The 144,179-nt window shown below is 40.6% G+C and overlaps 2 protein-coding genes across 2 annotated transcripts; both read right to left on the reverse strand.

The window, feature by feature from the left end:
• Positions 1–24,745: 24,745 nt before the first annotated feature.
• On the reverse strand, positions 24,746–47,483 carry LOC117498510 (gamma-aminobutyric acid receptor subunit rho-2-like). Its single transcript, XM_034150654.1, has 9 exons — positions 47,246–47,483; positions 44,981–45,087; positions 34,524–34,591; positions 30,797–31,020; positions 30,570–30,652; positions 29,474–29,614; positions 26,199–26,351; positions 25,148–25,356; positions 24,746–25,055 (listed from the first exon to the last, which is right to left on the reverse strand). Exons 1-9 carry the CDS (start codon positions 47,365–47,367, stop codon positions 24,753–24,755), a joined length of 1,410 nt encoding a protein of 469 aa, XP_034006545.1. The 5' UTR covers positions 47,368–47,483; the 3' UTR covers positions 24,746–24,752.
• A 4,473-nt stretch (positions 47,484–51,956) lies between these two features.
• Positions 51,957–107,556, reverse strand: ube2j1 (ubiquitin-conjugating enzyme E2, J1). The gene is made up of 8 exons (XM_034150505.1): positions 107,190–107,556; positions 81,952–82,025; positions 75,956–76,087; positions 75,319–75,403; positions 69,959–70,064; positions 64,163–64,295; positions 61,688–61,816; positions 51,957–53,889 (listed from the first exon to the last, which is right to left on the reverse strand). Exons 1-8 carry the CDS (start codon positions 107,218–107,220, stop codon positions 53,596–53,598), a joined length of 984 nt encoding a protein of 327 aa, XP_034006396.1. The 5' UTR covers positions 107,221–107,556; the 3' UTR covers positions 51,957–53,595.
• Between the last annotated feature and the right edge of the window lie 36,623 nt (positions 107,557–144,179).

Genomic DNA, 144,179 nt, shown 5'->3' on the forward strand with positions numbered 1-144,179 from the left:
TTTTATATTTCTTATTGTCTAAAGCATTTATTATTTTCATTTTCCCCTCTCATATTCAGTGTGGAGTGTGGACGGATTGAGACAGCGTGGTGTCCAGAGAGCTGCAGAGACTTCAGGGAGAAACCTCCGTGTGATGGACGTCCAGTCTGTTGGTTTGGAGAGGACTGAGGGTCTTTCCTCTGTGAGGAGGACCAGGCCTGATGGAGGAGCCCATGCTGGGCATAGCTGATACCACCTGATCAGGCCTAGTCTGTCACTTTATTTGACTAAATGTGTTTACTTATACATTTAATAGGTTTACACCTTCTGTCCATATGTGCTTTTTTATTTAAAACATGTTTGATTAACTTTTGGTTCACATTTCAATAAATTGTATTTGTATTTGCACTCCTTTTGTCCATTATTCTTACTGAAAATGTTAGATTACACATTCACATCTGACTGAAGATTGGCCCCATTTATTTGTGACGTTGCAAACTCTGCGGTACAAGGCACAGGTGTTGTGAAGCTCATAAAGTGAGGCAAATAGAATTAATCAGCTGATGGAGTGTAGATGTGGAAATAGGTGCATTCGGTCAGCTGACTTTGTTTTCACAATAAAAGTAGTTTCTTAGTGAATGTCCTGTACTGGTCTTAACATCTCATAACATCAGCTTTTAATTTCCCTCTTGGATGTTCTTCTTGACCCTCAGAGAAGGAGAAAATGTTGAGTCGTGTCTTTCAGGCATGTCCTTTCCTAACAAAAATTACAGGAAACATAAAACATATTATTATTGTGTTATTTATGAAAGCGGTGTGTTTGTGTAGATATAATTATTTTATATGTTTTGTATGTTTTTATTTTATTTCAACAGTGAGCTACAAAGACAATCAGATTATGAATGAACAGTATGAAATGCATCAACATTGAAATATATTTTATTATCAAAATAATATTGAACTGTTATCAAAACGTAGTGCAGCAACTGTAGAAGCTTGCTCTGTTCTCTCACTGAAATAATCACTTTTACCACGTTTTTTTACAGACAATATTGAGAGATAAATAGTAGCAGTTCTCACTATGTGTTAAATAGCTTTGCTTTCAATACATTAAATTAGAAAGCTGACAAGTCATATTGCTTGTTAACATCTAAATGTAACCTTTTGCATGGAAAAACCCCTCAACTTAACTGATGTGTAGGTGATCTAGTATTTAGTATTGTTTAATGGAATGTATATCAGTGTATTAAAGTCAATACTTCATTTATTTAAACCAATATCTTTCTTGATTCTTTGTACAGTATGAAAAAAGAGTATTTGTACCTGTGCTGAAGTTCACTGCTGTGAGGAGTCCAGTTCTGTCTCTCACTCTCTGGTCCAGCCTGTCTGCATCACCTGGACACTTTAAACAAACAGATATATATGTAAAGTACCATGTGTACAAACAATATAACTTATTCTCTTCTGTTGAACATGTTGGATTGTGTATTGCCCGAGTCAGGGTCCTTTTTATTTTACTGTAACTTTGGAAGTTGTGTTACCAATGCTTACTATTTATTTGATACCAATTTGGTAATGCAATTAATAAAAACAACAAGGTTTGGGTTCGTTCTTCAGATGACTGTGACGTTAATGTGTAAGCTCAATAATGAACTCCAGCTCAACCAACCATATTGTAATATCTAAGTAATCTTGAAATATGACATTAATAATTGTAATATACACACATCTTATTGTGAGATTGATTTCACATACACTACTTCGACATTAGTTTGTCTACATAGCCAATTTAAATTAACCTTAGTGATGCATACAGTTCCTACATAATAAAATATCTCTCTAAGTTACAAGGATGACCTTATTTTATCAACCTCAAACAGAAGCCGTTCTACAGTATTATCCCACTTAACACTTGTCTATTTCATTTTAACCTTTATATATACAGTCTATGGTTTTAACTTGCAGGCTACGATTAGCATCGTTAGCACCGATGTAGCTACCACTCGCTTACACGCTAACACATTCATTACGTAGCTGATTAAAATCATAAACACATAAATAAAGTACTCGAATTTCACTTACCGCAAAACCGCATTCATGCACCGTCTGTTTTAACCGCAGAGCGAGTCACAATAGTCCGATATATAAGCATGAAGAACAAACAAACACGGCCGGGGTCAAGTTGTGTTCCCTGGATGAACTGAGCAGGCAGAGTCCCTGTAGCTTCACGGAGACGGAGCAGCTAGCAGAGAGACAAGAAGCTAACAGCAGCAGTGACTTGACAGAGCTGTCACTCAATGTGACCACGCCCTAATTTATGCAAAAACTTTAAGACCTAATATAAATAAAAGGGTCGCGTTAGAAAACAATTCACTCACAGATTCATAATCATGAAGGTGGAATCTAACTATATCTATAATAATATTTATTGGATCCATAGGGTAGAAACATGTTTTTTTAGGCTGTAAAATTGGGCATTTTAACATGGGGGTCTATGGAAATTGCTCCTTTCTGCAGTCACCGCCTATCGGCCAATATATGAACTGCAGTTTGTGGCACTTCCGTATTGGCGTCCCGGCTCTTCCCCAGAGTTTGCCGCTTGGGCTGGACCCTTCTCCTTAATGCGCTCCGCAGCACAGCAGTAGCCCCGCTGCGACAGAGTCCAACAGAGAGGCAGGAGCTGCGGGACAGCAGCCTAGAAGTGATCCTTCGTTAGCGTGAAGAGTCTGCTGAGCTTTATGCTCCGTTTGAAAAACAAACAATGGCATAAAATATTATTAATATGTCGGGTAGCAATAGATTCATTTATTTTCTTCTCAGAGTGTACCAGAATGCGTAGTTTATATGTTAGTATTTCTAAAAATAGAAAATAGTAAAAAAAGTCGCATATTTTTTGACTTGAGACTTGCTTGACTAACATTGATATAAGACTTGACTTGACTTTGACTTGGTATTCATGACTTGAGACTTGACTTAAGCTTGAGACAGATGACTTGAAAGGACTTGACTTTTTAAAATTAAATATTTGCGTTTGTTTTTGTATTGAGATATTACATTTAGTTTTTTCGAAAAACGTGATTGGGTGATTATAGCGCCGTGCGCGCAAACCTGGCAACCCACTAGACGGCAGGAGTGTCAGTTAACATGGCAGCGGCTAGCGTTACTCCAAAAATAGTGAAGTTTGGATTCAAGGATTATGTTGTCGATGACGCTAATAAGAAGAGAACAGCGGTATGCAGGGTCTGCAGCATAAAGATCAGTGACACGACCACAACAACATCCAACTTCATTCGTCTCTACAAAAAAACCCACAGAGAAAGGTGCGTGAATGTGTTGTGTTAGCTAGAATGCTAACGTTAAGTTTAAGCTACGTTAGACTTGGTTTCAAATCGATTAAGCATTACAAAGAGAAGACAAAACAGTAAATGAACACTAGAACCTCCAAGGGATTCATTTGTACTAACCCTGATACTGACGGGCTGTCAGGAGAGGGAGAGAGAGAGAGAGAGGGAAAGAGATGCCTCGTTTATTTCCCCTGTGTTATTATCAGAAGTTACTGTAAACTGTTGAATAATGTAGTTCATCTACTTTTAGTAGTTTGTTTAAATGTTTTAATTATGTTGTTTTTGTTAGTAGAAGTGCATCATTCCTTGATTTATTGTAAAATGAATCTGAACTTTTTGATCTGTTATGATGATAAACTGAAGCAATTTCTAAATTAACCCAATGAAGTGAGTTTTAAATCGTCCTACTTTATAAGGAAATTATGAAGAGGAACAAATTAAATGATTTGAAAATGATATCTATGTAGGTGCTGATGCTGTTGGCGGTTCTAGTGTTAACAGACATTTAAATTAAATATGTGTAATGGCAAATGCCATATATGATTTTCTTACCTGGAATTCTGCCTTTTTGAACAGACTTTTTGACTGAGTCCTAGCTATATTGTCTGCAGTTCTAGGGTTAATATGAATCTAATATGATTGTCATCGGTCTAAATTAGATTTCAAATGATTAACTGTGTATGTAATGAAGATCATAGTGTGGGTTAAATCCATTTTCATAACCACTGATTTAAATGCGGAAACTGGGCTTATTCATCAGAATTATGTATGACTTGACTTGACTTGACCTGAGCAATGACTTGACTTGACTTGCTTGACTCTCACCACAGTGACTTGGGACTTGCTTGATACTTGTAGGTCAAGACTTGAGACTTGCTCATGACTTGCACATGTAGGACTTACTCCCACCTCTGCTACTTGGCAATAAACCTGATTCTGAAAACACAGCGCAAATATGGCAAGAAACAAAACAAAGGAGGAGGAGGAGGAGGAGGAGGAGGAGGAGGAGGAGGAGGAGGAGGAGGGGGAGGAGGCGGAGGAGGAGCAGGGGGGGAGTTCATGTTAAGGAGCAGAGTGTCTGTGTGAATCACTCCCATACTCCTCCTGCTGAGGGAGCTGACCCTCTTCACCAGCTCTGACCTTTGATGTTCTGCAGAGCTGCTCACCAAAAGCACTAAAGACGTGTTCAATTCTCTCATCTCAAGTTTCAGAGCAGGAATCTGATCCCACATTACCTCATCACCTTCTGCTCTCAGTCTTCGGTTTTGCCCGAGGAAATATTGGCATTGTTTTTTTCAGAAGAGTAAATAACTTTTAGGAGATAACCTCTCTGGAATTTGATACAAGATGGTGCTATCCAGAGGGGGAATAAGTACTCAGATGCTTTACTTGAGTAAAGTACCATTACATTATTGTCAAAATACTTAATTAAATATAAAAGTCCTGCATTCATAATCAGAATACCTTTATTAGTCCCACAGAGGGGACATTTACGTTGTTACAGCAGAAAAAGAGCCACAGGCAGCTTAATGTTACATAATGTTACATATGTTACATGCATTAAAAAGTACTAAGTTAAACAAAAAAAAGTATTTTTAGCTAAATGTAGGGGAGACCAGGGACAGTTGGAACACGGGTTGGTTGTAACACCTTCAATATCTCCAATCACAAACAAGCTAGAGTGATGACACTCACTCTGCACATGCGCAGTTAGATGGTGAGATCGATGAGAAAAAACGGAGCCACGTTTGAATTTCTCGCGTAACATATCGGCAAAAGTGTGTTTCTGAGGTAAAATATTAACTAAAATTATATGATGTATTTTTTGGATACTGTCTTGAGTTCAAATGTCTAGGAATCCAAACTAGTATTATTAGAATCACTGTTTTGTAAGCTACAAATATAACTAGCTAAATATGGGTCAAGCTAGCAATCAGGCAGGTTCACAGGGGGTGAAAGCAAGACTGGTGGTCCTGGGACGGTTGTAACGGGACGGTTGTAACATGGCACATTTACAATGATGGCTCATTTGCTTGAATTATCAATTGTTCATTCAAGCATACAGTTGTATTGTTGATTGGTGTGCATTGTCCCTGTAAAAATAAACAGAATAAAATACTGTACAGTAGGCCTAAAGTGTGTGTGTGTGTTTACAGTATGTCAAATGTCAGAAAGAGGAAGACAGACAGGGGAGTGCCACTTGCTCTGCTGCAGATGGGCTCAAATTAAGTTCAGGAGGGCAAATCATTCAGGGAAGTGGCAAAGTCCCTGGATATATGCCATGTCACCCTGTACCGGTTCCATAAGAAGGGGCTGAGGTTGGAGAGTCAGACAAACCCAACAAGAAGCAGAAGATACAGGACTCATCTGATGAAGATGAGGCCCAATACTGCATTGTGTGCCTGGAGAGCTACTCCAGGTCCAAGGAGATCTGGCTGCAGTGTTGCTCCTGTAAAGCCTGGGCACACAAGGACTGCACAGATGGGAGTGCCTTTTACACCTTCCACAACTGTGAATCTGATTAATTCTGGTGTTCTGTTTTAAGTTCTGTTCAAGTTCTGTTAATTGTTCATTGTTTGTTGGAGGATGTGTGAAACCCCATTAACATCTTGTTGCCTTAGAATTTGACTGCTTTCCCTATTTTTTGTCATGTAGTGTGAAAAAAGGTAACCGTTATTAACATGTTACAACCGTGCCTGGCATGTGCTACAACTGTCCCTGTACACAAGGACAGTTGTAACAGTTGAGTTTTTTTTTAAAAATACATTTTCCAACCTGTACTTATTTCATAAAAACATCTTAAATACATTGTTTCAGTAGCTGACATGTTGATAATGTATAATATAGCAAAATGGCTATCCTATTGTAAATGGTTTTTTACTTATTGGGGAAAAACCCAAAAAGTGTTGCAACTATCCCTGGTCTCCCCTACTTAAAGTATAAAAAGTAAAATTACTCATTGTGCAGAAAAATGGCCTTTATGAGTGTATATGATTATATTTATATCTGACATGTCTAGATAATATTTTTGCATCAAGTAGAATTTTACTGTTGTAGACAAACAAAGTTCTGATTACTTTTTGTAAAATATTTTTAATCATTTGACTATTTTTACTGAATTAAAGAGTTAGTCCACTAGTTAATTTTTTAGAGATGCACTTATTTTATGAAAAAAATAGCTAAAAAATGTAGCGGAGTACGATAACATTATTTAACTTTTAAATGTGGAGTAGTACAAAGTAACATAAAATGGTAATACTCAAGTAAAGTACCTCAATTGTACTTTTCCCCATTGGTTAGCAGTTTTAAATGAGTTTTTTGTGTGTGCAGTGCAAACATATTATTTAAAATATAAAATAAGGATACCTAACGCATATGTGTACAGTGTAGGCCCAAGAACATTTTATGATTTAAATATGCTATCCCAAGTTATAAATTACGGTAAGTAAAAATGAAGTAAAATTGGTTGAAAAAGTAGTTCCTGAATGAGTTGTTGGTTGGTGTCTGCAGTTTGGCCCCTCAGTTTGCCTGGGGCCAGTTATGCCGAAAGATTCCATAAATCTGACAGAGCTGTATTTTCTCTTGAAGCAGCAGCGTGTTGAGTTCTAGTGGAGAAGTGTGGGGAAATGAAGATTATCCATCTAATACTGCAGATAAACAGGTAGATACATACATATTGCAACCACGAGAAACAAATGCATAACAGTAGTATTCACAAATTCTGATATGCATTTTACTCAGGATTTACCACAATGTTATTAAAGAGACGTGTTATAACTACATAGTGCCATCATGTGGTGAGATACAGAAAAACATATGAAGGGATGGGCCCCTCACTAGAGGGGAGGTATATTGCCTCATAAGGCTTATACATGAATACTGTGTAATATATTTACATGTTTAAGAAGTACAATTTAAGACAAGCACAAGTTTCATATGTGGGTCATATTCCATTATACTTTGAGAATTTGCTGCGGGACAATTAAAAACGTACAACGGGCCACAGTTGGCCCCCGGGCCGTAGTTTGGACTCCCCTGAAAAATACATATTCTGTTACATGTAAATATTAAATATAGGAATATTGCATGGTACAACTTGTATGAGCTCATGCTGAAGCCTTTTCAATGATAGATACACTGTTGGTTTCTATTGCATCACTCCACTGCATGCTCTCCTCACCAGTGTTTTCAGGACATAATACAGTAAATGATTGGATACCTGATGCAGACTGACAGTTTTCCCCCCATTATGCTTTGTGCATCACACACCAACACATTATACAAACAGGCTGTCAGTGTATTTTTACAGAAATGTAAATGTGCAGTGAACCGTGGCATTTCACTTAAAGATTCACTCCTTCTAGTCGATGCCAGCAGAATGCTGTTTATGTGTAAATGTTTGTGTTTAAGCCTTAAATTAAAAGGGTTTCATTTTTACACAATAATCTGTGACTGTACATCAACAATGACATGACTACTGAGGAAATTCCAAGAGGTTCATGAGAGACAGTTAAAAGGGAGTAGGTCTACCTTGTGTTGCCTATAACGCTTTCATTTGAAGTGAAAACATGAAGGTGTAAATCACAGAGATCAGCTGACTCTCCGTTGTTCTACTGACAGCAAATTGGTGCCTATCAGATATTTATTTGTTGGACTTTTTCCATCCAAATAATTTGATCTGGATGTGTGAACTTCAGCAATTTCAAGAGACATTATCATAAAAGTTCTGTCCCTCTGCTGTTTATCTACATGATGATTCATACACATGTGACAATATCATTTTGGGGGGGCAAGTGAGGATTTAAGTAGATACACAACTCTCATGGTAGAAGTGAAAGTACTGAAGCTGAACCAGCAGATGTCAGTAGAAGTTCTGGTATCATTTAAAACTCTGCAAGGCATCAGACGGAGTGTGTATTATCATACAGTCTAATGTATTCGTCTTTTGCTTTCTGTTCACATATTCCATGTGCTTAGCTTTAACCGATGGTTGTATAGTTGGACATACGGTAGCTGACCTCCTGCTTATCTGCTATCACTCAATGGATGAGTAACAACTTTCTATATTAAACGAAGAGAAGACAGATATTTTATTAGTCGGCCCAAAAGCAAGAGGAGCTTTCGACCAGGCTAGGGAACCTAAGTTGTCAGAGCAAACTTCAGGTGACAAGTCTGGGAGTCATTTTAGACTCCGACTTAAGCTTGACATCACATATATGCAAGGTAACTAAAACATCTTTCTTCCACTTTAGAAATATGGCCAAAGTGCGCTCATTTGACAACCAGGATGCTGAAAAATGTATCCATGCATTCCTCTCAAGTAGGTTGGACTACTGCAATGCTCTTTTTACTGGTCTGCCCAAAATATCAGTTGAGAAGCTGCAGCTTATCCAGAACTCAGCTGCTAGGCTTTTAACACAAAACAGAGAAAGAGAGCACATTACTCCTGTAATAATAATTCAAGGTATTTATTTTATTGCTTTTTCCAAGTACTCAAAGCGCTTTCCATTCCATAGTATTTCATATATTATACATGTATTACATTGAATACTGCGGACATTACCCACAGGAGCAATTATAAAAGGTTTCTAACGTCTGGCCTGATGTGAAATTCCTGTTCTGTATAATTTGTAATTAGCGCCATAATATGAGGCTTGACATGATAAAGTAATTCAATCAATCAATAAATCAATCAATGTTTATTTATATAGCCCAATATCACAAATGTTACATTTGTCTCAGTGGACTTCACAGTAATTGCAAAATGTCCTTGAACAAAGTCATTGTAAAAGCAACTGTGGAAAATCCCTCTCCCACTCCAACCTCCCACTATCTGGCTTCACCTGCTGCACATACCTGTCATTTAAGACTCAGGCTCATGATGAAGACGCAGGCTCATGATGAAGACATGATGAAGACTCAGGCTCATGATGAAGACATGATGAAGACACAGGCTCATGATGAAGACATGATGAAGACTCAGGCTCATGATGAAGACATGATGAAGACGCAGGCTCATGATGAAGACATGATGAAGACACATGCTCATGATGAAGACTCAGGCTCATGATGAAGATGAAGACTCAGTCTCATGATGAAGACATGATGAAGACTCAGGCTCATGTTGAAGACATGATGAAGACTCAGGCTCATGATGAAAATGAAGACACATGCTCATGATGAAGACTCAGGCTCATGATGAAGATGAAGACTCAGTCTCATGATGAAGACCCAGACTCATGGTAAAGACATGACGAAGACTCAGGCTCATGATGAAGACATGATGAAGACTCAGGCTCATTGTGAAGACTGAGGCTCATGATGAAGACTAAGGCTCATGGTGAAGACATGATGAAGACTCAGGCTCATTGTGAAGACATGATGAAGACTCAGGCTCATGATGAAGACATGATGAAGACCCAGGCTCATGGTGAAGACATGATGAAGACTCAGGCTCATGATGAAGACTCAGACTCATGGTGAAGACATGATGAAGACTCAGGCTCATGATGAAGACTGAGGCTCATGATGAAGACTAAGGCTCATGGTGAAGACATGATGAAGACTCAGACTCATGGTGAAGACATGATGAAGACTCAGGCTCATGGTGAAGACATGATGAAGACCCAGGCTCATGATGAAGACTCAGACTCATGGTGAAGACATGATGAAGACTCAGGCTCATGATGAAGACTCAGGCTCATGGTGAAGACTCAGGCTCATGATGAAGACTCAGGCTCATGGTGAAGACATGATGAAGACTCAGGCTCATGGTGAAGACATGATGAAGACTCAGACTCATGGTGAAGACATGATGAAGACTCAGGCTCATGGTGAAGACATGATGAAGACCCAGGCTCATGATGAAGACTCAGGCTCATGGTGAAGACATGATGAAGACTCAGGCTCATGATGAAGACTCAGGCTCATGATGAAGACTCAGGCTCATGATGAAGACTCAGGCTCATGGTGAAGACATGATGAAGACTCAGGCTCATGATGAAGACTCAGGCTCATGGTGAAGACATGATGAAGACTCAGGCTCATGATGAAGACATGATGAAGACTCAGGCTCATGGTGAAGACATGATGAAGACTCAGGCTCATGATGAAGACATGATGAAGACTCAGGCTCATGATGAAGACATGATGAAGACTCAGGCTCATGATGAAAATGAAGACTCAGGCTCATGATGAAGACTCAGACTCATGATGAAGACTCAGGCTCATGATGAAGACATGATGAAGACTCAGGCTCATGTTGAAGACATGATGAAAACTCAGACTCATGGTGAAGACATGATGAAGACTCAGGCTCATGGTGAAGACATGATGAAGACTCAGGCTCATGATGAAGACTCAGACTCATGGTGAAGACATGATGAAGACTCAGGCTCATGATGAAAATGAAGACACATGCTCATGATGAAGACTCAGGCTCATGATGAAGATGAAGACTCAGGCTCATGATGAAGATGAAGACTCAGGCTCATGATGAAGACTCAGGCTCATGACGAAGACATGATGAAGACTCAGGCTCATGGTGAAGACATGATGAAGACTCAGGCTAATGGTGAAGACATGATGAAGACTCAGGCTAATGGTGAAGACATGATGAAGACTCAGGCTTATGATGAAGACTCAGACTGAGACTCATGATGAAGACTCAGACTCATGGTGAAGACATGATGAAGACTCAGGCTCATGGTGAAGACATGATGAAGACTCAGGCTTATGATGAAGATGAAGACTGAGACTCATGATGAAGACTCAGGCTCATGATGAAGACATGGTGAAGACTCAGGCTCATGATGAAGACTCAGGCTCATGATGAAGACATGGTGAAGACTCAGGCTCATGATGAATATATGATGAAGATTCAGGCTCATGGTGAAGACATGATGAAGACTGAGACTCATGATGAAGACTCAGGCTCATGATGAATATATGATGAAGATTCAGGCTCATGATGAAGACATGATGAAGACTCAGACTCATGATGAAGACTCAGGCTCATGATGAAGACATGATGAAGACTCAGGCTCATGATGAAGACATGATGAAGACTCAGACTGAGACTCATGATGAAGACTCAGACTCATGGTGAAGACATGATGAAGACTCAGGCTCATGGTGAAGACATGATGAAGACTCAGGCTTATGATGAAGATGAAGACTGAGACTCATGATGAAGACTCAGGCTCATGATGAAGACATGGTGAAGACTCAGGCTCATGATGAAGACTCAGGCTCATGATGAAGACATGGTGAAGACTCAGGCTCATGGTGAAGACATGATGAAGACTGAGACTCATGATGAAGACTCAGGCTCATGATGAATATATGATGAAGATTCAGGCTCATGATGAAGACATGATGAAGACTCAGACTCATGATGAAGACTCAGGCTCATGGTGAAGACATGATGAAGACTGAGACTCATGATGAAGACTCAGGCTCATGATGAATATATGATGAAGATTCAGGCTCATGATGAAGACATGATGAAGACTCAGGCTCATGATGAAGACTCAGGCTCATGATGAATATATGATGAAGATTCAGGCTCATGGTGAAGACATGATGAAGACTGAGACTCATGATGAAGACTCAGGCTCATGATGAATATATGATGAAGATTCAGGCTCATGATGAAGACATGATGAAGACTCAGACTCATGATGAAGACTCAGGCTCATGATGAAGACATGATGAAGACTCAGGCTCATGATGAAGACATGATGAAGACTCAGACTGAGACTCATGATGAAGACTCAGACTCATGGTGAAGACATGATGAAGACTCAGGCTCATGGTGAAGACATGATGAAGACTCAGGCTTATGATGAAGATGAAGACTGAGACTCATGATGAAGACTCAGGCTCATGATGAAGACATGGTGAAGACTCAGGCTCATGATGAAGACTCAGGCTCATGATGAAGACATGGTGAAGACTCAGGCTCATGGTGAAGACATGATGAAGACTGAGACTCATGATGAAGACTCAGGCTCATGATGAATATATGATGAAGATTCAGGCTCATGATGAAGACATGATGAAGACTCAGACTCATGATGAAGACTCAGGCTCATGGTGAAGACATGATGAAGACTGAGACTCATGATGAAGACTCAGGCTCATGATGAATATATGATGAAGATTCAGGCTCATGATGAAGACATGATGAAGACTCAGGCTCATGATGAAGACTCAGGCTCATGATGAATATATGATGAAGATTCAGGCTCATGGTGAAGACATGATGAAGACTGAGACTCATGATGAAGACTCAGGCTCATGATGAATATATGATGAAGATTCAGGCTCATGATGAAGACATGATGAAGACTCAGACTCATGATGAAGACTCAGGCTCATGATGAAGACATGATGAAGACTCAGGCTCATGACGAAGACATGTTTATGTTTTATGTTTATGTTTATTAAGGATCCCCATTAGCTTTTGCTCTTGACAAAAGCTACTCTTTCTGGGGTCCGACACTTAAAACAATACAACAATAATACAACAATAACACAACAATAACACAACAATAATACAACAATAATACAACAACAACACAACAACAACACAACAATACAACAACAATACAACAACAATACAACAATAATACAACAATAACACAACAATAATACAACAACAACACAACAACCACACAACAACAACACAACAACAACACAACAACAATACAACAATAATACAACAATAATACAACAATAATACAACAATAACACAACAATAATACAAAAACATTCAAGACATAACTCCTGACATCATTAACAACATTAACAACATCACCAATATCATCAACAATCTCATCCACTTACAACTTCAATCTCAGCCAAGGATGAGTGCACAAGACACCCACCAGTACAAAGCATGAGATCAGATTGAATTAGGGTTCACAGCTCACAGGGTACATGGTCATTAGTAGATGGCCCTTCAATCTCTTCTTGAAAGAGGCTCTGGACTCTATTTCAGCAAGGTAGTTTGGCAATGAGTTCCATTCCTTTATAGCTCTATAAGTCACAGAAGAGTTCAGAAGATTGGTCCTGGGTTTAGGTGCCAGGAGATGGCCTGATGTAGCTTGTCTAGTCCTATGGTCATGCTCGTCTCTTGTATAAACTATTTGATCATAAAAATACAGTGGTTTTTTGCTAAATTGGACATAACACGAGATTACAGACGTTTCTCAACCGGAAGCCATGATAGGTTTCTATGCATAACTCCAATATGAGTGCGCTTCGAACAGTGGAGAGCTAGTCTGGCAGCCTTGTTTTGAGCTATTTGTAATTTCTGTATATGTGTTTTTGCTGCTGATGACCATATGACCGGACAGTACTCAAGATGTGACAAAACCAGAGGCTGAATGACTTGTTTCAAAGTGGTTGGTGTTACATACTTTGTACATTTTCTCGTCACAGCTATGCTCCTTCCCATTTTAGTTACGATACTGTCTATTTGCTTTGTCCACTGTAAACCAGAATCAAGAACAATGCCAAGCAACTTGTCTCGTTTACCAGAGGCCTGTACTACGAAGCTGGATTTTCGCTTAGCCGGCTAACTTCAGGGAAATCTCGGGCTTTCCGGTCCTACGACGCTGGTTCTCTTTTTAGCAGGCTAGATTTCGATGGTAACTTATGCTGAGCGGCAAACCTCCTCCGGAGCAGGTTAGGTGGCAGGCTAAGAGATCAACTCAGTGAAAGCACTGCCTGCTGACCAATCAGAGCTCCGTGTGCGGAGTTTAAAGCGATCAATTCATATTACAGGATAGAGGAAATACAGAAAAACTGCCGTTGCAGGAAAGACGGCCGGCCAAAATCAACTGACTGTGTGAACGTGAAAATTAATAGAATATCACCTCCCATCTTCAGAGCAATCTGACTATTATAACATTAGCGTTAAGAAAGCTTACTTAAATATCTGCCACGACATAAGTAACCGGATCAGAGTAACAATAAGTACAGTCCGCGGCACTGTGAGTGCAGACGTAGATGTGTCCCATTATCATTCATATCACATCATAATGTATCATATATTTCCTTATCTGAGTCAGCTTCTTGAGCCGTATCTGGCCGTGCAACACTCACAGTGTCACATACTGTATGCAGAAGTATTATTTTAAGCAACACATTAAGTTGACGAAACACTCGAGTCAAATTCTCCTAATTAAAGTCAGATCCACTCGTGTCTTGGACGGGGCAGTGATTTCATAAACCTGTTAATGTACGCATTCAAACACTTTTTCTTTTACCAGCTGTATTCACCTTGCAGGTGCAGCTATGTGGCTTTTATCCTGGATAAAGTGTTTAAGTCATGGATGTTTAAAGTTTAACTTCTTCATATTTGACTAATATTAAAGTTCACTTTTCATTCAGGAAGTATGACGCTGCGCTGTCAGTACGCTTGTCCGTGTTTGAGATTGGTCGAATGCTCCAAATACCACCCCTTTCATGTGAACGCGCACCTAACTAGATAGGACACGGCTGGCTTGAGCGATCCACTTGATAACCAGCGTCATAGTACAGTTTAGCCAGAGCGCGTATGTTTTGGAATGGGCCAACCGGCTAACTCAAACATATCCAGGTTAGGTTGAACCAGCTTCGTAGTACAGGCCTCTGTTCCACTGGCTGACCAGCCAGTGTCAGGCTTAATTGAGGATTGCTGCTTAACATATGTCTGGATCCGAACATCAGACATAATGAAGACTCAGGCTCATGAAGAAGACATGATGAAGACTCAGGCTCATGATGAAGACAACTGTCCAAGGAAGCCGTGACAAGAGCTACATCTGGACTTATGCATCACTCTTGCAGTAGAAGAGGAATAAAATATGACCTCTGGAAGTCCAAATGGTTTTAGTCCCAGTGTAATGAAACCTGAAGGGTGCCTGCTGCAGTTCCTCACAGTACCTGCAGAGGGCATTCACACACTGAGTTCTGATGATCAGTGTACACACATAACAACATCAGCTGTTTACAAGGAGCCCTTCATTCACTTAAAGGGAAAAACGGTTTAGTAATAATTCATGGTAATTTCTATTTTTTTATTTAGCGCTTTCCGAGTGCTCAAAGCGCTTTACATTACATTATATCACATGTTACTTATTAGAGATGTAACACATGCCATACTGTGGACAATACCCAAAGGAGCAATCTGGGATGAAGTGTCTTGCCCAGGGACACATCGACAGGCTGACTGCAGTGGGGGTCAATGTAGTAGTACATAGAGTACTAACTCTAACTTCGAACTTCTAAGAGAATAATCATTATTATTTTGTTTTTCTCACAATTGCCCCTAAAGGTTAGGACAGGATCCTGGTAAAAATAATAGTGTGTGAAGAGGCTACTGGGCAATTAGTCCTGTGTTTTCCAACACTTACTTTTTTTTTCTTCTTTTGAAGTATGACTTCCACTTTATCCAACAGGGATGTTCTTACCTAGAATAATGTTTTAAATCAGAATCAGTTTTATTACCAAGTAGGTTTACACATACAAGGAATTTGCTTTGGTATAATTGTTGCATACAGAGACACAGAAAGAAGATTCTTTTAGTAGAAGTATTAAAAAAGCTAAGACTCTTGCAAGAAAATTAAAATAAAGACAATATTTAAACAAAATATAGTTAAGTAGGAAACTGAGTGCAGTAAAATGTAATACAATTACCATGATGTCTCAATATACTACAAATGTTTTTGCATTGATCTAAATGCTGAAAATCTGAATTTGTGAAGAACAAAGAACAAAAACCTCTTGGAACCCTTGTTTAGTTGGATTATTGCAGACTCATGGATCATTCATTATGGAAAAGCCAACAAAACAAATAAAAACAATAAAAACTAAATGACGACTGGCCCAATTTGAATACAGTCTCTGCTCTCTCCTCCACGCCACTCTTTATGTAGCATATGTCGTTTCTCATGGATGGAGTTTACTCATCTGTCATCAGGCGACCTAAGCTTGAACCTTTGGTCACATGAGGTGGTTGTATATGGAGAGGATGCAACTCCAGCTTTCAAAGATGTTCTAAGATTTGGTTGTCTTTTGACTCATGATTGATGAATATTGATCCCTGCCTGTTAAAACAATTAAAACGTTCAACAATATTAAGGTGCGTACGTATCCCTCAGTGATGAACCAATAGCAGAGACTGCTTTCCAAAGATTACCAACAGCGTCAGTTAACTTTAAACTGTTAACAAAAGGAATAAAATATCTTTATATCTATTTGCTAACCTTTTGGCCATGTTTTCAGTTTGTTCAGCTTTCTCCAGATTGACAAAACATTAAAGTGGACCTATCATGCTATATTTAAAGGATATATTGTAGGGCCATACCTATATAAGGTATATTTATACGTTTCTGTTTTCAAAATACCAAACAGATCATGCATTTTAGCCATGCCTCATTTCGCTCTATTTGCTGTTCTCCAGCCCTGTTTTTGCAGGGGGCTGATTCTGTGAGCTGCAGCTGACCCCCTGCAGGAGAGGGGAGCGTGCTCTGATCAAGTCAGAAGAGGGGGAGAAAAAGAGATCTCCGTCCTCCGTGTTTTATTATATTATTATATAGAGTCGTTATTCATTTGTTTTAAAGCTCAATAAATAACAAAGAAGACCTTTGACCGGCACTTTTCTAATTTTGTCCGGAAGATTTAAACTTTAACGGACATGTTGACTGGCGAAAAAAAATCTAACTGAAACTCTGCTGCACGGTCCCCTTGTTCCTTGGAAGAGGCGGAGAGGTGGGTGTTTGTCATCTGCTGGTGGACTAACCGGAGAGAATTACAGTGCTTGCCTCGACGGGGAGGGATTGCATTGAATTAAAGCAGCGGGAGCAAACGCTTGCCTCGGGGAGGGAGAAAAAAAGCCACAGCGGAGAATAAACAGAATGGTAACCATGGTAACCATGCGCGGGACGTCTTCTTCGCTGCTTTTGTGGCAGACTACAGCGCCACTTACAGGCCTGGCATATGTACTACAGCGTCTCCAGCGCTTTCGAGCGGCAATGGCCGGCCGTGGCCCAACCCCACATTCCCCTGATAGGTGGAGAGTTGGCCCAATAGCCGTAGCGCCACCGTCCTGACGTCAGGACAGTGTTCAAATCTGGATCAGTTTTTATCAGATCCGTTGCAGCCCCTTTTTTAGAGATTTGGGTATGGAGGAAAATAGAGAGGGTTGTGTTTTCTGACACTTGGTGAGTTCCCTGGAACACCGGGGACACATATTCATGTAGAAAAGACGTACAAAAGTGCATTTTGCATGATAGGTCCCCTTTAAACTATGAGGGCACTCCGGGAATCCACCCCATGATTCAGAACAACATTTACTGTTGTCCTCATTGACCCACTTTACCCTCTCCCACCACTGCAGTCCTTTTACTGTTTACTAAGAGATAGGTGAACGTCAAACGTTTAATAAAATCTGACCTCAACATATAATGTTATTATTAAAGCAATGTTATTATATCAGTGTGAAGTGACATGATTAATGACATAATGACAGAAACCAAGCTATTTTACAAACATGATGAGGCAAAGTAGAGAAGTTAATTAACAACAAATCTGCTGAGCAAGCACAAAACTAAATCAAGCTGTGATCAGTCTGCATGTCCATTTGAGAGCATGCTGGGGCGTTATCAGTGCAAGTGAGGACAGCACTGGGAGAATAATCAAATATCTGTAGACTCAAAGAGAAGGAATTGGGAGGAATTGTCTCACTAGATTTCAGCAACATAGGGCTTGATTTGCTTGGTGTCTTGACATTCTCAGTTCTGGCAGTCGGTAGCCTACCACTCGCATACCAACTCCAGCTGAGAGCAGAGTAAACTCTGGGACTCCCATCTTTGAAGTGTCATTCTGTAAGTAATGAGAGGCTTCTTTCCAGTGAGATCCTCCTTCATTTGTCTCAGACTGTGGAAAAGCTTTGACACTAACAGCTGGATACAAGTGTTCTTTTGAAGCATGCTAGCCAAAGTTAGCATACTGTCATGTTCCCTTTAAAGTTATTTTCTTTGTATTTGCAGTATGATTACAGAAATAATCAGATTCACTTTTTTCTAACTGTGAGATGAGAAATATAAGATCGATCTCATGGCTGTGTTGAGTACAGATCTGGAGCCAGGATGTTTTAGCTTAGTATAAAAACTGGAGCCATGGGGTAACTGCTAACACTGCTCAGTCCTAAACTTAAAATGTGCAACTACAACTCCTAAATCTCACTAAAAACTCATTTAGAAATCGTATTTTGTTTGTTTATCTTTACCTAGATAAAAATACCTGCAAAACGCTGGCCAAAGCACCCGCAGGTGTGTTCAGTGAGATACAATTTTAGTTACAAACATGGAACCTTCCTGGATCCTGAGACGTTGATCCTGAGTCGTGGATCCTGAGTCCTGGATCCTAAATCCTGGATCCGGAGTCCTGCATCTTGAGTCCTGGATCCTGAGTCGTGGCTGTCCCTGTTGCTGTGGTTCTGCCTGACGCTCACCTTACTACTTCTTTGATGGCACCCAGAGGATTGTTGACATCCACCTGGATCGATCTTCATCTTCTTCTTATATACACACATTCATTATTTTCTAGCATTTGGACTATCTATGTTGTAAATGTATTAACTTTTTTTTGTTTTAAACATGACATCTATCTTATATCTGTCTGTCCTGGGAGAGGGACAGCTTTCCCAGAGGTTTCCTCAATTTTCCCCCATTAACTTCTTTGGGAGTTTTTCCATGTGAGGGTCTAAGGGCACAGGGTGTCGTATTCATATTCTGTACAAACTGTAAAGTCCCCTGAGAAAAATGTAAAATGTGTGATATTTTGCTGTATAAATACACTTTGATTGATTGAAAGCTGACACCCTCACGATGAGGACAAAAGTGCTGACATTTAGTGAGAAGAGGTTCCAGCATGTACAGAAACTCAGAAATTGTCTTTAAGCATTTAAGTGGTGAATGATCAACACCTCTGCATTTTCCCTCAGTTTCTACCTATATATACAGTCTATGGTTTCTACTGAGCCTTTAAGCTTCTGTCAGCTGATTGATTTGGTTCTGCTTAACTATTCACTTCTATTCACCCCATCATCAGTCCTGTTTCCATCAGCAGCAGCTTTCAGAAAAAACAGAGTACACATTCGGGTAGAAAAGTAGCAGCAGCAGTATTTATAAAATACTTAAGTGTAACATGTAGAATGTAGTGTGGTAGAAGCTATAACAGAGGAAAAACAATATATCGCACAGAGTTACTTACAGATTCTTGTTCCGGAATTAAAATGGTCAAATAATGAAGGCAGCCAGTAATAATCATTTTAACTGCATATTGCAAATACTGTGGTGTTATTGCTCAACAGTGGTGTTGTAGTCTTTATTTGCTTTTAGTTTAGTTTACATTATTGCACATTGCTGTTATTTTACAACAGTGGTGTCATAGTCCGAGTTGTTGTGTGTGTGGGGGGGTCTAGCAGGGGCCCTGGTGGTTATACAGTCTGATCACTGCAGGAGGAAGGACCTGCGCTATCTCTCTGTGAGACACCGCGGGTGAAGCAGTCTGCTCTGTCCATTGACTACCAAAGGTATTGGACTAACATCCATCAGGTGGACATTATGTAAAGCATTACTGCACATTTCTGCTAAAGTCTGCTGGATATGAAGGCTCTGCTGATAATATGTTCGGCTCGTAGCCAATGTCAGATTTAAAGCATCAAATTAATAAATGCAGCTTTAACGCAGACGTGAAAGTGCTTTTTTTCTCAGAAATGAAGGAAGTGCATTTATGAAAAAATTATAGATTTCTGTTAATGTTTCATTTGACATCAGAAAAAGAGTATATACTGTGCAGGTCATTATAACTAAGAGCCGTATTTAACAGTTAACAATGAATTGAACAGATGGTCATTTAGAAGTAAAATAAGATGTTTTTGCAGATGTCCAGCTTCTTTTATTGCAGCAGTGCTCAGGAAACACTTCCATCATATCAGCAGTGGAGGAGAGAGAACAGACTCCTGTTGGTAAGCTGACATGTGGCTGATCGCTGTACTCATCCTTCGCATCACATTCCAGCTTAAAACAGTAATGTACTGTATGCATATTAAAAGCCATTAATACATAAGGCTGTTATTGTCACTATTATTAGTGTTGTACTTGTACAGTAGACTGGTAAAGGGTCCGTTAACTGACATTTTCCCTGTCTCAAAGCAATGTAAGCCATGAAGCTGTCAAAAGTCGTCATTTTTCGCTCAACTTGACTTTCCTCCTGATTATGTAACTTCAGAGCTTCAGTACAGATTGTTGCTCCTGTTTAGTTTAGTTTAGTTTATTTATTTTTTCCGAGCGTGTAAAACCACGTTTAACCTGATCTTTATGTATTTGTTAATGAACAATGAGCAAAACAACTACTTCAGAAAACCCTAATTCTGGGTCACTCTCAGTTGATCTGCCTGTTGAAATCCAACAAAACTACCCAGAGCCATCGGCTTTGCACACACAGGGATTTGTAAACTATGTATATCATCTTTCTTTTTTTGAGCTTTTGAAAGGAATGTGTGTAAATGTTTAATAATTTATCCCAGACACAACATAGAACAAGCCAGAGCAGATGTCATTTTAGCACAATAAGACCTCAGGGATCAGCCAGTGGGTATAAACCACAGCCAGACATATTACAGCATGAGTCAGTGTATTACCTAAAGCAGCAGATGCATTCATAAACAACAGCAGTGTGGGATCAGCTGCCTTACTGCAGCACTGTGTTTTTTAAAGTAGTGGTAGCATAGGCAAATCTGACGTGATTTGTTTATTTGGGGATTAGATTTGCCCAGAGTGCTCTCTAAAATCTGGATTAAAGACGGATGTGCGTCACACAGGAAGGTTGTGTCTGATACATTATTCTTGGAAGTTATGAATGTTTTCAGTGAAGCTGCCTCTTAGCCATTGATGTCTTGAAAAAGACAGAAAGAAGGAACTTGACAGCAGTGTTGCCCCTGGTGGTCCGATCTTCAAAGCAGTAAACCAGGACTCATTTAAATGTGTGTAAGAAGGTCTTTATTTATGAAATTTGCTGTGAAAGAATTACATTCTGAGCATTTTCTGAAAATGAAGATAGAAGTGATGTTGGTAGGAAGCTACTGTAACGGATGTGCAGGCGTGCTCATCTTTCTGTTTTTGGTTTTGCATGGAGAAATCAAGTAATATGCTGTTATGAGAGTTTCATTACAAAATGATATGCACCATTAAAATAAATATATAGCAATCACAATAGCTTTGGCGAATGATTGCTGCCATTAAGCTGATACAATGATAGTTACTGAAAATGAATCAAGTCGAGAACTTTTGTAGTAGTTAGGCGTTTCGCCCAATGTGAATTTTCACTTCTGGCTGAGAGCTAGATGAAAGATCAATACCACCAAATCTGTGGAAAAAGTGTTGAGCTAGAGCCTAGAGTTGCTTAGCTTAGCTTAGCATAAAGACTGGAAGTAACCTAGCCTGGTTCCTGCCTGTGAATCACCTCAAACGTGTTAGCTAAATCCAATAGGTCTGGTGCTGTGCTCCTTATGGCTGCCTCCTTTGGTAACCTCCATATTAAACAGAAGTGGCATATAAACACAATATCAGGCTAAATAAAGTTTGTTTTTCCCTAAGTGTCTTTCTACATCTCTGTTTGATTAAAGAAATTAGATCAAACATGGTAACTAATAAGCTTTAGTGGTGTTGATGGCTTCTAGCCTTTATGCTAAGCTAAGCTAATGATCTCCATGGTCAAGCTCTGTATAGATATGATATTAAAGCAAATATTCTCATCTAACTCTCAGTAAAGTGAAAACTCCCAAAATGTCGAGCCATATCTTTAAGAAAGTGATATTTTTTAAGGTAGAATCAGCCTTTGAAATACTGACTTTTAAAGTGGAAAGAATCTGCAGAGCATCACTGCATTGCTAGCCTAGCAATAGCTTTAAGTTGACTATTTCCCCACATGATTAAACCCTAATATAATTATGCAGTCAATATGCAGTCTCAACTATGCAAGTACTTAAACAAAAACATTACAAAACAAGAATACAACCATTAAACCATGTTGATGTATAAAAAAATGTTCATTTTAAGGCGCTTCAAGTTGGACACATCACTGTTAAAGCTTTCCATGTTTTTTAAGTCCTTCCTAAGAAATATACATAGAGTTTTCCACATCTGTAGCATGCATCAAGCAATTTTCTATACGAGCCCTGTTTCCTGCATCTCTGCAAACTTCAGGTATAATAGCACATGGATCTATTGCTGCACTAAATTAAACAAATAAATATCAAATAAAAGAAACTGAGCAAACCAACAAGCTGTAAATGCATAAATACATAAGATTTCTGAGCAACAGTTGTGTGTTGTGATTTAAAACTCAAGCAACATCCGGTGTCGTCCTGGCTTTACGGGATGCTTCAGTTTGGAAATGCCAACAGTAGTCCATGTGTCACACAGCGCAGCAGCATTACTGTCACTTTCATTGAAATGTGGTCGCGGTAGTAGGAGCGCCATTATGAAAAGAGAGCGTGGTATTTACAGTGGCGACTGGTCATTAGGGGGACAGCACCACCTAGTGTCAGCAGAAAGTAATTCAAATAATAATTCCAAAAAAATGCAAATAAATGCAAAAAATAATACATCTTAAAATATATTTTAAGATCATGTTTAATCATCTGATTCGTCTGTACATTGCTGTTTTAGTCTGTGTTCTTCTAATTAGTGTCTACAGTGTGCCTATTGAGCCGTTTTGAGCGACGCGGGTCAAGCCCCGATCTAGCCCTTCTCTCTCACTGTCTAAGTGAATGGGTGCTGTAAAAACGACACTGCACATGCTCAGAGTATTTTTCTATTCAATGTGTGCGGCAAAAAAATAATCACCATAGGGACATTGTGAAGAGGAGACGAGCGAGAGCAGCGTATAGCGATTCAAATCAGTAAAACGGAAAGAAAATGAATGAAGTTGACCATCTACATCAGCTTTGGTAGGTTCATTTTATGTCATATCTTTTGTTGATCTTCTGTGTTTTGCCTATAGGCTATTGCTCTGCTGGATCGATTGATATTGTGACCTCTGTGATGAGTGTCTGTCTGTGCTCTCGACACATTTAGTGATGTGACTCAGTCAGATTCAGAGGTTACAGAGGCAACGCAGACAAATTATCTGCTCTTATTAGTTTCATCATGAACATCTTCAGAGAGGAGAGTGGTATTTGAAGTCTGGATGGGGGCTGGTTCCACAAAGATTGGACTAGCTCAGATCAAACAGTCTAACTTCAAAAAGGCATATCAATTCTTCAGTTGTGCAAATCTTTCCTAATAATCTGAGTGGTCTGTGCGAATGGCCTGTATTCACCCTGACACATGACACTTCAAAACACAGAAGGTTTTCTCAGGAGTTAATGGAGACCAAACCGGAGAGAAGGACATACATTTGGCGCTTTACAGAAGTTGTTTTGCCTAAAATATTTGCTAATATTGCTCAGGACCTACTTTAGGTGTTAAAAGGCAACTAAGCAAATTGGACAATATTTATAAGATGACAACATGTTTGTGTTTTTCAGCTTGCTTTAAAGATCATCTTTATCCTTGTCTTAGATCTGTATTTACAAGACAATTCTCCAATGTATTTAACAAATTAAATAGATCTGGTGTCTTTATCATAACAGATGTTTTGCCCCATTGAAGAAACAATTGCTCAACCTGAGTTCTGTTGCCAGATTAAGAATGGGGACCTCATATATACAATCATGACCAGCGACATAAAGGCAGCCAGAAATGGCAGCAGGAGGGTGATATGCACGCAACTGTTCAGGGTGACAAGTTGATAAGTCAACAGAATGAACAACCCTTAAATCAGCGTGTTTCAAACATGATGATATCTGGTGGGCAGCTCTAAAGATCTACATAAATCATAACAAAATGGAACAGACTTTCCTGCTTAAATCAACATATGATGTGGCAATTTGCACAATTTTACACTGCTGACGTGTTGTCTCTGTAACCACTAACAACGATTTCCATTTTATTTCAAAGCACTCTACCATTATCATGACCATGGCAACAGTAATTCAACATTTGTATTGGTTTATTTTGTATAACTGTCATTAGACCAGTCAAGGTGCAAACTTGTGCAACCAGCCCCCACGGTATAATTAGTGTAAATATGAGTTGGGATGTAATTATGTAAAGGAAGAGAAGCTGTATGAGTGGTCCAGTTCAGCTGTAAACTATGAGTTGGAGATATTCACACCCAGAAGTCTCTGATGTTGTTAAGCTTCACTGCCAAACTAGTTGATCCACCTGAAAATGCAGAATGGAAACAACTGTATCCGTCTTCTAAAGTCAACGATGGGTTTCGGAGTGTTTTCTTTCGCTGCTATAGTTTAGGGTTAAAAGCAGACACTCAGCAGTACACACACCAGTAGATCAGGTTAAATAGGACGTATGCGCCAGGGAAGATCATGCGAGAGGAGGTATCGATGGCGTGGGTGTTCTGGATAATCCGGAAGCCCTTCTTCTTCTTGGTCTCTGTAGGCTCGTTGTCCAGCGAGAGATGCACCACTATCCGCTCTGGTTTTTCCGATGCATCATCAGCCGCCATGGAGCCCCGTGTGTACCCCGCCAGGCTGTTGGCGTCCGCCTCGCTGTACGTTCCGTCCAGCATCATGGTTCTGCCGTGGGACATGCCACAGGTGCAGGGCAGGTTCTGAGACTGAGCAAAAGAGAGGAAAGAAATCAAGATTGATAAAGACTAATATGAATTTGAGACGTACAGCAATTCTGAAAAGGTCTCTGTACCTGTTCCCTGGCTTTTTCTCTGAGCTTACGGTCTTTACCGTCCCTCACCGTCGTCAGGTAGTTGACGGCAGCGTATTCAAGCACCGACAGGAAGACAAAGACGAAACTGACCCAGAGGTAAACGTCCACAGCTTTTATGTAGGACACCCTGGGCATGGAGGCGTTGACTCCAGTGATGATGGTGGACATGGTGAGCACCGTGGTTATACCTGAGGAACACAAAACATACAACTTCATATGAACATTTGAAAAGCAAACCACAGACATTTCTTTGGGGTGCTGCGGCTTTCCTAGGGTGGCTTCAGAACCCCCAGGTATTTTTCCTGCACCACCTATAATTCTCGAATAAGGAGGGCAAACACTAAACACAGTCGAAACTAAAATATAGGAGGAGGAGGTTCCCAGACAAAGAATGGGAATCAGTGATTGGCTATCTCTATAAACATTCTCCATATGTAGAATCTGACCATAACAGGACAAGATTTTGGTATTGGAAGCATTCTGGTTACCGTTTGTAATCTCCAAGTAGTTTTGACCAATCATGTTGGAAAGGAGTTTGGTTGCATTAAGGTGAACGACAATAGCAGAATAGTCAGAATAAATTGGCTGTGATGCTTCAGCTATCATCTGATAGCTTTTGTAGAAATTGTCTTTCAAGTCGGACCATAAACAAAGACAGGAGCTCAGAAGGAGAAGTATTTGATCGGATATCCATTATCCGTCCCTTGGATATCAGCTAGCTAGGCTTTATCGTCGTCATATCGATAGCCAATGAGTTTTGAGATTGTGAACGCACATTCACAGCTCAATCATGTTTGCGTCTTGACTCCAGCTCCATACTTAACGAGGACATGAGAATGATATTGATCGTCTCAACTCAGGAAGACAGGAAATAAGTACATTTCCCAGAATGTTGAACTTGTCTTTCAGTTTGATTCCCTCGCAGCTCTACTGTGCAAACTGGTCCATGCTCTCAGGTCACTGTGATGTGTGATGGACACAAATAATGTTTGAACAGGAAGGGTGGTCATTGTGTTGCATATCTTCTCACCTAATGAGACCCTGGCAGGGACGGCCCTGCGGTCGATCCAGAAGGACACCCAGGACAGCATGACCATCAGAGTGGCAGGAAAGTAGGTCTGCAGCAGGAAGAAGAAGATGTGGCGCCGCAGGGTGAAGTTGATGTACAGACGGTTGTACCAGCCTGGAGGAGAGAAGAAGTGAAATAAAAATAAATGTAATGTCAGAGGGTAGAACAAAAAAATGGTTTACTAAAATTCCTCGATAAACACAGAGCCAGAGGTGAAATTTCTAATCCGCACAGGATGATAGAAATGTGTATGAGTTTATAAAACCAAACCAAATAACATCGTAATAGAAACATATATCTGTATTTATGACAGCAGGGCACAGCACATCAAAGTAGCAAATGGAAGAATAAACAGGGAGGGGAGTAAAAGAAAAAAATACAGAAATATCCCAATGGTGTATTTCACACCAGTGTGGAGTTCAATCAATCAATTCATAATTCATAATATTTAATAAAGAAGTGCTAACTAATGGAAAAACGTCCTTTAACAGCTTAGTTGGAATCGGGTCTAAGATACACGTTGATGGTTTAGAAGAGAGAATCATTGAATTCAATTGTTCAAGGTTTATGGCTGAAAAGCATTCTAGTTTACTATCTAGTGTAATATTAGAACTTACGTTTCCGGGAGCTGTTGATAACACTATACTGGTCAAAGGCAAGAGGTCATTAATTTTGTTTCTAAGAGTAACAATTTTATCGTTAAAAAAGCACATAAAATCATTACTACTGAGTGCTATGGGAATAGAAGGCTCAATAGAGCTGTGGCTCTCTGTATTAATGAAGAGTAGTAAGCTGCTCTCGCTTTACGCAGTGCTTTCTTATATTCATTGAGAGTAATATGCCAAATTAAACGAGATTCTTCAAGTTTAGTGGAACGCCATATCCTTTCAAGTTTTGCTTTATTTTGCGGGTTTCGGCATTATGCCATGGAGCTAATCTATGTTGTTTTATTTTCTTCTTTTTCAAAGGAGCAACAGTGTCTAATTTTATTCGCAGCGCATCTGTAGCACTATCAACAACATGATCAATTTGGGGTGGTGTACATTTTGTATAAGTTTCCTCCCTTACATGCAGACATGCTATCGAGTTAAGTATTGGTGGAATCTCTTCCTTAAATTTGGCTATAGCACTAACAGATAGGTTTCTGCTGCAGGAACTTTTGAATAATGGTTTGTAGTCTAGTAACAGTACTTCAAAAGTTACTAAGAAATGGTCGGATAAAGCAGGATTATGCGGTTCGACCAATAGTTGATCAATTTCAATACCATAAGTCAGAACAAGGTCGAGAGTGTGATTATAACAGTGGGTTGGTTTATTTACACTCTGACGGAAACCAACAGAATCTAATATAGAGTTAAATGCAACAGTAAGGCTATTTTTATCATCGTCAGCATGAATATTAAAGTCACCTACGATAATTACTTTATCTGTTTTAAGTACCAAAGTTGATAAAAACTCAGAGAATTCTGATAATAATTCTGAATAAGGACCTGGTGCACGGTACACTGTAACAAATAAGATTTTCTAGGTCGGATGCGTAAGACTAAAAACAAGGCTTTCAAAGGAGGTATAATAAAATAAAAGACCGTACAGAACCATTTCCCAGCTCTCCTGTGCGTTCAGTGCACATCTCACTGTTTGAGTAAAACCTAGAGCAAAGCCAAACAGTCAATTTCAGTGCCTTTACATACAGTAAAGCTGCACAACGTTTAGCTCGGGGAACAACTTTTATTTAATGTACTTATATAATAAATATCTGTTATTATTTTTCAACCCCTAGTAGCACCGTGTTTCACCATGGTAACTGTTGTCAGTGTGTGCACGGGGTAACCAGGACAGTGCTTCTCTAAAGACGTTGCTGCTGAATATAAATATAATTATTTGTTTAAAACGACACTTAACTCAGCTAGGGTGGAGATAGGTTTTTTACTTCTTATTTGAATTAAAATAGGAATATGGAATGACATACAGTATATTTAATCAGCTTTTAAGACTTTGGTCAGACACCACATTATGTGCGCCATAATTGTCCTATCCCATTTCTCTTTAATATGCTGTTCCTTTCACAGCACACATTTTCACTTGTCATGGAAGTGCTGCTAATGGCATTAATGATGGCTCCACTCTATTTAAGTGTCCTAGTGAGTGACACAGAAAAGGATCCTAAAACTAATCTCCAAGTTTTAAACTAATATCTTTCATTATTGTTATTATTTACACCTGGCATTTCCACATTTGTTGTCACACGGTGAAAATATGTATTTGTTGTTTACCTTGCTCACTCAAAATAGAGAAGACTAGCAAGCTGAGTTAGACGGATAATCATCTAAGAAGTGAAGTGAGGACGCAATTTGGATTCAACACCATAGAGGGAAATATCGTAAGTAAGTTTGCTGCCTTTATCGTAAATATGTCTTAAAAATAGAAACACTTTAATTCCGCAATACAGGCATTGTGGCTTCCTGCTTTGCCTTTGTCATTTATATTCTTTTCTTTTCAAAATGCTCAATTTAAATAAGTTTGAGTTTCTTTTTTTTTTAAAGCCAAAAATCTGGAACATTGGAAATGCGAGGACACGAAAGAACAACTGATTATTCAAAAATAGAGCGATTGCAATCATAGAAGAAGAAACGTGAAGCACCACACCATCTGAGTCAGAGACAGGGAAGAGTTCAAGCAGATTGAAGATCTTCAAGTCCAAGTCAAGACCAAGTAAGTAAAATGGTGAAAAAAACATTATATCATTGTATATATGTTTAATTTAATTAAATATTTGCAAAGAAACACTGGAAGTATATGACATGCAATTGCCAGAGTGCACAAGACAGCAGGTGATATGAAAGCATGTTATGCTAAGTTCATGTCTTTTTCTTTTGCTCATCTTACTGAGGTTCAACTCCAATGCAGTTACTTCAGACTGTAATATAGGGGCCTAATGATCCTATCAGCAGTGAGCTGAAGGGCCCTACTAATTTCCCATGTGTTGACCAACTTAGTTTGTTTAAGAATATGCACAAGTAAGCATACATTTAACTGATATATTAATATTAAAAGTAGATTTTGACTAGTGGCCCCTCGACTATGCAGGATTACGGACATACAAACGGAAGTCCTTTCGATTTCCATTTATATTAACCGATTACTCAAATAACTCCATACCAAAGTCTGCATTTTTGGCCTTTGGCTAAACCAGCCTCAGATAAAACACTCCACTCAGCATTATGTGGGCAGCGTACCTGTGCTGCTGTAGAAAGCCAGTCTGGAAGAGGTGTGGAACTTCTGGATGAGGAACTGAGACAGAGAGATCCTGTCGTCGGTGCTCAGAGACTCATCACCGCTCTTCCAGTACAGCATCAGGTCTTCATCTGTGTAAGCATCTGAAGGAGAGAGCAGGGATGTAAGTGTGGCCTGTACCGATAATAACTTTACCCCTGATACTTACAAAATGAATAGGCAGTTTGGCCTTGTGGATTTATTGTTTATCAGTGCCTTTTCACTTTCCATTAGTGAACTTGATCTTTTTGAACCCTTTCAGACAGTTCTGGTTACAGACTTTTAATTCACCTCCCTACACTCCAATTGCAATTAATGTGAAGAGAACAAGTATGTAGTGTCTCTACAGGGACATGTCTCCATGCTTTAATGTTCAAAAAGCTCTTTATTTTGCTCACACTGCCTGTGCTGCAGCACCTCTTTTCACCCTCTGTCTGAAACCAGAGCCCAGTCTGCTCTGATTGGTTAGCTGGACGGCTCTGTAGTGATTGGTCAACCGCTTAGAGATGTCCCGCCCCTTAGCCTTTCACGTGTGTTGGAGCGCTAGCCAATAGAATGCTAGTGTTCAACAGTGATGTCACTATGTTACTGACAAAGGAGTCCAACGGAGACAACAAAGAGATTTTAGCATTTGCAGACCATTTACATGCACACAAACCTACAGAGCACACTACAGGAACGGGAAACTCCAAAGAGCATTATAGGCCTCTTTAACTTAAAAAACCCAGCACAAACAACACATTACAAATTATTTTACTAACAGAATTTGTTATATTTGTTTTCAAAAGATATCACACATTTGAATTTTTAGGAATGCTTTTGGCCACAATAGTTGTTTAATGATAGTCTGAAATCAACATGCTGCTGTGGATGATGTTAATTACATCTATGACCGGCACCTACCTCCTACTGACAACAACAGTAATGAATAACAATTCAGTGATTTGACTCAATGTGGTGCTGATTGAGGCAACATGCTGCACATATTCTTTGGGCCCTTTATAATTACTGGCCCTTTATTTCCCACAGCAGTAGAGTGGAGTGTGTGTGAATGCTTACAGCTCTCCAGCTCCAGCGTGCACGTCTGCGAGTCCAAAGGGAAGCGACTGAAATCCATGTTGCACGCAGCAGTCACTGTGACCCTGGGGAAACAGCAGAGTGTTAACATCACCACCAGCTCTGGGCCGGCTCCAACAACGCTGCCAAGTGGCATTTAGTCAGTGTGAAACAGCCCTGTGATGGCACATATGAGCGTGTGTGGGGGGGCTTCCTGCTGGTGTCCTCACCTCAGGCTGTACAGGACGTGACCGTCAGGGAACACCCGCAGCATGATGTTTTCAGTGGTGGTGTCGTGGATGAAGGACCTCTTGGAGTGGACGAAGAACACATCGGGCACCCAGATCTTCTTCACCAGGCGCCCATCAAAGGTCATGCTCTTGTTGGTGGTGCTGGGGAAGGCCAGCCTCTCGTCCTTCCAGTAGTGCCTCAGATACAGGGTCATGGTGAAGTCCTGAGGCAGCGGGGGAGGGGCGACAAGCACAAACAGCCTCTGGATTAAGTCGCACTACAAGGACTCACTTGCTTGCCACCTCTGGTTTTTGAAATTACTCTGGGATTACACTGGCTGCTGGATTATATAGAATGCTTATGACTAAACATACACGGGTAAGAGAAGTGCTGAACATATGCTACCTAAGCTTCCATTGGTCCTAGATTACCCTTGTCTTCTCGCCTCCTTCCCCTGTTGCTATGCAAGCCGGAGTGACCCTGTCTCTGCACTACTCAGCCCCCCCCCCCCCACACTCGGCTACAGAGATCATCCCCCATGCCACTCTCCTCATGGCATTACATAAGAGCAGATCCGTTTGGAATAATGTCTGCAGCCGCACATTGTACTCTTGGCAGCCACCATACGGCACCTTGATGTTGCGTAAAATGAGTTCAGGGGCATGTCTGAAGCTCTGAATGAGTAATCACTGTAATGTGTTATACCTTCACTCATTTATTTATTTATTTAATCGATTATTTGTTAGGGACAATGCACAGTAATGAACACTTAAAACATTAAAATGTGTCAAGCGTAACAGTGCCAGATTTAGCTTTGAGCTGTTTTAAAGTGTTGGGATTGAAGTGTTCTTGACCCCATATATATTACTGCCAGCAGATTAGCTCTATAAAACCACAATTTAATTATAATGTAGCTGAAAGCTGAATTTCATAATGCAAGACTATTGAACCTTTGAAAGAAGAAATAATTCTGTTTCTAAGAAATGAAAAGTTGAATGTATTAGCTGATGGAGTCACCACAGGCTACACTCTCACTGCTACACTCTTGTTCTGCTGTAACCTGCAGGGTATCACCGCTATGTTTGCTAGCCTTTACAAATGTGTGTAGAAATGGCTGTGTAGCTGTGTTTTTGACTCTTCTCTACTTTTGCACTGTTACAATACATTTCAGCAATTATAATTGTATTCTTCTATTTGCGACAACATTTTAAGTTAATAAATGATAATTACTAACGATTTGATTTAGATATAAATGTAGACATTTCACTAACTTCATGACTCTTCTGTGGGCTCCTGTTGTGCGTTATTTGAGCATCTATTATCTTACTGTACCACAAAACACAGAGTTATATACACCAGCAAAACCCACAGTACAGACTAGTGGTATTTTCCCTTCGTCATCAAATACAATGCACAAACTCAAACCAATATATCCTGTATATCATAGCCGGAAATATCTTCCTACTCTGTGCTGTGAAGCTTCATACAGAAACACATCAATGAGCCTCACTGCTGCACTCTGACATGTTCCTTTATTACCATGAACACATGCTGAGTTTATTTTCACTCAATCTCACACACACTGCTGCTGTAGCTGGAAATAGTCTCCACAAACATTTCTAGGCTCTGCGTATGCAGCCTTAGCGCATGTATAAATAACTGAATCAACAAAATAACATATGCATCAGTAATGGAATGAAAAAACCTACAGTGGTCGACAGGTGCAAACTCTTTACCACAAACTAACACACTTCCATTAGGAGAAATGCGCTGCAATTTCAAAACGATGCAAATATGAAAACACAAATGTGCCAAATCACATGCAAATGAAAGAAACATCTTCACCAAGTTGGCCAATTTTATAATCCCTGAACGTCACCAAGCGCTCCGGTCCCAGCTGTGTGCGTCCCCGTTTCCGTTTAGTTTTTAGCTGTGTTTGCAGTTTCAATTATGCAACATTTTTAGTAATTGCTGCACTTGTTTCGTGAAGTTTGTGATTGTTTACTAAATGCTGCGCATGTGTTGGTGAAGATGTTTCTTTATTTGCATGCACCTGTCGGCCACCGTAGAAACCTGTGCCTTTATTTCATTGCCAGTTTTGAAAGGGGGAGAAAGATAGGACGACACGTGGCAAATGGTCCCAGGCTAGATTCGAACCCTGGTTCTCTGCATGGAGAGGCATCAACACTCATCACTTTCAACACATCGGCCCACAGTGGGACTCTTTTATTAGGGACGTTTGCTTTGACACTGTTATGAAACATGAACTCTTCTGTTTGTTAGGGCTCTATCGTTCATTAGGGATAAGACACAGATAGGAAAGGACCCTTACACTTTAGTTGTTGTCTCTTAAAAAGTGTACACAAATGAGTTTCTGATGTTATATTTGCAAATCTCCTGTCAGATAGCTAGAATTCATTTTGAGTGTTTAGTTAGTTGAGCTAACTATATCACTATATGATACAAAATAGTTGTCATTCAAACTTTGTTAGGTAGATATAGACATTTACAAATTGTAGATAAAACTTTGTATCCAGGCTATCATCCTTCCTACCTTGCCACAGCCCCTTCCTCCTGATGGATTACGTTAAATGCTAGTAGTCAGCTGTTTTAGGTATACTACTGAGCTACTGTAGCAAAAATGTAAACAACTTCTTAAACTAATCCCTGCTTGAAACCATTGCATTACATTTGCAATACTACACAAATCCAGATGAAATACCTAGTTTTTAGTGAGTCCTATTAACATCGATATGTTTTGAACCCGTTTCCCTCCCAATAAAACAGCCAAGAGTGTTTGCTGCGTAACTGTTAAGCATCCTGCAGCTTTGTGATATGACATAATGTCATTAAGGGCGGCCGTCATCTGGAATCATTCATTTTTACCCCCCCTGTTCCAAAACAATTAAATACACACTGGGATTCAAATTAAATGTAATCCTTGGCTGTCCTTGGAAACGGGAGCTTACACAACATCAGGACAGCAGTTCAGATCCAATTTATGGTTCCAGGACAGAAGGTCTATTTAATTACATTAATCAACATTCAGTCTGGGTTTGAGCAAAATAAACAATTCCTACCATTGAGCTTTCATAATCTGATTCTGATTATCCAACTGAAAACAACATCTGAATGACTCAAAGTTCATCTGCCAGTACAAAGCAGAGAAGCCTTCTGATGCAGTGTCAGAACACAGTTAACCGCAGAAAACTTTAAATATAGGAATAATCTATATTCCGGCTCTGATCTTCAGTCACAAACTGGGACTGAGAAGGGTGTTCCCACAATCTGAGTCACTGTTGCTCATGTGTCCATCCTCACGCTGCTAATGGAGAACGTTCCTGCTCATTAGCCTCCGTGTCTGAGTGGAGCTGCTCCATGTGTTGGAGCAGTAGGAGCTCCATTGTTGAAGTCAGCAACTTTACTGAATCTGTCACAGATTAACTGCTACATGCGCTACCAGAGACATAATCCGCTGGGATAGTAGCAGTAATAATGACATCATATTTTGTACATCCTGTATAATCTCCTTACTTTGAGGTTTCTGTTGGTCTTTGCGTCTAAGACAGAATGACTAATTCTGTAGTTTAACATCACAACTCAATGTGTATTCCAATAAGTGTCTGCAGATTTCAATTATTTTTGCAGATTACATCTACTACATTATTTGTAATCCATTTCCCCCATAATCTTACATATGGCGTTCAACACATTTAAGCCACTTACCATGTCCACCTCTGATATGCTGTCCAAGCTCTCCACCTGGACATCCACTCCAACAGGGACAGCTGGACCTGCAGAGGAACACCACACAGATGACAGTTTCTGACCATAAAGAGTGCCTCAGACACTTTGAAACATACAAACAAAGTGTGGAATTGGATCCAAGACTTGAAGAATAAGAAGAACCTAAAGTACAGGAGTGTATAATTACTGTTATTGTCAAAGATGACTTTGATGCCTCAAGGAAGCTGGGTGACGTAGTAGAAAGAGAGACAGAGTCCTCAGACTGCTGTTCATGTCTCATGTGCGACCAAAAGTCCACGCTGACTCATCTGAAGCTACTTTTGTTATGTAACATACTAACTTAATAAGAAACATACTTATTCAAACCAATAATCAAGATATATTCTTCACCAACCGTGTTCATAGGCTAAACAGGTTCTGCACTGCAGGCTCTGACCAGGGCCGGACATTTGTATAATGATATATAAACAATGTTTTTAAAATCTTAAAGAGGCCCTATTATGCTCTTTGGGGTCTCCCTTTCCTGTAGTGTGTTATATACGTTTTTCTGAATGGTCTGCAAAGGCTAAGATCCCTGTGTTCCCTCCAGAGGGAGTTTCTCTTCCAGTTTCTCTTCTCCTCTTGTGTCTGAACTGACACTCTGAGGAAGAACAGACATTCGATGCAAACATGTTATTGGATTTGAGTAGAGAAATTATTTCACACACTGTGCAAATAACAAGATGGAATATATTGCTAAGCCACAACTAATTAGTCTTTAATTACAAAAAATGTCATTAAACAGAACACAATATTCTCATAGCTGTTCATATCTGATTGAGGGGATTATTGAAGTGCCCAGTTTGGGATTTACATTTAGATGGAAGAGTGTACTAGTACCCTTCTCATCAATAGCTAAACAGATTCACACAGCCTTCTGCCCCTGGTGTATTAAAGGCACATTGCCCGCTGTAATACTGTTAATCTGAGCAGCGTGACGTAACCGGTGGCAAAGCTGCTACCTGGGATGAAGGATATCAGCTCATGTCCGCTTCCAGCTGTCGGCAGAGTGTCCTCCCTACTCTTACTCACACCATATGCCACACATCACGTGCCAGATCCAGCAGAGCCTGAGCTCCTGACATGTTGCCTCATGGGAGAGAACAGCAGACACCTGCTGAGAGGGGGGGCACAGGGGGCCACAAGGGGGCCACAAGGGGTACAAGGGGCCACAGGCAGAACCCATTCTGCGCGGATCTCAAGACACAGAAGAGGGGAAAAAAAGACTCTCCAGAAGAGGGATGTAGCCAAAGACGGCAAAAGTACACCTATCCTTCACCAAAGTAGAAGTACAGATACTCATGTTTAAAAATACTCTGGTAAAAGTTGAAGTGCTGACTAAACTTATTGAGTAAAAGTAAAGAAGTATGGGCTTTGAAATGTACTTAAGTAAAAAGTAGCCAAGCCAAGAGTCAAGCTGGTAACTGGACCTCACTTTATATTAATAGAACATTAAAAAGCTTCTAGTTCAAATTGTAATACGGTTATTGTCATATAAACACCCATTGTTTTTTCTGTATGACATTATGGTGAAATAGGCGTGCGATGATAATAATGATGTTTTGAAAATGTATAAAGGACAGGTATTTGTGAAAAGAAATGTGAGGAGTAAAAGTAAAAAGTGAATAAATAGTCAAAAATAAATAGTGGAGTAAAGTACTGACACAAGGAAAATCGACTTCAGTACAGTAACGAAGTATTTGTACTTCACTACTTGGGACCTCTGGATGTAGCTGAGAGTTTCCAGTGCTTCAAGAGTTGGCAGATTAAGGCTGAAGAAGTGAGGCTCATGTGTTCAGGCTGGACGATCACTGAGATGTCCTGCGTGTGGGTCCGCCGGAAGATTTCCATTTGCTATTTTGAGCTGACAGCATCAGCGAATTATTCCACGTCACTGATTATCAGATGAGACCAACGAATGCGTCACAGCCCAGCCCCGCATCATAACTCCTTTTGGCCCTTTCTCAGTAGCACTTCCTGTTTCAAATGGGACATGAAGCACACTGAGAAAACTGAAACGTGACATTAATTAAATGTATTATGTCAACAGATTTCACATAACTGTATTAAGTTGAACCTATTTAAACGTAATAGTATTGCTTTCAACTAACCTAATACATGTGGAATCTGTTGACATAATACATTTAATTAAAGTCACGTTTCAGTTTTTTCAGAGTGAGTCAGCCAGTGTTCTCCCCCTGACCTCACAGTGCCACAAACAGGAAGACTGAGTATCATCTAGCCCATAATAAGTCCAGCTGAAAATGTATGAACAGGCTGTTTATGGGCAACATGCAGAAAAACCATATTGATAGTTTCACAGTTCTGCTTTCCTGAGAGCCAACGGCTTCATTTAACAACACTCACTCTTTAAAACGGAGTTATGGCCAAAGCACAGACGCGAAAACAAAGCACATAATCCATATGCATTCACAGTGTGCCATAACAACAACAGGTCAGGGTTTATTTAAGTACTGAATATTTGATCAGGCTAATTATTTGAGTCGCTGTGTATAGACTTTCATTTCTCCCTGTGGAGGAAAATTCATAATGTGTTTAATTAAGAAAGTTACAGTTGTAGGCTACATAATGATCATTAATCTAAAGATGTCAGTGTGGGGGGGGGGGGGGTTTAGGTGGGTTGGGGGGGCGACCATTCATTCTGATGGTTACCAGCAGATGTTCAGGCATATTAAAGCCTAAAATTAGGCAATGGGGGAATATTCTCCTTGTGGCAGCAGTTTCCTGAGTTTTTCATCCCTTTTTTATAACTTAGCTAATCTAATGAATATTGTGTTTATGAGCATGCATGTAGCGAAGAAAACTCGAAATAAAGGGCCAGTTCCCCCAAGCAAGTTAGTATTCTTCCATTCAACACCTGGGGAGAAAGGGAGCTACTTTCAATGTATCTACTTTTATACCGCAGACAGCACCTGGCAGCTTTATCATCATTTAACTCTAATAAATAACCCATTCCCAGTACTCCCCTCCTGGAAGTTTGCAGTGTGGGAAATTCATTTTTGGTAATTACAAGAACAATTTGTAGTGAATATTTCATGGACTGGGTCACAGAATGATGTCATAATCATTGGTCCGATAATTTCTGGTAGAACTGGGACTTAGTGCTACACTCTCTAACAGGTTGGCCCTTAGATAAATCAGACCAACATGAAAAATGAAGCTGGTGCTTCCAGGGCCCCCGGAGGCCCCGGGCAGCTCTGCTATACAAATACTTCTGTGTTTACGTGTCCAGGTTTAAGATTTAAGATGTCTGCTTCTAAACAATGGAGGTGAAGATATGTTTTGTTTGTGGTTCTCACAGCACAGGACATTTAATATAGATATATTGAATATGGGTTGATAAAACAGCCTTTGGGGGTCCGTGTTCCTTCATTTCCTGTCCCCTTTACACTGTCCACTATCTAATAAAGGCATCAAATACCCTCAAAATATGATTTAGAAAACAGCCTTAAGTTTTCAGTAGTTTGGGAAGAGATTGAAATATAAATATGAGTCAGAATGTGAAGTACTGAGTTCAGAACTCTGAGAGACATGAAAGCTGAATCCTCTGCAGGATGTGAGCAAACGTCTGTCAGTAATATCTCTCAATCATATTGACTTCTCTCTAACTTTTAATTATTTTCTTGTAAAACACTGGACATTTTAAAGTCTTCTCCCTTCACATATTACAATTGAGCCAAAAAGGAAAAAGCAGATCTTTAGTGGATCTGCTCACAAGTCATGTCTTCACCGAAGCTTTAACCATGTGAGGATGCTCATATGAAGATATTTAATATTCCAGTTATTGTTTGTATCATTTTTAATTAAGAAGACACAAGCCATACAGGTTCAGAGCCACTGATGTAGGGAACAGAGTGACTAAACAAGATGTTGATTACAGGCACGGTCAATATGATGATTAGTTGATTTATTGATTGGTCAATAGACAGAAACAATTATTAGAAACTATTTACATCATGGATTCAATAATGGAGTTCCTTCTCATTTGGATTTTAGTCAAACAAAACAAGACATTTGAAGTCCTCGTGATTGCCATTTGAAAGAGGGTGGACCATCTTTTGACATTTCGTAGAAAATCTGAGCAGATTTGGCTGTTAAGAGTTAAGACCATACATTCACTTCAATGTTGTTCCAAACTTTAGCTTGAAACATTTTAATTAGTTTGTCTCTGTTTCTTTCAAATCAACATGCTAACTTGGCCTCATGACAGTAGAATGGGAAGGGTCTGCTAGCATTAGCCACCATTAGCTAGTGGTCACACCAGACCGAGTGAGACTGTAGCATCAAAACAAAAATCATTAGTGTACTGAACAAGGGCCGTTTTTCTGATTTCACTTTTGAATGGCAAGGGGAATAATTAGTTACATCTTGTTTATTTAAATGTGTGCTGAAGATAATTAAAGGTGGGGTAGGTAAGTTTGAGAAACCGGCTCGAGATACACTTTTTGTTATATTCCATGGAATGCTCTTAACATCCCGATAGCAATGAATATATTAAATGCTTTGACAATAAATACATACAAAAATGTCATCTGTGGAAGCCGTGGTACTGTAAAAAGCACGACCAATCATTTTAGCCGGCCCGGCTAAAATAACTGGATGGCCTACCTGCCTGTCAGCCTTCCATCTGTGCACAAACTTATCTCGTGCCCTCATTGGTCATGTGCGCGTTCGTGTGTGTTGGAGGAGGGGCTCTATAAGGAAGTGGCAGATTTTCTCCAGTTGTGTATTTTCAAATTCTAGCGATCTCGAGCTGGTTTCTCAAACTAACCTACCCTACCTTTAAATGACCAGGGAAATCTTTCAAAAGTGGATTCAAGTACTCACATTGGCACACTCAGAAATGCAAGATATCTGCAATTTTCCAGGTGGCCACCAATTATGGCTTGTAAATGTCATTTTTTGTCCGTAACTACACTTTAACTTGACCTATTGAAATGATCTTGGTGAAAAATCATACATTTCTGACCACGTAGAAGCCAAATTCAGATGCCAGGAGTTACTAGTCTTCGTAATAGTGTAGTTAATTGTCCCAAATGCTTTCTAAAAAGCTTCATATTTAAAGATGTTGTGTTTAAAATGACACACTCTGAAAGGTTTCTAAATAGTAATACTTTTGAAAGATTTGTACAGCTATCTGCAGCACTAAATGGCACAGGCTAGCTTTAAGGTTTGCTGGACACATGCACCTGTCCATCATCCTCCACACATCACAGCTGATCCTGGAACATAACAAATAATCTTGTATATTTTTACTGAAAGTCAAATGTCTCACATTAAAGCTGCACTTTCAGGGAGTCTAATTGGTTCATTACCTCTGAGACACTTTAGCCTATGGAATTGTCCTTGTGTTATGTAGATATGGGGGCGGGGGGGGGAGCAACACCCTATCCATTCCACCTAATGAATCTGGACTGCTCCTCTTTTCATGGATTAGCAGCTGTAATCCACAGCTGGCTACATTAGACGGCATTACACAATATAGGGCTGGAGAGAAACCCAAGTGAGAGGATGCTTTGGTTGAAAAGAGGGGGAAACATGCTGCGTCTTAAATGCAAATATGACTTATGCATGACAGGTGAGGCTGATTTTAAACCCGAGGCAGACACGAAGGAGGAGCTCTGTAAATAGATGTTCCCAGGAAACTAGATGTGATGACAAATCTTCCATCTGCAGCTTCCTGTGTGTTTGATTTGTGGGGCAGCTCTAATTGGGATAACATTCAAACTCCACCTGCACACTGTTGATAATACACACACCCTGCACTGCTGCTCTCTGAGGCACGCTGTAGATTCTTAACAAAGCAATTAACATTTCTCTTTTCAATATCTTTGTTCTTCGGAATATGGAATCACAACAAAGCGGTTATTGTGTTTATTTTGTACAATAACATTCTCCACACTCTGGATTTGTCTGATTGTGACCTGGGAATTCCCTCCGTCCCTACACTGACATCCCTTTTGGCACGTAAAAGCGTCTTTTTTGATAACGTTCCTGTAAGAGGCTTTCATTAGTAACACTGCAGTCGCTCCTTTTGAAGCCAGGAGGAAGCACAGCAGCTGCACACACACTTTTCTCCTCAGCCAAATGAACGCATGGCAGTCTCACAGGCAGCAGCAGCTTACACCAGTCAGCTTTTGATGGTGTTTGAATAAGACGATCACATTCCTCTTCTTCTGCTGTAAAAGCTGCCTGTGCCTGCAAATAAAGGCTGACAGACGCAGGACAAAAAGCGCTCCTCAGTGGGACCCAAACTCCCATCTGTGGCGCCTCTGTCGTCCCAACGGGGCGTGAAATTCACTGCGGGACATTTCATTTAGCTCGCCACCTCCTCCTGTGCTGAAACAGGACCCGTTTAGGCTAAATACCAGTTAATGGGATACTTTGGTTCAACAAATAAGCTTCTTATTTTTAATTGCTTCCCCAAATCCCAGCAGCGGTACCATTGTCGTGACATTCAAGGTGTAAAGCAAGGACACACACGACCCCCCTGCTGACTTCTGCTGACTGATCAGGGTCACTGCTGGAAGATACAAACAATCAGAAGTGACAAATAATGGCCTCAGAATTAATCTTTCTACTCCATCGCCTCCGCTCAGCCCTGCGTCACAATGTGTTTACAGTGTAACCTGCTGAGGGTTTCTTCCTCTTTGTTAGCTCGAGGCTGTGAGCTCCACATCGCCTATTTCTGTTCTCTTTAGGTTTGGCAGTGGAACAGAAGAGAAGAAGTGGGAAAAACAAACCTGCCGCCCCTTTTTTCATCAGTTTGACATCAACATTCACTACACACTCCAAATGAATCCTGTTGGTGTGTGCCATCACTCAGAACACACCCTTCACTGGGAACCTCTTTAGAATTATCGTTCGACGTGCACTGTAGTCTGATGGAGAATTCAAACAAAACTCATTCATTTGGTTCAGAAAAGAGCTGGTTTGGGTTCAAATGAGTTGGTTTGCCGAGTAACTGTAGTAAAATGTTAAGTTATATGAGTACGGCGGCTTGGGCTCATGGAGTGAATGGGCGTCTACCAATCAGAGGGGCCGATCGATCTCTAGCCCCTGTGGTCAACAAGTCCTTGGGCAAGATACTTAACCCCAGAATGCTCCCACGGTATTAAAGAGGACACATCCTGCTGATGTTCAGGTGTATATCAGTATGTAGTGTCTCTACTTTAAAGAGTCCTCTCCTGCTGATGTTCAGGTGTATATCAGTATGTAGTGTCTCTACTTTAAAGAGTCCTCTCCTGCTGATGTTCAGGTGTATATCAGTATGTAGTGTCTCTACTTTAAAGAGTCCTCTCCTGCTGATGTTCAGGTGTATATCAGTATGTAGTGTCTCTACTTTAAAGAGTCCTCTTCTGCTGATGTTCAGGTGTATATCAGTATGTAGTGTCTCTACTTTAAAGAGTCCTCTCCTGCTGATGTTCAGGTGTATATCAGTATGTAGTGTCTCTACTTTAAAGAGTCCTCTCCTGCTGATGTTCAGGTGTATATCAGTATGTAGTGTCTCTACTTTAAAGAGTCCTCTCCTGCTGATGTTCAGGTGTATATCAGTATGTAGTGTCTCTACTTTAAAGAGTCCTCTCCTGCTGATGTTCAGGTGTATATCAGTATGTAGTGTCTCTACTTTAAAGAGTCCTCTCCTGCTGATGTTCAGGTGTATATCAGTATGTAGTGTCTCTACTTTAAAGAGTCCTCTCCTGCTGATGTTCAGGTGTATATCAGTATGTAGTGTCTCTACTTTAAAGAGTCCTCTCCTGCTGATGTTCAGGTGTATATCAGTATGTAGTGTCTCTACTTTAAAGAGTCCTCTCCTGCTGATGTTCAGGTGTATATCAGTATGTAGTGTCTCTACTTTAAAGAGTCCTCTCCTGCTGATGTTCAGGTGTATATCAGTATGTAGTGTCTCTACTTTAAAGAGTCCTCTCCTGCTGATGTTCAGGTGTATATCAGTATGTAGTGTCTCTACTTTAAAGAGTCCTCTCCTGCTGATGTTCAGGTGTATATCAGTATGTAGTGTCTCTACTTTAAAGAGTCCTCTCCTGCTGATGTTCAGGTGTATATCAGTATGTAGTGTCTCTACTTTAAAGAGTCCTCTCCTGCTGATGTTCAGGTGTATATCAGTATGTAGTGTCTCTACTTTAAAGAGTCCTCTCCTGCTGATGTTCAGGTGTATATCAGTATGTAGTGTCTCTACTTTAAAGAGTCCTCTCCTGCTGATGTTCAGGTGTATATCAGTATGTAGTGTCTCTACTTTAAAGAGTCCTCTCCTGCTGATGTTCAGGTGTATATCAGTATGTAGTGTCTCTACTTTAAAGAGTCCTCTCCTGCTGATGTTCAGGTGTATATCAGTATGTAGTGTCTCTACTTTAAAGAGTCCTCTCCTGCTGATGTTCAGGTGTATATCAGTATGTAGTGTCTCTACTTTAAAGAGTCCTCTCCTGCTGATGTTCAGGTGTATATCAGTATGTAGTGTCTCTACTTTAAAGAGTCCTCTCCTGCTGATGTTCAGGTGTATATCAGTATGTAGTGTCTCTACTTTAAAGAGTCCTCTCCTGCTGATGTTCAGGTGTATATCAGTATGTAGTGTCTCTACTTTAAAGAGTCCTCTCCTGCTGATGTTCAGGTGTATATCAGTATGTAGTGTCTCTACTTTAAAGAGTCCTCTCCTGCTGATGTTCAGGTGTATATCAGTATTGTAGTGTCTCTACTTTAAAGAGTCCTCTCCTGCTGATGTTCAGGTGTATATCAGTATGTAGTGTCTCTACTTTAAAGAGTCCTCTCCTGCTGATGTTCAGGTGTATATCAGTATGTAGTGTCTCTACTTTAAAGAGTCCTCTCCTGCTGATGTTCAGGTGTATATCAGTATGTAGTGTCTCTACTTTAAAGAGTCCTCTCCTGCTGATGTTCAGGTGTATATCAGTATGTAGTGTCTCTACTTTAAAGAGTCCTCTCCTGCTGATGTTCAGGTGTATATCAGTATGTAGTGTCTCTACTTTAAAGAGTCCTCTCCTGCTGATGTTCAGGTGTATATCAGTATGTAGTGTCTCTACTTTAAAGAGTCCTCTCCTGCTGATGTTCAGGTGTATATCAGTATGTAGTGTCTCTACTTTAAAGAGTCCTCTCCTGCTGATGTTCAGGTGTATATCAGTATGTAGTGTCTCTACTTTAAAGAGTCCTCTCCTGCTGATGTTCAGGTGTATATCAGTATGTAGTGTCTCTACTTTAAAGAGTCCTCTCCTGCTGATGTTCAGGTGTATATCAGTATGTAGTGTCTCTACTTTAAAGAGTCCTCTCCTGCTGATGTTCAGGTGTATATCAGTATGTAGTGTCTCTACTTTAAAGAGTCCTCTCCTGCTGATGTTCAGGTGTATATCAGTATGTAGTGTCTCTACTTTAAAGAGTCCTCTCCTGCTGATGTTCAGGTGTATATCAGTATGTAGTGTCTCTACTTTAAAGAATCCTCTCCTGCTGATGTTCAGGTGTATATCAGTATGTAGTGTCTCTACTTTAAAGAGTCCTCTCCTGCTGATGTTCAGGTGTATATCAGTATGTAGTGTCTCTACTTTAAAGAGTCCTCTCCTGCTGATGTTCAGGTGTATATCAGTATGTAGTGTCTCTACTTTAAAGAGTCCTCTCCTGCTGATGTTCAGGTGTATATCAGTATGTAGTGTCTCTACTTTAAAGAGTCCTCTCCTGCTGATGTTCAGGTGTATATCAGTATGTAGTGTCCTCTACTTTAAAGAATCCTCTCCTGCTGATGTTCAGGTGTATATCAGTATGTAGTGTCTCTACTTTAAAGAGTCCTCTCCTGCTGATGTTCAGGTGTATATCAGTATGTAGTGTCTCTACTTTAAAGAGTCCTCTCCTGCTGATGTTCAGGTGTATATCAGTATGCAACCTGGGCGTTTATGGAGTGAGAGTGTGTTGTCTTTGCAGACCATTTACCTGCACAAAAACCTATAGAACACAAAAAAGCATATTAAGGCCTCTTTAAAGTGTGTTTAAGTTGCTTTTGAAATAAGTGTTAGCTAAATATAGCTTAAATATATATATATATATGTTATGTACATGACATAAACACCTGACATACGTGATAAAGGTTAACTTTGGTATTTAAGTTAAGGAAAGGATAACATTTACTTTTGGTTTCATCGGAGCTCAAGGGTTAAAGTCCAGTGTTTGTTAGACCCCCCCTCCCCCCACAGCCCACACCCTCCTACACACTCTGTTGCTCTTTATATTACATCACCTGGCTTCTTGCTTCACTCCCATCATAATAACCAAGGCAGTACTGCACATGGAGGTGGAGCCTCTGACCCAGCTGCAGGGTTCTGAAGGGAGAACTTGTCTCTCATGGAGCTCAGAGATCTCACCTGCGAAGGCCGGCCTCATGGTGAAGTCATGTTCATCAATACGCAGAAGATGGCTGGTCTTCAGCTTTTTGGATTTGGTTCCATCAGCAACTTTCTTGGACAGAGGACTGGCAGCAGGCAGGAGGACAGAGAGGAGAGTGTCATTAGAGTTACTAATTTCAAGAGGACATTGTTGGGGACTGTTTTCAGGGGCCAATTAATGCACATTTGGTGCTCTATTAAGGGACGGCGTGTGTGGGATTGAGTGAAGATCAACAGTGTGTGTGTTCATGGTAATAAACAAATATGACACGCAGTGAAGAACACTGATGTGTGTTTAATAATTTGGCACAGAAGGCGAGGAGATATCAGGCTTTCTATAAGAGACATTCATTTTTACTTTTGGTCTGCACATGGGATTTGAACCCTTTAAAAAAGAAACACACAGAACATCAGCAGACTACTTTATACCAGGGTTAAGGGGCGGTGTATTTGGTAAGACAACAGAACAATGTAACCTTAGAAAAAGAAGAAACCAAGATATTTAATATCAAACATCTGTCTTTTGCTCAGAGATTTTATTTATAGGAAAAGCTGCCCTTCACTCAGCATATTCAGGCAGCAGCCTATACACCAACACTGAAACACATGAGCACACACTACAGTTTAAAAAAGCAGAAATAAAATCTGAGCTGAAAATGCATAATGTATCTACAGTTTAATACACACAGTTAAGCTCACACACACTATATTATGAACATATAATGTTCACCAACTGAATTAAAACCAGAACAAATGAAGCAAAGAAAGTGAACACCATAAAGCAGATTCAGGCAGTAGGCGTATTCACACTTAACGTATTATCCTACAGAACAGTACAGCACAGAGAAGAGATAACATCTGATGCTTTACAACAAACACTAGATGATCTTTTAAGTTTTTAGTAACATTGTAATACTGATAGTAATCCACCATTTTAGAAATGTAACAGTAATCTGATTACATTATTAATTGTAAGGGAATACAGTTACTTTTCTTTTTGTATCATAATTATGTAATCCATTACTCCCCAAGCCTGGTTTATACTAACAAGAGAGCAGCGAGGGAAGGGTGAGGGCAAACTAAGTTATCTCATTTACAGATGTCAAGCCCACTGATATTATTTGAAATAGAACTGTAATTAAAATTAAAATGTTACTGTTATTGCATTGTACTCCCTGAAAGATAAATATTGATACGGTTGTAGTGTTCTGTAAATGAACATTTACATGCTGATCCTGAAGGGGTCAGAATATGTGCTGAACTGTATGAAGTTGTGCTGAATCAATGGGTTGTTAAATCAATTACCAGAAAGCAAAACGGCCCAAAAATAATCTGGTTCTAGCTTCTCAACACTGATTTAGCTCTTATTCTGAGTATTTGATGACAGTAGATGAAATATATTAGAGTTTTGGACTGTTGGCTGAAAAATAAATCCAATTTGAAGAGGTCCATTTGGGTTCTGGGAAAGTCAAAGACCAACGACATTGAGTAGAGACCGATATTTGGAGAAAATAATAGATTAACCAGGACCCATTTAAAAAATGGAATAAAGCAATGCAGGTGGTAAAATAGCCAAATACTTTAAAATCCAAGTTTTGCTGGTATTATGAATTCATGCTACATCAGAATAAATCTGGCTGCTGCTGAGGGATGTTTGATCCTATTTGAAATGACAGAAGTGTGACAGTCGGGGAAAATCGCAGCCACACAACAGGCTCAAAGAGAATATCCCTCCACTCCTCAGTCTCTGTGTTCAGAGTCCCTGAAGGCAGGCCTAATAAAGAATTAACCTGAAATAACTTACTTATCTGAGGGAAGGGTGGTATTTGCTGTCGTGATTGTGAACCGGCTCAGTGGAGGGCTGATTTTAGGCACCGTTTGATTTATTCCCACTTATATGTTTTCGTTTTGAAAAGCATAGATAAAGCTGTTTCCAACAACCTCACTGAGGAGGGATTTCGGCTGAAAAAGGAACAGGAACCGCTCCTGGCCATGCTCACAAATGTTGACATTCTGGATGGAAACTAAGTGAAGGGAAAATCCACAAAGCTGCTGCATCATCTGAATCTGAACTGTCCCCTTCTCTGTGCTCTCAAGCTGTGCTGATTGGTCCATGGCACCGAGTCGTGCGTAAATGTGACATCTCGGGTGGAATCAGAAGTGATTCACCTCGCTTTGCCCTATGCTGTTCCTGACGGGCACATTTAAGTTAAAGAGTAAAATAAAGAATGTTTCAGTACTCACGTGCCGGGCTTGTGACTCTCTGCCGGCGCGGACCAGCGCTTTTTCCGACTCCGGTGTTTCCTGCACTCCCCGAGCAGGATCAGACACAAAACTATGAAGAGAATCCTAGCGTAGCACGGCATGGTGAGTTCAAAAGTCCCGCAGCGAGTCGGTGAGTGACGCCTTCGGTTCACGTGCAGGAAGCTCTGTGCACGGTACCATCTTCCTGTCAGGGGCAGGAGGAGAGAGTGCGGGTCGGAGGACGGAGAAACCAGTGCACCGGCTGCTGTGGGGGGGAGACGGGATGGGAAAGTCTGATGCGCGCTCTGATTGGTCTTCAGCCTCCAGAGGAGCTGTTTCTGGCTCAGGCGCGCGCAGCATCAGCACCAAATGCAGCGCGCATCTAAAAAGAAAGAAAACAAAAAAACAACAACATGCCCCCCCCCCCCCTCACTTGAAGTGTTTTTGATCTCAAGAGATTACAAAGTAATATCCAGTCCCAATTCCAATCCAGCCGTTCCCCCCCCCCCCCCCCCCCCACTTAGTCACAGAGTGAACTCCGTCTGTAGTCTCAGCCTCACTCCATCCTGGAGGTGGAGGGTTAGGCGGCTGCATATGTGAAAAACCACATAGCCCCAGAATAATTGCAACAAAAAGTTCCTACACAGTTTTGTGTAGTATTAAGTGTCCTTAAAAACTAAAAAGTCTACCAAGATCTGACCACTAGAAATGTGTAATTTTCAAGATGGCGTCAAATGTGGCCAACAATTCCTTAGAATACCCTAACTCCTTAATAATTTCCTAATAATCCTAAAGTCATTTTTTTGTCTCACTCTCACCCTATTTTTTGGGGCCTATAAATCCACTGGACGTGTCCAAATTTCAATAATATGATTACATTATTGTGAAATCCAATCATTTGGATGTGTGAATCTATTAAAACCCTCTGAAAGGGCCACCTATTTCTAGTACACTCAGTTCCTTAATATTTAATAAGTACCATTTAGTTTTTCTCTTACTGTAACAAGGCTTCATGATATCTAGGTGTGAATACATCAGCTTCGGGATGAACTCCCCTCTCTCCAAGGGGGCTAATTGTCACTAGAGTTTCGTATCATTATGTCACGGAAGAATTATAAAGAATAACAGGAATAACACAATCATTTTTGTTGGTAAACCTCTTCTCATTTGTTTTTTGCAAACAGTCCCCGTGAACAATACGCTCAGATAAACCCGGCTACCGTTTTATGGACTACATGGGTTCATTTGATGAAAGAAAACAATACAATGTAAAACTTCAAGTTGTTAAAATCTGTACAACAATAATAAATTAAAACTGCGGTCACAGTCGTGCGCAGTTGTTGGCCTGTAATTATTCATTACGGTTGCGTCTAGGTTATGCTTTTTTAGGAGCGGTTTAATTACTGCAGTTTTCAGGGCCTGTGGAAATACACCCGAGTGGAAAGACTTGTTTACTATGAAGTAGATCTGAGGCCAAGCAATGAAAAACATTTTTGAAAAATCCTGTCAGAATAATAATGAGGCTACAGGAGGAGGATTTCAGATGTTGAATAATGTGTTCCAGGTCTTTAGTATTTATCAGACGGAATTGTGTCATGGTGTCTGAATTGACTTTAGGTGGACACAGGGACAACACATTTGCTGTACCTGATACAGAGGCACTGACTGCTTGTCTAATTTTCATGATTTTGTCAGTGAAGAAGGAGGCAAATTCATTGCAGGCCCTGGTGGATAGAAATTGTGAGGCTACTGACACTGGGGGGTTAGTTAATCTGTCGACGGTAGCAAACAAGGCACGTGCGTTGTTTTTATTTTTGGTAATGATGTCAGAGAAGAAAGATTGTCGGGCCTTTTTTATTTCCTGATTATAGAAGCAGAGTCTCTCTTTATATATTTGCAAGTGAACTTGAAGATTTGTTTTTCTCCACCTGCGTTCAGCTTTTCTGCACTCAGTTTTTGCTGTTCTCACGGACATGGTTTTTCTCCATGGAGATATTTTCTTGCTAGATACATCCTTTTTGTGTGTGTGTGTGTGTGTGTGTGTGTGTGTGTGTGTGTGTGTGTGTGTGTGTGTGTGTGTGTGTGTGTGTGTGTGTGTGTGTGTGTGTGTGTGTGTGTGTGAGTTGATGCACAAAGCAGACAGGTAGGTCTCAATAGCTTATCTGACATATAATGGTCAAAAATTGTATTTTTAGCCTACGAGCTCCCCGTTCGAGCGATTGACTATTCCTTTGCAATTTAGCATCACATTGGATATGGGCTGAACTTGTCCTGGATTGGAATTTTTCCAATGATTTCGCAAATATGTGCTTAAAATGCATGAAAACCGCACATTTTTCGAAATGGCCGACTTCCTGGGGGGCAGGGCTAATGGAAGCCAATTTGAAATATGTCCGCAATCATAAGAGCAATGTGTATACAGCGTTTCGTGAATATCGGAAAAACTACAATGCGAGTAGTTTGGAGTAATTTGTGACATGTAAATCGTCAAAAATAGTACATTCTCCGGAGCAGAATAATAATAATTCCTTGGATAACAATAGGTTACTCGCACTTCGTGCTAGGACGCCTTTGGGGGCCCTAATGACTTAAAAGTCCAGTATGTAGGATTTAGTGGCATCCAGTGGTGAGATTACAGTTCGCAACCAACTGAATACCCCTCTGTTCACCCCTCCCATTCCAGGTAAAGTGTAACAGGCCCTCTCTGGAGCCCGACTGGATTGTCTGTTCTCACTTTGAGCTGAACTTTTCCTTTTGGCAGGACATTTTTCAAATTACAAAACTTTAGCTTTGATCCTTTTCATTTAGCGCCACCATCAGGTCAACATTTCAATCTGCAGATTGTTTTAGTAACAAATTACTAATACTACTATTTAGTACTGAACTACTGCATTCAGATGAGCCTCAGCTGTAGGCTACTTTGTGTTTGGGCTGTTAGGCTAATGTTAGCATTAATAACCATTAAACCTGCTTATTGCACAGCTTTGTTGAAAACATCATTCTTATTTGTCAATAGTGTAATTCTACAGTCTGTTAAATCAATATTTTGTGTCAAATTGATTGATTTAATTAGTCAAAAGCTGTGGACTAAGAGGGGTAAAACCGTGACAGGGTGATGCATGTCCTGGAGATGAAGCATTAGCATGTTAGCATTTAGCTAACTCACACAGCCAAGAGCATGGCAGTACAATCTTGTTTAAACATAAACCTTTAATAATTCAGATTCGAGTGCAAGGAGAATAAGCTGTAAGCATTAATCAAACCAGGCTCTGCTGACACCAGAAAGAAAGAAACAGTTTTCAAACATCTCAGAGATCCACAGCTCATTTCCTGTGCTTCACAGACAGTCAGACATCTGTCTATATGACTGATTATTCACAGCTTTATATAGAAACTTTGAGATGACAAGGGTAGCAAAATGTTTTCTACACACATTAGTGAGTGTTTAGAGAAATGCACCATACTCACTGTTGCATGTGAAATACATGAAAAACATTATTTTATTTAAGAAATGGATTTTCTTTTTTCAGGGAGGACACATGCAAATGAATGGGATTACAGTACCACAATTTATTATTATTATTATGTTTTTTTATTTACCACTGCAATCAACCCGCTACCACACAGTATTTTACAATGTTACACTTATTTTATTTTATAAATACTGCCTACTTACTTATTTTCCCTGATTGTGTACTTCTGTAATTTTTATTTGAAATACTATGTGCATGCATTTTTATAGAACAGTGTGTTATTTTTATTTTTCGACTGCTGTGACAATGTCCCCTCTTTGGGACGAATAAAGGAATTCTGATTCTTATTCTGAAAGCAGAATCAGACTACAATGAGTCATACCTGTGTGTGAGGTAAACACAGTCGGTGGAACAAGTCTTGTTCACTGGTGCAAATAATCCCTGACATTATCTCACCTGTAAACGTCGCCGTGGTGACAACAGTTCAAAACACTCTGCCCTCACGCTGTACTTCAGTAAACATGTTGTATTCACCCATCCTGGATCAGTGAACTCATCCCCATTGCTGGAATGCTCCGGGCTCCGTCTCAGCGGCTCAGTGACCAGCAGCGCTCCGACAGTTTCTGTTTTTATGACCTTGAGATTCTCTTTTTGTTTCTTTAAAAGCGGGAGCACGAAGGCTGTTTTACTGGAAGAGAAGTGCAAACACAACAGGTAAAGAGGATATCATGGCGATTAAATGAAACGCACCGTTACCCTATGATGGCACAATATACACTTGTATTACAGATCATGTTTGAAAACCCAGCTGATATTGGGGAATTTCCAATATTGTGATAAACGTGAGTATGCCTAGCTGTTCAGTTACCTATCATGGTAATGAAAGGGAACAAAAAAAACAAATGTAAAAATATGTATACATTATTTTCTATCCTCTTTTTATGCAGAGGGAACTTATTTTCTTTCTTTTTACTGAAAAGGATAATTATTTAAACATAAATTCTGTGATGGAATAATTACATTATTGTTATTGGACCAAAAGGTAAAGTTAAGATGTCAAGAGTTTTCAGCTTATGGTGATGATTATCAGTATACTTGTATAATATAAGAATGGTCTTATTGTCACACGCCTGTGTTGCCTAGAATAAAATGACAGAATTCTCTAGATTTGAACATTTTGGAAAACATTTGGAATAATGTAAGTACACAACTCAACAGAATATAGGACACAGGTCGAGTTGTTTTTAGACATTTTAATGCAGAAATGTCACATATTATACCGTGGGGCCGCAGGTGGTGCTGTTTCAAGGACTGTCACACAAGTGGTATTATTACATTATATACGTTTATTAGGGGTTAAAAAAATAAGCTTGAATAACATAGTGAGAAAGAGGCCGAGTACCTGATAATATTTGGATGCACTTTTTTTTCATCTAGCTATAATAGAGTGGTGCAGGAATGTATAAGGTAGGTTTGCAGTTAACACAAGCTAAACATATTTTGACAGTTTAATACACACCATAAAACATGTCAGTAAATATCCCACTAGTTAATGTCTGAAACTTCTAAAAACCGTGGTTGCCAACAGTGGCTAAATTAGACTACTTATCGTCATCATACCGAACATTAGCCGCCTTTAGCTTAGCGGTGGTGACATGAAGTCATGTGACCGTGATGTTGTTTGGTTTACATTCTTTTACTTCTGGCGATTGCATTTTACGCTTCACAAATGAGGAGATCATCCTGCTGAACAAAACGTGTAAGGATCATAAACGTTTGTTTGACAAAGATTTAATTTCTTGCAATATCCTGAAATCCAATAGAAAAATCCCATTGGTTGTTGAGGAGGCAGCCCTAGGGATGTTTTCTGGTCAGCCTACAAAAATACGTCATCCCTGCACCACTCTGCAGGGTCACATCTAGTGATGTCAAACAGTGTGACCTCAATGCATAATCTCCCTACTCACTTGAAGAAAGTCTGATAACATCCCTTCAGCAGCCCCCCCCCCCCTGCAGTCACACATTACAAAGGTCATAGAACATGGTGTAACACACATGTTGGTATAGCAGTCTGCATTAATCTATTAAGGATTATCACCACACTGAGAAAACTGAAACGTGGTATCAGGTCAACACATTTCACATAACTGTATTAGATAAGTTGAAAGCAATAATATTAATTTGAAACTATTGAAACTTAACATAATTGCTTTCAACTTACCGAATACAGTTATGTGAAATCTGTTGACCCGATACATTCAATTAAAGTCACGTTACAGTTTTTTCAGTGCATTACAGTATCTGATGTCCTCAGCTGCAGACAGTATGGAAAGATTCTCCTTCACCTTATTAATGTGACTGACCCGACCAAACAGGAAGTCAAAGCACATGAGCAGGAAGTCATTATAGCACATACACTCTGAGCAGAGGATTCCACCACCAATTCATTACTTTAAAACAAAAATCCCCTATAACCCTGTTGACATACTATGTTACAGTATTAATTAAATAATGTGAGCAAGCGGGAGCCCAGGGGGCAGGACAGTCGTATGGAACATGTGGTGTGTGTGTGTGTGTGTGTGTGTGTGTGTGTGTGTGTGTGTGTGTGTGTGTGTGTGTGTGTGTTGAACTCATCACAAACACAAAAAAGCTTCCTGTTTAAAAAGAATGCATGACACTCCGGAGAGCAAAATTCACATTGATTAAAAGACAGCCTGGAGGTGTTGTGGAGAGCGGAATGAAAGTCCCCCCCCCAACCCTCTGTGGTGGAGCAGGGGGGGGCAGAGAGTCAGAGTCAGCCCCCACCGCAGCTCTGCTTCCAATTTCAGCCCGCCATAGTTCTGTTAGGGTGGGACCGGGGGGGTCAGAAGTGAGCACTCACAGCTCATAGTCGAACTTGAACTCATTGGCCAGGTAGATCCTGCGGAAGATGAGAGCGGCCAGGGCCAGGGTGAGCAGCACGATGAGGACCACCGAGCCCGCGCTGCTCTCCTCGAGGGGGAGCCGGGGGGCGGGGGTGAAGGGCGGCCTGCTGGCAGCCTCCCTGCCCTCCCTCTGGTTCCTCTGGCTGTGCTGCTGGGCGCGGCGCTGCCGGGGGCTCAGAGGGCGCCCGGTGCTGGGGGCCGCGGGGGGGCTGGGTCCCTCTGTCTCTGTGGCTGGAGACGCCTCTGCCTGTGGAGGACATTCAGACAAAAGCAGCCATTAGAGGATAAACAATTCCCCAATGGATCCATTCGCTGCTTGTTCGCTCAGTCACAGAACCTTTAACCTTCCCATTGTCCTCGGGTCAAATTTGTCCCTTCCCCAAATGTTTTTATGTCGAGATAAAGGTTTATTTTGAGTTAGTGCCAGAAAAGTAACATGTTTGATTGTTTTCCACGTGAAATTAATTATGATCACTTTCATTAAGTTTTGGGTTTTATTCAAATGTATAGCATCTGTGGTCTTCTGGGGTACATTTTGTAAAGTCATTCAACATTGACCATACAATCCAACAAGAGGAGGAACATTTGTGGTAACAAGTAGGAATAAAGTTGCCTTAAAAGGTGTAAAATGGATTTGGGTGATTATTTATACTAAATGCTTTATAAATAGTCAAACCGGAAGGACAACAATTGATAGCAAGACAACACAAGGGTTAATGTTCTGAAGTAAAAAAAGAGCTCAGATCTTGTACTTAAAGGTGGGGTATGTCATTTTGGAGAAACCGGCTCGAGTGCGCTAGAATTTGAAAATACACAACCGGAGAAAATCTGCCACTTCCTTACAGAGCCCCTCCTCCAACACACACGAACGCGCACATGACCAATGAGGGCACGAGATAAGTTTGTGCACAGATGGAAGGCTGACAGGCAGGTAGGCCATCCAGTTATTTTAGCCGGGCCGGCTAAAATGATTGGTCGTGCTTTTTACAGTACTACGGCTTCCACAGATGACATGTTTTTATGGATTTATTGTCAAAGCACTTCAGATATTCATTGCTATTGGGATGTTAAGAGCATTCCATGGAATATAACAAAAAGTGTTTCTGAAATAAATGACATACCCCACCTTTAAGTAAACGTAAAAAAGTACCAAAGTGTAGGATACTCTGTTACAAGTAAAAGTCCTGCAATCAAAATGTTGAAACACTCAATTTAGTAGTAGAGTACAAGTATCGCAAAACTGTACAGTACTAGAGTAAATATACTTTACACCACTGAGTACAAACATTTTAGAAGTGGAGCATCTGCTCTTCAGCAAATGTAAACAAGATAGTTCAGTGTTTTGCTGAAATCTTTTATATTCTGCAGTCATAAATACACATTTGCAGCTCTTTTATCTGTGATCCTATGAGGCTGTAATTTGTATAATAAGCCAGCTGTCCTACCCTTCCTCGGCTTTTATTTGCAGCTCATTTACTGAGACATTAAGCCAATATAATCTATAAATGCATATTTCTATGTCTCCTTGCCAGCGGAGGGTGTGGGGCAGGGTGTAACCTTTTGTCGCCTGTGATCACTCTTCTTGAATGTCTATCACACAGTGTTTAATAACCTGTATTCATGTTTATTCTGTCAGACAATGTTGTCCTCATCAAATAATGAAGTGATTATTAACAGCTAGGAAATGGCAGTTATTTCCTAGCTGTTAATAATCACTTCATTATTTTATGATTAAAAGTTAGTATTCATCATTAATTAATAATCATTCCATTGTTTGACAGCAGTAAAAAAAGTTGTGTAAATGAGAATATTGAAACTTCAATTATGGCTTTATAAAAACACGGCGAAAATGCGAAAAATGATGTATTCATAGAAGTAATTAGTAATGTATAAGCTTCCTGGATCAGCACATTAACACCTTTTGGCATTTTCAGCAGAAATACTTTGAGTTTGTTAAAGGAACAGTCATGACGCTCCTGTTGATACGGAGTGACCGGTGCAGATGGAACCTGACAGACTCACAGAAACAAACATCTCACCCAATTAGAGTGACTGGAGGGAGCATGCAGAAGCAGTTCAAAGTGATCCTACATCTCTCTGTACTCAGGGAACAGCAGCAAGGCAGTGTGGGAAACCGAGGGCCACACAAGTTTTCTCTCTCTGACTCCAGCGGCAGATGGTGAGTGCTATTTTTGACGTGGCCCTCCTCAAACTCAAACACTAATCTAAGTTGACCCTCCTCTGCTCCTTCAGACCGGGTCTGGGTGGCAGCCGGCGCCAAAATCAATCCTCTTAGGCAACAAAGCTTGTCCACATCATCTGAAGTGGTGAAAAGAAGCCACAGCAGCACGGGCTTCAAGCTCCCATAGCCCATCGCTATGACGATGAGAGAAAGTGCTGATATCTAGCTGCTTGTAACTACAGTAACTCGGCAACAAATACAGCTGGCATGGCGCTGCTGCTTACTCAGCATGCAGAATCATTTCCTTCCGTACATATTCAAAATGATTTTGGAGCTCAGTGGGATGTCAGCAGGGGGATGAAGCATGCCATCAATTAAAAGGGACAATAAGAAAGATGTGTAATTGACTGCATAAAAACAGCAGCATATAAAGCTTCTGATTGTACACGGTGGAGCTTCAGAACACCCGCCGCTCCGTCCAATACTGTGGAGCTTAAATGGATTGAAAAACAAACAGAATGCTGAACGCAGGTCATGATTTTAATTATGCCAGACATCAGGAGAAGGAATTAGCAAAGCCTAAATAATCATTAGTATCAACTATGCTGCATGTCAGTGACTTAGATTCATAGTTCAGGCGGATATTTTGCATCAACGTTTGGGTGATGTAATACATTGCAAGTGTGCGGTAAGCAAGCGTCAGGTTTTTAGTGTTGTTCCCCAAAGTCAAAACTCAGTGTTTCTACAGTATGTGTTTAGCTTCACACAGAAAGAGGTCCTTCCCTTTGTGAGCACACTGACCGGTATGCATGGTCCTTGTTAAAGTGCACCCCCCCTCTCCATCCCCTAGCAGCAGAGAGAGTGCAGAAGGGTTGCTGACTGAATCTTGTCTGCCTGATTCATTCGGCCTTTATCTGATTGAGGTTAGTGCAGGTTAGAATCTCAGCTGTGAAATATCAGCAGCCTAACTGCTGGGTACTGAGGACTCCATGGTGCTGTCCAAGGTGCTGAAATATCAGACAGAGCAGCTCTTTCTCTTCCCTCTGTTTGTTTAGCCTTGATTCTAGAATTGTATCCACATAATATAGCTACATTCGGAACCAAAGGATATGTTAATGGCCCGCTGCTCTAGTCAACAACGTATTGCTGACTGGGTAGAGGACAACAACGTCCCCATAAGTAGCACCTAACATTCACTTAATACTGAGGGAGCTAGTTAGAAGTTGTTATGGGCCATTCCAACCCAGCATTTTGTGTTGCATGGAGACATACCATTTTTTTATTTTGGATGAATTAGTATTGTGCTATAAAATATTCTGTCGTACCATTCTCATTCAATACAATCACTAAAAGCCAGCTGGTACACTGCAGGTTAAAAAATAAATATTTAAAAGGGCTGTTGAGTAGTTTACAACACTCATTGTTATTCATGCACACCTTTCTATGTGCTGGGGACCAGTACTCACATAAAACTTTGGGGTACTCAACATTTCAGGGTTCACAGTGCTGGTAGCTAGACTATAAGGTGAACAAGAAATTACAGATGACAAAAGCTAAAAAAGGTTGCAGGCATCATACTGGGACATGTCAGCGTGCTGTCGGGGGGGCAGAGTGAGCACAGCTGTGACTCCACTGACAGGCGCCCGCTCGTCCTGCTGTCATTTAGTCCAGGGGAGAGAGACCCCCGACACACATGTAGCTGGGAATGTGCAGCAGCACCACAGTGATGGCCATCGGACATTGATGGACGTCCATTTCTAAAGCGTTGCCCGAGTATATTTTTGTTTTGTTTGTCACATCCAATTCAGTCATGTCAGACTGTGATGACTCCTGAGCCACAACGATGGTGTGTTTCTATGGCAACCAGCGACTGTGAGTTATCATGTCTTTAGCTGTAGCATCACTGTCTATCAAACTGTGATATTAAAGGGGACCTATCATGCAAAATGCACTTTTTGATGTCTTTTATACATAAAGATGTGTCCCCGGTGTGTCAGGGAACTCACGCAGCGTCAGAAAATAAAACCCTCTCTCTTTTCCTCCGTACCCAAATCTCTAAAAACGGGGGAACAACGGAGCTGATCCAGATTTGCGGCCGATATGACGTCAAATCGGCGGCGGACCCACAGCACTATCAGAAACATTGCTATCAGAAACAATGCCTGACTGTTTTGGACGTAATTATGGTCGGTGTTTAGCATCGCTAACACTCAGAGCTAACCTGTACTGGAGAGCATGTGTGTGAAGAAGCAGGAAATAAAAAGGAACTCACCTTGTGGTATAACCGGCAAGAGAGAAAGCCTTTGAGCTCCATACTGTTTCAGAAAGAATCCTTGATCTAATAATCCTTGCGTTTCATCACCGCAGCATTTTAGACAGTATCTGCCAGGTCCCGCATGAGCCGGCATAAGCTCCGCCCCCTCTTATTTATTTATTTTTCAGTTTAAAAAAAAAAAAGCTTTATTTTTTTTAAGCCTTTATTTATACAGGTGAAAATCTCATTGAGACACAGGGTCTCATTCTCAAGAGAGACCTGTTTATACCCAGAATCAGCACTTTTGGAACAGGAAGAGAAATAGAGGGATATGAGGCATGGCTAGAATGGGTGATCTGTGACCAAAACACTTCATAGACATGTTTTTTATATTTTTTTTATATATCTATGCTATTGCCTAAAAATAGCATCATAGGTGACCTTTAATGCAATGGCTTTGTTTTTTATTGTTTTTACTTCCACTTTAATATGTTTGAAGACACTACATTAAACTTAGTTGATGTAAAGGTACTTAAAAAGGACATTAGGGTCTATAATGGAGTAGGTACTCATGGAGGACCCGGGTTTGAATCCTGACTGGGACCATTTGATCTTCTGTCTCCTCCTTTAGACACTGTCACTTCAATAAAGGTAGTGGGGGCCCGACAAAAGATTAAAAAAATAGCCTAATAAATAAACTATGATACGATATATCTTGCTGCAACAGACTTGGAAATCACTGATCCAATACAACAACTGCACTTCCCTTTTAATGCATGTTTTTCAGTAAAGAAATGGCTAAAAGGCACTGTGTGTTGTTTATTTGTTGAACCAAATAGTGTGGTCATGGTCACCAGACCATGTATAGTTTTTATCAGGAACAACATGTTCTGTTGTTGTTGACCTGCAGGATGCTGTAAGGGTGATTTGAGGGAATGAGAAAGAAAGGACCCCTTAAATATCTCTGGTTGTATTGACCATTGTTGATAAAGCTTCAGATCAATAAGCAGAACAGATTTATGGCAATATCGGATATCTACATGGATCTTGCATCAACGTGATGAGATATCCTGATGAAATATAGTGACAAAATATCTTGAATTATCTATAATAGTATTTACGTAATTTTCGCAATAAGCAAAGATATTTTACCCATATAAGTGTGTTCACTCACAAAGACTATATCATAATGGTTGATATCGCAATATAAAATAACAATAAGGTAACACACTCTTTAGGCTTTGTTTAAACCGCCTCAGTGTTTACACATTAGAGAAACAAGGCTCTTCTAATATACTCACAGGGACCTTGAGAGGATGACTGGATCCTTCACGTACTTGCACTTTATGTGTCATTTTATTTCTGAATAATCCTTGAAAGCCTTGCAGCATCAGAACACTCATGTGTATTGTCCCAGCAGCGACAGCACAGATGGGACTAATAACATAAACCAGGCTCCTTTCCTGAAATGATTGCAATAAACGTCAGCATTCATTATGAAACTACGACATTAATTCAAGTTTCACTTCATATTCTTCCTGTAATAAACTTCCCCACAATGCCTGTGATATATAAAACTGCAACCGTTTCTGAACATTTGGATATTTCTTAGAAACGGACCCTACCAGTTGGATAATTCTAATTTACTCGCTGAAGCATCGACATATTGAAAAAATTGTGACAATAAAGTTAAATTGGTTAAAAAACAATCAAACATAAAAATCAACACACACGCGTAAATAGTTAATCAACTTTACATTAAGCCTTTTACTCGCCTTTTGAATGACTGTTTGATACCGTCATTGACTGCTGGTTCCCTATCCGCTGGTCATCAGTGATCAACAACTGCTTTAGGAGCACAATGTGTGTCTTTTGCAGGCTACAATTTGGCCTCGGTCAACCATAGAAAAGAGTGGTCTTATTTTTAACTGGAGCATCTGCAGATAAATTCCACCAAGGAATATGTTATGGTCCACTTCATTTATTATTCCAATCTTTATTGCAATCTTGACTGTAACCAAGACCGTAATGTAGGAACAATTGAGTGACATTCAACTTTCTTTTGTTTGGGAGTGGAATGCTTCTCTAAATGCCCTATGTAATAGATTTGGCAAACTTTCAGAATGAACAGCTGTTATTCAAATACCATGTTATCATAACCCATAGAAATGCATATTACGACATATTGGTTATTTTTCTTGTTTAGGTTTATGCTTATATTTATTAGATTGGCCTGAGACATGTTTGATATGACTAATCTCGCAGTGTGGACAATTCAGGACATACTGAAAGACAACATAACCATGAACAAAATGTCAAAAATAGTGCTAATATGAATCATATTAATAATAATAATAATAAAGGTGACTCAGTGTTTGTGTGATGAATTGCCTATCTGTAAGAGCCATTTCGGCGTATTTATGGAACATATTTACAGCTCCGGAAAAAATGAAGTGACCACTGCACATTTATCAGTTTCTCTGGTTTACTATTTATAGGTATTTGTTTGTGTTGGGGAAATATTTCCCAAGGCCCATAACTTTGACCCAGTGTATCAGTTCATACTGTCCTGACTGAGCACAGGCACCTGTAACCTTGGCTGCTGTGCTCTCAGTGTTCTGTCTCCCTGTTCCTGCCTGTTGGCGTCAGCTGATAGAGGTGTTATGATTCTATCTTGTTATGCACAATGTTGATTATTCTCTCTGAACTAGCTAAACACATGGGTCTGGGGGAGAGTTCTTCAGAATTGACGTGGCAACTCTACCGTGAAGTCAGAACCTCTGACTCTTAGACTTTGACTTGTTTTGTGAATTCTCCGGCCGTAACTCCAAATAAATCGTCAGTGTTTGCCATCAAAGCTCCAGCTCTCCTCGTGTCTCTCTGAGTCCTGACTCCAATTGCTTCAGAAGTTTCCCCCACAGTTTGAGTCAAATGTAAATGTTTTCTTTTGATTCTATAAACTACTGACCAAATGTCCCTGTGCTGGAATCCAACAGACACTGGAATGGAATGGCTGCCATCATGTAGAGATTGAGATTTAAGAATCATTTGGAGTGGTCTCTTTTTTCCGGAGCGGCATATTCTTTTAATTTAATTTAAATGAATTTGATAATCATTAGTTAGAATTATACAGTTTTTGTATAGTTTTGTTTGTTTCTGGACTGCGCAAGGTTTATGTTTATTATTGTTTACGATCAAGTTTCTGCCGTAAAGCAGACTGTTCAAGTCTATGAGATTAAAATGATTTTTCACCAGTCGGACAATGGGAGGTCTACAAGATGGTTGAAAAGGTTTTCGACCGCTCGAGTCTGCACACCTGATGGTATTTGTACTTGTGTTTATTTATGTATATGCAGTTTAAAATGTTGAAGTCAGTAGTGGAACGCCATGGGATCTATGAAATATTACGTGAATAAAACCCTCAAAACGTGACTATATCATTAGAGGTTTTTTGACGTTTTAAACTAAAGTCAACACTCAAAATCGCCTTGTAGGCTAAGTGCCCATGGAACTTCGTATTTTGGATAATCGGCCACTACACTATCGTTCTAAAATCTGTTGGAGGCTGCAGGCAGGTCATATGTTGTGGGGGGGCAGTGTAACACCTACCTGCTCGGCCCGGGGCCCCTCAGACTCTTGCTGCTCTGCAGACGAGGAGGAGTCTCCCTGGGGGGACGTGGAAGGCTCACTCTCTGCACCCCCGCTCTCACTGGGCTGTCTGGATAAACTGGACTCTTCCTGCAGTAACACACAGGACACTGCCGTCACAACATGGCCTCAAATACATGAGTTATTATAAACTGTCACAATTACTTCAACAATGCTAAATATAACAATACAGTGCATGATATTTCCATTTCATTGTGGTTCACTTCAGATGACTTTGTGCATAAACTAATTGTATAGCATGGCGGTATCTCGTTTAAAAGCAGACGAGCCAAGACAGAAAATAAAAGTCTGTTTGTTGATCAATTATTGTTTAAAATCATTAAGAAAGGCGGAATTACTATAATGGTTCATATGCTAAATTCAGTATAATGTACATTCACATAGCACTAACACATTTCCAGTATATGGCATTTGAGTTATTAAAGGACTTTTAATGTAGGAAGTGTCAATGACACACTGACTGTATAATAATACTGGATGGATGGATGGATGTCTGAGTGTGTGTGTGTGTGTGTGTGTGTGTGTGTGTGTGTGTGTGTGTGTGTGTGTGTGTGTGTGTGTGTGGCCTAGCATTACTATACTTGTGGGGACCTACATCTGTTTACACAGTCACGTGTGGGGACTCGCCTCCCTTATGGGGACATAATGGAGGTACAATTAATATAGGGGAATCATTAATTTTAGGGTGAAGACTTGGTTAGGGTTAGGGTAAGGGTAAGGTTAAGGGTAGGGTTAGGGTTAGGCATGTGTTGGTTAAGGTTAGGATAAGTCTCCAGGAAATGCATGTAAGTCAATGTAATGTCCCCTGAAGTGATGTATACATGGTGTGTGTTTGTGTGTGTGTGTGTGTATGTATGTGTGTGTGTGTGTGTGTATTAATATGTGTATTTTAAGGGGGGGGACATATTTTCAAAATCCTATATCATTATATAGGTAATTTTATACCAAGTAAACCTTGTATATCTTGATACAGTACATGTTCTGTATATGAAATGAAAAAAGTGTTTAAAAACATCATGTAATACAACACAGTTACAGTACTGGGGCCTGGAGCGTCCAAAGAGGTGTGCCACCCTGCATATTAAGACACCTCCAAGTGTATTGTCTGCAACTTTTCTCCAAATCTTTCATCAAACGTTGGTCATACACATTCAATTGGTCTTTGACAGTATTGAGCCCTTGTTTGAGACATAATTCCACCTTCCTCAATGACAATCTGTAGAGTTTTCTGAAAATGTTAAGCTTCAACAGAAACCCAACATTTTACCAAGCTGTTTTCCCATGTGGTCCTTTACAAAAAAGCCAAGAAATGAAATAACAGAATAAGCTTAACTGTGCAGTGAACAGCTGAACATGCTGCTGCAGCAATCCACAGTGTGAGGTCCATCCATCAAACGAGGCAACATCATCAAACCATAATGACCCATGGGTCTGTTTATGTGTATGTATAAGCGTTTTGATTATGTCTCCCATCCTTGGACTGATCTACTTCATGTTTAGCGTGTGTGTTGTTGTGGACAAGACGAAAGAGAGCAGTGTCACCTGTAAATGTTTTTGGATTAGCAGTTCTGCAGAAAACTGAAAAACCCGGAACCATTGCCAGAGTTTGGTTACCTCCTGCTCTAAGCTGTTCAGGTGCAAATAGATATACATGTATTAGATGTGTGCATCAAAGCTCATCAAAGCTGGGGCATTCAGCTATAATTTGCACTCATGATGCGTATATTGTAGAGTTTCTATAAAGGTAGAGACTCTACAATATACGCATCATGGACTCACTACGAAACCCACAAAGCAGCAACACAAGCAAATCCTGAACGGTTACTGCACTAGAAACATTACAAAATATAAATAATAATGAAAACAAAATGGTAGGTACAGGATTAATTGGAGAAAGAAATCTGTATTTCTGTATTATAAGAAGTATTTATAAAGTGTTAGTATGTATTAGTAGGGTTTTGGTTGTGAGTATGGCTGTGGTTGATGCAAAGAGAGCTTAATACAGAGAAATCACAAGTCTAATGACTTTTTTCCCCCTTCACAATGGAGTACATTTTGCCTCTGTTTTCACAAACGCTTGGACTGTTCTCCTCACTCAGTTAGTCAGGGACAGACTTTTATTGATGACCACACTTTGCTGTCGTCAAGAAGAGACAGAGCAGCAGAGTTGTGAGAATTAAATGAATTTGGTACTGATGTTGTGTTGGGTTTACATGAACAGCAAACACAATTGAAATTGAAATTAAAATACTTTTCAAATAAAGCCTTGATTTCTCTTGACTGTTGAGATAAACAGAAATGAGTTTTTCTCATTTGAATCAGACAGTATTGAAACAATAATTAAAAATAATTAAGGGTAAGAGCTTTTTATGAATGTTTATTGTCCAGCCCTCATGTTGCAGCCAGCGGCTGTACCTTGAAGTTGATTTGCTGAGCGAGCTCTTTAGCCTGGTCGTCCTCTGCGCTGGGGTCACTGTTGGGGGTCAGAGCCAGGAGGGAGGAGCGCATGGAGACCCCCCCACACGCCTCACAGCAGAAGTCCTGGGACCTGCAGGACAACACATGTTACATGGTGAGGTCATCCTGCTGCAGGAGCACCTTTTATTCTCCTCTTGAGAATATAATAATAATAATACATCTGTATTTGTATAGCACTTTCCATACACCAGGTGCAGCTCAAAGTGCTTTAACACCAAGGCACACATCACATTAAAACAGAAGAAGAATATCACATCAGGACAGACATTAAAACCGTATAGCACATATGCAGCATAGCAACATGATATAACAGTTTGACAGTTTAGGAGACACAGGAGGTAAGATAATGATAATACACATTTAAATAAATAATGATCCCTCTCGGTAAAATAAAGGAAGACAAAACCAATAAAAACTATAAAATATAAAAACCTATACATTTAAATTAAAAAATTAAAAAATAAGATGCCAAATAAGATGATAATAATAAAAAAACTATAAAATAAAAATAATAATAAAAGGTAAAAAGACCAAAAGTGTTGCTAATAAAATTGTAAAATAAATGATAGAAGTAAAAACATTTAAAATAAATAAAACAATATACAAATAAATAAATAATAAAGATTAAAAGACAATTTAAAAGTGGGGTGTCGCTAATAAAAGCTAACCTAAAAATATGAGTCTTGAGGTGACATTTTAAAAAATAGGCTTAACCCATTTTCTTTTGGGGGACTTTGGGAGCTATCTCTGTTGGAATAGACATTCAGTGTTTCCAATTATTAGCCTAGATTACTTGATTCATTTTTGGATGTACTGTAATTCTGTTTCCACAGCCTTACTAAAACAAAACTGATTATTTGTGTTACTGTCGATACGATGGCAGTGGTTCAAATGAATGACCTGTAAATTATGAATGGTGCCAACATAATTGTTCTGGCTGACTTGCCACAGTACCGCAGGTGTACCTGCCAAGTTGCAAAAATTGACCTGATTTATTGCCCACCGGCTTGTACATTAATTCCATTTTTCACTGATACATGTCTCGCTATGGTTTGCAATTTTACAACAGCTCATGCTTGTAATTGATCATGGAGTGCAATTAGTTTTTTTTTTGTAAAACCACACACAATATCTTAAATATTTATGTCATAGCTCTGTGGTTTGAGTAAAATCCTGAAGATATTTATTCCCTTTTCTTTTTGTCCTGAATGTGTCCATTCTAACTCTTTATCAGGCTGCAGTTTCTCTCCCAACCTCCCTTGTAGAGATTTGAGAAACACAACTACAACATTCTTGACTTACATGTACCGCTTAGTCAGTGTAACTAGGTATCTGTATAGGAAGACGACGCCCCCTTCCATTATTCCGTTTACAGTGCAAAGCTCTGATCAAATCCGATTTGGTGTAATTCCAGAACAGATATCACCATTCACAGTTAAAGAGGTTACAGCTATGTAAATCAAACTATGTAACTAAACCCAATGCTAACCTAACCCTTCTAAACCTAAAAGTGAATTCCAAGTGGTCAAAAAGCCACACGAAGAGGTGAAGACTTCCTAAAAGTTCCTCTTCAACGTGATGTTACCTCAAACATACACACAGAATTATTGTGGAGCAGTGTACCAGTTTTAAAGAGGCCATATTATGCTCATTTTAAGGTTGATATTAGTATTGAGTGGCTCTACTGTGACATGTTTCCATGCTTTAATGTTCAAAAAGCTCTTTAAGAGTGTGTGTGTGTAAGAGAAAGTCCCTTTGGAGGAAACTTTGGGATTTTAGCCTTTCAGACCATAAACCAAAAACCTATACAACACACTAGCTATATAACACACAACGCACTAGGACAGAAAAAAACAAAACAAAAGCATAAAAGGACGCGTTAAAATAACGTTATACTTATGTGCTGCCTGTGTAGTGGGTGGCACTTGGATATTTCTGCCAAAGAAAAAAGTACTGTCATCTGGTCCATTGGTAACTTGGCTCCTTGGTTATGATATTATACAGATTTTTAGACTGAGCAGCTGCCTGTACTTTTCAGAGCTGTGTATGAATCCTGTCAACAAACTGGCACACGAGCTATGTGCATCTGTGTGTATAAATGAAGGTTGTGTTCCTGGAACTGGCTGTCTGTTTGCATTGTTGTCTTCCTAATAGTGCCTCATTGGCTGACAGGTTCAGTTTGCCTTCTCCACCTGCGGCACATTCAAATGTCAGGCCCGCGTTAAGGATTTGTTATGTTACCTTCACGCCCTCATGTCAGTCCTGACAGCGCTATGAGGAGGATCACCACAGCCTCTTAATGCAGTTAGGTAAAAAAAAAAAAAACACAAAAATGCAACACATTACAAAGGTTTCTGCACATTTGTCTCAGAGAAGCTAATCGTCCCTTGCACCGGCTAATGGGATGATGTCACAGCGATGTAGAGGAGGGATGAATCATGCTCTGAGGAACACATGTCATCACTGCCGCGCTCCGCAGGCTAAAGGTGGCTTGGAAATATTTGGATACATTATGTTGTCAAATGATCCCAATCACTGTCTTCCTCTGGAGCCAAACTGAAATTGAATTATTTTCAAGTCAAAATTAGGATGTAGCTGGAGGAGAAGCTGGGCTTATTAGGCAACAGACATTTTGCCTCCTGTCATCATGTCACCACCACACCACACCACAGGCAGTCTATAAAGCGGACACCATGCAGACAGGCACCGTGGTTGGTCGATGGTTCCTCACTAGAATGACTGTTTAAATCCTTTTAGGCGTCAGTGCCGATCATCAGGAGAACATCCGAGCTGGGGGGAAAGGGGCAAAGACTGGAGGTTTGGGATGTCAATTCTGAGACGCACACTGAGAGGACAGCAGTTTAGATGTTATTAATTATTTAGATTCAGTAAAGTGTGTGACCCAGTATTTTCTAAAATGAAGCAGTAGAGCCAAAACCAAACAAACTACTAGGGATGCTCCGATCGATCGGCCGCCGATCGATATCGGTCGATACTCACTCTCTACCGATCGATTGGTGCTCTCTAAAAATGCCGATCGCGAGAGCCGATCGCATGACGTAAAATTATGACGTAAAATACATGACACTTTTCTCTGTGCGCGGCAAAACAAGCTCGCCAAAATGGCTTCACTAGTCTGGCAGTATTTTAAGTGTCCGAAAAGGACAATAAAATAGCGGTTTGCAACGTGTGTGTGAAGCAGAAATCCTGCAGCTCCACCCGCTGTGACGGACCGGTGAGCGGAGCAGAACACACACTAAGAGTTAGACCTAACACACTTAGCTATTTTATCTACCTCTGGAACAAGCTAAACTAGAAATGCCGTTCAAACTTTTAAAAAGCCTTTGATAATCATAAACGGAGGGGGAAAACATGCTTGTGAGAACTAAGTGCGCTTTCTTGCACTTTGCTCAGTTTAACCGTGGCATGTTTAACAATGTGCCCCTTTAGCCCGCCACAGGCGATTCACAGGACAAGACACACAACTGGAAGCTGTGTAAAAAGCAGAGGAGATAATGTTGGCATATTTGCCCAGTGGAAAAATAAAATGCCTACTGCAATATTATAGCATAACACTATTTATCAACTGAGAGGGTGGGCTTTTACACTAAATAAAATAAACAACATTTAAAGGTGGGGTAGGTAATTTTGGAGAAACCGGCTCGAGTGCGCTAGAATTTGCCGGAAAAAATCTGCCACTTCCTTACAGAGCCCCTCCTCCAACACGCACGAACGCGCACATGACCAATGAGGGCACGAGATAAGTTTGTGCACAGATGGAAGGCTGACAGGCAGGTAGGCCATCCAGTTATTTTAGCCGGGCCGGCTAAAATGATTGGTCGTGCTTTTTACAGTATTACGGCTTCCACAGATGACATTTTGTTATGGATTTTTTGTCAAAGCATTTAAGATATTCATTGCTATCGGGATGTTAAGAGCATTCCATGGAATATAACAAAAAGTGTATCTCGAGCCGGTTTCTCAAACTTACCTACCCCACCTTTAAAGGTTATAAAAGTAAGAGAGTATTTTATTTCATCTGATTTACCTTGGGATTGCCAAGCCGGTCCCTTTCCAAAGACGTACCTACACAGGAAGTGTTTCAGCAGCGTCCGTCAGTCATCCGTCTCTCAGCTGGCTCTACTTTAATTAATAACTGCTCACGCTTCACACACATTTTGGTCTATCTCTTTATATTTTTCCTTTCTATCACAATAACACTGTGACTCCTAGGATAACTCACAGTGACCAACAAAGGAGATGATTGAGGATTTGACTTTTTCCCGACCAGTTTCGGAGATCAAAAGATACATTTGGCACTTTTCTAGCATCTTTGTCAAAGAAAATATCTTTAAAACCCATGTAAGCAACTATATCCACACACTGTAACTTAATTCTAACAATGATTATCACAAAATGCAATGAGAGAAGTTCTTCTGGTTATGAAATGTGTCCTCCGGTGTCAGAAATGACTGACATTTTTCATATTCATTTCTGAGACTTCTCAATTCTCCACAGGACCCCCTGTGTTTGCCCTGCAACATTACTTTGACAGTTTACTTGTCAGTTACAGACTCAGCAAACTCTGAAAACATCCTGCTGTGCAGAGGACCCTTTATAAATGACAGCCTTCACAATCACCATGGGAACGGAACCAGAAGATGAGAAATCAAAGAAAGTTGCTGCCTCAACCTTAGACAGAGTTAAAAAAGTGGGTTTCCATCAGGGAGATAAGCAGCCATGTATTTATAGCAAAGTGCGTCTTCTTGTGTATCTCATCTCCGTCTCACAATGAAACAGGCAGCTGATCAAGACCCCCGTCTCCTCTGATAATAGAAAAACAACTTTAGCTGGATCCTCGCCATTGCTGGCTTTGTACCGTGTCCCCCGAGCGAAATGCGGTGTGAAATGAAGAGCAACATGCCCACTCATGATCCCTCCAGAGACTGGGTATTTTGGCGATAATGCATTTTTTCATCTTGTAATACCAAGACTGGCTTGGGCACATCCTTCCCCCTTTGTGACTGGTCCGCCGAGGCTCAGGTGCTGATTACATTACATTCTTGTGTGACTTTTTCTTTCTTAGGGCCTGTGTCCACATAGCGCCTCTTTGTGAGCACAGTTTCCAATGAGGAGTGAGCCCATGTCGTTGCATGCGGCTGCCTTGAGAAAAACTTTGCATCCTGCTTTTTTCAGAGCGCTCTTCTGTTTTTGTGAGGCTGCTCTGAGCGCTTGTAGTTGAACATGATTCTACTTTACCCTACGTGAGAATTAACTCACAATGGAAGAATATAGTAAATGACCATGAGAAACAGAAACCAAGTTCCTATCTTTGATGAAAGATGGAATGTCAGACACTGGATGTTGCTGCCAGTGAGTGTCTGACTTTTACCTCCATTGGCAGATCGTTCAGCTCCCTCTACAGCCGTCTCAATGAGCGGTGAAGCTCATTCAGACAAGACCAAGAGTCTTCTGGTTGGTCCGGTCGGAATGATGTCAACAATGTCCAACAAACTAACATAAACAAGCCCTTTATGCCCTCTGACTAGCATCATGCATCTAATGTCGGCACTGTCCATATCCTTGACCTGTTTGCTAATCCAGCATGCAAGACCATATCATCTATACGTTAACTGTTCCACACCACTCACCTCATCAGTCTCTAGCCATAGCACACAAGTCATGCCCTGCAGAGTGTGAACAATAGAAGGATATGCATTTAGTAAATCTTACTTTTTGGCAAGGGCCCTCCTCTCTTCTGGAGTATAATCGAGAGATCCTATGGCCCCCTCTCCTTTTGTTGGCATGAATCCGATTATAGCTATCAGGGCGGTACGAACTGAAAGAGAAAAACAAAAGGAAACATTGAAAATCCGAGCACAGAAAGGGAATCAGAGAAGGTTAAATAACACAATGTTGTACATGTCGTCATGTTCAGTGCCTGTGTTACAGAAGTAAGAATGGCGCTTTGTTTTCTGGACGTAAGCATGGATTTACCCTGGCCTATGTGAGGACATCCACCTTGTGTCTGTGCTCACACATTCTCCAGCTGGCACAGGACACTTTGGACAATATGGTGAAGGCCAAAGGTTTGTTTGTGTCTGTGTTATGACTGCTGTGTTCGGTCTGAGCTCCAGAATATCCAATATAGTATCTGGACACCCATTATATCTGACTGTCTTAGTAAGATAAGCCTACCTTAAAGGTTATCCACATTTGATTTTATTATGATAACAAGCAAACATTGAATATAAGGATATAGCAAGGATTAAAGGACTTCTGCAGGATTGAGTCGAGTACTGTATCCGTTTCTGCAGGTTTTACAAAATTGCCAGTTATGCACTACCCTCAGAATATTTTGCACATTTGTACACAAGCAACCTCTCTTAGTATCTACACAGCCTTCCACTTTTCATTACAATACATTGTCTTTGGCTATATCCAGATTTCATGGTAATCATTTTCTATATCTTAATGTATACACGTTTAAAAAAAAGAAGAATATATAATAATTTCTTGGGTTGTTTTTCTTACTTTTTATCTTCTTTAACTGTTTTTATGTATACACCATATACACCAAGGATAATTACTCGTATGTGTTTACCTACTTGTCAATAAACCTGCAATGGCACAACTTATGGCTGATTGGACATTCAAATATTAGAGCCCTTACTGTTAATATTATAATATATTATATAAATGAAAACAGTTTTAACTACAGACCAGGACATAACAAATATAGAAATAAGCGTATATTCATAAATGAATCAAAGTATATAGTATCTATTCCAAGGTCAAAGGGAAAGTTTGAATTACTAACATTAAATGTGTGGTTGAAAAGTATTCAACTGTCAATATCCCTGAAATCACTGCCGCTGGATCGAAGAGCACAAATCTATGCGGCTATTCCAGGGATGAGTTAAAACCTTTGGTTATCGATTTAAAAGTGTGTTGCGGCAGACACCCTATCCGTTTTTAAGAGTGCGCTTAAGACCTTCCTTTTTGATAAAGCTTATAGTTAGGGCTGATTAGATTCAGCCCCTAGTTTTGCTGCTATAGGCTTAGACCACATGTGTCAAACTCAAGGCCCGGGGGCCAAATCAGGCCCTTGGTGGATTTAATTTCGGCCCGCAGGATAATTTTTAATCACTATTAGATCTGGCCCGCCGGTATATTGCACGCACACCTTCACTCCATCCTGAGGAATTCCTCAGAGCCTGACTCCAAACATTGATGAACTTGCACTCAAGATGAGATGCCAAGTATCTGGCTTAGTGTGCATCACAGAGCAGCAAACTGAGTTTCAATGGATGTTTCCTTTTGTACTTCTTTTCTTGAGACAACAGGGCATGTTTGTTTTTGTCTTTGAGGGAAATTGTTTTTTTGAAGCTGTTGGCCTGTGGAAAAATGTAATCATAAGAAATGAGTCCGGAAAAGCTGCAGATAGAGCCATAAGAAATGAATGCAACTGATTATTTAATGTTTAATGTTGTTTTTATAGGCAATCATTTAAGCTTTGTTTGTTCCAGGTTTAATATGTGCAATAAGTTCATTTCAATAAGTTTTGCAATAAACATTGAACCAGTCCGGCCCTCGACTAGTACCCATTTTTTAATTTTGGCCCACTGATTATTTGAGTTTGACACCCCTGGCTTAGACTGTCGGGGGACACCTTACTTCTTCCTTCTCTCTGTATGTACCTGTGTCAGTGTTGTAGTCAAGTCACCAATTCACGAGTCCAAGTCACTCTCGAGTCACCACTCTTCGAGTCCGAGTCCAAGTCCGAGTCACCAAGGGAGAGTCGTAGTCGAGTCCAAGTCTGAGTCACCCAAGGAGTGTCCGAGTCGAGTCCGAGTCTGAGTCATCATTACCTGTGTTCGAGTCCGAGTCCAAGTCCGAGTCACCAAGGGAGAGTCGTAGTCGAGTCCGAGTCCAAGTCCGAGTCACCCAAGGAGTGTCCGAGTCGAGTCCGAGTCATCATTACCTGTGTTTGAGTCCGAGTCCAAGTCCGAGTCACCAAGGGAGAGTCGTAGTCGAGTCCGAGTCCAAGTCACCCAAGGAGTGTCCGAGTCGAGTCCGAGTCCGAGTCATCATTACCTGTGTTCGAGTCCGAGTCCAAGTCCGAGTCACCCAACGAGTGTCCGAGTCGAGTCCGAGTCATCATTACCTGTGTTCGAGTCCGAGTCCAAGTCCGAGTCACCCAACGAGTGTCCGAGTCGAGTCCGAGTCATCATTACCTGTGTTCGAGTCCGAGTCCAAGTCCGAGTCACCCAAGGAGTGTCCGAGTCGAGTCCGAGTCATCATTACCTGTGTTCGAGTCCGAGTCCAAGTCCGAGTCACCTAAGAAGAGTCCAAGTCAAGTCCGAGTCACAAGTCTTCATGTATTAATCTTCGTGGATATATGTGTTGAAATGTAGCTGCTCCTCTACATTGCTTTTATCCTGTCATGTTATACTAATCTGTCTATTGAACTGCTGTGAAGCCAGTTTGGCTACAAGTCTTGTAATAGGTGCTATACAAATATAAAGCTTATTACTAATATTAATATTATTATTATTATTGTAAATGACCTATAATATGTCTAACTATATTTAAAATGAGTTACCTTTTAGAGAAGTGATTATATTTGTATGCCAATATTTTCCTATGGTAAAGTTTTAGTTTTGCACTTTTATTTTGATAGTAATAAGATCGGGACTCTTATTTTGAAGGAACTTTTACCGGTTAAATCGGTTTACTGATAAAGATTTAGCCCCAGAAAGCACATGGCTACTTAGCATGCAAAATGACGTCATTCTGCATGTTAAGTAGCCGTGTGCTTTCGTGTTATCGGCTGAATCTTTATTTATTGATTAGATCACGTTACTCTGATGATAGTGTTCAAGACAGCCTATATGTCTGAACTCGATGTTTAGAGTAATGTGTTACGGAGCCTTCTCTTCAATATTGTTTCCACATAGAGCATTTTGCGCTGCTCTTTTCCAATGTGGAAGCAGAATGTGTGAAAGCATACAGCACGATGCAGGGTGTATCTCTAGACATCTTTAGACTGGAATAGCGGGGCCCAGTACGTGAACTCGCCTCGCAGGTGCACACGCCAGGATAGAGGACATCAGACTCCAGAGAAAACTTGCTCGAGTCCGAGTCCAAGTCGGAGCGTCAATGTACAAGTCGAGTCCGAGTCCGAGTCATCGTGAGGGGGAACATTCACGAGTCCGAGTCCAAGTCATCGTGCGCGAGAATTCACGAGTCCAAGTCCGAGTCGCGTCAATCAGTGCGCGAGTCCGAGTCGAGTCACGAGTCCCGAAAATCGACACTGGAGTCCGACTTCTCTGATGGCTCCCACAGGATTGTTGACATCCTCCTGGATTCATCTTGGATCTGCTGTGATGCAATTCAAATTTCAGACTTGATCTGACCAATAAAGTATTATCGTATCGTATCGTACCTTCTTATTATAGACACATGCATTTCCAAGCATTTGGACTACCTATGTTGTAAATGTATTGTCTTTTCAATTTACACACGGCATCTATTGTCCGTGCTGGGAGAGGGATCCCTCCTCTGTTGCTCTCCTCGAGGTTTCTCCCATTTTTCCCCATTAAACTGTGGGGTTTCTCTGGAAGTGTTTCCTTGTACGATGTGAGGGTCCAAGGACAGAGGGTTTCGTATTGTCATACTGATATTCTGTACAAACTGTGAAGTCCACTGAGACAAATATGTAACATTTGTGATATTGGGCTATATAAATAAACATTGATTGATTGATTGTTTTAGTGGTTTAAATAGTAGGATGGTAGCTCCCACTGAGTTCCTCCTGATTAAATGCCACAAAGTTAGTTAAAAAAGCAGAACCCTGAAAAGGTCCGATCCCCTGCAGAGAATGAAAATGAGTTCTCAGGAGAATTTATTACCAGTTTTACCAACAAGAACTCAAGCATATTGTATTTTGGAATGGCCAGCACTAAGGATATAAAGTTAATTCCAAGAAAATACCCAGAAAAATATAGGACCCTGAAGTCAGAGCAAAAGCAATTGGCCAATGAACATGATTCATATTGGTGTGGCAATGTGTTAGTATACACTTTTTAAATTATAAACAGAGTTTGAAGATCATAGCCGGTCCATGTTCTGCATGAGCACTGTCATGTGAGATTGAAGACCAACAGGTTTCATTTCACCCAAAGACTACAGCACCTTCAACTCTGGTTAAAGGTGATTCCTGTCAAATTGTCAGGCCTTAAACATTTCAACCCAACTATCTAATAACTGTAGTGTTTTAGTTGGAAGCCTCTGTGTTCTGATCAGATCCTGTTACTCAAAACTTCTTCCATGTTGTCTTGTTAACTTTATTATAATGTACATTCTCTCAGGACTAATCCTCTTAAACCCAGCACTTCCTGCACATACTGTATGTTTCAAAATGAAAGCCTGCACTGCAATGTTCATAACTTCATCTGTTCCTTTATATGAAACATTTGCAGGACATGCTCAGTTTCATTGATTGAAGCTTAATAGAGCTAAATAATGTCATAGTAGTTTAGAATTAACGGTTGAATGAATACAGTATTTGTGTTTAGAGTAGGATCCTCGATCAGCCGAGTGGTGAATGTACCCTAAGAAGTTGTACTAATAGCTGTAGTACTATAACATGTACATAAGCCTGAATGTACAATGTGAGCCATTAGAGTACAGTAATTGCAACCCCTCTCTTACTAACTGACCTTTATTTATATTTGCTAGTCACACTTCCCACTTTATTTGAATTAAGGTGAATTCTTTTTTTTCACCAATAAAATATTTTGATCATTCAAGATTCCTCTCCAGAACACACTAAATCAAAGTGCGCATGAACTTACAAATAAAAACAGAGCATCTATAGTTTCCCATACATTTGCTAGACAATTCCTCGGTTTATAAAAAAATGTAGTTCTACAATTTAGACTGATTCTTATTACAAATTAGAGAAACTGGGGGCATGCGCTAAATGTTGGGAACTAGGACTTGGCTTTGAGCTGCTCGTACCTAATTGCCTCTTTGTGGGTTATAAAGTTGTTTTGAATTTGAAAATAATTCAGTTGGAGGAAACTCACTGCTCCAAGAGGGCTGCCATGTCTCTGGATGGTGGCCAGAGATGCTCAAACAAATTTTCTTCCCAACTTCGAATCTTCCATTTGGCTAGGAGGGAAGGCAAAAAAGAGAAGGTGGAGGTGAGTATGTGGGTAGAAATACATCAATAAAACATACATTTCAAAATATGAGAAATATAAGTAGACAGACATAAAGGTTTGACAGAGTTGAGAGTATGGAATAAGTAAAAGAAACAGGAAGCTATTCAGTAAAAGTTTTCAATCAATGAATGCAAACTAAAAAAGAAACATTATAGAAAGGATCTGCAGTAGCTAAGTAACTGGACACAATGAAAAAGTGTCAAGAGAAATCAGAGATGTTGTCAGTCTGTGATTGGTGCAGGTGTCAGACAGAATATGAATATAATGAGAAGTCTCATCTTTTCACAAAACCCGTGCAATCCCCTCTGACAGTGTGACGACAGCCCAGGCTTTGATCTGACAACTGTCACTGCGTATTCTGCAACCAGACATGTCTGAGGGTTCAATGACATGCTGTCCTCTTATCACTTCTTGATCATCTGATCTGATGTCTTCCTGTTCTGTTTCAGCACAAGAATAATGGTCTGTGATTGAGTAGGGGCCGTCCTCTGTGTCTTACCGTGAGGAGGATGATGCTCGGGGGCTTCATTGGATACTCTGGGGGAAGCACAATCCTGCCGTGGTAAACCCCGCCATCGAAATCAGAATCTGGGGGCCCACGTACGGAGAAGTGCCATTCGAAGAGGTTATCCTGCAAAAAAGAGAGAAATATCACACAGAGCCGACATGTTCCTCCTGAGAGACCAAACCTGTGAATTCTCAGATCTGAAGTGACAACACTGACAGTGTGTGTTACCAGCTGTTTGTTGTTATAACAATTTGTTTTACTACTGGGCATTATCTAACCTAAAGATAGTCAAAATGTATTTCTATCAAAAAACAATCACTATATCTTATATTATGACATTAACTATAAATCTAACTTTTTTTCTTTAAAGAGGACATATTATGCTCATTTTCAGGTTCATATCAGTATTTTGTGTCTCTACTGTGACATGTCTCCATGCTTTAATGTTCAAAAAGCTCTTTATTTGTCTCACACTGCCTGTGCTGCAGCACCTCTTTTCACCCTCTGTCTGACACCAGAGCCCAGTCTGCTCTGATTGGTTAGCTGACTGGCTCTGTTGTGATTGGTCAACCGCTGAGAGATGTGTCCAAAATGTCCCGCCCCTTAGCCCTATCATGTACAATGTATTGGAGCGATAACCAATGCAAGCACAAGTGTTACATAGTGATGTCATTATGTTACAGTAGCAAACAAGGGAGCCCAATGGAGGCATTTCAGGCAGGGGGGGATTTTTGCCTTTGCAGACCATCTACATGCACAAAACCCCTACAGGATTGGGAAAATCCTAAAAAGCTTAATAGGGCCTCTTTAAGTAAAGGTTTCAAGTTGATTTATTGTCATTCGACAACAGATTTGAAAAAACGAAATGTTGTAGTCACTTTGAGCTACACATGGAAAAAATATATATGGTAGTCTGGTGTTTGACAGATACTTCAGTATCACTTGCCAGACAGCTGTAGGGTGAACAAGCTGTTGCTGTGGTTGGTATTGTATAATATCTTTTTGTTCGCAGTCGTGGGTGTACAATGTGAGCAGGAGTATGTCGCCGCCAATCTAAACTGCCTGGGGTCTGTTTGTAAAGCAGTCTAATATCCAGTGTTAAACTGAAGCCCAGAGTGCAGAGTTTACAAATCATGGGGGAGATTGTGTTGAATGCTGAGCTGAAATCCACAAACAGCATTCTGATGTAGGTGTTGATATCTTCCAGATGTGTGAGGGCTGAGTGGAGGACAGTGGAGGCAGCATCCTCTGTAGATCTGTTTGTTCTGTGTGAAAACTGGCTGGCAGGGATGTTGTTTTTGATGTGCTGGAGAACCAGTTTCTCAAAGGACTTTGAGAAACACATCACTATGGGGATGAGAGCTGTAGTTGTTTTGATGAGACTTGGGTTACAGGGATGATAGTGCCTGTCCGGAAGCAAGTGGGATCTTCAGTGAAATATGTGGAAAATGTCTGAGAGGAGATCAGTAAGCTGGTTGGCACAGGTTATTAGTACACGACGGGTGATGGGGCGGCTGATGTGCAAATCAGATCAGCTCACATCCGCTGTTGATCCTGACAGTGGCCGGTCCTCTGGAGGAGGACAGACTTGTTTGCTGCCTCTTCGTTAAGGAGATCAAATTGAGCATAAAAAGTGCTAAGCTCATCTGTGATATGTGTCCTCATACATGATGGAGACACTACTGCATTGAACCATGTGATATTTGGTGATTCAAAGGAAAAAACAATTTGAATCCAAACGGTTAATGTGGCACTCAAAGCTGTTAAGAGTTTGCAGGTACAGTACCAGTCAAAAGACATACCTTCTCATTCAATGGTTTTTGTTTATTTTAATGTTGTGCTACTTTGTAGATTAATACTAAAGACATCAAAACTATGAAAGAACACATATGGAATTATCTAGTTAAAAACAAAGTGTTAACAAATCCAGAATATGATTTATATTTTAGATTCTTCAAAGTAGCCCCCTTTTGCCTTGAGGACAGCTTTGCACACTCTTGGCTTCTCTCATGGGGCTTTCACACCAACGCGGTTCCAGGGCCGGTTCGGAGCTAGAGCCTGAAAAGCACCGGTTTTTCCTGTTCACACTAAGCTCCGGAATCCGGTTAGTTTCAAGCACCAAGAAATTGTCGGTCTAGAAGCAAGAACCGCATACGTCACGCTTACGTCGGAGGGGGGTGAGATTACCCTGAGCTAACAGTTAAAGGCGAGTACGGCAAATAAAAGTAGTAACAAGCAGTAGTGCTGAGCAAAGTGACTAGAACGCAACCACAAAACCACACTTTGTAAAGTCAGGCAACACTAACCAGGCTTCGTGTGATTCTGTTTATTTGTACCTTACTTTGACCATCCGTTCGCTGTTATTGATCATTGTGGAGAGCAGGCAGACGTTTTGTTTTGTATTATAGCAGCTATCAGATGGAATCAATACATGGGCTGCACAGGTTGTCATGTCCGACTATCACAAGTAGAATCATAATGAAAAATACGCCGGTAAAATGTGCCTGTAGAAAACGGCTTATGCCACAATAGGATAGCAACAACAAGTAGTCAAGATAGTCAGTTTAGCTTCGGTTGCTATGCTAACATCACCCATTTTATACCAGAGAAACTTTCATAACAGCGTTGTGATGCCAAACAGCGTCAATTCATACTGAAACACATTCACTTGGGGAGCTGGGGATATGGATCAGCTGCTTGTGTGACAGTCAGACAGTGAATACTTTACAGCGGCCGCTGCCGTGTGAGCTAACCCGGAGCTAACGAGAGAATAAACTCCCGTGGAAGAGCAGCACTGCAGCGGTCGGTAAATGCCGCTGAAACACATTAATAAACAATGAACCACGGCACTCTGGAGAAAAGTATAAGGTTGGAGAAGTCGTTATTTTATTTAATCTGGCTTCGTATGATTAAAAGCAACACGATCATCGACCCGACGCAGTCCCCCATTGTTGTTGTTAGTGAGCGCCGTAGCGAGAAAATCAGCGACGTAAACGGTGACGTCATGACGCAGCAGCGGCAGCACCAGTCGGCCTCTGGGCGGTGTGAACAAAACGGGGGCTGAAAAGAAAAACCGGTTCCGAACCAGAAAAGCTCTAGCACGGAGCTAGAACGGGAATCGCATTGGTGGGAAAGCCCTATCAGTCAGCTTCACAAGGTCGTCACCTGGAATGGTTTTCAATGAACACGTGGGCCTTGTCAAGAGTCAGCTTGTGGAATGACTTGCCTTCTGAATGTGTTTGAGACCATCAGTTGTGTTGTGCAGAGGTAGGGTTAGTGCACAGTGGAAAGCCCTATTTGACTACTGTTGTAATCCATATTATGGCAAGAATCAGTTAACTCAGTAAAGAGAAACGACCGTCCATCATCACTTTAAGAAATGAAGGCCAGTCGATCAGGAAAATGTCAAGAACTTTGAATTTATCCTCAAGTGCAGTCGCAAAAACCATCGAACGCTATGATGAGACTGGCTCTCATGAGGACCCCCCCCCCCCCCAGGAAAGGAAGAGCAAGAGTTACCTCTGCTGCAGAGGATAAATACACAAGAGTTACCAGCCTCAGAAAGCACAAATTAAAGCACCTCAGATTAGAGCCCACATAAATGATCACAGAGCAGTTCTACTGAAGCCAGTCCCCAACTCCAAAGTTTACGAGCGTTGTTCGGTAAAGACACGCGCACAGCTCTTATGAGGTATCTGAACAGCGTGTAAATTGACAATTAAGCTGATATTTTGTACAGTGCTTTTGGTTCTCTCTTTTATTTAGCAGAGTCAAGACAGGCAAAATTACAATAGTGCAATAATAACAATAACGGCATCACACTGTCCCAGGTGTGTCGTATGCATAGTAAATAGGCTCAGCAGCAGACACACCTTAGTGCAAAGATAAATAGCAGATAAACCACCACAAAGTAAGCCTGCCAGTAAACCCAAAGCAGAAGAAGAAGAAGTGACGTCAGCGGCTTAATTTGCTTAATCCTCCCTCAGGGACTTAGGCCCCGTCCACACGGAGACGATATCAGTTGAATCCGCTAACGTTCTCTATCGTATAGACCAGTGCTTTGTATATTGGTAACATTTCACATTTGAAATAAATAAATACAATTAAGTTTTCCGCACTCTCACAGGAATATCTCCGCAATGGAGCGAGCTTAAGTTTCGATTGCATGATATAGCCGAGCGCAACACCTTCATCACACATGTTGCCACTTGTTTGTACCATTTTCAGGCGATTTGTAATCTGTTCTAGAAAAACGATATGATTTTGGATATTTGTGGAGTTAGGTGGTCAGCGAGTGTTTTTATTGGTTAAGCGGTCCTTGGTATGAAAAAGTTTGAGAAACACTGGTATAGACGGTTCGTCCACATGAGGCCGAAACGGAGCCGCGGATTCGGAGCCCGAATCCGATACACTTTGATAACGGCTCCCAATGTGGGTAGGTCTGAGGACGAAACTCTTGCGGCTCCGTGTGTACACCCTATACGATCATTTCCTGAAAACGATGACGCCATAGCCCCGCCTCACCCCACCTCTCCTGCTCACCCCCGCGTCATTACTGATGCGTTTCTCCAACAACAACAACAATGGCGGATCACAGGGTTGCGTTCGTGCTCCAGACGCTACTGACAATGATACAGATTTTAGTGCAAAATCTACAGCTCCTCTACAACAACCATCAGCAACAATAATAATATAATATAATAATAATAATAATCGTCATCGGTCTTATTCGCTGCTTTTGGTGTATTTTGTGGCGGAAGTACAGTGCCACTTACAGGCCCGGCATATGTACTACAGCGTCTCCAGCGTTTTCGAGCGTTTTCGTGTGAACGGACATGTTTCTTGAGCCGATTCCGTGTGGACGGAATACTTTTTTGAAAACGACTTCGGTTCGTTTTCGTCTCCGTTTCGTCTCCGTGTGCTCGGGGCCTTATTCCGGTGAGAACGCGATCTACTAGGACAGTCTACTATAGAGTTCGGGGGGAACAAGTACCAGGGACAAGTACCGGCTAAGTACTTGATTTATTCAGAATTCTAGGCACACTTAAGCAGCATGGTTACAACAGCATTCTGCAGTAGCCAGCTAAATATAAATCATATTCTGGATTTTTTTAACACTTTTTTGTTTACTAGATAATTCCAAGTGTTATTTTATAGTTTTGATGTCTTCAGTTTAAATCTACAATGTAGAAGAAATTAAGCTGGGTATATGGAAATAGTAGAACTTGTGATGTAAGAACTCTGTTTATGGCCAATCCACTACTGAGCTTCACTACTGCTGCCAGATTATTTAAACTATTAGGAGGTACAAACTTCATATGGCTCCACCAAATAGTTGGTAATAACCCAGTTTGTGCATCAACTGCACTATGCATGATGGTGTTTGCTAGCCACCAGTTTGATCTTGTTGATGATCTCTTACAGAATGCTTCATTTTTAAGGAGGCCCTATTATTCTGTTTGGGGATTCCCTCTCTTGTAGTGTGTTCTATAGGTTTTTGTGCATGAAATGGTCTGCAAAGGCTAAAATCCCTGTGTTCCCTCCTGAGTGAGTTTCTGACCCACACACTCCCCCGTCTGCCTGAAACGACTCCATTGGATTCCTTTACTACTTCTGTATCACTATGTAACACTTGCGCTTCTATTGGCTTGCACTCTGACACATTATACGTGATAGACTAAGGGGTGGGACATCTCGAAGCGGTTAACCAACCACAACAGCTGGCCAGCTAACCAACGACTGGGCTCTGGTTTCAGACAGAGGATGAAAAGAGGTGCTGCAGCACAGGCAGTATGAGAAAAAGAGCTTTTTGAACATTAAAGTGTGAAGACATGTCACAGTAGACACACAAATACAAATATGGACCTGAAAATGTGCATAATAGGGACCCTTTAAGGCCAAAGGTGTTGTGTGATCCTCAACTTAAGTAATAATACTACCAATGTACATTAAAGGAAGTACAGCACAGTGTCCTGCAGTAAACGTACCTCCAGTGGCTGGGCGTGGTAGTGCTCAGTGGGATCCCTCAGTTCAGCCGCCTCTTTCATTAGCCTCTTCACCGCTGGTGATTCAATGACACAAGAAAAAATAGGTTAAAGCCTTCATGGTACTGTAGAATAGGGCTCACATCTTCTTCATGTTAATTAATCACCCTAATGACTACAATAATAGGGCCATATGATTTGGGTGATGCACAAACATGGACAAAGTTGCAGAATTAGTTTAAAGAATATGTAAATCAACTGTAAAACTCATATTGTGCTGATAGCCAAATTCTCAATGTATTTGTCCTAAAAATGTTGAGTTTTCCCCATCATTATGATGACAAAATGTGATGCCAAACATTGGTTAAATTGTTAAACATATAATTTAGAAAAGTTAATGTCCAAAACATAGAATTGCCAACTGATGACAGAGGCAGTTTGCGGGCCAACATTTCAGATTTTCAGATGCAGAGGGCTGCAAATGTGCTACTCCGCTGGGTTACAGGACTTTAACACGGATGGACAGATGAGAAGAGCCTGCAGAGGGACAGGGCTCCTTGTACTGGCATGTCTCTGCTAAACATCACACTGACTGTCACACTCATTCAGACAGCTGGAGTAAAAGGCTCCTTCAAATATGCAATTAAAAAAAATCTTCCATTAAACGCTTTGTTTAGTGCTGGCTTACTGCATGATTAAATCATACCCGTTTTGTTAAATCGAGTATAATTTTTTTGATCATTGTATAACATTACCACCATTTTGGAAGATATTGACAAAAATCTGGCTTTGAGACCCATAGCAGCGGCACAAGCTCATCTAGAACGGCAACTGCTCTTAACATTTTATTTCCCAAATGCTAAGCTAGCCAAAGGCATGCAGTCTACTTTTTAATTATCAGAAAATACATACAACATCATCCTGAGTTGCATAAATGGATTGCATTTAAATAGTGCTTTTCTAGACTTTGTGACCACTCAAAGCACTTTTACATATCATTGTTAAAGGGTCAGTGACGTGACGCCTAGATATCTGTTTCCACAAGCAGTTCATTTTATATTGTTGTATAAAAATAGTTGAATATTGTATTTGTAAATAGTGTAAATAATACTAAATTGGGTGATTTTTCTAGTATTAAAGTGGTAAGATGTCATTCGGTAAAACGGTTCTCACTTAAAGTCAATGAAGACAATTGTTTGTAAAATGATGAAAATAATTAAAAATCATGAACTATTCTATGCTGCATTTTTTTTCAAGTCTCTTGATAAACATTTGAAAGTTTTGATAAGATGCACCTTTAAAAACATAAAGAAATATCTAAAAAAACGTTGTTCCGCAAAGAAACATTTTCCTGAATGTCATTCGGTAAAACAAAGATCAGAGGCCATTTTGAACTATAGTCACATGACTTTAGTCAGGCCACATGTGATGACATCACTCAGAGGACCCCTGAAGACCGCCCAAGTTGAAGGTAAGTTTACATTTTGCTCCTAAATTTGAGATAATTACACCTTTTTCATGTGTGGTACCATGTGTCACAGACTTGAGTGTCATTCGGTGAAACGTCATTAAAGTGTTTATAAAGTGTTTTATTTTAAAAACATGAAGTTATAGATGAAATTTGAAGTTTACAAATTGAGGTCAAGGTCATTGTTGCTAATAGGCGACCAAGCAACTGCCTGTTAGGAATGAATTTCTATGAAATGTGTCATTCAGCAAAACAGAATTTGTCATTCAGTAAAACCATTTGTCTGAATGACATCTGTTATCCCGAATGACACAGTGGATTTAACTGATTTCTTTCTTTCTTTATTGATTGTTTTAACATGCTATAGAGTTTGTATAACTGAATTAATAAAAAAATTTATTTGAATTTTTTATTATTATTAAAAAAAACATTTTAACAGATGCCTGTGTCCAACAAGGAGAGGGGTGCACGCTTCCGTGCAAGGATAAGGGCAGATCCTGCTGCTAGGGAGGAGAGACTAGCAAAGAGAAGGGACAGGTATAACTGTGAAGGTGTATGAGAGCAAATATTGACAAAAATCTGAGCAGAACACACTGTAGTCAAACATTTCTTCATAGTTGCTTTGTGAAGATGAGCAGATGACAGCAGGAGTCCTAATCCTGCTGCATGCCAAATAAATACAAATAAAAAATAAACGTGCCTTCAACCACAGTTGAACTTGTAACTCATGGCAGGGAGGGAGTAAACAAGTTTGTTTGAGGGGTCAATCTCTACCCATGGCAGCATGTTGTTAGTTTATGTGCAGACGCAACATACTGAGTCAAATGAGGTGGCGGAGAAACATCTGCTGGCATTAACCCTTGTGTCATGACCAAGCCAACAACACACTCAGGCCTGCTGTGTTAATCTGAATACAGACAACCTCATCACTCTGGGAAGGGTGCTTACACAAGTCCAGCTGATCATGGTGGAGAGGACACTTGTGAGGGGAGGGGGGTTTAATCACTGTCCTGGCACTAAAGGACACTATGATGCTCCTTGATGCAATGCTGACCATCAGGCTGCATGACAGTCCATACAGAGCAGAGCCTTCGGTTAAATATCCCATAATGCTTTAACACAAGGTCATGAGTCACAACTACAGGGCTGATGTCACAGTCTCAAACTCAAGTTAACAAAGTGCTCATCGCAAGTTAAGGAGTTGTTGAGCTAACTGCGTTCCTTCTTATGGACTGCTAGAGCTCGAGCTATCAGCTAGGAGCCTGCTGCAAGAAGGAACAGGATGGGGCAGAACATTTTAAACTAATTGTCAAAAGGAAGTGGAACTAAGAAGTATTCACAAAGGCAAAATTGGTTTGGAATCTAATCGAGAGCGGACTGATATGTTGTCGAGCTTGAAATGGAGACTGTGAAATGAACACTGGAGAAGAAGACGAAGGGCCGCAGTAGTATTGGGTGGGAGGGCTAATAAAAAGGGATGAAGGCGAGGCGGGCTGAGAGGATGTGCAGCTGCAGGGGGAGTGGAGCAGTGGAGCACAGAGATGGCCTGACACCATGCGGCTTTCAGGGCACGTGTTCTCTCTGATCCTGCCCCAGGACAGACACTCTTTAGAGAAGATGTGAAACATACACAGTAATCTAACATCAGAGCCACAAGGAGCATGGGGGAGAGTGTGTGTGTGATTATGATTTTTGCCATAATTGAGCAGCCCTAGTGTGTGTGTGTGTGTGTGTGTGTGTGTGTGTGTGTGTGTGTGTGTGTATGTGTGTGTGTGTGTGTGTGTGTGTGTTTACAAGGCTTCCCTGCCTTCTCCTATTTACAGCTGAATGCAGGGGGTCATTGAGTGCTTGCAGTCTTACTCAAGTTTACTACAATCAACACCAGAAGGCAGGTGAGTAAGTTATCCTGTGTAAGAAGAAATTGATCATAATACACCAAATGTTTTGGTCGTTTTCAATTGCAAAAACCTGTATCCCAAGGTAAAAATGATTTCCATGTATTTAAATTAAAAAGAAAAGGTACACATTTTTTAATTTCAATTTATCTTAAATGCAAAAAGTTCCACCTCAAATGTCAGCTAACTAGGAAATAACAAAACAGACGGGTTCTGAGCTGAGCCACTTTTTCCACGGAAAAATGCCTTTTTTGTTGGGGGGGGGGGGGGGGGGTTTTAGAGAATAAGTGCATGTGCCTTTATTGTTGTGTGCAAATGCATCATACATAATTCCACATTCCTCAACGACAATCTGTAAAATGTTCTAAAAATGTTAAACAGAAACCCAAAAATATGAAAAAGCTGTTTTCCCATGTGGTCCCGTACAAAGAGCCAAGAAATTAAATAACAGAATAAGATTAACTGTGCAGTGAACAGCTGAACATGCTGCTGCAGCAATCCACAGTGTGAGGTCCATCCATCAAACGAGGCAACATCATCAAACTATAATGTGTATGTATCAGAGTTTTGATAATGTGCAATGCTTAGACTGATCTTCTTCCCGATGTTGTCGAGAGTCGAGAGAGCAGTGTCACGTGTAAAGTTCTTGGATCAGTAGTTCTGTAGGAAACTGCGATAAAGCAGGTATGCATATAGCTACACTTTGGGTAGCTCCTTAGCAGAGCTTTAAAGGTGCACATAGATATAGATGTATTAGATGTGTGCATCAAAGCTGGGACATACAGCTATAATGGGGCTTTGAGTTTATTCAGGTTATAAAATCTTCATGGGAACTTTTGCACTCATGATACGTTGACTGTAGCGCTGCTTTCATAAACGTGTGCATTGACTCACTTTGAGACCCATAGCAGCGGCACAAGCTCATCTAGAACGGCAACTGCTCTTAACATTTTATTTCCCAAATGCTAAGCTAGTCAAAGGCATGCAGTCTACTTTTTAATTATCAGAAAATACATACAACATCATCCTGAGTTGCATAAATGGATTGCATTTAAATAGTGCTTTTCTAGACTTTGTGACCACTCAAAGCACTTTTACATATCATTGTTAAAGGGTCAGTGACGTGACGCCTAGATATCTGTTTCCACAAGCAGTTCATTTTATATTGTTGTATAAAAATAGTTGAATATTGTATTTGTAAATAGTGTAAATAATACTAAATTGGGTGATTTTTCTAGTATTAAAGTGGTAAGATGTCATTCGGTAAAACGGTTCTCACTTAAAGTCAATGAAGACAATTGTTTGTAAAATGATGAAAATAATTAAAAATCATGAACTATTCTATGCTGCATTTTTTTTCAAGTCTCTTGATAAACATTTGAAAGTTTTGATAAGATGCACCTTTAAAAACATAAAGAAATATCTAAAAAAACGTTGTTCCGCAAAGAAACATTTTCCTGAATGTCATTCGGTAAAACAAAGATCAGAGGCCATTTTGAACTATAGTCACATGACTTTAGTCAGGCCACATGTGATGACATCACTCAGAGGACCCCTGAAGACCGCCCAAGTTGAAGGTAAGTTTACATTTTGCTCCTAAATTTGAGATAATTACACCTTTTTCATGTGTGGTACCATGTGTCACAGACTTGAGTGTCATTCGGTGAAACGTCATTAAAGTGTTTATAAAGTGTTTTATTTTAAAAACATTAAGTTATAGATGAAATTTGAAGTTTACAAATTGAGGTCAAGGTCATTGTTGCTAATAGGCGACCAAGCAACTGCCTGTTAGGAATGAATTTCTATGAAATGTGTCATTCAGCAAAACAGAATTTGTCATTCAGTAAAACCATTTGTCTGAATGACATCTGTTATCCCGAATGACACAGTGGATTTAACTGATTTCTTTCTTTCTTTATTGATTGTTTTAACATGCTATAGAGTTTGTATAACTGAATTAATAAAAAAATGTATTTGAATTTTTTATTATTATTAAAAAAAACATTTTAACAGATGCCTGTGTCCAACAAGGAGAGGGGTGCACGCTTCCGTGCAAGGATAAGGGCAGATCCTGCTGCTAGGGAGGAGAGACTAGCAAAGAGAAGGGACAGGTATAACTGTGAAGGTGTATGAGAGCAGTAATGGCAGTACACGGTATAGGATGCATTGTCTATAAGCCTGAATTTGTTTTCCATATCTACAGTACAGTACCACTACAAAGTGCATTTGGCAGTTAACTTGGCTTAAATCTTCATTAAAAAGAATAAACAAATGAATATCTAATAAATAAATAAATACATGACTAAATTAATTAATTCATAAATACTTTGTAGGTATAAACAGAGGACGCAAGCTGGACAGCATGATCATCCGTCCGTCACAGAATTGACAGCATCTGCTGCTGAAAAGAAGAGGGAACAGTGGAGGCTCAATCAGAGGCGACGTAGGGAAAGAAAGAGGCAGGTGGAAGCTGTGATGAACCTCACACCTCTGTCTGAGGACTCTTTTGAGGAGCCTCCACAAGTTGCCCGTCCTGAACCATCTCAGCCATCTTCACCTCCTGGACCATCCCAGCCATCTTCACCTCCTGGACCATCTCCACCTCCTGGACCATCTCAGCCATCTTCACCTCCTGGACCATCTCAACCATCTTCACCTCCTGGACCATCTCAGCCATCCTCACTTCCTAGGCCATCTGTTTCTGCTCAGCCATCCTCACCTTGAGAGGGACCACTCTCAAATTGTATGTAATTTGAAAAACAAAAAATGCATGTTCAGGCAGTGTGCAAAGTGTTGCTACTCCGACATTGAATCAGCCATCCCCCAAAACACTGAGCAGATTACATGGCACCAATGGCAGAGAGAGAGAGGGTCTGCTCAGAGGGGAAAACCTATTCCCATTTTGTGAAGAAAGCTGTAACAGGAACATGGGAGGATCTCCTGAAAAGCTTTAATGAAAAGCTGGACGCACTGGCAAAGCACCAGTACATATGGATCCATCAAGTGGAACAGTGCAGGGCCCTCAAGAACAGCCTCCAAGACCATGAGGCTGTAGTCCATATGGACTTTTCTGAAAATTATGCCTGTAAGCTGAATGTTGAGGTTCAGTCTTTTCATTTTGGGGGTAGTAGAAAACAGGCAACAGTTCACACATGCATGGTCTACACAGCTGGAAAATCTCAAGCCTATGCCACCATTTCCGACTCCCTCCGACATGACGAACGGGCAGTATGGGGACATCTGAAACCTGTGTTGGATGAGGTCCTATCCAATACAGGGATAACTACAGTGCATTTCATGAGTGACGGGCCCACTGACCCAGTACAGAAACCGAAATAATTTCTACTTGATGTGTACCATGCCTTTCCTTAGAGGCATTAAAGAGTTAACATGGAACTTCTCAGAGAAATCCCATGGAAAGGGTGCACCAGACGGTATTGGTGGTTCAGTCAAGAGAGGTGCTGATGCATTTGTGTTGCAAGGAAGTGATATTCAGTAGCCTCAAGATTTGTTTTCCTTTCTGGAAAAATCAAATTCAAATGTAAAATTCTACTGGGTATCCGAAGATGACATCACCAGAGTGGATGAGGCTTTGCCGAATGACGTGCCTTGAATATTCACCAGGTAACTGCATACACCCCAGGGAAGATCATGTTTAGAGATGTGTCCTGTTTTTGCCATCGAATGGGGCTTACCTGTGAATGTGAATCACCCTCTGAGGTAGACTTTCATGCCAAAACAGCTACACCCTCCACCACCATTTCAGAATCTGATGACATGGTTGGAAAGATGGTAATAGTGTCTTATGACAAAAAGCTATTTGTAGGGCAAGTCCTGAGTTGGTGATGACGTCGAGGTGTCCTGTATGCAACAGTCTGGCAGAAAGAATTGCTTTGCATTGCCCCAAAATCCCGATGTTACTTTCAATCAGATGTGAAAACGCTTATCTCAGAACCAGAGCCATCTTCTAATAGAAGCTCCAAATTGTCAGCTGAGGACTGGGATTAGTTCTTATCAGTCTGAAACAGTCAGTAAATAACACTGACCAGCCTTCAGTGGTACTTTGTATTTCTTAACACTAATGAGTTCATTATTTAGTTAAGTATAAATGGCAATAAAACAATGTTAAATTATCTTCTAATCAGATACTTACTGGTTCATATTTGACTTGACATCATTATTGTGTTAAGAGAATGGAGAACGATGTTATGAGACTGAGGGTGTTTCTCAATCGCGAGTACGCTTGCTTGGTAGCACATGTCTGCCGAGCATCTTGCTTCAGAAGCGAGTCAAGAATACTTCCTGGCATTCGGAAAACGAAGTGTGGAACACGCTAGCAAGTGTGCAGGTGTGCGTCATATGAGAGGCCCCGCCTTACATCTTCCGCCACAGATTTGGGGAAATTGGTCCGTGCGCAAAGCATTGTGGGGATTTTAAGACCGCGAAGTCTACTCATGTGCAGACTCGATATTTCTCCAAACGGAGTACGCCGGGCTCGGTAGATTTCCAAGTATGCTGGAGATTGGAACAGTCCTTCGGCGGCACTCGATGACGTAGTATGCTTGAAATAGTGGCTCTGAAGCAGCTTTACTCGCGATTGAGAAACACCCAGGGTCTGTTTTTTGATGTCAATAAATGTAAAGTTCAATTATAAAGTCTTTGGTATCCTTTTTTTAATTTAGGACTACATCCTGTTATTGGATCTATGTACAATGGCATATTGTAGTTGCAGTATGTCATTCAGTAAAACGAAAGACGTCATACAGTAAAACAATGAATTTTACAACAAATATATAGAATAGTGTGTTACTTGACATAAACAATTAAATTAATGAAGGGAAGTTAATTATAATAAGAGGTTTTATATGATTTGAAAGCATTTTTACCTGTACTGGAATAATGTAGGAAAAAAATGTTGACGGATGAAAAGCTATTGCCTTAAAAGACAAAATATTTAATATTTGTAGTTTTGGTGTGAAAATGTTATACCTGGATATAGATTCCTTATAGATCAAGAATTACATTTTTCACTATCTGTGACTGTGTCATTGTCATTGATTTTAATATCATATGGAAAATAGCCTTGTTTTGCCGAATGACATTTTCAAGGGGTGTATACAATGAAATGCATAAAAATGCATAAAATGCCTTACGGTACGTCTACACAGCAGCGTTAAAAAAATCTTGGAGGTGGGCGTATCTGAAGCTTGGGGATTTTTTGCGAACAACCAATCACATGAATCTCCCGCCCGCGACATACGAAGCAAAAAAGCCCGAAGTAAACTGGATATAAACTCCCCAAAACAGGCAAAAACCTACCACTGTCTCTGCCACCTCCCTCCATGCCTGGCTCCTCCGGTTTATATCCCGGTAGGTCTGGTCATAAAGCACCGGGTGATTCCCTACCGCTAATTTCTCCTCCATTTTTTGGAATATGAGGAAATGACCTGCGGTATGTCTCTCCCAGCATACACGCCGTTTGATTGGCTAGAGCTTGAACTGTCAGATTTGCGTACACGGGATTTGATTGACTGACGCTTCCACCTCAGCCTCAAAAGTTGAACATTGTTCAACTTTGAATCCTGAAAATCCTGAAAATCTCCGCTCGCCTGCCCACAATGCATTTCGGCGAAAAGTGAGGGAAAGTGACGTCACCCCATTCAAAGTGAATGGGCAGAAGCGTTTCAAGATTTTTTTAACGCTGCTGTGTAGACGCACCGTTATAGTGTTATCTTTTTCAGTGGGCACATGCAAAAATGAAAAATACATATTTTAATTCACTCAGAAAATGTTGAAACTGACTTGCTGTTTCATTTTAATTTTTTTGCCGTTTTGAAAATATAAAATGTCACTGACCCTAAATACAGAAATCCTCATAACGCATACACTAAGGCTACCATACAAGCTTATGCTCATCAGGAGTGATAAACATTCACACGCACTCAGCATTTGCCATGCCATCAGGAGCAGGGTTCAGTATCTCGCCAAAGGACATGTTGACTACAGTGGCCGGGGATCCAACCACCGATATCATCAGTTTTGAAGTTTTTTTTCCTGAACCAGAACCTCATTTTAAATTCAGTCATATTGCAGAGTCCTGATTTTAATGTGAACATTTGTAGAAATTACGATTGGAGTAGGAGTAGCTAAGTATTTACAGGGTTCCTGCAGGTTTCGCCAACTCAAATTTAAGACTTTTTAAGACCTTTTTAAGACCACTTTGAATAGAATTTAAGACCTATTTCACGGCAAGTAAGTATGAAGGAAAATTGCTATGAAAGAAGAAAAACGTCCCATAATTACTTACAAAGTAAATGTATTCATGTTCAACATAAGAACAATGACTGAACATAACAGCATAACAGTCCAGAACTGTGTTAGCGTGTTAGACAAAAAGTGTGTGTGTGTGCGTGCGTGTGCGTGTGCGTGTGTGTGTGTGTGTGTGTGTGTGTGAGCGTGTGTGTGTGTGCGTGTGTGTGTGTGCGTGTGTGCGTGTGTGTGAGAGTGTGTGAGAGAGAGAGAGTGACAAGAGCTATATTCAGAGCCCTTCTGCCTTGGCTACAATCTTTCATCGTTGCTGTTGTATGATTGGTGTTTAACTACGGTATTTAGCGTCTACAGCACCTCCGCTTTTAGGGTTGACATGGACCCAAACATCGCCCGGAGGTCCCCCGGTGTTATTGTGGGAGCTGCTGCACTAGCTAACGCTGCACTAGCTAACGCTACATTAGCAAAACAAATACAAATGTATTTTGCAAAAGGTGCAGCGGGCTTCAAACACGTTCCCTCCACTGGTTTCAACCAAGCACTAAATTCGATGTTTTCCAACCAAATACGGTTGAACTTACACTTCCCCATATTTATTTGTAAGTAGATTTGAAGATACATGAGTTTCTGACTGCCGCTAGCTGAAGCTTGGTTGCTAGGTTACTAGCTGGGTGTTCTCCAATAAGGGGCCGGGGGAAACAAAGTTGGTGATTACTGGTTCCATGTTGATTTATTACAATACAGATTGTTGGGGGGAACTGAAAGGCTCTTACCATACAGGTTACTTTGCAGCCCGGACATTTCCCCCAAAACACATTTAGACGCGATCGCAACACGGAAGTACCTTTCAAATCCCATCATTTTTAAGACCTTCTAAATCATATTGAAGACCTTTCTTATTTTTTTGGTCATATTTAAGACCTTTTTAAGGCCTTAAATTCAGATTATCAAATTTAAGACTTTTTAAGACTTTTTAAGACCCCGCGGGAACCCTGATTTAGGAACTAGGCTTGGGAACCGAAGGGTGGCCAGTTCAGATCCTGACCTAAAGAAATACAGAGTAACATCACTGAAAAAACTCAAACGGTGACTTTAATTAAATGTATTATGTCAACAGACGTCACACAACTGTATAAGGTTCATTGAAAGCAATAACATTACGTTTAAATAAAAAATATTAGGTTCAACTTAATATTATTGCTTTCAATTGACCTAATACAGTAATGTGAAATGTGTTGACATAATACATTTAATTAAAGACAACGTTTCAGTTTTTCAGTGTGGTAATTAGTCCTGTTCTTGTATTTCGTGCCTATAAGTGTGTAAAAGTGAAGAACTGATTAATAAAGAGATCTTATTTTCTTAATCAGGGAAATTAATATGGTTTGATATGCAAGTACCAAAAAGGCAGAGGGACAGTTCAATAGGCACAGAAAATGTTATCAAATAACTATTCAGTTTTATAGGCTACAAAAATATATAATTGGTTATCATAATATCCACTACTGCTGATATTTAATATCATATCACAATATCCACATCAAATCATTTGGCCCTTTTCCACCTAACCGGATCCGGTTCAAGAAACGTTCTTTTGCTTTTCTGGGGCTGAACCGGTTCTTCTCTGTAGCACCACTTGTGTTTCCACCGCTCCGAGCCCGAGTGGAGCTCGAGTGAAGCTGCGTCATTGCCTCATCACGTAAACGTGTATGTGCCTTCTTATGAACCCACACGGCACGAACGGCTTTAGACCGCGGCTTTAGACCACGTTGTGCCGTCCAACTTCCTCTGTACCTCTTGCGTTGACCAAAGCCTGAGGAGGTAATTTGTCTTTTCAGCGGTCCACTGCTGCTGTAGCCCGGAACTGGCTCTGGAACTGAGTTCGCTCGCTCGCTCGGTCGCTCGCTCGGTCTCTCGCTCGGTCTCTCTCTCGCTCGCTCGCTCGGTCTCTCGCTCGGTCTCTCTCTCGCTCGCTCGCTCGGTCTCTCTCGGTCTCTCTCTCGCTCGGTCTCTCTCTCGCTCGCTCGCTCGGTCTCTCTCTCGCTCGCTCGCTCGGTCTCTCTCTCTCTCTCGCTCTCTCACTCTCTCTCTCTCTCTCTCTCACTGTAATTGAATTGAAAAGAGTAAATTAGGAGAAATCAACTGAAAGAAGGGGAAGTGAGGTAACTCTTGAAATGAGTTTTTAACAACACAAGCAGAGCTGGGCTGTTGTGTCTGGAGAAATGGTTTGAATCCACCATTAGGGACCCAGTAGGGACACTTTGAAAATGCTTAATAATACACTTTACTGTTGATGCAAAGCAAGTGGAGGAGGAAAGACTGATGGAAATGTGTTGCAAAACTGAGAGTGAAAAGAGAAGTGAAAGGTCCAACCCGTCAGTGAGATTCTCCCTCAAGTCTTCGTAGGTGCATTTATTTTACTGTTGGTTTCCTACATGTTTCCATTTAAACATCTCAGAGTTTATTTATGATTTTAAGTCCTTGCTAGCATTCAAATATGTTTGTCTTAAATAAAAACAGAATGTTATTCTGATGGAGTACAAGTAGGATTTATGGTTTAGGATGAGGCCAGATTTTTCTGAACAATTGCCTTATTTAGTAAGGGCTTTGGCTGTAGAATCACAAGTAGTACTAGTATGTAATAATACTATGTGTGTCCTGGGAGTTTAGTAAATAGCACTGTGTTGCAAAGTTATGTAGACCTTTGCAAAACAATCCAGATGTTTTCAACTTGGCAAATTCTCTCCCCCTACATAAGGCTGAACGAGAAATAGATGAAGACCTGTACTTTGACCCATCTGTGCCTGAAGCAGCCGTGCGGCATGTCACGGTCAGGATGTTTGTGTTTTTCCTTTAACAGCAGCCTACTGGTCCTACCAACAGCATCTACGCTTCCAACCAAAGCCAAGCTGCGCCTGACTGAGCAGAGCTGCTCATGGTCCGAATGTGTCTACAGGGCAAAATGTTTAAAACTCTTTCTACATGATAGTTAAAATCAAAGACTGAGCCAACTGTTGTGTTGCCTCATGTTGCTGCATCTTGGCCATAGAGTCACACTTCAACACATTGCAAAGATATCAGCTAACAATCAACAATCACGTAATTTCTCGGCCTGGAAGAAGAAGTGGGAAGTGACTCAGGCCCCGCTCACACGGGACCGTTTGCGTTTATGCACAGTATGCGTATTCAAAAAAGTCTTCCGTTCACATGCATTTGTTTCATTTAACGTGTCTGTTCAAACGAGGCCGCTGGAAACGCTGTAGTACATATGCTGGGACTGTAAGTGGCGCTGTAACTACAAATACAAACCGCCAAAATACACCAAAAGCCGCGAAGAAGAGCAACCGAGCAGCCCGCTGCAATGTTGCCATGGCTACCCTTCTGTTTAAGCCCCGAAACTGAAACTGAAAGAAACCGAATCTGTGGATATTGCATCCCCCAAGAAGCACGTCTCTGTGGAGAGGACGGCTCAGAAAGAGAGAGATATTCTCTACAAACACCGGGTGAGATCCTCCTTTGTCAATATAATGGATCAATGCATGAAATCTGACTCTGTTTATTTTGTTTAAGGAGTATAATGGGCGTTAACAATTCTGGTTTGCCTTTTATAATATTATTTCATTCAAGAACCCCTTGTGCATTTAATTAACACAGCTATTTTTGATAGTTGCTTCAGCAGTGAGCAGGAGAGGTGGGGAGAGGCGGGGCTATCGTTATTTTTTCAGGAAATATTCGTATAGAGGTGATTACACGGACTCGGTTCACCCCCCAGAGCGTTTCGTTTGCAAATCTATCCACCTTGGGACCCGTTATTGTTTGTGGGGTCAGTTTCTATCGGCCTCGTGTAAATAATAGGGCTATACGCACGCGAAACTATGCAGATACAAGCAGTTTTCTCCTCGTGTAAACGGCGCCTAAGTACATTTACTCAAGTACTGTACTTAAGCACACTTTGGAGATACCCGTACTTTAATTGAGTATTTCCATTTTATGCTACTTTGTACTTCTATTCCACTACAGTTCAGAGGTAAATGGTGTACTTTTACTCCACTACCAGTGGTCGTGTTAACCGAATATTTTCCGTCTATGACGGATTTCTTTTACCAATGACAGAAAAATCTGAAAGCAGTCTGTCATTTTGACAGATTAGAACAAACTCGGAACAGCGCCAAAGTTTCCCCGCAGCGATGTTCCGGCACGAGCGTGCTCTTCCCCCGTTGACAGTTCACGAGCGTTCTCTCCACCCCACCCCCCCTCCCCTACAAAAAGTATTGTACTTTAATTTGTATATAACGTTCATAACCCAATTGAAAGTAATGCACACAATCATGAGTCAGGACCTGATGGGCTGCAATCCAGAGAGTCCATGTAGGGAGAAGGCCGGGTGGATAGGTAAAAAAATACACGGTTTAACCAACAACTCCGTTTGTGTCCCATCGTCCTCTTTAAGATATGCCGTCATTCTGAAATTCTCATGGCATGTCGATGTCACCCTTTCCGTAAGTGCACCTCTTTCCTACACATACAATCTGTAGTACTCTGTCTTGTCTCTGGTCGTGTCAGTGTCTTATTTTCCGACCATGACAGTATCAGTTATGATTAATTTTTTCACTGGGTGAGAAAGGTCAAATTATTTTTTACAGGACTATACCGGGCCAGGATTGATCATAGGACCAGGAAGAAGTTCACCGAGGTTGCTCTTCTGTATGGATTGTATAAGGATAAAGTTTATGGTATATGCCTATGGCCAGAGGCGACACAAGTGTGATGTGTGGCCTAAATTGTCCTGACAGTACACAGATTAGTGGTCTACTCAACAACTACCCAGCAGGCCTTGCCCAGAAGCACATTATGGCTGTGTGGAGGAGGACTAACTGTGCATGAAAGACAGAATATTTTAACTTTGGGAGCAAGTTTAAGCCAATTCCATCACCCTACTTCCCACCTCTATGTCTACATATTTTTACATTTGAATTCTACAAATTCAATACTAATACAGATAAGTTGGTCATACACTTTCAGCCTTTTTGGTCAGGGACCCAAATAATGGATTACGTCATTTTAACTGCAAACGTCGGAGGTAGGTTTACATGTGTGTATGAATATAAACACACACAAAAATAACGAAATTCTATACATACATACACATATACACACGTATACACATACTGTATATATGTGTACATACACCCATTTCCAGGGCTAAAAGATAAAGGTGCATGTACAGATTACAATACAGTTTCGTTTCTCATCCTATTTTTAAATCAATGACTATTTTATTTACTTAGATATTTTTTTTTTTTAGGTAAACCAACAAAAAAAGGTATTTTTGTAATATATTTCTTGAAATGTTTGCTGCTTATCTAATCATGTGTTTTTCCTACCTAAAAATGTGTTAGCGGCATGTTTACTTTGTTTAGGGAAGTTCAGTTCAACATTCTAGAACATACTGGTGCTGAGGGTCAGAGAGAAACACACTTTTTAGCTGGGGCGATGAAGAGAAGGGGCGATGAAGAGAAATGGCAAGACTGAGAGAGCTATAACTGAAAGCTATTCAGGTTAAAATAATCTCTCTATCTTCCAGGCAACCAGTAAGTCATGGTTTTCCACTTGGGGAATCCATCAGTGCCCTGCAGAGAGGAATTTAGGAGCCTTCAGAGGTGTGATAGGCTATCAGGGCTCGACAGACCCTTCAGAATGAGAGATGAATCACTTTAAAGAGTCTTTTCAGTGCCTCATCCACCAGTGTGGAGGGTTGTGGACAGCTTCAGCTTAGATGGAAGGGCCACGGGCAACTTAAACTAAGCCTGGGACTCCTCGGGTCACGGACAAGATGTGTCCAAATCTCAGAGAGCGACACCTGATCTCCCATGTCAAGCTATCAGTACATCAGTCTGTCCACCCAGCCATGTACAAAATCCCTTTCATTGACTTATCATTAAGGACAATTTGGGCCAATTATAATTTTCATAGTTCAGAATCAGAATTCCTTTATCAGTCCCACAGCGAGGAAATTGACAGTGTTACAGCAAAAGTGGCATGCAATAATAAAAAAGAACAGCAGACATTAGTAATAAAATAAAAATGAGATACAAATAAGTACACAACCATGGCTAAAAAATGAGTAGCAGCAATTTAAGTATGACTAAGTGACATACATAGGAAGGTATTATGACCTTAAAAAAGAAGTTTAGGGACATTTATACAAATATAATATATATTTATATAATAAATATTATTGCACTACTACAATTGCAAATAAGTGTTCTGATCTAATCAGTAAAAACATCATACAATACATGCAAAAGCAGAGCCGCATGAATGTGGACTTTTGACGGAGATCCCAATATTAAAACACAAAACAGTAATAAACATTTTGTGGTAGGGCTGCAGTTAATGGGATATACAGTAAATCACAAAAACAATTTTGGCTTGCAACAATTAAGTGAACATGAATGCCTGCGATATTGACGCTGTGAGCTTGTTTTGCTTATAGAAAACTCAGCTGCATATCAGAAATGTTGCCAAGTTGTCACCATTCATAACCAACTTTTGTATTATTAATTTGTTTACTAGAGAACACAATTGTTTACAAGAGCACGACATTGTCTATATCGCCTCTTAATTCTTTTCTGAAAGTGCACCAGATTGATTTAAAAAGTTAAATGCAGGAAGTATTTGATAATTTCATATATTTCTCAAAAATAATATTGCAATGTCAGTGTGTGTGCAATTAATCTGTCTGAAAAAATGCTACAACTTCTTAAGCCAAGATATCATGTCTTGTCTGTTGATGAAAGTGACTGGTGTTAGCCCTGAAGTTAGCCAAGGCTCACTTTAGTGACAAGCCACTAATCAGCTTTGACAATTAAACAGACCTCTAGTAATAGAGGTCTATTTTTATTCCTTTTAGAATACACTGTAATTATGTTAAATGTCTGGAGTAGCCCAGTAATGATTTGGGATGTTAAAAGGAAGAATGCAGTGTCACATTATGTAAAACACGTCGCAGAATCAGGTATGTCATATTTAACTTTCGACATATGAATGAGTGGGTACTCATTGCTATCATTGTGGCACTAGCCATTTTTTACCAGCATATGTATAAATGGGGAATTGTACTATCATATATCTCCTGATATTCTGACCTGACAACTTGTGTATGTATTCAATAAACCTGATACCCAGCATAAAAACAAAAAAATGCCAATGGTCAAGAGTGGTATGCTGCTGTTCAAAGTGACAGGTGGTTTTTCAAAGTATTGTGAATAATAAATAATGTGTCACACGTATGCCTGATAATGTTCAGCGAGGTTTGTATCATGTGTGATTGCGTAGCCAATTTTTGATCTCAGCAGGACGCTTTCGCTACAACGTTCTTCTCTTCGTCGTATTCGCCACAAACTGTTGTTGCTCATGTAAATCCCGCCCCCGCCTCTGACGTAAGCTTCTGACAAATGCGGCTCTCGGCATTTCAGGTCTCAGCACAGCATCCTCTTAACTCCACAGTCCCTGCCAGTGCTTGGATGCACTGTGACAGGCTCTCCAGTGCTCCATATCCAATGCCCATTTTTGGCTCTTCCTTCCGGTAACAGTAAGCAGAGATGACAAGGAAAAGCCCTTTCCCAAACAGGCCTCTGGCCTCAGTTGGGCTGGCAGAGGTCCAGTCACTGGCCCAAGGCCTACGCAAAATCATCTTACGTAACATGTATTCTGAGTGTTTGCCACTGGTAATGAAGTTGTTCCAGAGGGGAGAGAGGGGACACATTGCATAATAACAGGCCGACTTTAAAGATGCGAAAGTGCAGAGCAGAGAAAATGGAGAAAAAAAGACTCCTCGAAATTCTGAGCACCTTTTATTGCTCTTCTGTTGCTGCTTCTTTCACAACATTCAGCTAAAAGGTTAAGCCAGGAGAACAAAAGAGAGCTAATCCCGCTCTTTCCGTCAGCTCTTGAATTTAAAGAAAACAGTAAGGTACGATAAGGTAGAGAGAGGATGGGATATAGAAATATCATACGCCATAGGGTGTATTAACAAAATCAGAAATGTAATTCACAGCACTGTGGATGTGCTCATCATGGAACTGCACAGAAAAATAAAGGGCCATCCTTGATTAAAAATAGAAACAGTTGGCAAAGTCAAGGTTCCTTTAAAGGGTGCAACATCAGTATACAATCATTTAGAAGCTAATAATAATTTTCCAGACTCCAGGCTGTTATCTCGGTCCGTATGGCTAAATGAACCTAATGGGTGCCAATAGCTTTGAGCAACCTTCAAGTTCCTACTTTTATCTTATTCCCCCAATTCAAATATATAGCACATAGCCCTTTTTAAACTCCCCACGAATACCTAATTCAAAAACTAAAAGTAAAAAAGTAATTATTATACCAGAATTGAGCTAGTTTAAAATTAAAATCATTAGATAATGTTATTTTTTCCAGTTAGATTAGCACTATGATACAGTAATTCTGAAACTCTGAATATTAAAGCTCCCATGTCATGCTTTTCCGGTTATTACCCGTCCCCTTGTGTGTTATGAAGGTTTTTATGCATGTAAACGGTCTGCAGAGTCACAAACCCTCAAAGTATACCCTGTACTGAGTAAAACTCTAACACAGAAAGGTTGCGGGTGCTAGTGGAGCCTCGCAGATGGGGGTGCTGCAGCCCCCTCAGCATCCCCCCCTTCCCGCGTCCATTCGCGATGTCTCGCTGTCTCGCAGACCCCACGCAGCAAGCAGAAAATGAACCCAGCTCACACTGTCCGCTCCTCACAGCAGCGAGCCGTGCAACGTCCCGCCAGACGGCACCAAGACCCCACGCAGCAATCTCATCTGTTTGTCATTACTGGTGTCATTTTCTGGTTGCTAACGCCATTGTAAAACATAATCACTGATGTTCCGCTGTAACGGTGGTAGACCATAGTGGTGGACTCATCAGAACAGAGTGGGCGAGCTGACCAATCAGAGCACACTGGGGGGGGGGGCTTGTTGGCAGGAGCTCCAACAAGCCGTTTAGGACAGAGAGTGAATACACATACTATACAGAGATGCTGTATGAGAAACCAATGTGAGTTTGGAAAATTGCACAATATAAATCTATTCTAGTAGACCTCAACAATGGAATTATGATCAGTAGAAATGGCCATGACATGGGACCTTTAAAACTGAGCAATAAAAACTTGACAACCAAGTTCCAACTCAATGGCTGTAAACCAACCAACTGTGACAGGGTTACAGGATGTAGTTCTGCCACTGGTCCCCACCGCCCTCAGTCACAGACCCAATAGATTTATGATTCATAAATCAAAAAAGTAGGGTAGACATGTGGAGATTATCCGGCTGGACAAAACGTGCATTTACAGTATCTAACAGGTTTGTTTTCCACAGATCTTGTTTTTTACAATACCCCAAAATCCTATGGAGAAATTCCATTGTTTTTTTGTCGAGGGAACCCTTGCGCAGCTTACTTCCTGGTCGGCCTACAAAAATACGTCATCCCTGCACCACTCTATTAAAACGCCATATTATGTTCCTAACCACATCCAGGATTATTTCTGAAACAGTATGGAGCTCAAATTCTTTCTCTCTCGCGGGTTTACCACAAGGTGAGTACCTTTTATTTCCTGCTTCTTTACACATACTCTATCCAGTACAGCTTAGCTCTGAGTGTTAGCATGCTTGCTAATGTAAACAAAGACCATATTACTTCCAAAACACCGTTGCGCATTGTTTCTGATGCACATAGCTTGACATGTTCTTTATTCAGTGTTTACCGCTAGAACAGTGCCATTATATGTATTATATTTATAACAACTTTACTCGGGCCGTGGGCGAAACTTTGCCAGGAGTTCAATGTAAAGCCAGCCCACATTTTAGACGTCAAGACCGCAGCAAATCTGGATCAGCTCCGTTGTACCCCCGTTTTTATAGATGTGGGTAAGGAGGCAAAGATAGAGGGTTGTATTTTCTGACACTTTGTGAGACTCCCTTCACACCGGGGACACATATTTAAAGTATAAAAAGACATAAAAAAGTGCATTTTGCATAATAGGTGACCTTTAAATCAAGTTAACACTAACAATTTTCGAAAAAACAGAGAAAGCTTTCAGAACAAATATCCTGTTAGCTTGCACTCTATAAGTAAGATCCCTGCGGAAATCAGAATGACCCTGATGGACTGCACGGACAATAACCTCACTGTTTCATGACATCTTTTTATTTTGTGCCTGGTGTCTTCAATCTCTCTTTATTTGATTTTCCATCTAGCCGTTTCCAGACCCCAGGATTGCCATGAGTACATGAGAACTGTAACGGTGCGTCTACACAGCAGCGTTAAAAAAATCTTGAAACGCTTCTGCCCATTCACTTTGAATGGGGTGACGTCACTTTCCCTCACTTTTCGCCGAACTGCATTGTGGGCAGGCGAGCGGAGATTTTCAGGATTTTGAGGATTCAAAGTTGAACAACTTTTGAGGCTGAGGTGGAAGCGTCAGCCAATCAAATCCTGTGTATGCAAATCTGACAGTTCAAGCTCTAGCCAATCAAACGGCGTGTATGCTGGGAGAGACATACCGCAGGTCATTTCCTCATATTCCAAAAAATGGAGGAGAAATTAGCGGTAGGGAATCACCCGGTGCTTTATGACCAGACCTACCGGGATATAAACCGGAGGAGCCAGGCATGGAGGGAGGTGGCAGAGACAGTGGTAGGTTTTCGCCTGTTTTGGGGAGTTTATATCCAGTTTACTTCTGGCTTTTTTGCTTCGTATGTCGCGGGCGGGAGATTCATGTGATTGGTTGCTCGCAAAAAATCCTCAAGCTTCAGATACGCCCACCTCCAAGATTTTTTTAACGCTGCTGTGTAGACGTACCGTAACAGATAGAGCTAGCAGCTTTGCAGTGTAGTCCTACCGTCTGATATAAAACACACGCATATCAGGCCACATATTAATGTCTCACTAAAGGTCAGATCACTTTTACTTTTTCAACAGGAAACTATTTAAGTGATTTATGCCAACTTGATTCATTTAATATAACAAATGTGTGCATCGGGATGGGTACCGAGCCCCGGTATTAAACGGGCCACGGGGGTGAATTATTAAAGACTGTGGTACCGTTAAGCTCCGACGTTATCTGTCTTTTTATCGGTACTGGAGACATGTAAAAAATATATGTCATGTGTATTATTGCTACACAAACCTTATATTGCAGGTTTAGTGTCGCCAACTCCGTTTCTAATATGCAAAAAGACTGCAAAATACGTCTATGATTATTTTGAGTATTTTCGATCTTTCCAATCCAGACGAGAGATCTCTCTCCCCCGTCTGTGTGCGAGGGGGCGGGGCAGTTTACACACACACAGCTGCTACATGCAGCAACACACACACACGGAGGAGATGGCGGAGAGAACGCGCTCCGAGGTGTGGTTAAATGTTACCCGTCTCGCTCGTTACCAAAAGTGCAATAAGAGTTTAGCATGTCAGGGCGGTAACACGAGCAATTTGTCTAAACATTTAGCAAAAGTGCACCACATTCAGACGGAGAAATGCACCGGGTTCGACTGTCTTTCTAGTAGCTCTGTAGCCCCATCCCCGAGTAACGTTTCCACGTCAGGTATTATGTGTGCTAGCAGCAACACACGGAGCTAACTCAATGATACAAACATGGGTTAATGATTAGAGGTAACTGAGTTATTTATTTTGTTAAAGTTTCAGCTATTCTGTTTACAATTCTGTCATCACATTATTTAATACAGTTTGTTAAAACATTGTTGTTTCTTTTGAGGTGAAATATTATGTATTTAATTTAAATAAAAAGCAATGTTAGTTTTGTTCACAATTTGTTTAGTTAGTTTACCTTATTTTTTTTCTCCAAAAAAACGTATAAGAGTACCGTTAAAAGACCGGACCGATAAGCGGTATCGATAAAAGTAGTAGTACCGTTAAAACCTTAACGATACCCATCCCTATGCAGCCCTAATATTGTAATTTGTAATGTTTGTAATTTCTTAAGTCTAACACAGAAAAAAACTAAATAACTTTGTATTGTGTTTGCCTTAAAAAGGTCAGTGAGGAATTGGTCCAAAGTGATTTACCATAAAACACAAACTCCAGTAAGATTAGCACTACAATACAGTCATTCTGAAACTCTGAATATTAAAACTGAGAACTGAAACTTGACAGCCAGGTTCCAACCCAATGGCTGTAAACAAACCATGTATGTATCTCTCCTGGGACCCGAGGAAAAAATGTGTCTTCCAATTTCCTTTTTTTTGTGATTTCCTACCTATTTAGGGTTAAAAAAACATCTTGCAATTTAGACTTTTTTTATTTTATTTTATTTTTAAATGTCACAGTATGTCCACTGTAGAGGACGTCAGGACCATTTTAGTTTGAAAAGACAGCCAAAATGAACAGATAGACTATGTAACGTATTATGGTTATAGAGTGATATTAATACAAGAATACATTCACCTTTATTTAAAACATAAATAAGTAATTGATCTGAACATCGCTGTTTATTTGGTCGCTAAAAAACTAGTTTGGTTTTTGGTGAATCTTTCCAGATCTTCAAAGACTTTGTAGTCGATGTACTGGGAAAAGTACCTCATTGACTCCAGTCATCTTGACTAGTTTTATGGATGTGGTCTCCATTTGACCATGCTCATAGAAACAAAGCTTGCATTCCTGAGACAATTCTCATTTTTCATGGCTCCACTTAAAATAAAAACAACAATAAGACATACGTGCTACTCTTGGCCCACAGAGGGCCATGTCTTTCCAGCTTGTCCCTATCTGTCTCTCTGTCTGTATCTGTGCGCTCATGGAGCCTCCTGCATCTTTTCCCCCCTTCTTCTTGACCCTCTTCTATCCCAGGTGTGAAATCCTCATCTCTCTCATCATCTGAGAGCTCAAAATCTTAATCTCCCTTATTAACTATCTGCTACAGAAAATGTCTGCTTCAGTTCCGTCTCCTGAGTCATTAAGTCCATGAAGATGGTCCTGACGTTCACTAGAATGGACATTTATAAAAGAGCTGTTATTTCAAAACTTGAATTATTTAATTGCTTTCAGAACTAATTATATAGTTCCTCACATGTTAATAAACAAGAACATATATGATTTTTATGGTAAAAATTACAATTATTCAAGAATATTTGACTTCTCCTGCTTCTATAACATTTTGTTTTTGGTATGCCAGCCATTTTGGATGAAAAGAAAGAGGAACTTCCCAGCATGCAATTTTAACCAATGACATATCACTGGAAAGACCAGGATGTCCTCTGTACAGTACATCAGGGATTGATAGAGTAGCTCAAAAGAGTAAAAGGAGATGCATGTTAACAAAATGTACACGACAGTGGACATTTTCAATGGGCTGGGTCCCAGGAGGATATACAGTATATGGCCTGCATGTGTTTGCATAAGTGTACACTCATGTGTCTGTCCGAAGAGCAAGACTGGTACACCCATAGGGCAAACATTACGCTTACAAGTTGACACAGTAAGTACGTGATGATATGTAGCATGAACTCAATAATGTTTTCTTTATGATACCATAACCTTTTTTTCTACATGTCTGCACATCATCAAAATTCTCACAAAACCCATCAAGTCTGGTAGATGAAAATAATTGGTTGTAAATTCGTAACAAACCTTTTAGACCATGAACTAAGATAAAACCACAATCTGAAACCATGTGTCCAGGAGTCTAGCTACCACATCCTGGTTATTGATCCTTAAGTGAATGTAGCTTAAAACGGTTCTCCGTTGTACTCTTCTCATACAACACTTTCCTATGATGATGCCAGTTCAGTCATTTGTCGAAGAATTTACCTACCTAATAAATTATTCTTTCTTTTGTGATTTGGACATTCTGAAATGCTAAATGGGAACAACAAATAAACTTGTGTACAACAATTAAACAGGGCAACTTGTTGGCATACTCTGCTAGGAAACAATGAAAAGTAGTAGTTTAATTAATTTTATAAAGTGTTAACTATATGCCAAGTCTTACAAACATACTAGTATAAATACAGTCTTTTGCAAAATCATGAAAATCCATTTGCATTGGCAGAAGTTAATAAAAATTGGTGGGTGGTGTTAATGACATATCTAGTATCCATTAAGGTGCGCAGGCCATCAACAGATTCCTATTTGTTAAAGTGAAACAGCATGTTGCTGTGAAACATGAAGTGTTGCTACTGCCTGCCCTGTGACTCACGTGTTGCTAGGAAAAAACAAAACTGTATATGGCTTAGTAAAGATCCTCTCTAAATACTAATATTGGTCGGAGGTGGAAGAAGTACTCAGGTCATGTACTTAAGTAAAAGTAAAAGTACTCAAGTGTAGGAATACTCTGTTAGAAGTAAGTCCTGCAATCAAAATTGTTCTTAAGAAAAAGTACAAAGGTATTACCATCTAAATATACTTAAAGGTGGGGTATGTAATTTATTTCAGAAACACTTTTTGTTATATTCCATGGAATGCTCTTAACATCCCGATAGCAATGAATATATTAAATGCTTTGACAATAAATACATACAAAAATGTCATCTGTGGAAGCCGTGGTGCCGACCAATCATTTTAGCCGGCCCGGCTAAAATAACTGGATGGCCTACCTGCCTGTCAGCCTGTGTGTTGGAGGAGGGGCTCTGTAAGGAAGTCTGAAGGAAGAGGCAGATTTTTTTCGGCTGCATACTTTCAAATTCTAGCGCACTCAAGCTGGTTTCTCCAAAATTACATACCCCACCTTTAAAGTAGTCATTATGCAGATTGGTCCATTTCAGAATAATATATATGATATGTTTTATAATGATTGATCATTAAAGTGTTATCAAAGCTGGTAAAGGTGCAGCTGAGCTAGTTTGAATGACTTTGTATACTGCAGGGTAGCTTGTGAATTTACTCCAGGTGGAACTAAAGTCTGATTTAAGACTTGATTATGTTTCACATCATTAATCTGTAAAGTAACTAAAGGTATTAAATAAATGTAGTAGAGTAAGTACACATAAGTCTGAGTTGTAGTGGGGAAGAGTAACACAGCAGCAAATAATTGAATATATGTAAAGTCCCTGAAAAGTGTGCTTAGGTACAGTAATTTAGTAAATCTACTTAGTTACGTTACACCACTGCTATCGATGGGTGTGATAGAAAACCCTGGCCTTTTCTATTTTAAAACTAAATACAATGAAACATTATTTTGTAAATGGCCATGACTGCAGCTAAAGTTGACGTGTCCTAACAAAGAGATACGTGTACACAACGGGACACCTCGTTCTCTCTCAGCCCAGGAACAGAGCTATGCCAATCAGGTCATTTGGCAGCTATATTCATGTAGATAGTTTTCTTTTGAATACTAAATATTGCAAAACAAAGTATAACTTCACATTTGAAGCGAAAATAAATAATAAGAAGTACGGTCAATTATATTTAGTGGTCGGTTCGTGTCAGGTTGGCAATTTAGATTTCACTTAATGTGTTCACAGTTAGTAATGTAACGATATGTTCATTAATACTTGTCAACAATCCACTATTGAGTTTCAACGGTGTCGGTCATGTTAGCAAATGGTTAGCTACAGAACAGAAAGAAAACATTTAAACGTGAGCTTACCTGGACTCTTCAGGTTATATTTATTCTCCATACTCGTAGATGTTGTTCACTGTTCAAAGATAAGGTGATGTTTATGTTGCTAACTCGCAAGCTAGCTCCCAGCTAACGCTACCTACTTATCGTTAGCTACACGCCAGGTTAGCTCCCTTCAGTCCTCAAAATAAGCAGGACAGCTGAAAATGGAGGTCGTCCACTCTCCCCGATGTTCCGATGTGTAGGTAGGATGGACGTTATTTGAATTCAGCCGTTGCGAGAATATTAAACATCTGTTTCCTAAGTTATCGCCTGTTTCGGTTTTAAAACAGTTTGTTAAATGTTATCCGTGTGACGTCATGTGTGGAAACGTAAACAGGAAGTGACTGACTACTACTGCTTTCGTCTTCTGTGCAGATGTGAGGCAGCGCATGCGTGTTATGGCAAGAACACTTTAACCTCATTATAGCAGGATAACAAGGCATGTTAATCTTGTTGAATCATTAGTACATTTGTTTTCCTCATGCCCTTTTTCAAAATTATTTTTGGTTTAATGTGAGGGATTACGTTTTTGCTTAAATTAACAGATATAGATCCTGCCTTCAAAATATGTCACATTTTATTGTACATGTATATTGATAATTTGGTTGTTTGCTGTAAATGGAAAGGTAGCACTAGCAAGCCCTTATTTCCTTGTTTTATTAATGAATTATATGTTTTTTACAGTCTCTTAAAAAAACACAGTCCTGGAAAATTGCCAAAAAGACTCAGTGATATTTCTAAATTGTTATTATTTTAGGTAAGGTCCAACTCCTTAATGCGTCTTTAATGCTTTTGTGTCTTTTTTTTGTATCTCCCTGGCTCTCATTGGATGTCATTTATGTTCATTGTCTATGACTGTATTTTTTGCACATATGATGATGATAACTTGACATTATTTATATCCTCATCAAACTTGTTGTATTGTACTGTAAGTTCTAAATATGTTCAATAAAAAATAAATAAAATAAAAACATACAAGAAACAGGCATGTCAATTGTAAATTGCATTGAAAAATAAAAGTGTTAATCTTACTAAGAACTGAATACTTAATTGTAAAATGTGATTACTACTGATTACTTACACTACAATTATATGTATATAAAGGCCGTGAGACACACTAGAGTCGTACAATTACAGTTCCACATACTGAATTGTTACACACTGGCTCCTTCTTGCAACAAAAGGAGAGGAAGTTTCAACAAAAGTTCCCAAAAACAATAATTTATTTACAACCTCAAAACTGGTCACAAATAACAAAATGCAAATGGAGGAGGGCTGGTGTGGTGCACGGGGCATGGCAGCCGAGAGAGAGTGGGACTCAAAGAAGAAGAAAAAACTCAAAGGAACACTCAGTAGCAGATACGCTGAAGCCCAGGTATCAGTAAGAGGGGAAAATAAAATACTGATTGGTGCATACCTAGTGTCTGACTAATGATCGAGCCTGTTCTTCCTCCAGTACTGAGAGACATGTTGTGAAATAAGATCAAACCAGGTGCTAAAAAGACTCCCTGTTCTGTTATTACTCTGTGTGATGAGGCGACGTCTCCTCCAGCTTTTCTTCTGAGCGACCACCAGACAATGGACAACCACAGGGTTGTCACAATGCATTATAAGTTGTTTTTCTACAGGTTACATGTTCAGTAATTGGTTATAAGATATGAACACTTTTTACAAAAGCACACACAACCAGAAAAAAGGTGCTGGACAGAAGAACATGTAAAATACGGAACAAATAAACTCATATGTTTAGATGAACATTCAATACACCACCGCTGTCTTTAAGATACAGTATGAAAATAAGCTTGCTCACCGTATTTAATTATGTTTTTATATTTATATTTGGGGATGAATGATATATTCTATTCAATTCCACAATAGTGCATCCAAACCATCTAATGGCGCATTTCCACTGCAGTGTGTAGCACGGTTTAAGCATGCCGTGCCAAACCCGGCCCGTTTTTTGTTGCGTTTCCACTTGGGGTAGTTCCGGCTAACGGGTACTTTTTCACAGTTTTTCTGGCCCTCCAAAATCGTGGTTCTTTCCGGGCCAACAACCGGGCTGAATATGCTAAACTAGTGACGTGAGTGGCTACAACTACAACACAATGAACATATTTGACCGTGATTTAATTGTAATACACGTTTCAAAATGATGACGAAGTAACAACATACTGATACCGGTTAGTAAAAACCATGAATTAATGCTTTGACAAGTCTGCAGACAAGACGGCAGGCGAAACATCTTTTAAAATGCGTGTTTTCTGAATGGAGATTGGCTAAGGCAAGCTAACGTTGTATATGCTCCGACCGTCCACACACTCACAACAACAACCTACAGACATAGATAAACCAGCGACTGTATTCGCCATGACACAGACAATCTGTGGTTTGTACTTGTTTAACTTTTGTCTAGTTTCTGAACAGATATGAGGAGCTGTGAGCTCTGAGTGCTAACAGCTAACGGCTGATGTTGGTTTTGTGGTTCTCATTGAAGATGACGTCACGGCTCCGCCTACACTGCGTTACTATAGTTACTGCCCCAGGTACTAAACTGTAATGGAAACGCAGCATAAAGTGAGCCTGGCCTACCAAGGCCTAACTATACCGTACTAAGCCGTGCGAGGCCCTGCAGTGGAAATGCGCCAAAGGACCCGTTTCAGTTCGCATTCCGAGTGAAGCGGTCCACTGAGGATGCCATCTCCTCTGTTCTCCACCCAGCCCTCACCCATTTGGACACTAAAAACTCTTATGTTAGGATGCTGTTCATAGACTTTAGCTCAGCATTCAACACCATCATCCCCCATCAGCTGGTTTGTAAACTAACAAACCTGGGCCTCAGCCCCTTTCTCAGCAACTGGCTGCTGGACTTCCTCACTGCCAGACCCCAATCTGTACGGGTCGGCAACAACACTTCAGACACCATCACACTGAGTACGGGTTCCCCCCAAGGATGTGTGCTCAGCCCCCTGCTCTTCACTCTGTTGACCCACGACTACACACCCACCTACAGCTCCAACCACTTCATAAAGTTTGCGGATGACACAACCGTGGTGGGTCTCATCAGCAACAACGACGAGACCCACTACAGGAAGGAGGTGAACCAGCTAGACAACAATCTCTTCCTTAACGAAAAAGTTATTCAAAGGCAAGTAAATGTCAAGCATATGTCAGTTTCATGGATGAAGCAATACTCTGTAAACTGAGACTCACAGAGCAGGTTCTCTTCTTGGAGATTTTACAGAGCTTTTGCAGATGCTTTGAAAGCGTTATGTAGGTTAGTGAGGGGTTACTTTGATCTGTTCATGACTTTGCCCTTTACTTATTTATGAAGTTTGCCAACCAATTTATTAAAATCTTAACATTTATTATACAGATTCAAACAGGCAGGACCAAAAATATATATAGATAGAATCGGAGGGATGAAACCCTCTTTAATGGTCACACATGCAGAGCACACAATGACATTTGGCCTCTGCATTTAACCCATCCTAGTACCAGGAGTCTAGTACTAGGAGCAGTGGGCAGCTATTGTACAGCGCCCGGGGAGCAATGGGAGTGGGGGAAGGGGGATGTCCGGTGCCTTGCTCAAGGGCACACTCAATATTTTGGTCTGTTCGGGGACTTGAACCGGAGACCCTACGGCTCACAGTCCAAGCCCCTACTGACTGAGCCACTGCCGGACACATATTATATTGGTATAATGCCCCTTTCACACCAACGCGGTTCCCGTTCTAGCTCCGTGCTAGAGCTTTTCTGGTTCGGAACCGGTTTTTCTTTTCAGCCCCCGTTTTGTTCACACCGCCCAGAGCCCGACTGGTGCTGCCGCTGCTGCGTCATGACGTCACCGTTTTCATCGCTGATTTTCTCCCCAACGGCGTCGGGTTGATGATCGTGTTGCTTTTAATCATACGAAGCCAGATTAAATTAAATAACTACTTCTCAACCCTTGTACTTTTCTCCAGAGTGCCGTGGTTCATTGTTTATGAATGTGTTTCAGCGGCATTTACCGACCGCTGCAGTGCTGCCCGCTGTTTGGCATCACAACGCTGTTATGAAAGTTTCTCTGGTATAAAATGGGTGATGTTAGCATAACAACCAAAGCTAAACTGACTCTTGACTACTTTTTGCTATATATTGTGGCATAGCCTAAGCCGGCACATTTTACCGGCGTATTTTTCATTATGATTCTACTTGTGATAGTCGGACATGACAACCTGTGCAGCCCATGTATTGATTCCATCTGATAGCTGCTATAATACAAAACAAAACGTCTGCCTGCCCTCCACAATGATCAACGACAGCGAACGGATGGTCAAAGTAAGGTACAAATAAACAGAATCACACTAAGCCTGGTTAGTGTTGCCTGACTTTATAAAGTGTGTTTTATTTAATAAGCGTGTGGTTGCGTTAGAACTAGTCACTTTGTTCAGTGCCACTGCTTGTCACCACTTTCATTTGCCGTACTCGCCATAAACTGTTATTGCTCAGGTTGATCTGCCCCCGCCTCCGACGTAAGCGTGACGTATGCGGTTCTTCCTTCTAGACCGACACTTTTTTGGTGAATGAAAAGCACCGGGTTTCGGAGCTTAGAGGCGGCTCCGCTGCGGTGTGAACAGGAAAAACCGGTGCTTTTCAGGCTCTAGCTCCGAACCGGCCCTGGAACCGCGTTGGTGTGAAAGCCCCATTAGATTACATTGCTTGTATTGGGTGTGGTTTCCTTGAGTTCCTCCTTTAAAGTGAATATAACATACGTGAAGGTTTTCTTTAGCAAATACCTGGAATGAAAATATCTCTGAAGATCTAATGCAACAAATAGTGCTAGAAAAATGACTACTATTCCCAAGAATTTAAGTGCATACTGATAGCAGATACATGCCAGGCTGGCCAGGAGAACATGTGCAGAGTATATCAGGACTTTAGATCTGCTGTCGGGCCGCCCCTCTGAGGAGATACATCCACCAACTGGTCCTTTTGGTCTTAGTTGACTAAGATTTCTTTAAAAGTCCTGCATGATTTTGAGATGAAACCATAGACTGTATAGGATGAAACCTGTCAGGAGAGCACTACTTAATTAGACTTTCTGTAATCTGTCCATCATGGGAATTTGTGATGGATATCCAGACAAAAACATAAATAAAAGTAGACACAAAAATGTACTGCTAAGGCAGTAAATATTGTTAGAGAAATAAGCCACATTTTGTGTAGAAGTCTATGAGAAATGATCCCAACTCTATCTTGATTTAAACTTCAGTAAACATTTTCATCTTGAGTTTATAAACCAACTCGCTAAGTCTTCTTCAATACCGCCTAATATTCTTTTTATAAATCAAGGTCCCATTGAGCTATGTTGTGATTAACAGCTAGCTATCAAGGTAATGTCTGGTCTTGGTGTTCTCCATGTTTTTGTCTTAGAACTTTAACCCTTAGTGTGTTTTTAATTTATGAAATGTAATTGTAAGCACAAACTAATGAGTGACATCACAGTGGCAACACCCACTTCTTATGTGAATGAACCGTTGTTATATATATATATTAGGGGTGGGGGAAATAAATGATACAGCATAGTATTGCGATACCTTGCGTGGCGATATTGTATCGATACACGGATGCCAAGTATCGATATTTTATTATATAAACTTTTTTTAATAAAAAATAAAAAAAGTGTATATAAACTGTAGCATATCCCTCCGAAAGATGGTCGTATAAAACAGGAAGTTACGTTAAGACATGTATACAATTGCAATGAAAGTAACAAAAACAATGCCATCTCCTTTTCAGGTTCAAATAAAACAAATTTGGTTATTTACATAAACTATTCATATTGCAAATACATTTTTTAACCAGGAAGGGAAGACGGACATGGATATGACCCATGTGATTTGCAATATCGCAATATATTGTATCGCAATACTTAGCATATCGTAGAATCACAATACTATCGTATCGTGGCTTAAGTATCGCGATAGTATCGTATCGTGGGGAGCCTGGTGATTCCCATCCCTAATATATATATATATATATAGTAGAGGAATTAGGAATCTGACTAAAGTGAGAGTGTGTGCTTTTTCATATAAAGATGTTTATACCCACTAACTGTAAAGACAGAAATAAATTGCAAGCCACACACTGTCAACACTCCAGCCAGCTAATTTCCCTAACATTCCCCTATAGAAAATATATAAAATCAGTGTATTCTGCCATCACTAAAAATGTTTGGGTGATCGAAGTTCTAGCTTGGCAGATAGCTTAACATTGTATCTTCAATAAACAGACAGCAGGTCAGTTTAGGAAGTTTATCTATTTTTCTATATTGATTGTAAAGCTGAAATACAAATAAAAACAAAACACACATTTACAAATTGTTGCTTGATTGTTGTCACATTAATAAACACTCATTGATCAACCATTATTTAAATACACAATATTTAACAAGCATTGAACACTGTTAAATACCGATTAGCATTGATGTTTCTAGCACATGATCAACTGTTTTCCTCCAGTGTCCAGGTAAGTACTTAAATAGCTTGCTACTTGGATTTCAGCAGGGTAAAGTGGTGTAATTTGGTAAATGGTTGTGTGTTGAAAAAAGTATATCTTTAAAAATGGTGTATGATCAACACATTTGTATATGATAATGTCTCAAGTCAATACAAACATTCTCAAGTCAATCACTTGAACACTGAGAATCCATATCATAAGCATCCAACAGTAATTATCTTTATTTAAGGAGTTTTAAAAATCTAAGTGTTAATAATTGTCAGTTGGGCCCGACAACAGTAATGTCCATCACAAAGGGGAGTGGGGAGAGCCAGGTAGGAGGCCCTCGGAGAATGGGATGCTAGAAGGTTGCTGTAAGAGCTGCAGACTGTTCGCCATAGGTGCAGGTTGCAAAATCTGAAGTGTGGGAAAAAGTATATCAACAGTGCATCGTTATATGGCCCTTGCAGAAAAATTCCAAAGCTGGTGAAGACCTTTCAGATTTTGCAATAATTCTCATATAAGAAAAATACTGATCTACTTTTGTTCTTGAAACAACCTTTTAATGGAACATATTTTATGTCGTTTCCCTTTTCCAGAAATCTCAACAGAGAAAAGTTTGGCCAGACTGATACATTTCAAATTTTACATCAAATGAAAGACATTCACAGTCAAGAATTAGATATAAATGATTAATGCCATAAATTATTGCATACATTAACAGTAAATATTTCTCCAGTATGATAGCTGTCAAACGGAAATGAAATCCATTTCTCACTTATTCTAATGATGTACTTAACCCACTAAAAGTCAAATAATCGGGAAATGACGTGGTAATAACCATAAATAATTTATCTCGTTCAGATTAATATTGTCGTTTTTTTTTATTTCATTTGTTCTTCTTTGCGGAATGCCGCTGTGTCAAATGTCCTTCTTCAGTGCCTCTGTATCAGGTACAGCAAATGTGTTGTCCCTGTGTCCACTTAAAATCAATTCAAACACCATTACACAATTCCATCTGATTAATGATAAGGACCTAGAGGACATTATACAACATCTAAAATCCTCCTCATGCTGCCTTGATACCAACAGGCTTTTTAAAAAATGTTTTTCAGTGCCTCAGATCTACTTCATATAGTAAACAAGTCTCTTCACTCAGGTGTTTTTCCACAGGCCCTAAAAACTGCAGTCATTAAACCGCTCTTAAAAAATAATAATCTAGACGCTTCAGTAATGAACAATTACAGGCCCATATCAAACCTGCCATTTCTAGGTAAAATCATTGAAAAAGTAGTTTTTCAACAGTTGAGTAATTTTTTGAATTTAAATAACTGTTTTGATGTGTTCCAATCTGGCTTTCGTCCAAACCACAGCACTGATTCTACTCTTGTAAAGGTCTTCAATGACATCCACTTAAACACAGACAGTGGCAGAACTTCAGTGTTAGTATTATTAGACCTTAGTGCTGCGTTTGACACTGTGGACCTCAATATATTACTAGACCGACTGGAGAACTGGGTGGGACTTTCGGCAACAGTTATAACCTGGTTTGAATCTTAATTAAAGGACAGAAGCAGAGTTGTTTCTATAGGTACACATCTGAGTTGAAAAATATGACATGTGGGGTTCCTCAAGGCTCCATCTTGGGGCCTCTTCTCTTTAACATCTACATGCTACCACTGGCTCAGATAATGAAAAACAACAAAATAAGTTACCATAGCTATGCGGATGACACACACATTTACATAACCATTTCACCAGGAGACTATGCTCCAATTCAGACACTGAGTAAGTGCATTGAACAAATCAATGACTGGATGTGTCAGAACTTTCTCCAATTAAACAAAGATAAAACTGTGGTAATGGTTTTTGGAGCCAAGGCAGAACGTATAAAAGTTAGCGCTGAGCTTCAGTCTGCAATGTTCAAAACAACAGATAAAGCCAGAAATCTAGGTGTAGTCATGGACTCTGACCTGAGTTTCAACAGTCACATTAAAACAGTTACTAAATCAGCCTACTATCACCCGAAGAACATATCCAGGATTAAAAGACTAATGTCACAGCAGGATTTGGAAAAACTTGTCCATGCTTTTATCTTCAGTAGACTCGACTACTGTAATGGTGTCTTTACAGGTCTCACTAAAAAATCTATTAGAAAGCTGCAGCTAATTCAGAACGCCGCTGCTCGAGTCCTTACTAACACTAAGAAAGTGGATCACATCACTCCTGTTCTGAAGTATTTACACTGGCTTCCTGTGTGTCAAAGAATTGATTTCAAAATAGTGTTGCTGGTTTATAAAGCATTGAATGGGTTAGGCCCAAAATACATTTCTGACCTACTGCTAAATTATGAACCATCCAGATCTCTCAGGTCTTCAGGGACTGGTCAGCTTTCTGTCCCCAGAGTCAGAACTAAACATGATAAAGCAGCGTTCAGTTATTATGCTCCAAATATTTGGAACAAACTCCCTGAAACCTGCAGGTCTGCTGCAACTCTTACTACTTTTAAATCCAGGCTGAAGACTTTTCTTTTTGCCGCTGCTTTTAATTGAACTGTTGATATCTTAAATTGCACTGTAAACTTGTATTCATGTATTTTTTCTTTTAATGTTTATTTTATTATCTCAATCAATCAATCAATGTTTATTTATATAGCCCAATATCACAAATGTTACATTTGTCTCAGTGGACTTCACAGTTTGTACAGAATATCAGTATGACAATACGACACCCTCTGTCCTTACACCCTCACATCGTACAAGGAAAAACTTCCGAAGAAAACCCACAGTTTAAAGGGAAAAATGGGAGAAACCTCAGGGAGAGCAACAGAGGAGGGATCCCTCTCCAAGGACGGACAGACGTGCAATAGATGCCGTGTGTAAATTGAAAAGATGATACATTTCCAACATAGGTAGTCCAAATGTTTGGAAATGCATGTGTCTATAATAATAAGATGAATCCACGAGGATATCCATCCAGGACTTATGATCCAGGACCACAGCAATAGGCACAGCCGCGACTCAAGATCCAGGGCTCAGGACCACAGCAACATGATCAGCCATGACTCCGGATCCCGGCGTATATAGACACCAAAAAGAAATTTGGGGAAGCTGGGTTATTCGGAACATGAGAGTACACAGGTACAGACAGAGAGAAGGAAGAAGTAAGGTGTCCCCCGACAAACTAAGCCTATAGCAGCAAAACTAGGGGCTGAATCTAATCAGCCCTAACTATAAGCTTTATCAAAAAGGAAGGTCTTAAGCGCACTCTTAAAAACGGATAGGGTGTCTGCCGCCCGAACACAAACTGGAAGCTGATTTCACAAATGTGAAGCTTGATAAGAAAAGGCTCTGGCTCCCATTGTACTTTTAGAGACTCTAGGAACAACCAACAACCCTGCATTCTTGGAACGCAATGCCCTAGTAGGACAGTAGGGTATAATGAGTTCTTTAAGGTAAGATGGCGCCTGTCCATTAAGGGCTTTGTAGGCGAGAAGAAGAATTTTAAATTCTATCCTGTGTTCTATAGGGAGCCAGTGTAAGGCAGCCAGAACAGGAGTAATGTGGTCCCTTTTCCTAACTCTGGTTAGTACACGTGCTGCAGCATTTTGAATCAGCTGAAGCGACTTAACTGACTTCTTGGTACACCTGATAATAAAGAGTTACAATAATCCAGCCTTGAAGTAACAAATGCATGGACTAGTTTCTCTGCATCGTTTTGAGGCAAGATATGCCTGATTTTTGCAATGTTACGTAGATGGAAGTAGGCGGTCGTTGAAATTGATTTTATGTGGGCGTTAAAGGATAAATCCTGATCAAATATAACACCAAGATTCCTTACAGTCTCACTGGAGGCCAAATTAATGCCATTCATAGTTAGTATATCTTTAGATAATTTGTTTCGTAGATTCTTTGGTCCGAGTACAATAACTTCAGTTTTGGCCGTGTTTAACATCAAAAAGTTTAAGGTCATCCACGTTTTTAAGTCCTTGAGGCAGTCTTGAATTTTATTTAGATGATTAATTTCATCAGGCTTGATTGATAAATATAGTTGAGTATCATCCGCATAACAATGAAAATGTACAGAATGATTCCATATAATATTGCCTAACGGAAGCATATATAATGTGAACAAAATAGGTCCAAGCACTGAGCCCTGTGGCACTCCATGGCTAACTTTGGTTTGCATGGAAGATTCATCGTTGACACACACAAACTGAGAGCGTTCAGATAGATAGAACCTAAACCAGCCTAAAGCAGTTCCCTGTATGCCAACTAAGTGTTCTAGTCTTTGCAATAAGATATCATGGTCGATAGTATCAAATGCAGCACTGAGATCGAGCAAGACAAGAATAGAGACAAGTCCTTTGTCTGAGGCTATTAGAAGGTCATTTGTGACTTTAACCAGAGCTGTCGCTATGATGTGTTCTAAAGCCAGACTGAAAATCTTCAAATAAATCATTGTTTTTTAAGTAATCACATAACTGTTTTGCGATTGCTTTCTCAAGAATCTTTGAGAGGAACGGAAGATTAGAAATAGGTCTATAGTTGGCTAAAACCTCTGGATCGAGGTTGTGCTTTTTAAGAAGCGGTTTTATCACTGCTACTTTGAATGATTGTGGAACATAGCCTGATAATAAAGACATATTCATAATATTTAATAAAGAAGTGCTAACTAATGGAAAAACGTCCTTTAACAGCTTAGTTGGAATCGGGTCTAAGATACACGTTGATGGTTTAGAAGAGAGAATCATTGAATTCAATTGTTCAAGGTTTATGGCTGAAAAGCATTCTAATTTACTATCTAGTGTAATATTAGAACTTACGTTTCCGGGAGCTGTTGATAACACTATACTGGTCAAAGGCAAAAGGTCATTCATTTTGTTTCTAAGAGTAACAATTTTATCGTTAAAAAAGCACATAAAATCATTACTACTGAGTGCTATGGGAATAGCATGGAAATTATCTTTGCTTTTTAATTACTGTTTTTAAATGCCATTTTCTTAATGTCTTTCATTTTTGTAAAGCACTTTGAATTACCTTGTGTTGAAAGGTGCTATATAAATAATAAACTTGCCTTGCCTTGCCTTCTTGGGTTGCCGTGCGTTGCTGTCCAATATGGCGGACCAACTAGCGCTTGCGAAGTGCTAATCGGGTAGCCGGGCAAATGGGGTAGTCACATGCTCCATAGAGAGCCAGAACCAGGAAACTACGGCAAGCCTTTATGGACACACAGTGAAAATAAGCAACACTCTTCCGGCAGCAAACAGAGGGAAATAATAATATTTCCAGAGCGACTCCTCGAGGCTAGCCTCATCACATGTAGACATCTGAAACCTGGGATGAGGGACCACAGACAGTCATTGCTTACTTTTCTGTTTAATAGAAAAGGAAAACATTTCTTTGGCACATACAATGGTCCACTTGTCTATTTTCTGTGGATGCATTGTATTGTTTTCAATAATCGCTGATATGTCACTTTTATACATTTACATATGGCTGAGTCCTTGACTGCAAAACACTCTACATCATCATTTTGAACCAACCACTGTGCAATATGAACTCAAACCTCAAGATCACATAGCAAAGCAGCAAAGGGATGCTTAACCACTGACTCATGTCACACCCCATCAAGTGCACTCCAGTGATTCTGCATGTGTGCCCACACACTGTAAGCCTTCCAGTCTATTGCTTTAGTCATATACAGATGCAGAGGGCGTTAGAGAACTCACTCCTGCAAAGTCAAAACCCACAGGAGTCATGAACAGGCGACATGGCTCATTGACCTCTGCCCTCTCTCGGCATGCCTGTGCTTTGCTGCATGATGAGAGCCTTCAGAGCTCAACATGAAAAAAAAGACTTTCACAGAAGGAACTTTCAACTGCACCTTACAGTCTTCTTTGAATTGAACTGACGCCTATCTTGTTCATGAGTAGACAGTATGGAGTACTATGTTTACCATTACATGTAACAGGATTACGTCATCAGGATCCAAAAAAAGGAATATGATTTCCCTTACAGTTACATAAAAAAAAACGCAAAATCTGATTACTGGTCCATTTCTTTTACCAGCAGGATTAATATTTCACAACCCAATTTAAAATAAAGATACATATATTAAAGGTCTCCTATTATACTATTTTTAGGGATATATTATAGGTCTCAGATATATAAAAAAAAATTCTAGGATGTGTTTTGGTCAAAATACCAAACAGATCATGCATTGTAGCAAGCCTCATACCCCTCTATTTCAGCCCTGTTACTAAAGTGCTGATTCTGGGTCCGTAGCTTTAAATGTTGCCGAGCTGCTGCTGGCCACTCCCCTTTGGAGCATGCATAAGCTCTCCTCTGTGAAGAGAGAGGTTTGGTTTATACCAGATTCTCAGCTAAACGCTGCCGTGATTAAATGCCATATTATTACCTTTACGTTACCTTTTTATATCCAGCTTTTTTACACATACTCTCTCCAGTACAGGTTAGCTCTAAGTGTTAGCGATGCTTGCTAATTCAAACACAGACCATATTATTTCCAGAACACGTTGCACATTGTTTCTGATACAGCGGCTTTTCTGATAGGGGACGATAGGTTGGGCAGAACGTAGCCACGAGTTCAACAAAAAAGCCAGCCCACATTTTAGTAATGTCTTCATGACCGCAGCAAATCTGGATCAGCTCCGTTGTACCCCCGTTTTTAGAGATGTGGGTACGGAGGAAAAGAGAGAGGGTTTTGTTTTCTGACACTTTGTGAGTCTCCGGGGACACATATTTACGTATAAAAGACATAAATAAGTGCATTTTGCATAATAGGTGACCTTTAAAGGTAGACTGTGCAGACATTTTCTTTTTGGTTTTCATTTAGGCTACTTCCTTTCTTCTTCATTATAAACACTGTTTTTAAATGCAATAATATTATAATATTTAAATAAGTTAAACTTCATATTATTGCTTTTAACTAACCTAATACAATTATGTGGAACCTGTTGACATGATACATTTAAACAAAGTCAACAGTTTTTCAGTGTAGGTGGACACATGTTTATTAAACAAAATAGTTTTGCCTTTAATTCATGTATTACACTAAAACAGAATTTGTTAAACCATATTATTCCATAGGATTAGCCTTAAGAGGACAAATGTTTGATACTTGGTTTCTTTTTTTCTAAGGTCTAAGATTGTTCTGTTGTCTTACATAATACACTTACAGTAAATAAAATCGTATTGACATTTAGTTTCTCTTGTATTCATTTGCATTGCATTTAATATTGAGGTAATCCAAAAGTAACAGAAAGTCATCAGATTACATTGCTTTTATATTAAAGACACTCAGATTAGGTTACTGATTACATTTTGAAATGTAACTAGTTATTGTAATGGAATATATTTTCAAATGAACCCTTCCACCCCAACATAAGACACAGCATTCTTGCTCAAGAGCACTTCAGCGCAGCAGAGGATTACTCAGCTCAAATTTGAGCTGACCTTTATTTCTGTGGAGACCTGCAGCAGCCGTGCAACAGAGGGCAGTGAGTCACTCAGTCACAACCAAACAGCAGGCCTGTTAAGCTCTTTCTCTGAATCATGGTACTAACAAAACATGTCCTGAGCTAAGAGCTCAGTTTGTCTTCATTTTAGTCCAGTGTGTCATGGCACTGTCCTAGAAGTGCATGATTTCTGTAACTTAATGACAAAGTAATGTCACCTTAATTGTTGCTGACCGTGATGTGAATGACCATTTTCCTTATTCCATTATAATAATAATAATAAATAATATATTTTATTTATATAGCACCTTTCAAAGGTTACAAAGTGCTTTTGTAAAACAGATAGAAAATAATAAAATAAATCATTAAATCACATAAAAGCACCTCCTAAAAGAGCTGACAGATTTTGCAGCCGTGATCTCCTCCAAGACTGTTTGAAATTTGGGTGACGACAGTATCAACTTGACCTATGATCATATCATATCAGCATTCAGCTGCAGGAAACGTTGTGACATCCATTTGCGGATAACGTGAAGGCAGGAGATTGACAGTGTGATGAGAGGTTTGCAGGGTCGCAGCTTAAATAAATCTGGTTGTCGTTGATTGCGAATGATCCGGCCAAGAAGGAGCATGTAAATAGAATAGCTAATTGGACCGAGCACTGATCCTTGAGGTACCCGACGAGGACTACCTGTTGCAGCTGATCATTACTTCTAAGTTTCCAGGCAGTGGTCGATCAGTCTACAAACATTCCCCCACCCTTTGGCGACACAGTTTTTCACCCTATAGGAAGCTGAAATTGGGCATGGAGGTTAAGTGTTGTGATTATGTGTGTATGCATTTACATGTATTTCAAAATCATGCACATTGCTGTTGAGAATTAAGCCTTGTTTAATGTGTTCGCACAGGTTCCCTTAGACATATACAAAACCCAGAGGACTTAACACATTTCATCAGTGTTGAGAACAAAATAATTAGAGCCTGGAGCAATGGGAAAAGGGGAAATTGAGCTGAAATGATTTGGCTCTTGGAAAACTATGAATATAAATTTCAGCTTCCAAAAGAGCAAACATAAGACGGTGCAATCAACAGTGCCGGTTCTAGACCAACTTTACTGGGGAGCCGTTCTGGGGCCAGTTATAATATGAGAGAGGGGGGACATTTAATACGGGACAAAAGACAAAGAAAGTGTTCAAGATTTCAACATTTTCCGTTCAAAAAAAGAAAAAACATTCCTGTTATTCCTGCTAAAGCACATTCTTTGCTGCAACACTTTCACAAATTGGGCTATCATTGATTTTCTTTTGGAGGGGGGCAACAAATTATGAAAAATCAGGTGGTAGCTTTCCCCACTTGTTTGTTCCTACTGTGGAAAGTAATGAGGAAGAACAGTCCCAGGTTTATGACGGTTGTATGATTTCTGAGTATATATATAGTCGGTGCAGAACATGTGTGCTGTTTTCTGCTGCTATTTTCCTCTGATATTTTGAAAACGTTTTTTGTCTGATTATATGTGTGTTTGATTGGGTCACTGGATTCCCATGGACCAATGAGCCAATAATCAAAAATACCAGTTGTTTTTTTACAAACAACAGCCCTGTCATTATACTGAGGGAGCAGGTTTAGCCCCCCCCTACTGCTCACTGACAGTATCTGGACACCTTCAGCTAAAGCTCATAGAGAGACAGTTCTTACATACCTCTTATTATGCAAAAACTTGACCATATCATCAGTGATGTCATCTGGAGTCATCGGCTGTTTCAGGTCTTGCAACAGACACCCCCACCAGGTGACCTAACCGAGGTTGATCATGCTTCAGCTTTTGTTTAAGTGTTATTCTACTGCCCCCCCCTGGTCACCCCTCTTCAGCCGGAGCCATCTCCAAGCCCTCTCTGTTGCCTCCATCTTGCTCTTGACGGCTCATTTCCTGCTTGGTCCCTTGATGCCCAGACATCCATAGGCATTGATGAGGGAATGGCGTTATGCAAGCCCCCGACTGCCCACTTCCACTGGCCTCTGAATCAGTATCAGAATTCCTTGATTGGTCCCACACCGGGGAAATTAACAGTGTTACAGCAAAAGTGGCATAGCAGCTCCAAAAAATGCAAGCAATGATTTTTTTAAAAGCACACAGAGACAAATAAGTACACAACCATGGCTGAAAATGAGTAGCAGCAATTTAAAAGAATAAAGTGACATAATTAACATATTCAATTATTGAGACCTTATAAAAGTAAAATTGTTGGGACATTTTTGTAATGTTTGTTTTTATATAACAGCGATTATTGCACACTACAATTGGTTTATTGCACAAGATTGGTCCTTGCAGCTGGTCCTTGCAGCTGGTCCTCCAGCCGGTCCTGCAGTCCTCCTCCAGCTCCTGATTGCCCTCTTCCTCTCCTGCTGCTCCTCAATCCTTTCCTCCCAAGAACTCAGTGTGGAGAGTTCAAGCTTTGAGGGCATAGAGCTTTAAACGCCCCCCCACTTCAAAGGGGTGTTCATTGTTCAGTTTAACAGGTGTAGATTTTCTTACACCCTGTGGCCAACATGTTAACTAGTGTGCAACATGAAGCAGGCGGGACAATTAGGAAATCCTGAGTTCTGATTGGTATTTTTTATATTGAAAGGGAGAACCACTAAAAAGCTTCAAATCACACTTCTTTCCACCTCCCCATTAGCATTTGATGCAACTTGTGTGACTTGTGAGGATGTTGGCCTTGTATTACTAGTGAACGTTTTAAGCTTCACTAGTTAACAAGTAATGTCAAAAGTATCTTAAAATAGTGTGACACTGTGAACATAATTTAAATTTCACTAGTTCAGCTAGTATACATTTTGAGCCCCACTAGTTAACTGGTAAGGGGAAAAGGGGCTAATGCTAGTAAATACGTTAACATTTTTGCCTTAGCTAGTTATAGTAAAAGAAAGTGTGTAAAACAAGTGAACAAGTAAAGTCAAAAGACAATACTCAAATACTGAAACGGCTTGCCATACTCTTCCTGACTCCAGCTATTCTTGATACACAGACATGTGATTGATATCAATGCTCATATAACACTCAAATAAAGAGCGAAATGCATTTCCCCTTACAGTTGAAATGTTATTTCTTGAGGAGTTTCTTTTGTCTGGGTTTTTATCCTAGGCTAATGGAGAATGTTGTGACATTGATGCTGTTTTAGAGGCTTATATAGGAATACTAGTTAAAATGCTGAAAATGTTTGTTCTATGGCGTCAAAAAAGTTAGATACAGTAGGTATTCTTTTAAAATTGAATTTGGTCAGCCTGTGTGAACAGTTATGTGAAAATAAAACAGAGAAAAGCGCTCACTTATAAATGCTACGCTTAATCCGACTTGTGTTTATTTGCTCACCATTCAGTTTCATGCATCACATTCACACACTTCTCTGTGCCAGCACATTTATCCCTACAACTTTGACATTATGAACATCAACATAAACTGCCTCCCATCGTCTGTGATAATGAGTTCCCATACTGCAACACTGCTTCAAAAATGATTTTATTTGATTCTGACACGTCTGGGCCAGATGATCATCTGCCAGTTTGTGTGTGTGTGTGTATAGATTAATTTCTAATGAATAAAGACGGGGAAAAAAGCTTTATGTAATGTCATGAGGTTGGCTCTCCATCAAGTGTAGCAATCTTCCACCCACCAAATCCAGATTAATTCTGCTTGATTTGTGTGTGTGAGTGTGTGTGTGTGTGTGTGTGTGTGTGTGTGTGTGTGTGTGTGTGTGCGTGCGTGCGTGCGTGCGTGCGTGCGTGTGTGTGTGTGTGTGTGTGACAGGCGTTAATCTCTCAACTGCCAAGAGAAACTGGCATGAAGTTGATGATGATTATTAGTCACAGACAGAGGCTGTGACCGTTTCCCTTTCAAACTAAATAAGTATTTATGAATAGCATCAGAAATTGACATCACATGCAGTTTGGGAGGCTGTGGCGCTGGAGAGCAAGTTCGAGTCCCACTGCAGTCAGCATGTCGTTGTGTCCCTGGGAAAGACACTTCAACACAGATTGCTCCTGTAGGGGATGCCCACAGTACTGAACTGTAAGTCGCTTTGGGTAAAAGAGTCTAACAGGTGACATGTAATGTAATGCAGTTTTACTTTAAAATGACTCCACCACATAGTCTTATCAAGGTTTAGCATGTGCTGCCCTCTAGTGGTTAAATAGATTATTACATAACGGGGGTTTTTTCAAGACAAAAACACATGGTTAGATGTTTTTTAATTGTTTCAATCCTCCTCAGTCTTTATTGATAGAAGTATAAAAATAAAAATAAATTAAAAGGGAAGAAATGATTATGTCAGATGTGTCTTTTGGCTAACTTCCATCCGCAGTCGCTGGGCAGGCACAATAAAATATTCCAAAATGGCACATAAAGAAATTGAACAACATAATAAATAACAGCACATTTATCAGTTCACTATAAAATGTAATTCATGTGAATCAAAAAACCTGAATCACGGTCAAAGTGATGTTGGAAAGACTGCTTATTGCTTAATATCTTTTTTTTTGTTACATGGTAGAAATGGTGATAAAAGCAGTCTCCCTCAGTGGGGGCTACATCTGTGGGGGGTAAATCTGAGTTTAGAGCAGACTGTGAGGTTCTGCTGAAAAATGCTCCTCATTTGTGGACGGGTAACTTTGTTAATGATCTCCAATACCAATCAAACCCCTGCAAACGGAATGGGAGGTTATATATTGTTGGGGAAATATTTTCCTTTGACCCAGTTTATCCGTTTGTACTGACCTCACTGAGCACAGGCCTGCAACCTTGGGCTGCTTCCCTCTCAGTGTTTTGTCTCTCTGTTCCTGCCTGTTGGCGTCAGCTGATAGAGGTGTTATTATAGTGTTTTATCTTGTTATGCAGCATGTTGATTATTCTCTCAGAACTAGCTAAATACATGGGTCTGGGGTAGAGATCTTCAGAATTGGTTTGGCATCTCAACCTGTGTCAACTCGTGGCACAGCACATGTCTTGTGAATTCTCCGGCCGAAGCTCCAAATAAACCAGTGTTTGCCATCAAAGTTCCTGCTCTCCCCGTGTCTCTCTGAGTTTCGTCTCCATTGCTTCAGAAGTTGCCATCACATACAGTAAATGGCCTGCATATGGACTAAAAATAACGATCTGTATACCTAAAATTGACTTGTATTGCATAAATGTAGAGCTATATCAATATAATTGTTTTTTTTATAGTGATAGTTGTGGGGGAAACTTCTGTAGCAATGGAGAGTCAGGACTCAAAGAGACACGAGGAGAGCTGGAGCTTTGATGGCAAACACTGATGGTTTGTTTGGAGTTACGGCCGGAGAATTGACAAAACAGGTAGTGTGTCACGAGTTGACACAGCGGTTGGAAAACCAATTCTGAAGAACTCTTCTGCAGCTCGAGGTTTTAACTAGTTCGGAGTGTAATAATCAACATTCTTTATCAGTGAGACTAAACAAATATGGACCCTGAATCTAACTAGAGCTCTCGTCCATAGAAAAGAATGTGCGCCAGGGAACCTACGTCCCTGAACAGTAAACTACCTCATGGCGGCTTGTGCTCTGTCATAGACTGGCAACAACAATGCGCAGAAGCTGCTCCTCCTTAAGAGAGATAGCAGCAATACCCAAGGCCGTAGAACTATGCCACGGGAAAAGAGACAGTAAAGAGAGAAAACGATGAACTGGGTCGAAGGTTGAATACCTAAGCAGATTATTCCCTAACAATAGTTTACTTGTCATTTTGATTTAGCTGATGCCTATATTCCTTACAATAAGTGCAAACAAACATGAACATACATGAAAAAACTGAAACGTTGACTTTAAAGGTGGGGTAGGTAAGTTTGAGAAACCGGCTCGAGATACACTTTTTGTTATATTCCATGGAATGCTCTTAACATCCCGATAGCAATGAATATCTGAAGTGCTTTGACAAAAAATCCATAAAAAAATATCATCTGTGGAAGCCGTAGTACTGTAAAAAGTACGACCAATCATTTTAGCCGGCCCGGCTAAAATAACTGGATGGCCTACCTGCCTGTCAGCCTTCCATCTGTGCACAAACTTATCTCGTGCCCTCATTGGTCATGTGCGCGTTCGTGTGTGTTGGAGGAGGGGCTCTGTAAGGAAGTGGCAGATTTTCTCCGGTTGTGTATTTTCAAATTCTAGCACACTCGAGCTGGTTTCTCCAAAATTACCTACCCCACCTTTAATTAACAAAATATGTCAACAAATGTCACATAACTGTATTAGGTTAGTTGAAAGCAATAATATGAAGGTGAACCTAATATCTAACACTTAAACTTGATATTATTGATTTGAAATAACCCTATTGTTGCGTGAGACATTATATTCAGCAGAAGTCTCCACGTTTGCAGTCAACCAAAGTAGTTTGTAAGTATGCTACGGACAGAAAAAACACACGACCACATCGCTCAGAGTTTGGCCTGGAGTACGGACCGTTTATTGAATCTGTGCATGCTCATTAGCATGACCACGTTTCTTTCACTCAGGCACATTCTGATGATGTCATACACATGAACTGAAACATGACTTTGTTCTTATACAAATATGCTTAACACTCCCACTCAAAGACATGTTAATAACTCTCTACAGTGGTACACAGAATCCAAATAAACAAAAAAAACTTCTCTAGCAGTGTTCAATTTTTACACCTGCAATTCACATTACTCTCCAAACAAATACCCTTTGAATTTGTCAAATTTTGCCTTTGTCAACGGCTTGGTTAGGACATCAGCTACCATATCTGCAGTAGGACAATATGTAATAGATATCTTCCCCTCAGCATGTGCAGATCGTACAAAATGGTATTTGATGTCTACATGCTTGCTTCTCTGTCTGGATACAGGGTTTTTGGATAGAGCTATTGCTCCCTGGTTGTCCTCATATATCTTTACTGGTACATGTGGGCTATTAAGGTCTACCCCTTTTAATAGCTGTACAAGGTACATGCTCTCTTGAGTAGTAGCCGCTAATGCCATGTACTCGGCCTCACAGGTCGATAGCGCCACTGTTGGCTGCTTCCTACTTTTCTAGGATATAACTGGACCATTTTCAGTTAAGCTGAAACAATATCCAGTTGTGCTTCTCCTATCATTTTGATCGGCTGCCCAATCAGCATCACTGTATCCCTCAAGCTTTAGGCTTTCCTCACTTTTCTTGTAATGTAGCTCTTGGTCTATAGTACCCTTTAGATACCTCAACAGTTGTTTTGCTGCAGCCCAATGTTGTTGTTTTGGTTCTGCTAAGTGTTGTGATAGTTTACTCACAATCCAGCTCAGATCAGGTCTAGTACATGTCATAATGTATATCAAGCTACCTACTATCTCTCTGTATCCTGTTGAATCGATAACTTCACCCTCAGTGTCAAAATGTAACTTTTGCTCGCATGGAGTTGACCTTGGTTTGCACTCTGACATGCCAAACCTCTCTAGCATCTTTGCTATGTGTCTCTTTTGGCTCATTTTGATCTCCCCCTCACTCTGTGTAAAGTCGATACCTAGGAAGTGTTTAAGTTCACCCAAATCTTTCATTTTAAACTTCCTCTTCAACATCTCTTTGACATCACCGAGTGAGCCGTTGTTATTGACTGCTATGAGTAGGTCATCTACCCATATCAACAGAATAACTCTTTCGTTCTCAGACTCTTTTCTGTAGACACAATGATCAGCATCATTTTGCACAAACCCATTCTCTGTAAGATGATCATGCAGTAACTTGTTCCAGTTCCGCCCGGATTGCTTTAAACCATACAATGACTTGTTGAGTTTGCACACTAAGTGTTCCCCTGTTTTAGATTTTGCCTCAAAACCTTCGGGCTGTTCCATATATAACTCGCAGTCTATTGGTGCATGGAGATAAGCTGTCTTCACATCCATTTGGTGTAGGATAAGATCATCCTGTATAGCCACCTGCATCAATGTACGTACAGAAGTCATATTTGCTGTCGGTGAAAAAGTTTCCTTGTAATCAATTCCCTCTACTTGACTATAGCCTTTAGCTACATATCTGGCCTTAAAAATCTCAGATCCATCTGGGCTTTCCTTTACTGCATATACCCAATGACCTCCCACTGCTTGCTTGCCCTTTGGCAGTGTGGTCAGACTGAAGGTCTCATTCTCTGTTAAAGAGTTAATCTCCTCTTTCATTGCATCAGCCCACATTTTTGATTTCTTAGAGCCTACAGCCTGCATGTATGTTTTGGGTACGTCACAAGCAACTCTGTAGAAATAATCTACATTTTCACCTTCATCATTACAATCAGCCTTACACTGATAATCCAATAAATATTCTGGAGCGTTTCTTTGTCTAGTGGGATAGCGTCGTGCACTCTCTCCCTGTTCTCTTTGAGTACCATCTGTCTGGATCTGACTAGCCTCAATATTCTCCTCACTATCGGACTGTACACCCACATGAGGCTCTCTCTGATTCTGGTTGACCATTTTTGTCCCTGCTGGTGTTGTGGGAATAATTTCTCCATAAGTGTCATCATCCATATTACGATTTGTCTGAGTCTGACTATCTGTGCTACTCTTTGTGATACATTTTACCAGCCTATGTTTCAGGACTTTCCCTGTCTCAGGATAAAATACTTGGAATGCTGGGCTATATTTGTCGTATCCTACAAAAATACCCTTTGCACATCTAGAATCTAGCTTCTTCTTATCCTGCTTATACCCGTAGCATTCAGAGCCAAATATTTTCATGTTGGACAAGTTGGGTGTTTTGCCAGTAAAAACACGGTATGGTGTCTGCTCTAGACGCTTACAGTAACACCTGTTACGTATCTGTGCTGCTGTTTGTACAGCATATGTCCATAACTGCTTTGGGAGGTTACTCTCTAATAGCATGCATCGTGACATCTCAAATAAGGTCCTCCAACCTCTCTCGGCAGTACCGTTCTGGTGAGGTGAGTATGGTGCACTTGTCTCGTGCCTTATCCCTTTCGTCCTAAGTAAAGTTTGAAACTCATGCCCGGTGAATTCAGTACCGTTGTCAGATCTTATGCACTTAATGTGTCCATATGGAGCAGTATCCGCTATGAATTTCTCAGTAGCTTTTGCTGTATCACTCTTTGCTTTGATAAAGTAGGGAAAAATCATCCCACTATAATCATCAGTAAATGCTATTGCATATCTGTACCCGTCTTTATCTGCTGGTTCTATTGGACCGCATAGGTCTGTATGTACTAGCTCCAGTACTGTCTTAGCTTTTACATCTGCCTGCCTGTTTCTGCTTTGAGTAAATTTTCCCTGCGTACATATTTCACAGTTAAGGTTAGACATGTCATGTTTCCCTTGGATCGACCACTTTCTCTAGTTTAGACACATCCTCAAAATTACAATGACCAAGTATTCTATGCCATGTCTGGATGTCATGACAACCATTACAAACATCATCAGTATTTTCATCCTCTACTGTGCTAAGGTAATATAGCCTACCATACACATCCATTTTAAACTTGGTACCATTTTGATGAATCAGCCAATCATCACCGTCCTTGAAGCGGACCTCAGCTCCACTGGCTGTCGCTGCTTTCACGGAGAAAATGTCCTGTGGAAAAGATGGGATGTAAAGCGCTCGTTTGAGCCTCGTTTTCACTTGCCGTCCCTCGCTGTCGAGCAGAACAACTTCGGCTTCTCCCCTCATCTTCGCCATCCCGGTCGTTTTCGTTCCATCTGCCAGCTCTATCACATGGTCCTCGGGTCTAAAGCTCTTATCGATTGTCTTAAACTTTGCCGGGTCATTAATCATGTGCGTCGTGGCACCACAGTCGACCATAAGACCTCTCTTATTTCCTACTTGATTTTGACAGTCACTTATTTTGAAAAAGAATGATGCACCGGTATCATCCTCCGTGTCTCCGTCTGCCTTCTTCACCTGCTCACGGCCCAGCCCTCTGCCTCGCCCCCTTCCTCGGTGTGGCGTGTCCCACCGTCGCTCCTCTCGCCTCGCTTGGATCTCGTTAGGGCATGTCCTAGCCGTATGCCCCATCTTTCCGCATGTGTAGCATTCAGTGTCGGCCAAGTCCATCTTCTTCCCTCTTCCACGTCCTCTAGTCCCGCTAGTCCTCATAACGCCGTCCTCGTCCGCATTCATGTCACTCGTCCTATATTTGTCAGTGCTCTCATAGCTCCGCAGTTTAGCTTTGAACTCACCGAACGTTAGACGGTCGTTGGTTTGAGTGACGTGCACGACAAATAGAATAGAATAGGGAGGGATGAAACCCTCTTTAATGGTCACACATGCAGAGCACACAGCACACACAGTGAAATTTGGCCTCTGCTTTTAACCCATCCTAGTACAAGGAGTCTAGTACTAGGAGCAGTGGGCAGCTATTGTACAGCGCCCGGGGAGCAATGGGAGTGGGGGGGAAGGGGGGTGTCCGGTGCCTTGCTCAAGGGCACCACGGCAGGGCAGGAGGTGAACTGGGACCTCTCCAAGTAGAAGTCCACACTCCATATTTAGGTCTGGTCGGGGACTTGAACCAGCGACCCTACGGCTCCCAGTCCAAGCCCCTACTGACTGAGCCACTGCCGGACAAACGGGTTGAATGAGTCCGGTAACCCCTTCACTACCATGGCAATCTGCAACCCGTCACTGATATTTTCTTCGGCCCTTCTCAAAGACGTGAATATAGTCTCCGCTCGAATAATATAATCAGTAACAGTCTCGTTGCTTGCTTTGTGGAGAGAAGAGAGTTCACAGTACAGGCTCACGACTCGTGGTTTGTCCTTTCCTGCATAGTGCTCTCGGAGTATTGCCAACGCTTTTCTTCCATCTCGTTTTGCGTCTCTCATTATGAGTGATAAACTCTTATTATCTAGACACTGCACTAATTCAGCATATGCTTCTGCACTTTGTTGCGTCTTCTTCAAGTGCTTTTTCGTCGTTGTAGTCTATCGCTGGCTCTTCCAGGATAACTTCACTGAGGCCGCGCAGTTCCATGTGCGCCAAAAACCTCGTCTCCCATAACTCAAAGTTTTTCTCGTCACCGTCGAATAACAACTTAAACCACCTTTGGCCTCCTTGACTGGGCCCATAACCTGTTGCGTGAGACATTATATTCAGCAGAAGTCTCCACGTTTGCAGTCAACCAAAGTAGTTTGTAAGTATGCTACGGACAGAAAAAACACATGACCACATCGCTCAGAGTTTGGCCTGGAGTACGGACCGTTTATTGAATCTGCGCATGCTCATTAGCATGACCACGTTTCTTTCACTCAGGCACATTCTGATGATGTCATACACATGAACTGAAACATGACTTTGTTCTTATACAAATATGCTTAACACCTATACAGTTACAAATCTGTTGACATAATACATTTCTATACGTTTCATTTTTTTCAGTGTAGGAAGAATCCTGCAGTAATAGTACATAAGTGTAAGTTGCTTTGGATAAAAGTCAGCTAAATGAAATGTAATGTAATGGAGACGGTAAACGCCTGCAGTTCCAATGAGTTTTCATACAGACTATTGTCTTCTCTGGTGTGAGCATCATGGTTCAGTGTATTGCCATGATTTCAAGTGATTTGGGCCCAATTCCAATCTTCGCCCAGGCCCAGACTGGCCATCGGGAGGACCGGGAGGTTTCCCGATGGCCTGGCCTGTTAAGTGGCCTGCTGGCCTGAGGATTTTAATATTGTTTATTTTGTATGTACGTATTGTGAACTCAACACTGTGCAAATGTGGGTCTGCCTCACACAGGGGGACTGTGGTGTTTCTCAATGTCGAGGAAGGATCCTCCAGAGCCACTATTTCAAGGATGCTACGTCTTCGAGTCCTGCCGAAGGACTGTTCCAATGTCCAGGACCCTTGGAATTCTACCGAGGCCAGCGTCCTTCGTTGCGGGAAATTTCGAGGATGCACATGTGTAACCTCCGCGGTCTTAAAATCCCCACAATGCTTTGCGCACGGACCAATTTCCAAATCTTTGGCGGAAATCGCGCTCCATTTAAAGGGCCCATGTCATGCTTTTCCGGTTATTACCCGTCCCCTTGTGTGTTATGAAGGTTTTTATGCATGTAAACGGTGTGCAGAGTCAAAACCCTCAAAGTACACCCTGTCGCGAGTAAAACTCTAACACAGAAAATACCTCCCCAAAACGCCTCGTTGGAGATACGTCACTGCCCATTTGATTCTTCCGGGTACCGCATGATGTCATGCGGTACCCGGAACAAAATGGACCAATCCGGAAGAGCTATGGCCACACGCAGCGGCGCTGGCCGCACCCTCTGCCAGCCTAACATTTACTGTTGGAAGCTCTGGTTCAGTTCACAATCGATCCAGTCATGCCAATGCCAAGGACCTGTTTCCTGAAATGTGAGGAGAAATCTGAGCTGTTTGTCCTACCGACGGAAGAACCACGACGAAGTCAGTGGTTGAAATTTCTTTTTAACACTGTTCCTTCAGAGGTTCGAAGAACGTTACTGTGTGCGCGTCATTTCACAGACGAAAGCTTCCAAAACATTGCCCAGTTTGAGGCCGGATATGCACAGCATTTGAAACTGAAGGACGATGCTATTCCTAGTTTGTTTGGACCGTTTGGAGCAGGGGAAGATTCGGGTACACAACCTGTAAGTTTGCGTTGTTATTTGTGTATTTATCAAACAAGGTATCTACCACGACTGTTTAAATGTGTAAACGTGTTTCGGACTGCTAACTGGGCTAACTAAGTTGCTAGCATTTCCATATATCAACTCCAATATCAGCAGATGGCCTTACATACATGTATCTCATAGCAGGAGAATGTCTGCATTCACACACGAAATACTCATAGATAGTATACTCCGGGTGCTTTACCGTACGGTCAGTCGCAAAACGCAATTACATTATAGCTGGCGTTCCGAGCGTGTATGCTACCGAGCTAAACAACAAGGCTACTAAGAGCTAGACATGAGTTTGCTCGGAAAAACATTGTTTTTATGCCAGCTACAATGAATGTAGCAGACTACCCATATAAGATTGCAATTGTAAACATGTGCTTGATAGCCTAATATGAACCACTATCTGTTGTTCATAGTATAGTATAGCATATTACACTGAACAACTAGCAAATGTAGATTAGCATTGTAATCCAGCTGGCAAACTGACGAACATCAAACAACTAAGTTTCAATAATATTTTGTGATTGCTAACGCCGTTGCTAGCGTTTAAATATATCAACTACAATGTCAGCAGATGGCCTTACGTGTTTGTCATGGCAGGAGAATGTCTGCAGTCACACACGGAATACTCATACAGTATACTCCGGGTGATTTACCGTACATTGTGACAGTACATGTACATACTGCATGTATAGCTAACGAGGCTAGCTATACATGCTAGCGGAAAACAATGTATTCATGCCAGTTACAATGAATGACCGAACGTAGCAGACTACCCGTATAAGATTGCAATTATAAACACGTTATTGCTAGCCTAATATGAACCACTAGCTTTTGTTCATAGTAGTTTTATTACACTACATTATAGTTGCCGTTCCTCCGAAGCTACCGTTCATATCGTGTTTGCTACCAAGGTAAACAAGAAAGCTAGGTTAGCATATTAGCTGGCAAGCTTACTGTGTTGATTAGATAGATGGATTAGATAGATCCACACTCCTACCACAACTACTACTAACGAATCTAAAACAACTAAGTTTCTCTAATATTTTGTGATTTGCATTTGATTTCGTCCAGCCAGATCCTGGCGGACAATACATGCTGCGATAGGCAAGATGCGGACAACGGGGAGGAATTGATGATATACCGTGTATATATGTATATTTATGTTCATTTTGTACATTTCTAAAAATAAAGTTGAATGGAAATACTTAGTAGGCCTATCCTTTCTTCCCTGAATTATTTGCTCCTATAACATATCATTCATATATAGCAAACCATGATTTGATTTCTCATCAAACAGTAGTAGTTTATTACAGGTAAAAATAACTTACTCTTTGTTATGACCGGCTCGTAGGCCACAACGGAAAGACAAGGAGACATACACAAGTTTACAAAACCACGGCACATTTATTCTGGTAAATGCAGAGATAGGTGGTCGAGGGGAGAGGATCGCCGAGTTCGTCCTTCTGCAGCCGCTTTGGAGAGAGACAGGGGCCGCCGTGTGACTCCGGGCAGCTGGGCTTAATAGCACCTCGGCTCCGGCCAGGTGTCCGTGATCGCGCTGATTAGCCTCTTCAGCTCCACCCCATCGTAAGACCTGCAACACACCTGCACAAAGGCCCTGGGGCCGTCACACTCTTCTATAACAACAGTTGTAGGTACAGTTCGGTTAGTTAGCGTATAAAATATACGGCTGTACCGACGCCATTATAAGACTGATGTTCCGAGAGCGAGCTGAAAAAAGCACTGTTAGACATGGGCGGAGCCTCTCTGGTGGTTGACTAATCAGAACAGAGTGGCCGAGCTGACCAATCGGAGCACACTAGGCTCACAGGGAGGGGGGGGCAAGAGCTCCAACGAGTCGTTTAGTGGAGAGAGTGAATACTGCTGAATACACATACTTTACAGAGATGCTATATGCGAAACCAATGTGAGTTTGGAAAATTGCACAGTATAAATCTATTTTAGTATACCTCAACAATGTAATTATGATCAGTGGAAATGGCCATGACATGGGCCCTTTAAAACATCTTCACATGGGTTCCCAAATACATTTGCACAATTTGTTTAAATAGTAACCCCTGTCCATATGTTTATTCTGGGGTAGTAGATTCAAAGTATAGGGCTATCACTATGGGCAGCAACGCTGTAAATATTGACAAATAAATCCAGCAAAATGGCACAAAAAAACTGGTAGTGGGCTGGCTGGGTGTATAATTCCCGGCCTGACTTATGCGGCTTTCACACCAGCGCTTTTCCCTTTCTAGCTCCTAGCTAGAGCTTTTCTGGTTCAGCTCCGGTTTCCCTTTTCAGCTCCCGCTCTGTTCACACCGCCCAGAGCTGCCGCTGCTGCGTCATGACGTCACCGTTTACATCGCTGATTTTCTCCCCAACGGAGCTCACAACAACAACAGCAACGGGGGGGGGGACTGCGTCGGGTCGATGATCGTGTTGCTTTTAATTATACGAAGCCAGATTAAATTAAATAACGACTTCTCCAACCTTATACTTTTCTCCAGAGTGCCGTGGTTCATTGTTTATTAATGTGTTTCAGCGGCATTTATCGACCGCTGCAGTGCTGGCTGCTCTTCCACGGGAGTTTATTCTCCCGTTAGCTCCGGGTTAGCTCACACGGCTCTAAAGTATTCACTGTCTGACTGTCACACAAGCAGCTGATACATATCCCCAGTTCCCCTTAAGTGAATGTGTGTCAGTCTGAATTGACGCTGTTTGGCATCACAACGCTGTTATGAAAGTTTCTCTGGTATAACATGGGTGATGTTAGCATAGCAACCGAAGCTAAACTGACTACTTGCTAAGCCGTTTTCTACAGGCACATTTTACCGGCGTATTTTTCATTATGATTCTACTTGTGATAGTCGGACATGACAACCTGTGCAGCCCATGTATTGATTCCATCCGATAGCTTCTATAATAACAAACAAAACGTCTGCCTGCTCTCCACAATGATCGAGCCGGAGCTGGAAAAGCGCCGGTGTGAAAGGGGCATTATTGTCCCAGTCCGGCCCTGCCTGCCCCTTACCTCCCACTCCGTAACACTCCGAGGTAACTCCGAGTTAACTCTGTCTGTAGTCACAGCTGAACGAGGCTCCTTCTTTCAGGAGGAGGGTGGAAATATTTTGGTCCGGTTTCAAATCAGCATCTCTCTGACAAAGAATTATAAATATTAATTTAAAAGCTTTAGTGGCGCTTCTTGTTTGTAAACACCTTTTGTTTTAAATCTGAAGTTTATGCTGCTTGGTTTTTGCAAAAGTCTGTTAATATACAAAACTTTAATGTTCAATTAAGAAGTCTACCATTTTCCGAGACTAGACACATTTAAAAAAGAATACAATGTAACCTATGCTAACATCAGTATGACAATATGAAATGTCTATCTGATTTTGCTCAGTTAACTGTTTGCATGGAGCTAACATAGCGTGTCCGATGCGATGCAGAAACAGCGTTGCACCTGGTCAGAGCAGCAGGTGAAGTCAGGATCAGTGCAGACTTACTGAGGGAGGGCTTGATAACCCCCTCCCACTCCCCATTTGTTGGTTTGGATTCAGGCCTTGATAAAATGTGTGGGCAGAGTTCTCGAGTACTGCACACATGCATGCTTCCTTGTGATAACCTTTCCTCTAGCACCACTCTCAGGACAAAATGTGAACTAGATACGCTATATCTCACACACACACTTTAATGAACTCTGCTGACAAAATGGATGCTTCTTAGACAAAAACTGAGTTATTTTTATTTCAGTGACTGAGCTTAAGTAGTTAGGTATGAGAAGTGCATCCCATCCCATACATGTGCAATGTAACCTCCCAGTCAGTGTTTTTGTGGTCTTCCTAGGTAAGAAAACATGGGACTCAACAAACCATTTGGAGTTATAACTCCCCTTCCACCCCATCTGAGTATCTTCACCCCATCATACTACCTTTGCAAAACTGCGCCATATATTTGTTTAATTTACATGTTTCAAACCACAACTGATGAATGTCTTTGAATCTGAAAGTTAAGTCTGCTCAATGCCACGCCTACAGTCCTACAGAGAGAGGTGTTTTGTATTGTTTGAGATATTGTCAGAGGTGTGATGGATGCATGTACACAGCTAATGTAAAGAGACCCAGGCCTCAGACAGAAGCTGCCCTCTGAGCTGCGACTCACTGTCAGCAGACGGCCTTGCTGTAATGGATTTACTGTTGCCATGTTGTTTTTTTTAATAATCTATCAAACAATATAAGAGGATCAAACATAATCTAAGGCTGCAAAGGAAAATGAAAGCCTGCCTTTGGATAATCCTACAAACAGCATATCTTACAACAAAGCAGAGCTCGTCAACCTCCACTGCCCATGGACATTAATACTGTCTCACCAAAGAACACACACTGTTACAAACTGAAACATTGACTTTTATTAAATGTATTATGTCAACATATTTCACATAACTGTATTAGGTTAGTTAAAAGCAATAATATTAAGTTGATTTCATTATGTAAACTTAATATTATGAAGTCAACATAAAACAATGTCAGTGCACAACACAAACAGAAAGGTGTTCAAACAGCAATACATTATGAATATGAAATAGTTCATATGGAGCAGTACCGTATATGCTGTATAAAACAGGAGAGCTGGGTCTAGACAACAGAGGTTTGTGGAGGAAGGGATAAGACAAGAGGAAAGTACAAAATAAAACAGGAAATGGAAAACGAGACATGACAATAAACACAGAGACTGACTAGAGATGAAGGATCTAAATAAACAGGCATGACCAGACGTGAAAAAACATGAAAATGACAGACATAATACATAAACATAACACATAAACATAACTAACACATTTGACGAGACACAACAATAACCTCCTATAACGCACATTAGCAATAATTGGTAAATTGCTTCCTTTTAAAATCTATATAGGTTGTTTCAGATGATTTGTTGAAATATACAAATATATACAGTAAATCTAAGTCTTATTAATAAATATATAAAATAATAAATCATTGAAAGATTGTGCAGGTTTAAACTATCCATCAGCCTGTAACACCTGACCTGTGGGGGAAATAAAAATAAAGCAGATGTTAGGGATTTGCTTCCTGGTTCCCATTAAATCTTTGACACATGCATATGAAAGTGCGCATGTAGATCATATCCTGCATCCCTGTGACCTTCACAGGTCTCAGCTGTTGCCACCAGGCGGAGAAAACGTGCCCTGCGTTCCTGCTCAGACTGCACCGAGCGCACGGAGATCAAATCCGAGCCATCTCACGCGAAGGATTTGTGGCGAAATAGCCTCCCCCTCCTCTTTGAGATTAAATGCAGTGGCATCCATGTATAGAATCTCACTGTGTGTACGGCGCAACGCGAGTGCAGAATGCGCGGGAAAAGTTGTGGGAGTAAGTGGCAGTTGTGAGACCTTTGGAGAGGGCTGCTGGACACCATGCACACGGACGTGATGCTGCTCAACCTGCTGCTGTGGACGGGCGCTGTGTCCGGGGGAACGTGTCAGAGAGGAGAAGCAGCTCAGCCACACCGTGAGGGCAGGTCAGTGCAGGATGAGAGAAAGGACATTCTGTGCGTAAATACGCGTGAAGCTCAAAATGGTCATTCCAATTCATTTAATTGTGTTAAACACTCAAGTGTCTTATTTTGATTAAAACGAAAGTCAACGAAATGTCCGGATGTATGATTGTACCTAATGCTTATCAGTATGTTAACACGTGATAAACAATTTAATTTCTAAAGAGGGCAGATAGTACTGAATTGTCCCTGGCAATCATTCGGAAAATATAATTGATTTAATCTCTAAATATTACGATTTTTTAGTTCTATCTATATCTTGTCAATTTATAGAACCTTTTGCCCATGAGCAGAAACCTATACAACACATACAAGTTATTAAAGTCTAGGGGTTTATAAATACATTAGAATGAACTAATAATTCATCAAAATCCATAAATGCTCAATTTAAAGAGGTTACTTCCCATAAAGACGCAAAGGGAAGTGGGAAGCTGACTCAATAGAGATAACATTATATCATGGGAGAATACATGATGTTACACTATATAACCTAAAAACCCCAATTCAATGTCTTTTTTCATCAGGATTTCTTTCCTTTACACAAATAAAGTAACTCCCACCATATATTGGTGCCTAAAATCCCCCCCATGTAAAAAGAAAAGTACCTTTGCATCTTCATTCAAGCACATTTAAAACAAAAAAACTGGAGAAAAGTCAAGAAAAATAAGAGACTTTTGAAGATTACGCTTTTTATTTGAGAGGTCATTCGTTTAAGACCAATTGACAAAACAGGCTCAACTCGAGGTCCTCTCTCAGGTTTGTTTAGGAACTCTGGACTCACTCAGTCCTCATCAGCAGATCCAGTTGTGGAATTTAAATGTTAGATGATGATCTGTACTTGGTTCTGCTGACCTATGTTTGATATGCTTCTTATTGTTCTTCACATGCTGTTTGAGGTGTGTGGATGCTCCAGCTGCTGCCTGCCTTCACAGCCTCTCATGTTTCACTATCATTTCACTGACTCAGCACAAAGTCGTTTTACACATAAAATGAATTTTGCTATAGTACATAAACACAATACACGACTAAAGAGACTGAAACGTTGACTTCGATTAAACCACCATTAATAACGTTAAAAAAAAAAAATATTTTATATATAAACATCCTATAGTATTAGAACAAAGGCAGATATTGTACAGCGCCCGGTGACCCCTGGGGGGTCCTTGCTCAAGGGCACCACGGCAGTGCCCAGAAAGTGAACTGGGACCAGTCGTCCCTCCCTACTATTGGGAGTACGGGGACTTGAACCGGCCTCCCTCCTGTTCCCAAGCCAAGTCCCTAAAGACTGAGCCATTGATTGGTTGTATAAAGTTTTTTTTTTTTAAAGAATGATCTCTTCTGTCACTCTGGCTTTGTTGTGATGATGTAATGTTATTATTCATTCTGATTTAGGGATAGCATCAGCACGACGGTGCATACAAAGTTTTTATCTGCAAGTAGTGATGAAATATGTATTTGTGAATCCGGAATATCTGGGTACAGATATTCTCTTCACCAAAGAAGCTACAGTTCAGGAAATCACAGCAAACATTAGCTTTTTTTATCCATTCCATGTTTCATTGCTTGGAGACTGTTTGGTAATCTTGAGAAAGAGTGGTTGCTTAAACGTATTACTTCTTCAGCTCTCCAAATATTTTTGATTTGATGTGTAATGAAATTGTTCCCAACATGCAGAAAATATGTACAACAAATGATTATTTCTGACATATTGCTGTTGTCAGTAATGGAAAGTATCAAAGACCATTTACTGTCCTTAAAGGAGACATGTCATGCTTTTCCGGTTATTACCCGTCCCCTTGTGTGTTATGAAGGTTTTTATGCATGTAAACGGTGTGCAGAGTCACTATCTAGTAAATCGCGTTCACACCGGAATAAGTCCCTGAGGGAGCCGCTTACGTCATTTCTTCTTCTTCTTCTGCTTTGGGTTTACTGGCAGGCCGCAAACAACTTCACGGCGTATACTGCCACCCGAAGTCCCGGAAGTCCCTGGAGTTGGGGACTGGCTTCAGTACTGAAGCCTTCCGAGTAAATCGCCAGAAGCGCCGACACTTCCTCATCACTCCACCGCTCCCATGTTTTCTTTTGTGTTGCCATAAGTTAGTCTCTCTCCGTTGGTGCGCTGGGCTAATGCTAATAATGCTAATGCGAGCAAATAAAATGGCGACTTCACAAAAACTTTTCTGAGTTTTACGGGGCGTGGTTTCCTGGGTTCTCCCCAGGAAAGTCCCTGCTCTCTAGCAGGGACTAAAAAGGGGTGAAAAGGTTCGCAAGATAAAGTTCTAGTTCCAGATCTTTTTGGTGTGAACGCAAAATCCCAGGAACTATCGGAACTATTCCTGGGAAAAGTACTCCGGTGTGAAAGCGCCTATTGTGTTCTTTTTAACCAAATATCTCTCAGAGGGGCATTGGGAGTGGCTCCTTATTTTCATCTAAAGCACGGGTGGGGAACCTCTGGCCCCCGGGCCGTATACGGCCCGCGAGACCATTTGGTACAGCCCTCGAGGTAATTTATAAACACACGCAAAAAAGAAAAAAATTAAAGAAATCTAGACCGCAAAAAGATTAAACAAGCGAGTGCCTGTTTTTCCTGGCCAAGCTCAGGGTCCTTGAACACAACACGAGCCTAACGTGTCATCACGTGGTATATGTTTGGTCTGACAAGAGTGTAGTTCTGACGGAGAGCACCAGAACGCCACTTCCAAAGATTGCAGTACCCATAAGGAGCCGTACACATGCCGCAGTTTTTGCGTGGCTGTGTCTTTAGTTGTAAGCCCAGTGGCGATCTGTTCATCTGTCATACTGATCATACAGCAGAGATGGAGTACTCGAGTCCTGGACTCGGACTCGAGTGCCGATTTTCGGGACTCGTGACTCGACTCGGACTCGCGCACTGATTGACGCGACTCAGACTTGGACTCGTGAATTCTCGCACACGATGACTTGGACTCGGACTCGGACTCGTGAATTATCGCGTACGCTGACTTGGACTTGGACTCGGACTCGTGAATTTTTCCCCCCACGATGACTCGGACTCGACTTGTACATTGACGCCCCGACTTGGACTCGGACTCCGACTCGAGCAAGTTTTCTATGGAGTCTGATGTCCTCTATCCTGGCGTGTGCACCGGCTGCGAGGCGAGTTCACGTACTGGGCCCCGCTATTCCAGTTTAAAGATGTCTAGAGACACACCCCGCATCGTGCTGTATGCTTTCACACATTCTGCTTCCACATTGGAAAAGAGCAGCGCAAAATGCTCTATGTGGAAACAATATTGAAGAGAAGGCTCCGTAACACATTACTCTAAACATCGAGTTCAGACATATAGGCTGTCTTGAACACTATCATCAGAGTAACGTGATCTAATCAATAAATAAAGATTCAGCCGATAACACAAGCACACGGCTACTTAACATGCAGAATGACGTCATTTTGCATGCTAAGTAGCCATGTGCTTTCTGGGGCTAAATCTTTATCAGTAAACCGATTTAACCGGTAAAAGTTCCTTCAAAATAAGAGTCCCGATCTTATTACTATCAAAATAAAAGTGCAAAACGAAAACTTTACCATAGGAAAATATTGGCATACAAATATAATCACTTCTCTAAAAGGTAACTCATTTTAAACATGGTTTATTTATATATAATAATAATAATAATATTAATATTAGTAATAGGCTTTATATTTGTATAGCACCTATTACAAGACTTGTAGCCAAACTGGCTTCACAGCAGTTCAATAGACAGATTAGTATAACATGACAGGATAAAAGCAATGTAGAGGAGCAGCTACATTTCAACACATATCCACGAAGATTAATACATGAAGACTTGTGACTCGGACTTGACTTGGACTCTTCTTAGGTGACTCGGACTTGGACTCGGACTCGAACACAGGTAATGATGACTCGGACTCGACTCGGACACTGCTTGGGTGACTCGGACTTGGACTCGGACTCGAACACAGGTAATGATGACTCGGACTCGACTCGGACACTCCTTGGGTGACTCGGACTTGGACTCGGACTCGAACACAGGTAATGATGACTCGGACTCGACTCGGACACTCCTTGGGTGACTCGGACTTGGACTCGGACTCGACTACGACTCTCCCTTGGTGACTCGGACTTGGACTCGGACTCGAAGAGTGGTGACTCGAGAGTGACTTGGACTCGTGAATTGGTGACGTGACTACAACACTGTCATACAGTCAATAACGTTGTTGTTATTAGCATATGGTTAGCTAGCTATGCTAATGAATATAAGAAGCTTTTTCTACAACCAGTGAGGTAAAGGCACATCTTTATATGATCATTATAGTTATAAAAAAATAAGAGAATAAAGTAAACAGGTATAAAATACTATATGACAGTAAAAAAAAGTTGTTATTAATAAACAAGAATACAGTTTGAAAGGGGATTGATTTGTAAAATATCCATAAAGAAAAATAAATCTGTTTACAGTTCTGTTTCATATGGGTGTTGAGAGATGTATCCATAGATCTCCTAATGTTGCTCTCAAAGTGCACCAGATTGATGCTTTTAACTTAAACATTTAAAAACAAATCTTCCCGGGAGAGCATGCCCCCCGGACCCCCCTAGGGGAGGTTAGGTCCCCTCCGACTTAAATCATGTCCACATGGATAGGAAACTAAATACATTTGCATCTTGTGTCCATATCTTTCTGTTTTGGTGGTCATGCCACAACCGTGCACGTGCATGCATGCGCGAGTCATGGTAAAATATCTGGATTAAGAGGTTGCTTTTTCTTTGCACAGCATGAAAGGAAGGCGAAATG

Source organism: Trematomus bernacchii, unplaced genomic scaffold, assembly GCF_902827165.1.
Source record: "Trematomus bernacchii unplaced genomic scaffold, fTreBer1.1, whole genome shotgun sequence".
Lineage (NCBI taxonomy): Eukaryota > Metazoa > Chordata > Actinopteri > Perciformes > Nototheniidae > Trematomus > Trematomus bernacchii.

Bases quoted from the DNA above. Each gene is read 5' to 3' on its own strand.
- LOC117498510 (XM_034150654.1), bottom strand. From the start codon at position 47,367: ATGCCGTGCTACGCTAGGATTCTCTTCATAGTTTTGTGTCTGATCCTG. The intron at 34,592-44,980 runs GTGAGATCTCTG...GTTCCTCTGCAG, and splicing joins CATGAGGCCGGCCTTCGCAG to GTCCAGCTGTCCCTGTTGGA. The intron at 31,021-34,523 runs GTAAGTGGCTTA...CCGCTGCCTCAG, and splicing joins GCATATCAGAGGTGGACATG to GACTTCACCATGACCCTGTA.
- ube2j1 (XM_034150505.1), bottom strand. From the start codon at position 107,220: ATGGAGAATAAATATAACCTGAAGAGTCCAG. The intron at 64,296-69,958 runs GTAAGATTTACT...GTTGTCCTGCAG, and splicing joins AGGAGGGCCCTTGCCAAAAA to GTCCCAGGACTTCTGCTGTG. The intron at 61,817-64,162 runs GTACAGCCGCTG...GTGTTACTGCAG, and splicing joins CTCAGCAAATCAACTTCAAG to GAAGAGTCCAGTTTATCCAG.